This window comes from Oncorhynchus tshawytscha, linkage group LG06, assembly GCF_018296145.1.
Source record: "Oncorhynchus tshawytscha isolate Ot180627B linkage group LG06, Otsh_v2.0, whole genome shotgun sequence".
NCBI classification, from domain to species: domain Eukaryota; kingdom Metazoa; phylum Chordata; class Actinopteri; order Salmoniformes; family Salmonidae; genus Oncorhynchus; species Oncorhynchus tshawytscha.
Genome location: NC_056434.1, coordinates 48,751,119 through 48,895,297, shown reverse-complemented (window position 1 = coordinate 48,895,297; position 144,179 = coordinate 48,751,119). Strand labels below are relative to the sequence as shown.

Below are 144,179 nucleotides of genomic sequence, written 5' to 3'. Positions count from 1 at the left end.
ACATGTAGATATGGTTAAAGTGACTATGCATATATGATGAACAGAGAGTAGCAGTAGTGTAAAAGAGGGGTTGGCGAGTGGTGGGTGGCAGGACACAATGCAGATAGCCAGGTTAGCAAATGTGCGGGGGCACTGGTTGGTCGGCCCAATTGAGCTACGTCTTAAAATAATGATGGACTGTCGTTTCTCTTTGTTCATTAGAGCTGTTCTTGCCATAATATGGACTTGGTTTTTTACAAAATAGGGATATCTTCTGTATACCACCCCTACCTTCTCACAACACAATTGATTGACTCAAACGCATTAAGGAAATCAATTCTCAAATTAACTTTTAACAAGGCCCAACGGTTAATTGAAATGCATTCCAGGTGACTACCTCATTAAGCTGGTTGAGAAGACTCAACCATGCCAAGACTGTGCAAAGCTGTCAAGGCAATGGGTGGCTACTTTGAAGAATCTCAAATATAAAATATATTTAGATTTGTTTAACACTTTTTTGGTTACTACATGATTCCATGTTTTATTTTATCATTTTGATGTCTTCAGTATTATTATACAATGTAGAAAATAGTCAAATTAAGAAAAACCCTGGAATGAGTAGGTGTGTCAACCTTTGACTGGTACTGTATATAAACTCAGCAACCCTGTCTTTCAAAGATAATTCATCAAAATCCAAATTGTAAAGGGTTTAAACACTGTTTCCCATGCTTGTTCAATGAATTATAAACAATTAATGAACATGCACCTGTGGAATGGTCATTAAGATAACAGCTTAGGCAATTAAGGTCACAGTTATGAAAACCTTAGGACACTAAAGAGGCCTTTCTACTAACTCTGAAAAACACCAAAAGAAAGATGCCCAGGATCCCTGCTCATCTGCGTGAACATGCCTTAGGCATGCTGCAAGGAGGCATGAAGACTGCAGATGTGGCCAGGGCAATAAATTGCAACGTCCGTACTGTGAGACGCCTAAGACAGAGCTCAGGGAGACAGGACAGACAGCTGATCATCCTCGCAGTGGCAGACCACATGTAACAACACCTGCACAGGATCGGTACATCCGAACATCACGCCTGTGGGACAGGTACAGGATGGCAACAACTGCCCGAGTTACATGTCTGTGGAACTTGTTCAGTTTATGCCTCAGTTGTTGAATCTTGTTATGTTCATACAAATATTTACACATGTTAAGTTTGTTGAAAATTAACGCAGTTGACAGTGAAAGGACGTATCTTTTTTTGCTGAGTTTATATATACACACACACACACATACATACACTGAGCATGCAAACTATTATGAAGACCTGCTCTTTCCATGACAGACTGACCAGGTGAATCCATGTGAAAGCTACGGTATGATCCCTTATTGATGTCACTTTCTTGTTTTCTTTTTACAGAGCGCAAGGAGCACACTCCAACACTCAGACATCATTTCCAAATGAAGCATTTGTGTTTAGTGAGTCCACCAGATCAGATAAGGATGACCAGGGATGTCCTCTTGAGAAGTGTGTGAATTGGACCATTTTCCTGTCCTGATAGCCATTCAAAATCGAACGAGTACTTTTGGGTGCAGGGGAAATGTTCTTGTGTCAAGAACTGGTTTGTTTCCACCAACCGGCCAACTCTACACAAGCGTGGGAAGCATTGGAGTCAAATATGGGCCAGCATCCCCGTGGAACGCTTTCGACACCTTGCCCATGACCCGACGAATTGAGGTTGTTCTGATCACTGTGATCTGCAGAACACAGATCACAGTGAATAACATTGTATTGACAGGGAGGACCTGATCTTAGATAAGCACTCATACTTTGAAACCTTTCATAAATACAGGCCCTGGTTTCTGGGGTAAATCTTGAATCAACAGGACCCCGAACAGCTTCTACCCCCAAACCATAAGATTCTTAAATAGTTAACCAAAGAGCTACCCGGAATATCTGCATTGACCCTTTTTGCACTAACTATTTTGACTTATCACATACTGTACGCTGCTGCTGTTTATTATCTATCCTGTTGCCTTTATCCCTACCTACAATATACAGTGGGGCAAAAAAAGTATTTAGTCAGCCAACAATTGTGCAAGTTCTCCCACTTAAAAAGATGAGGCCTGTAATTTTCATCATAGGTACATTTCAACTATGACAGACAAAATTAGATTTTTTTTCCAGAAAATCACATTGTAGGATTTTTAATTAATTTATTTGCAGACTATGGTGGAAAATAAGTATTTGGTCACCTACAAACACGATTTCTGGCTCTCACAGACCTGTAACTTCTTTAAGAGGCTCCTCTGTCCTCCACTCGTTACCTGTATTAATGGCACCTGTTTGAACTTGTTATCAGTATAAAAGACCTGTCCACAACCTCAACAGTCACACTCCAAACTCCACTAAGGCCAAGACCAAAGAGCTGTCAAAGGACACCAGAAAAAAAATTGTAGACCTGCACCAGGCTGGGAAGACTAAATCTGCAATAGGTAAGCAGCTTGGTTTGAAGAAATCAACTGTGGAAGCAATTATTATGAAATGGAAGACATACAAGACCACTGATAATCTCCCTCGATCTGGGGCTCCACGCAAGATCTCACCCTGTGGGGTCAAAATGATCACAAGAACGGTGAGCAAAAATCCCAGAACCACACGGGGGGACCTAGTGAATGACCTGCAGAGAGCTGGGCCCAAAGTAACAAAGCCTACCATCAGTAACACACTACGCCGCCAGGGACTCAAATCCTGCAGTGCCAGACGTGTCACCCTGCTTAAGCCAGTACATGTCCAGGCCCGTCTGAAGTTTGCTAGAGAGCATTTGGATGATCCAGAAGAAGATTGGGAGAATGTCATATGGTCAGATGAAACCAAAATAGAACTCTTTAGTAAAAACTCAACTCGTCGTGTTTGGAGGACAAAGAATGCTGAGTTGCATCCAAAGAACACCATACCTACTGTGAAGCATGGGGGTGGAAACGTCATGCTTTGGGGCTGTTTTTCTGCAAAGGGACCAGGACGACTGATCCGTGTAAAGGAAAGAATGAATGGGGCCATGTATTGTGAGATTGAGCGAAAACCTCCTTCCATCAGCAAGGGCATTGAAGATGAAACGTGGCTGGGTCTTTCAATGATCCCAAACACACCGCCCGGGCAACGAAGGAGTGGCTTCGTAAGAGGCATTTCAAGGTCCTGGAGTGGCCTAGCCAGTCTCCAGATCTCAACCCCATAGAAAATCTTTGGAGGGACTTGAAAGTCCGTGTTGCCCAGCACCAGCCCCAAAACATCACTGCTCTAGAGGAGATCTGCATGGAGGAATGGGCCAAAATACCAGCAACAGTGTGTGAAAACCTTGTGAAGACTTACAGAAAACATTTGATCTCTGTTATATACCCTTTGTTGGCAATGACAAAGTATTGAGAAACTTTTGTTATTGACCAAATACTTTCCAAATAAATTCATTAAAAATCCTACAATTCTGGATTTTTTTTTCCTCATTTTGTCTGTCATAGTTGAAGTGTACCTATGATGAAAATTACAGGCCTCTCATCTTTTTAAGTGGGAGAACTTGCACAATTGGTGGCTGACTAAATACTTTTTTGCCCCACTGTATGTACTGTACATATCTACTTCAATTACCTCATAGCCCTGCACATAGACCCAGTACTGGTACCCCGTGTATATAGCCAAGTTATCGTTACTCTATGTATTTATTCCTCATTATTATTATTAATATAAAAAAATGTCTCTGCATTGTTGGGAAGGGCCCATAAGTAAGCATTTCACTGTTAGTCCACACCTCTTTAACGAAGCATGTCGCAAATAACATTAGATTTGTTTTGAAAGTCAAACACCCTGTAACCGTTTCAACATTGTCTTTCCTCTCCTCGTGTGAAGGAAGTTGTTTGCATGCTTGAAGGATGTGGTTAAAAGACTGTTCTGATTTCATAGATGGCTAATGGTCTCTACGATTTAATTCTATTTACTCAACTGTGCTCTGTGATTTCATGGGTAATGGTTCTTTGTTGAATTTTCTCTTACTTATGTTCTACTGTTATTTCAAGTCTGCCTCTAGGCCAGATTTGTATGAATGTCAGACATTCTGATCAGAATTTTAAAAGGAAATGAGCCCAGCATGCAATGGGATGATGTATCATTAGTGTTTGTGTGCATGCGTGCATGTGTGTGCTCCCTTGTGCATGTGTGTACTTTCCTGAGTGTGTGTATCTATGTGTACATCTGTGTGTGTTAACAAGAGTGTGTTTACAGCCGTACGTAGCCTAAGTGTGCGTGTGCATAGCTGACTGCCAAAGGTGCAACAGTCCGGATGGCCTAAAATAATGCGAAGGTTCCGGGGAGAGATTGTCATCGTTCTGACATTTGATCACAGCACTATAACGTGATTACATTCATGTGAGCGGACCATCTATATCATTATTGAGTTATCGGCTCAATGAGTCTCTTGTTGTCATCCTACCTTATTAGCTTTTAAATGCCGGTCTGCACATTCTTGAGCCTGTCCATGCCCCTACGACATCCAGATAAGATACAGACCTATGATAATACATATAATGGAAGACTGTGCTGTCTGCCGTGGCTCTTTCTTACATACTGTACGTCCTCCTTTGAGACGTAATATTTCAACCTGACTTTGTAGAGTTATTAGAGACCAAATCGATCCAATTTGTTTGGCTCACCATGAGACAGAATGACGCTGCCTTTGCCTCTGCCCTTGCTTTGAACTCTTCCTTTATAAGCCTGGATATTGTACAGAAATACATAAGTTAGTTGGTGAGTTTCCATATGGCACCCCATTCAACCCGGGCCCATAGGGCTCGGGGTCAAAAGTAGTGCACTGTGTCGGGCCTAGGGTGCCATTTGGGATACACAGGGTTTGTGCCAACCTTCAGTGAGCGGTTGCAAATCCCAAGCATAGTTCTGATTAATTTCACTTGCTCCCCAGTGATGCACACGTAAATTAATATATTTGAATGCAGCTAGTATAAGTATATACATGATTGCATCACGGCACAACTCAAGTGAAATGAGCGATGTAGGCTGCTCAATTATCTTGGTGACAGAGGTTGATGGGAGAGACAATCAATCTCTCTACATTGTACCGTTTCGTGTGTGCTTGTTGTAAGCCTCTTGGGAAAATTAAAAACACATTATAGTTCCCTGGGAGTAGAATCTTAACTTTTGAAAAGCACACAACTTTTTTGCAAAGCTGAACATAAGCAACGCTTATGGCTCTAGCCCTCACCCTCCGATTCAACAGGTCCCAGACGTGCTCAATGGGATTGAAATCCGGGCTTTTCACTGGCCATGGCAGAACACTGACATTCCTGTCTTGCAGGAAATCACGTACAGAACGAGCAGTATGACTGGTGGCATTGTCATGCTGGAGGGTCATGTCAGGATGAGCCTGCAGGAAGGGTACCACATGAGTGAGGAGGATGTCTTCCCTGTAGTGCATAGCGTGAGATTGCCTGCAATGACAAGCTCAGTCCGATGATGCTGTGACACACCGCCCCAGACCATGACGGACCCTCCACCTCCCAATCGATCCCGCTCCAGAGTACAGGCCTCGGTGTAGATAAACGCCTTTCGAAGATAAAGCAAATCCGATCATCACCCCTGGTGAGACAAAACTGCAACTCGTCAGGGAAGAGCTCTTTTTACCAGTCCCGTCTGGTCCAGCGACGGTGGGTTTGTGCCCATGGGCGACGTTGTTGCCGGTGATGTCTGGTGAGGACCTGCCTTGCAACAGGCCTACAAGCCCTCAGTCCAGCCTCTCTGTTCTGTCTCTCTGTAGTGCTGTCTTAGGCATCTCACAGTACAGACATTGCAATTTATTGCCCTGGCCACATCTGCAGTCCTCATGCCTCCTTGCAGCATGCCTAAGGCACGTTCACTCAAATGAGCAGGGACCCTGGGCATCTTTCTTTTGGTGTTTTTCATATTTAGTAGAAAGGCCTCTTTTAGTGTCCTAAGTTTTCATAACTGTGACCTTAATTGCCTACCGTCTGTAAGCTGTTAGTGTCTTAATGACCGTTCCACAGGTGCATGTTCATTAATTGTTTATGGTTCATTGAACAGCATGGGAAACAGTGTTTAAACCCTTTACAATGAAGATCTGAGAAGTTATTTTGATTTCTACGAATTATCTTTGAAAGACAGGGTCCTGAAAAAGGGACGTTTCTTTTTTTGCTGCGTTTATTTGTCAAAACATTACCTACTTTGCTGCATTGAGGTCATAAACACAGAGGAAGAAAAACATTTGGAAACATTTAATTTCAGACATCACAATAAAGGAGGATCTATTTAAATTTCAAGTTATGTTCATTGACTTGAATTTGAAATTGTCTGCTTTAGTTTTTGAAATCACAAGATACATGTTTTGACCCCTGGGTCACAGAAAATTAATGTAGTAGTTTAAGCATAATTTATCACATGTTTTCATCAATGTCTCAGGATATAATAGACAATGGTTTTGGCTTGAATGAGTGAAAGATATTTAACAATCTTTTCCTGCCATTTTAACAATTTATTTTGGATGTAGATGTTTTTGTATTGGAAACTGAATATGTTTGGAAACAACGTTGATGTTGAGCTTAATCATGACATATTTTCAGTAACAGAGTTAATTGTAATGAGTTTCCATAGGGTCCCATCATTCAAAACAGCCACCCATTTCATGTCTGTAAAGGTGCTTAGTCGGGTTCAACCGGTCTCTCAGTCTCACAGTTATGATTATTTAACACCTATTTAACCAACTTATTGCTAATAGGCAACTTTTTAAAACTTTTCTTTTTCTGGAGTTGGAATAGAAAAACTCAAGCCTATTGCATTTTTTATTAGCCTATTTGATTTGACTTCGTTTGGCTCACAAAACCCATGACTCGTAAACAGAGTCCTTTTGGAAATATCAAAACAATAACAAGAGGTGTGGCGGAAGCTTAATGTTGCTGTGTTCTTGAATTAAAGCACTGTGTGCTTTATGGGGACTAATTCCCCCGTGTTGCATGGGAAAGGGTATATTTAGCCAAGTGGTCTCTGGCCTTGTTCAGTAAACAGAAAAATAAAAGTCCTTGGCAGCAGAACAATTGTGGGAATTCGCGGTTCTTGAAGTCAGAGGTCTTTCCTTGGTTCAAGTGTTTAGGACACCGAATAAAGGTTGTCTCCCAAATGGCCCCCTATTGCCTATATAGTCCCCCTATGGGCCATGGTCAAAGGTAGTGCACTACATAGGGGTTAGGGTGCCAATTGGGGCAGGCCAGTTCTCAAAGGCTACTGGTTGAAATGCCCCATTTAGAACTGCTATAAGTCTTTGTATGTGTGACAACCACTGCTCTAGGCTAGGGCAATATTCAGCCCAAACGTTATGGTTAGAAACAAGATTTATGCTTGGCTTGGTCAAATGTGCAGTACTGAGACCCTCACTTGACACTGGAATGTTTCTCATAGGCTACTAACATCTGGAGGAGAAATTAGAGTGTACTGTAGTAATCCCCCAGGGTGTCTCTCTCTCCCCCTCTCGCTTTTGTGCTCTCACGCTCTCTCATTTTCCCTCTCTCCCTTCCTCTCTCTTGTGCTCAGTCCCTCTTCCCTCCCATTTTAACCTCTCCCTCTCAAACTCTGCCACTCCCTCTCTCATTCCACTCCCTTTCCCTCTTGCATGGGTCAAACACAGGGTTGGTTTGCTTCCTCGGTCAAGTGGAACCCCACAGTGATGCTGCATGTGAACATCAATGGCAAGCAACCCACCACTTGCTGTGATCAAGTCTATGATTTCGCTCAAATCTCAGTTGAGGACGACCCTTAACTGGGCTGCTGTTTGTCTGATCGGCCATGACCTAGAAAATTCCTCTTCCATTTTGATATCTCTTTCACGGACAATGGTTTCAAACATTGAAGCTCTTAGGAATGACGGGGGCCTGCTCTGAGCACTTAGTTATGTGAGGAGTTCCAGTGATCAGTGAGTTGAAAATGTGGGTGGCTGTTTCTTTAGGACATTGAGTTGAGGACAGGAAGTTCGTGAGGACACAAATATATTTTTTTAAATACATTTGTAAAGCGTGTTTTATTTTTAAAGAATAATCTCAAAATGCATAAAATAAAAGATGAACAAGAAAATGTGTTTAATATACAGCCAAATGTATTAGCACCCTTGCACGTTTCTTAAATAATTCCCTATTTCTCCTTAAATACATTGATCTGGACAAAAAAGGTTCTCCACATCTTATTGGATTTTCAACATTGCAGAACCAATTGTTATTAGCGAAACTTAAAAACAAAATTATTGGCAACACAGAGCTAGTACTTAGATTGTACTAAGGTCAAGATTGCTGCAGACCAATGCTTCTTCAAATCAAATTGTATTCGTCACATACACATGGTTAGCAGATGTTAATGCGAGCGTAGCAAAATGCTTGTGCTTCTAGTTCCAACTATGCAGTAATATCTAACAAGTAATCTAACAAATTCACAACAACGACATTATACACACAGACACACAAATGTATGGGATGGAAAGAATATGTACATTTAAATATGGATGAGCGATGGCATGCAGAATAGGCAAGATGCAGTAGATGGTATAGAATACAGTATATACAGTCGTGGCCAAAAGTTGAGAATGACACATTAATTTTCACAAAGTCTGCTGCCTCAGTGTCTCTAGATATTGTCAGATGTTACTATGGAATACTGAAGTATAATTACAAGCATTTCATAAGTGTCAAATGCTTTTATTGACGATTACATGAAGTTGATGAAGAGTCAATATTTGCAGTGTTGAACCTTTTTCAAGACCTCTGCAAATCCGCCCTGGCATGCTGTCAATTAACTTTTGGGCCACATCTGATGGCAGCCCATTCTTGCATAATCAATGCTTGGAGTTTGTCAGAATTTGTGGGGTTTTCTCAATGGGATTAAGGTCTGGAGAGTTTCCTGGCCATGAACCCAAAATATTGATGTTTTGTTCCCCGGGCCACTTAGTTATCACTTTTGTCTTATGGCAAGGTGCTCCATCATGCTGGAAAAGGCATTGTTCGTCATCAAACTGTTCCTGAATGTTTGGGAGAAGTTGCTCTCGGAGGATGTGTTGGTACCATTCTTTATTCATGGCTGTGTTCTTAGGCAAAATTGTGAGTGAGACCACTCCCTTGGCTCAGAAGCAACCCCACACATGAATGGTCTCAGGATGGTTTACTGTTGGCATGACACAGGACTGATGGTAGTGCTCACCTGGTCTTCTCCGGACAAGTTTTTTTCCAGATGCCCCAAACAATCGGAAAGAGGATTCATCAGAGAAAATGACTTTACCCCAGTCCTCAGCAGTTCCAATCCCTGTACATTTGCAGAATATCAGTCTGTCCCTGATGTTTTTCCTGGAGAGACGTGGCTTCTTTGCTGCCCTTCTTGACACCAGGCCATCCTCCAAAAGTCTTTGCCTCACTGTGCGTGCAGATGAACTCACACCTGCCTACTGCCATTTCTGAGCAAGCTCTGTACTGTACTGGTGGTGCCCCGATCCCTCAGCGAAATCAACTGTCCTGGAGCTTGCTGGACTTTCTTGGGCTCCCTGAAGCCTTCTTCACAACAATTGAACCACTCTCCTTGAAGTTCTTTATGATCCAATAAATGGTTGATTTAGGTGCAATCTTACTGGCAGCAATATCCTTTCCTGTGAAGCCCTTTTTGTGCAAAGCATTGATGACGGCATGTGTATCCTTGCAGGTAACAGTGGTTGACAGAGGAAGAACAATGATTCCAAGCACCACCCTCCTTTTGAAGCTTTCAGTCCGTTATTCGAACTCAATCAGCATGACAGAGTTATCACCAGCCTAGTCCTCGTCAACACTCACACCTGTGTTAACGAGAGAATCACTGACATGATGTCAGCTGGTCCTTTTGTGGCAGGGCTGAAATTCCATGGAAATGTTTTTGGGGGGATTCAGTTCATTTGACACTTTAAAATGAATTACAATTTGTTTGATCACTCTTCATAACATTCTGGAGTATATGCAAATTGCCATCATTCAAACTGAGGCAGCAGACTTTGAAAATTAAATTTGGGTCATTCAAAACTTTTGGCCACGACTGTACATATGAGATGAGAAATGTAGGATATGTAAACATTATTGAAGTGTAGTTATTTAAAGTGACTTGTGATACCTTTATTAAGTCCATGCTCTATGCGCGTGATGGCTGGTTAATTAACAGTCTCATGGCCTTGAGATTAGAAGCTAGAAGCTGTAGCCATCAATGAGCATACTACAACTTTCTACTGGCAAGCTGGCCCACTCTTCAGTTGCAAACTGCTCCAATTCTTCAATGTTTGAGGGGTGCCTTTGACAAACTGCTGTTTTCAAATCTTGCCCTAGGTTTTTGATGGGATTCAGATCTGTACATTGCTGGCCACTCCAGAACAGCCAGCATCTCTTCTTGAACCATTCCTGGGTGTTTTTTTATGTGTGTTTGGAGTCGTTGTCCTTCTGCTGAAGAGTGGGCCAAGTTGCTCGTAAAAAGATGCAGCAAGCCTAGTGATGGCTAGAGAAATCATTTGTCTGCAGTGGATTAAGGCTGTTCCACCAAGTAAAAGACTACCATAAAAAACAACAAGCAAAGTCTAGGAGGAAAAAGTAGCTCAGCTGATAGAGATAAGTCTTAATGCCTGCTTTAAAAGCCCCAACAGTTTGAGCTGCCCTGAGATTGTCAGGAAGGGAGTTCCAAAGGTTCAGTGTGTGGCTAAGTTGAAGATAAAATGCTAAGACAAGACGATTATAATATCCCATAACATAGTTGCATAAGTAAGGAGGAATTCTAAACAAAGGGACCAGCTATTCTACTAAGCAACGGAGCTGGTCCCATGAATCTGTTTATTTTCAAACGCTTGTGCATGGAGTTATATGGCTGTCCTGACCTTGGTATTTTCAACCTAGGTGTGTGGGAGCAAAAGACCTTACCACACTTCCAGCCTGGCTGTAGTTTTTGCATTGTTGCGTAGATTGCATTCTAGTTGACACCTGATGGACACAGTTAGCTAGAGAACTGTACAAGTTATTTAGGTCATAGATTGTAAATTGGTATATGGTAAGCAAGAAACAGACAATTCCAAGGTTGACCATTTCCACCTAGTCATATTTTCACCATGCTTCTATATAAAAATATGTTATGGGCAGATATGAGCTTGGATATTTCTTTGCAAAACGTGACAGTACACCAGTCTATGTTATTGACAGCTATCAGCTACAAGGTCCATTATATTTGACCTGATTTCCAAACAGACACCAGTTTTCGTGGAGATACAGATCTAATTTAACCCCCATGGGGTGTATCTGCTTTAAGAGAGATTGGCACGACACCACTGCATGATTAAAAGAGGGGTTTTGTCCATCTCTATCCTGTAACCCCTGCAACCCAAATTACTGTCTTCGCTCACATCAAGAACACCCTCTCCCAATCTGTTGCCCCTCTATCCACTAAGAAGATTTCAACATGTCAGAAAATGCAAACCCCTCAGATCAACCGCACCGAATCACACTGAATATTCTAGACTTATTAAGGCCAAACTAAAAAACTAAGTTCTGAGTAGTGGTAATTACGTGAAAGAAATATAATGAAGAATTCCCACAAGGGAATACAATTATAAGCAGATCCATTCTTGATAAAGATCTGTGGCTAAAAGGAAGAATTGTGTAAAGGAGGGGATTTGCAATGTAATGACAGATGATTATTCAAACTCTTAATCGAGCTGAAAATGTTGCACTCAACTTACTCTTGAAGCACTGCGACAAAGTAAATAACCACACCATGTGGTTCATCAAAATACACATCCCTGGTCCCAAGTGTCCCGCTATAGGGAATAGTGCTGATCCCACATAAGAGCTCTCTGTTGTGTATGTGGTCTTTATTCAGTCTTAACTTTACACACCACAAGCCTTTTGTGTACTTAACGTTACACACTCACTCTTCATGTGATCTACTTTTAGCCAGTGTGTAGACTCTGTGGGCTCTAACTTTTCTAGTAGTAGACTACACATTTGTGTAGGCTACTGTAACTTTAGAACACACCTCAACTCTAATGTGGGATATGGCAATTCTGATATCACGGGATGATAATCTGTATAATTACATGCAACAAGTTGTAAAATATGCGCAGTCCATAACAAGACAATGGTACTGGTAGAATATATAAAAAAATCAACACTACACATTTTATAACCTTACTGAATCAGTCGTAACGTTAATATGCTTTATGCTTGCTTGCTCGTGTAAATTGTGTTAAAAATGGGAAGACGTTATGGTTTAATCATGTTTAAGTCTCCTAATAGTTTTGAATGTGTTTGTTAATCTGTCCCACCCAGGGCACTTAGTTGCCATTTTTTGACATCTGTTATAATGTAATTATTACTGCACTAGCTGGCAAGCTGATGGTTTGGAGGCAAATGTACACTATGCTGCTTCTTTTCTTCTCATTACAAGTTTTACAGCTGTTTCCATATGTTAGATATAGGGTTACAGTGGGTTTATAAATCTGTTTAGCTGGATATCATTGCAAATTAAATTATTTATGGGATTAACAGAAAATTGCAGATTTTGTATTTCTGCATGGTGCATTTTGCAACCGTAATCAAAGTGAAAAACAAAATGGTGGTGTATTACTCAGACATCTCCAGCTCAGAGCAGATTGGATACTCAGCAGGATTTATTCCTAACACATCTGTGACATCAGTATGCCTAAATTCAGGGCGGCAGGTAGCCTAGTTGTTAGAGCGTTGGACTAGTAACCGAAAGGATGCTAGATTGAATTGGGTGATTTGGGTGGGCATTGTTGGCCGGGTATGATTCCCAATCAGAGGCAGCTGTCTATCATTGTCTCTGATTGGGGATCATACTTAGGCAGCCTTTTTTCCCCACCTTAGTTTGTGGGATCTTGATTTTGTATAGTTACTGTGTAGCCTGCAGAACATTAGATATATATAAATAAATGTATTTTTTTGGTGTTCATCAAATAAAGAAAGATGTACGCTTACCACGCTGCACCTTGGTCTACTCATACCAACAATGAAAGTGACAAGGCAGTTAACCTACTGTTCCTAGGCTGTCATTGAAAATAAGAATATGCTCTTAACTGACTTACCTAGTTAAATAAAGGTGAAATAAAAAAATACTAACACACACACACACACACACACACACACAGAGAGAGCATTTGTGACTGACTTTTTTTTGACTATGTTTACTGACATCGGTCATATTCAGTGGGTGTTGGGCATTCATAAATTCATCAGTAATTATGTGCTCTAGCACATTGACAGGACTGTGTTCTGAAATCGGAGTAGATAGCCAGAGTGAATGTGAACGCAAGAGATATGCTATTTAGATAACAATCGTTCATCATATTTAGCTAGCAAAGCTATTCACATTTGTTGCTAGCTAACCAAATGACATCTGCATCTCTAGCTGTGTAACTACCAAACAACAATACAAGAGGAAAAAGTCAGTCACATCCACTTCTCCAATGACATGACATCTTCCTAGCAGCTAGTTGTTAGCTTGCTACATCAATAGATATGCTAGCACATTAGCAAAGTTATGACTAACTTGTGATCATTGCCCTTGCTAGTTTGATTGACATTCCCAGCCTTTCCCAGACATTCCCAAGTTAAATTAGTCCGTTTTTGCCCAAAATATTGAGTCATTATAAGTGAAACAGTGTGTCTCGTATGGAGGCAGCAAACAATGTACCAGGCCAGCTGTGATTAACAACCTGATAGAAATATGTTTTGGACCGCCAAGAATGCCTTAGTGTTTGTCATGGAATTTTGAAGCAAATAAAACTTAAAGTTTTGTAGCATAAACTTTGAATTGTATATTTTGTACTGATATTATGAGTCTGTTTGTTTCATATTTGCAAAGTTGTTAAAACGCTGTCACCCTTAAGGGACAATCGACAAGGGGCTACAACGTGGAATATGTGAATTGACCTTCCACAGAGTTGCATTATTTTCCAGAGAATTCATAGAGCCCCTCATTGATTATCCCTTTTATACCATTGCTATAATTTAACACATTTGCTGCTAGAAATGTGTTCAACATCCACTGAAGTAGCTAGCAAGTTTACTATACTGAACAAAAAATATAAAACGCAACATGCAACAATGTCAACGATTTCATTTAAGGAAATCAGTTAATTGAAATAAATTCATTAGGCCCTAGTCTATGGAGTTCACATGATTGGGCAGGGGTGCAGTCATGGTGGCCTTGGAGGGCATAGGCCCACCCACTTGGCAGCCAGGCCCACCCACTGGAGAGCCAGGCCCAGCCAATCAGAGTTTTTCCAAACCAAATGACTTTATTACAGTCAGAAATACTCCTCAGCACCCCCTTTGTTCAGTGTAGATAGCTACAGTACTGACATTAGTTGCCTTGGTAACTAAACAAAAAGATTTGATTGTTTAGCTAACCAAACAATCAGTCCTAGCTTGCTGTTGTGAAAATCAAATTCAATAATGCCACAAATGTTTTCAATTCGACTTTTGCTTTCAAAAGCAGCTCAAACATAGAACATGTAAGAATTAAGTATAGCTATTGAAATCTCCCGTGCTGATATACCATGCGTTATAGGAAAATAATGTATGCTCTAGAATGCCCTTCAAGCTAATCAGAAACGAGGATTCAACAATTCCATGGTAGAATTAATCAATAAGGCCTGAGGGGGTGTGGTATATGGACAATATACCACGGCTAAGAGCTGTTCTTATGCACAACGCAACACAGAGTGCCTGGACACAGCCCTTAGCTGTGGTGTATTGTCCATATATCACAAACCCCCAAGGTGCCTTAATGCTATTATAAAGTGGTTACCAATGTAATTAGAGCATTAAAAATAAATGTTTTGACATACGTGGTATTTGTCTGATATATCACGGCTATCAGACAATCAGCATTCAGGGCTTGAACCACCCAGTTTATAATGAAATAATAACTTTAAATATTTGCATAAAGGTGATGTTTTCCTTGATCATTCATTATAAGTTTGTCCAGAGAATCTATTGTTGCAACAATATTTTAGATGTATATATATTTTATGTTTTATGTACAAGATGTATATTTGAATAGATTACTCTTAATATAGAATATCAGTAGTATTCTTCTGAATATGGCACCGGAGGGGATGGCTGCCGTTTTATTAACCAACAGTGATATTTTGTTTGTAACTTATTTCGTACATAATGTTGCTGCTACTGTCTCTTATGACCGAAAAGAGCTTCATCAGAACAGGGGGGTCTGTGCATATTTGTAAACAACAGCTGGTGCACGAAATCTAAGGAAGTCTTTAGATTTTGCTCGCCTGAAGTATATATTGTAATAAATTGCAGGCCACACTACTTGCCTAGAGAGTTTTCAGGTATACTTTTTGTGGCTGTTTATTTACCACCACAGACAGATGCTGGCACTAAGACCGCACTCAGTCAGCTGTATAAGGAAATAAGCAAACAGGAAACCACTCACCCAGAGGCAGCACTCCTAGTGGCCGGAGACTTTAATGCAGGGAAACTTAAATCAGTTCCACCAAATTTCCATCAACATGTTAAATGTGCAACCAGAGGGAAAAAAAATCTAGATCACCTGTACTCCACACACTGAGACGTTTACAAAGCCCTCCCTCGCCCTCCATTTGATAAATCCGACCACAACTCTATCCTCCTGATTACTGCTTACAAGCTAAAATGAAAGCAGGAAGCACCAGTGACTCAGTCTATAAAAAAAGTGGTCAGATGAAGCAGATGCTAAACTAGAGGACTGTTTTGCTAGCTCAGACTGGAATATGTTCCAGGATACTTCCGGTGGCATTGAGGAGTACACCACATCAGTCACTGGCTTTATCAATAAGTGCATCGATGACATCATCCCCACAGTGACTGTATGTACATACCCCAACCAGAAGCCATGGATTACAGGCAATATTCACACTGAGTTAAAGGGTAGAGCTGCCGCTTTCAAGGAGCGGGACTCTAACCTGGAAGCTTATAAGAAATCCTGCTATACCCTCCGACGAACCATCAAACAGTTAAATCGTCGATACAGGACTAAGATCGAATCGTACTACACCAGCTCCACGCTCGTCGGATGTGGCAGGGGTTGCAAACTATTACCCACTACAAAGGGAAGCACAGCAGAGAGCTGCTCAGTGACACACTAAGTAACTTCCATGCTCGCTTCGAGGCAAGTAACACTGAAACATGCATATGAGAGCTGTTCCGGACAACTGTGTGATCACACTTTCCGCAGCCGATGTGAGTAATACCTCTAAACCGGTCAACATTCACAAGGCCGCAGGGCCAGACGGAATACCAGAACAACTGGCAAGTGTCTTCACTGACATTTTCAAACTCTCCCTGTCTGAGTCTGTAATACCAACATGTTTCAAGCAGACCACCATAGCGCCTGTGCCCAAGGACACTAAGGTAACCTGCCTGACTACCGACCCGTAGCACTAACGTCTGTAACCGTGAAATGCTTTGTAAAGCTGGTCATTCATCTAGTCAAATACTATTCACATTGCCCCCCCCCCCCTCCACACCACTGCCACTCTGTTGTCATCTATGCATAGTCACTTTATTTACCTCTACCTACATGTACATGTACTACCTCAACTAACCGGTGCCACCTGTATATAGTCCCCCTATTGTTATTACAATAGACTGCATCATCTGTGGATCTGTTGGGGCGGTATGCAAACTGGAGTGGGTCTAGGGTTCCTGGGATGATGGTTTGGTGCAGCATTTCTCAAGTATAAAAATGTGTGTTGATTTGTCTTGTGTAAGCAAATGTGTTGTGTGAACAAAGTTGGAGCTGCTGGGCGGGTCTGTTTCATTGTCTATGCAATTGGATAGTGGGCAAATGGACATCAAAACCCAACCTTCAAATACCCATTGTGATGCACGGATGTTCCAAACTTTGTTTTAGATGAGACTGACCAAAATTATCCTATTTACACTTTACACGTGGTCAATTTTGTCACTATGCCATCTGTGGAAGCAAGTCAAAATATTCACACACACACCGGTGTGGAAGGCCCTCCGAAAATGTCATTTTCATTCTCTCTTATTCTGTCCTCTCCCTTGACATTCTCCATCCCATCCCATCCTTCAATACTCCACATCTTTTTAAGACTTAAGTCTCCCATCAACTCAAGGTAATTGCAGTTCCATCTATGTATTGTAATATATCATATAGCATCCATCAGAACATGTACCATTAACTTCTCCTGTCAGCTATGTAGTGAGAGTGCCCAGGATGAAGTTTGAGAAACCCTGGGTTACATATTGAAACTGGCATCTTACATTATACTTTTTTTTTAAAGGAAAACGTTGAAATTAGGTTTCATCTGAAGTAATTTGTTGGTCCCACATTGTCTGATCCTAACTGATCAAACTGCTCTATTTCTACACTGATACAAGGCTGTAAGAAATATGATTTGTTGGTCTTTTCTTATCTTTGAGGGCTTTTAGAGGGTAAGAGTCCTCCTCTCTAACTTTAGGATTTTTTTTAACCTTTATTTAACCAGGTAGGCCAGTTGAGAACAAGTTCTCATTTACAGCTGCGACCTGGCCAAGATAAAAACATAGCGGTGCGACAAAAACAACACATGGTTACACAAACGTACAGTCAATAACAAAAGAAAAGAAAAATAGAAAGATCTATGTACAGTGTGTGCAAATGTAGAAGAGTAGGGAGGTAGGCAATAAGTGGTGTAGTATATGGAGTGGTGGGTGGTATATGGGGCTTTGGTGATATAGTGACATGTAAACAACCTAACCAGCTTTGCTAGGGTAAGTAAAATGGTCAGTGAGGTGTTCTCTCATTTGTGTCTGGAAGTAGCTAGCTAGCAAGCTAGCCAACTTTAGCCAGTTAGCTTGGGTGCTTGGTTGGACATTGGCAGCAAGCTGCAGAAGGGCGAGCAGGCTATCCGTGCAATTTTGATGGCCAACTAACTGAAAAACTTAGAGGGTTTACCTAAAGTTAGATTTGAGCTCATCTTGCCCTGGATCGCATTAGTTGTTGATCTTTTTGTTGTTGATGTGTATATAGGGAAATATAGTCTACCTTTTTTTTTTTTTTTTGATCAATAGGACTATAAAGTTCCCAAACGTAAGAGGACTCCCATGGCATTTAGCTACACATTTGCAGAAATCAATTAGTGTATTTTGTGGCTTTTGCCAAATGTGTTCTATTGATCTAAAGTCACGTTGTTGCAACTGCCTGTAAACACACAGTCCAGTTCAAAGTGATCAATGGCAAATGGCTTGTTTGCATATATGCCTACCGTAGCTCTGATTGGCTATGGCTCACCGGTCTGCGTAGACTCCGGTCCATAACAAGACAGATGTTTTTATTAGGTTGTCTATTAATCGTCATAACGCACGGCTGTTTCCCACTTCATATTGCTGTAGAATTTTCACAAATGCCTTAGTGTACGTAATTCCCAAACATTCAAAAACTGTATGAAAATGTGAAAATGACCATATCTATGTGTTCGTTTGTCAGAAATGGTTACAAAAAGTGTCATATTCCTCCTGGGGGTGTATATAAACAGATTTGAATAAGATTTCATGTTGATTAAATGCTGTCAGTTCCACAATAAATTTGGTTCAATATGGGGAAATAGTACATTTTCCAGAATGCATTAGTTTAACTCTCAAGTTGACCCTAAAGCCTTCACAAAGAAGCCAAACAAATAAAATGGTTGGTGGAAATAAATTGCTATTCTAATGACTAAGCTTAACTCTTGGGAAAAAAAAAAATCCCGTTTTAAACGGGATATTTTGTCAGGAAAAGATGCTAGAATATGCATATAATTGACAGCTTTGTATAGAAAACACTAACGTTTCCAAAACTGTAAAGATAGTCTGAGTATAACAGAACTGATGTTGCAGGCGAAAGCCTGAGAAAAATCCAATCCGGAAGTGCCCCTGGTTTTGAAAGCACTTGCGTTCCAATGACTCCCTATTCAGCTGTGAATGTACCATCAACGAGCTTACGCTTTTTACGTATTCCCCAAGGTGTCTACAGCATTGTGACGTAGTTTTACGCATTTTCTGTTGAAGAATAGCCGTATGGGGGCACATTGCGTAAGTGGTCACATGGTGGCTCCGAGAGAGATTCTCGCATAAAATAGAGGTAGCCATTACGGTAGCCATTACTCCAATCGGTCCAAAGAGAAAAAGGAATTGTCCCGATGGATATATTAACGATTAGATATTAGAAAAACACCTTGAGGATGGATTCTAAACAACGTTTGCCATGTTTCTGTCGATATTATGGAGCTAATTTGGAATATTTTTCGGAGTTGTGGTGACCGCAATTTCCGGGCGATTGCTCAGCCAAATGTGAACAAACGGAGCTATTTCGCCTACAAAAATAATCTTTTGGGAAAAAAATTAACTTTGGCTGTCTACCTGGGAGTCTCGTGAGTGAAAACATCCGAAGTTCATCAAAGGTAAACAATTTCATTTGATTGCTTTTCTGATTTCCGTGACAAGGTTGCCTGCTGCTAGCAAGGCATGATGCTATGCTATGATAAATTACAAATGCTTGTCTAGCGTTGGCTGTAAATCGTATTTTGAAAATCGGAGATGTCAGGGTGATTAACAAAAGGCTAAACTGTGTTCCAATATATTTCACTTGTGATTTTCATGAATAGGAAGATTTTCTAGGAAGATTTGTCCGTTGCGTTATGCTAATTAGTGTCAGATTATGACAACGGTTCCGTTCATGGGATGGGGTGTCACTACAGGTTAAAAAGAGTATATTTAAAAAAATCCAGAGAAAAGCAATATTCTTTGGTATCTGGAAGAGTGACCTGTTAGATTCAATGAAACTTCATGTTCTGTGTGATGTGGCCAATTAAATTTGAATTTCAACAACAAAAAAATCTTTGAGCACAACCCTGCTGTACAGACACTGTTTCGGAATGCATAGGTGATTTATATATATTTTTTAAATCGGGCAGGTTAAAGGGATAGTTCAGCCAAAATTGATGTTTGGGTCAAATTCCTCTTACCTTGAGTTGTGTCTTTAGGCTTGCAGTGCAGCTATGCTAACACTGGTACCATGGATTACAGATTTTTGGGGGACAATGCTAATCATGCTAACTCTTGGCTGTGGCAAAAGTAAACAGATTATTGTGGATACTGTCACTACTGGCCTACAGACACAATTCAAGGTAAGAATAATATAACCCAAATTGTGGATTTAACTATCCCTTTAATCGTAGATTTATATTGAGCTGCTTGTTTTCTTGACTAGGGCATCAAGACCCAAGGGTCATTGAATAGGAAACAAAATGTAAAACATACTTAAAAAGGGGGTGTGGGCACAAAAGCATGGCTCAAAATCTAAACCTGACTAGTCAGAAACTTAGATCAAAATCAATCAACTCAGATCAAAATAGATCTGTGGTGACGAGAGGGGTGAATGATAGGGTAAATTGTTCCTTGTTCATAAGGAATGTATCTATTATTTTTTAAACTTATTATCAATATTATGAATTGACTGACCATTGAACAGCAGGAAATCTTAGACTGTGCTTAAAAAAAATAATTGTGAGTACACTGTAGTAAGTCTCATTTTCAGTAACTTGAACATATGATTTCAGTGGTCATACAATTTATTTTATTGTTCGTGTTCAATACACCTCAGAATTTACAAGATGTCCTGTTCCAGGGTTTGGTTTTTCCATTTATGTTTTGAGGGTGGACTTTAGCTCGTTAGCATGTGGGGGTGCACCGATTGGTGTCACCTCATTCATCAGTATGTGTTACACCTGTGCTGGTTGCCTTCTCTTTTCGTGGGAAGGCGTTTCACCTGTGCTGGCCCAGTAGCCTTTTAAGAGTGGCTGGCCCAGCGCTCCACTTTTTTTGAGAGATATGGCGGGTTAACGTCTTTAGTTGGCGCTCACTATTTTGAGGTCTAGACAAACAATCCTTTATTTGATTTTCCCTGTTTTTGCTTCACTCTGCCTTTTCAGTTTGCTTCCTTTTTAAAGTTGTTGGTTTTTCTTGTGTTTTCTTTTCTTTTTTTCTAAAAGTCAACTTTTAGTGGACACCCCCCATGAGTGTCTTTCAGAATCCATCCTTAAACCCCACCTGTTTTGGTTGTTAGTGACTCTTTGTTAGTTCCACCTTCTTGAAGCGACATTATTTGGTTTTCTTGCTGGAGAACATAACAAAACTGGGGCTCGTCTGGGATACTGTTTCCCATGAGTATGGTAGTCACTCTATTCATCTACTCTGAAGCTCTGTGGTCCCTAGATATAAATACACGTTTCAGTAGTTTGTCGCTGACCTCCACCTTGAGGGGTTATAAGATTGCTTATAGAACTTTCAAAATGATTTCACCAAACAGGCTAATAAAATAAAGCCATGTACTTGTTGGAAGCATTTGTGGAAAACCCTACATGTGAGATATTGTATAAAAATGTAGAAAGGCGAATCTGCTCGTCATTTCAAAGCATTATGACATCAAGGTGACATCTGGCGACGCAAAAGCAGTAGTCCGAGTTCATCTTCCCGGAGAGGGAGGTTGGTGAAAAGGGCGATACGGGTAGTAGAGTACATCTCGTAGACGTGCAACTAAGGGCAAAGCTGGAGCAACAGAAATTAGGGCTCGAGCACAAGGAAAGAGATCGTGAGGAGAGATGCGGGCAACATAAATTAAAGTTGGAGCACAGGGAAAGCTAACATGAGTGTGCAGCCAAACAAGAATGTGCGCGTGCCATTCTGTTAAAAAAATATGGAGCTGGAAGCGTTACAAAGGGAGATCTGTAAGCACTCTGAATCCAGTCAGGCCATCCTGCACACTGGAACTTGGTCGAAGCTGACTTGTACCGCCTTTCAAAGAAAAGGAGGTGGATGTATATTTTACTCTGAGCGGATTGCCGCATCCCTGAAATGGCCGAGAGATACTTCTGGTCATGTAGTGTATGTGGACACCTGCTCATCGAATGTCTCACTCCAAAATCATGAGCATTAATATAGAGTCCCCCCTTTGCTGCTGTAAAAGCCTCAACTCTTCTGAGACGGCTTTCCGCTAGATGTTGGAACGTCGCTGCAGGGACTTGCTTCTGCAGGGACTTGTAGTGTGTTGCAACCGAGGACAGACAATTTTAGCGAGCTACGTGCTTCAGCACTTGGAGGTCCCGTTCGGTGAGCTTGTGTGGCCTACCACTTCCTGGCTGAGCCGTTGCTGCTTCCTAGACATTCCCACTTCACATTAACAGCACTTACAGTTGACCGGGACAGCTCTAGCAGGGCAGAAATTTAATAAACTGACTTTTTGGAAAGGTGGCATCCTATGACGGTGCCACGTTGAAAGCTCTTCAGGTTATTTATTTGTATTTTTTTTAAATGTACCTTTATTTAACTAGGCAAGTGAGTTAAGAACAAATTCTTAACAAATTCAGGGTCAGAACGACAGGTTTATCCCAGCTCAGGGATTCGATCTTGCAACCTTTCGGTTTCTAGTCCAACGCTCTATCCACTCGGCCACCTGCCGCCCCAGTACAGGCCTTTCTACTGCCAATGTTAATCTATGGAGATTGCATGCCTGTGTACTCGATTTTATATACCTGTCAGCGACAAACGTGTATTTGGTCAGTGTTCCTCCAAAGTGTTATTGTGGAAAGTGTGCACAGCTTTCTCTTGACCAGAGTTCAGATTATAATACTGTTAAACTTCTGTCCTTTAGGCTTACGAGGTGGTCCTAGAGGCATACAGGCAACAGTTCCAGAAATGACGAAAGACAGAATCACAAAGCCATGTTGAGTTTGCAAGAGAACAAGCATGTCTTTTTAATCAGTGTGGTTCTCAAGACATCAGGGACCTTGAGCAACTCATACTTCTCAAGCAGTTCAAGAATTGCCTTCACGGAGGGGTCGTGACCTACATTTATGAGCACAAGGATCTCTTGAGAAAGCTGCAGTTCTTGCAAAAGAGTTTGTGTTCAAACAAAGCACACAGTAGTTATCCCTATGCAAAAAAAACAATCCAGAGAAATCACCTCCTACTGCAATATTTCAGTCAATTTCTATAGTGCCCAAAGAGATCTGCAGAAAACTATTTGTCATTACTGCTGTGAGAAAGGACAAGCTATCTCTGTGTCCCAAGTTGAAACAAAAAAATGAGAGATCGCTTTCTTCTTGTGGGAGCATTCCAGCCTGTCAAGTCTATGGTTGAGATTGCGGTCTCTCTGAAACAAGATTTTGGATCAGATATGTATGAACCCTTTGTGTCAGACGAATTAATGTCGCAGCAGAGTGGCAATGTTGTTGAGCAGCCGGTGAACATACTGCGAGACACTGGGGCAGCCCAGTCCTTCATTCTGGAGGATATATTTTGTCTGACACTTCAGCAACTGGTTACAGTGTGTCCGAACAAGGCATGGAGAAAGGTGCATGGAAGTTTCTTTGTATAACGTGGAACTCGAGCCTGATCCTATTTCTGGTTCCGTTGTCGTTGGAGTGAGGCCAAGTCTACAGGTGAAGGGAGTCTCGTTTATTTTGGAAAACAATTTGGCTAGGAACCCAGAGTAGAGGAACCTGATGGGTTATTGGAAAAGTACCCGAGAGTGTTCCCAGTGTGTGCCGTTACACGTGCCAGGTCTAAGAAAGTCGCTGGGATCAAGTCTTGTGTTGAGTAGGATGAGAGAGTGATTCCACGATGGTCGATCTGTCCGAGATGTTTGTGGGCGATCATGATTTCGCTAAACTTCGTGAGATGACCTCTCCTTTGAAAACCCCAAAGGTGAGCGATGTCTAGGAAGCAGCTGATTGCTGAAAAGAGTAAAGATGTTTCCCCATCCCCTCTTTTTGCTGAGATACATCCAGAGGAGTTTATGAAGTTTGTGTGGGTTTTATAAGATTCCTCATTATCTAATGAGGAAATGGCGTTCTCGCGCCCTTCTGGGCAAGAATACCGGTCCAGTGTATCTCAAATGGTCATTCCAGTTACACTTCAAAAAGAGATACTTAGGTTGGCTCCAAATGGTAATATGGCAGGCGTTCTTGGAGTCAACAAAACGTATGACCGTATTTTGCATAACTTCTTCTGACCTGGTCCGAAACAGGATGCTGTGGCTTACTGTAAATCCTGTCGTGTTTGCAATGAAAGTGAACCAAGCTGTATCAGTTGCACATTTGCAGCATATTCCTGCTTTTGACAAACCTTTCAGCTGGGTTCAGGTGGACTGTGTTTGCCCAAAGCCAAGAGTGGTAACCAGTTTCTCTTAACCATCACGTGTGTTGCCACTTGTTTCCCTGAGGCCATTCCACGGAGGAAAATCAAAGCTCCCACTATTGTTAAAAGCCCTGGTGAAATTATTTTTAACGTTTGGACTTCCGCACGTGCAGTCAGTATAACCCATGTTGAGAGCTTACTGCTTTGAGTTTGAGCAAAACTGTGATGAAGGGGTCCCTCTTGTGCTGAATGCAGCACGAGAGGTTGTTCAGAAATCTCTCGCTTTTAGTCCGAATAAACTCGTGTTTGGACATCATGTCAGAGGTCCTTTGAGTTTGCTGAGAGAGAGGTCGTTGCAGGGCGATATCTTAAAAGCAGGACCAAGTCTGTTGAAGCACGTTAGCCTTTTCCGATACACATTGCACCACGCCTAGGAGTTTTCCAGTGAGAATCTGGAGAGGGTGCAAACGAAAATTAAAGTTTGGTATGATAGGAAAGCCCGAAACCACACTTTCGATGTCAGTGACCAAGTCTTGGTTTCGTTGCTCGTTCTGGGGTCACCGTTGCAGGTTCGCAGTTCAGGTACTTACCTCAGTGGAAAAAAAATGTGTAATCTGGATTACATCATCGCCAGACCGGAGCGCAGGGGGAAAAAAAACCTGGCTATGTCATGTCAACATGTTGAAATCATACTTCACCTGCTAGGATCGGGTGACGAAGTCAGTGGAAACCGGTAGTGATGATGTGCTTGTGGCCACTGCAGTCTCTGCTGACTATAGTCTTCCTCAAGAGTACGAGGAAAGCCCAATACACCCTGTACTGGTTAGATGTTTGAGTAACTGAGATTCTCGAAAACCTTGATGTCTTTTTGGCACACTTGTCTCTGTAGGGAAAAAAAGCGAGATTATTGCATTGCTTTTAGAATATCAGAGCTTCTTCTCAGATTAGACAAATGTACTAGAGCATGACTTTGAGGACTCATGAGAGGAAAGTTACTATGTATATTGCAAGAGTTTCCTCTTGAAAAATCAGACATGTCTGTGGTAAGGACAACTTGGTCGCTGATTGTCTCTCGGGTGGGCAATCAATACCTTTTGTGTTTTGCATTTAGCCAGTGTGTTGCTCTGACTTAATGTTTTTCCGTATTGGTGATAAGTTTTCGAAACTTGTGAGTTTTAGGCAACTATAGAAAAAAAAGGGAAACAAGTTTGTATATTGTCTTATATTCAGTTGTTGACAGCTAATAGACACCATGTTTATATTGGAGTAGGCGACACATAAGTAGCGACACATTAAAGTTGTTTTCTGTTGGTGGTGAGCAAACTCGTCCAACAAAAATATAAGATAGTGTTGTCTAAGGGGGAAGGTGTGACAGGCTATTTATGTTTTGAGGTTGGACTTTAGCATGTATAGCTCATTAGCATGTTGTGAGCACTGATTGGTGTCACCTTGTTTATCAGTTTGTGTTACACCTGTGCTGGTTGCCATCTCATTAGTGGGAAGGTGTTTCACATGTGCTGGCCCAGGCGTTATATAAGAGTGGCTGGCCCATTATTCCAGTTGTCTTCAAATCAAATGTCAAATGCAACGAACACAACAGGTGTAGACCATACCGTGAAATGCTTACTTACACGCCTTTCATGAACATTGCAGTTTTAATAAAATATTTACTAAATCAACTAAAGTAGTCTGGGCTATATACACAGGGGGCACCGGAACCGAGTCAAGGTGCGGGGGTACAGGTTAGTCAAGATAATATGTATATGTAGGTAGGGGTAAAGTGACTATGCATTGATAAATCAGTGAGTAGCAGAAGCATAAAAAAAGTCTGGGTAGCCATTTGAGGAGCTGTTCAGCAGTCTTATGGCTTGGGGTAGAAGCTGTTAAGAAGCCTTTTGGACAGACTTGGCACTCCGCTTGCCATGCGGTAGCAGAGAGAACAGTCTATGACTAGGGTGGCGGGAGTCTTTGACAATTTTTAGGGCCTTCCTGTCTGGGATAGAGGCCCCAGTGATGTACTGGGCTGTACTCACTACCATCTGTAGCGGTCAGAGGCCGAGCAGTTACCATACCAGGCGGTGATGCAAACAGTCAGGATGCTCTCGATGGTGCAACTGTAGAACTTCTTGAGGATCTGAGGACCCATGCCAAATCTTTTCAGCCTCCTGAGGGGGAATAGGTGTTGTCATGCCTTCTTCACAACTGTCTTGGTGTGTTGAGACCATAATAGTTTGTTGGTGATGTGGACACCAAGGAATTTAAAGCTCTCAACCTGCTCCACTACAGCCTTGTCAATGAGAATGGGGGCTTGCTCGGCCATCCACGATCATCTCCTTAGTCTTGATCACGTTGTCCTGGCACCACACTTCCAGGTCTCTGACCTTCTCCCTATAGGCTGTCTTTGATCAGGCCTACCACCGCTGTGTCATCGGCAAACTTAAATGATGGTGTTGGAGTCGTGCTTGACCACTCAGCCATGGGTGAACAAGGAGTACAGGAGGGGACTAAGCATGCACCCCTGAGGGGCCCCCATGTTGAGCACCAGCATGGCAGAAGTGTTGTCTACCCTTACCGCTGAGGGCGGCCCGTGAGGAAGTCCAGAATCCAGTTGCAGAGGGAGGTGTTAAGTCCCAGGGTCCTTAGCTCAATCATCAAGTTTGCAGACGACACAACGGTAGTGGGCATGATTACCAACAACAACGAGGCAGCCTACAGGGAGGTGGTGAGGGCACTCGGAGTGTGGTCTCACGAAAACAACCTCTCACTCAATGTCAACAAAACAAAGGAGATGATTGTGGACTTCAGGAAACAGCAGAAGGAGCACCCCCCTATCCACATCGACGGGACAGTAGTGGAGAAGGTGGAAGGTTTTAAGTTCTTCGGCATACACTTCACAGACACACTGAAATTGTCCACACACACACACACACAGAGTGTACTGAAGAAGGTGCAACATCAACTTTTCAACAGGAGGCTGAAGAAATTTGGCTTGTCACATAAAACCCTCAAACTTTTACAGATGCTCCATTGAGAACATCCTGTCGACTTGGTACGGCAACTGCACCGCCCTCAAATGCAAGGCTCTCCAGAGGGTGGTGCGGTCCGCACAACGTATCACCGGGGGCAAACTACCTGCCCTCCAGGATACCTACAGCACCCGATGTCACAGGAAGTCCAAAAAGATCATCAAGGACAACAACCACCCAAGCCACTGCCTGTTCACCCCGCTACCATCCAAAAGGTGAGGTCAGTACAGGTGCATCAAAGCTGGGGCCGAGAGACTGAAAAATAGCCAAAAAACTACTTAAGCAGTACTTAAAAGTAACTGTACTTTACTTTTTATATTTGTGACAACTTATTTTTACTCCACTACATTCCTGAAGAAAATAATCTACTTTTTACTCTTTACATTTTCCCTGACGAACAAAAGTACTCGTTACATTTAGAATGCTCAAGCAGGACAGAATTATGACACCTATCAACATAACCCTTTGGTCATCCCTAATAGGTCCGGTGCCGACAGAGATGGCCGCCTTACTTCACGTTCCGAGGAAACTATGCAGTATTTTGTTTTTTTACGTGTTATTTCTTACATTGGTACCCCAGGTAATCTTAGGTTTCATTACATACAGTATATTCAGTAGTTCCTCCCGACTGTAAGAGTGTTAACGTGTTAACCCTCGCAAGGCTGCAGGACCAGACGGCAACCCCAGCCGCATCCTCAGAGCATGCGCAAACCAGCTGGCTCGTGTGTTTATGGACAATCAATCCTTATCCCAGTCTGCTGTCCCCACATGCTTCAAGAGGGCCACCATTGTTCCTGTTCCCAAGAAAGCTAAGGTAACTGAGCTAAACGACAACCACACTGCACACTGCCCTAACCCATCTGGACAAGAGGAATACCTATGTGAGAATGCTGTTCATCAACTACAGCTCGGCATTTAACACCATAGTACCCTCCAAACTCGTGATCAAGCTCGAGACCCTGGGTCTCGACCCCGCCCTGTGCAACTGGGTACTGGACTTCCTGACGGGCCGCCCCCAGGTGGTGAGGGTAGGTAACAAAAATCAAATCAAATCAAATTTTATTTTTCACATACACATGGTTAGCAGATGTTAATGCGAGTGTAGCGAAATGCTTGTGCTTCTAGTTCCGACAATGCAGTAATAACCAACAAGTAATCTAACTAACAATTTCAAAACTACTGTCTTATACACGGTGTAAGGGGATAAAGAATATGTACATAAGGATATATGAATGAGTGATGGTACAGAGCAGCATAGGCAAGATACAGTAGATGGTATCGAGTACAGTATATACATATGAGATGAGTATGTAAACAAAGTGGCATAGTTAAAGTGGCTAGTGATACATGTATTACATAAGGATGCAGTCGATGATATAGTGTACAGTATATACGTATGCATATGAGATGAATAATGTAGGGTATGTAAACATTATATAAGGTAGCATTGTTTAAAGTGGCTAGTGATATATTTACATAATTTCCCATCAATTCCCATTATTAAAGTGGCTGGAGTTGAGTCAGTGTCAGTGTCAGTGTGTTGGCAGCAGCCACTCAATGTTAGTGGTGGCTGTTTAACAGTCTGATGGCCTTGAGATAGAAGCTGTTTTTCAGTCTCTCGGTCCCAGCTTTGATGCACCTGTACTGACCTCGCCTTCTGGATGATAGCGGGGTGAACAGGCAGTGGCTCGGGTGGCTGATGTCCTTGATGATCTTTATGGCCTTCCTGTAACATCGGGTGGTGTAGGTGTCCTGGAGGGCAGGTAGTTTGCCCCCGGTGATGCGTTGTGCAGACCTCACTACCCTCTGGAGAGCCTTACGGTTGAGGGCGGAGCAGTTGCCGTACCAGGCGGTGATACAGCCCGCCAGGATGCTCTCGATTGTGCATCTGTAGAAGTTTGTGAGTGCTTTTGGTGACAAGCCGAATTTCTTCAGCCTGCTGAGGTTGAAGAGGCGCTGCTGCGCCTTCTTCACAATGCTGTCTGTGTGAGTGGACCAATTCAGTTTGTCTGTGATGTGTATGCCGAGGAACTTGAAACTTGCTACCCTCTCCACTACTGTTCCATCGATGTGGATAGGGGGGTGTTCCCTCTGCTGTTTCCTGAAGTCCACAATCATCTCCTTAGTTTTGTTGACGTTGAGTGTGAGGTTATTTTCCTGACACCACACTCCGAGGGCCCTCACCTCCTCCCTGTAGGCCGTCTCGTCGTTGTTGGTAATCAAGCCTACCACTGTTGTGTCGTCCGCAAACTTGATGATTGAGTTGGAGGCGTGCGTGGCCACGCAGTCGTGGGTGAACAGGGAGTACAGGAGAGGGCTCAGAACGCACCCTTGTGGGGCCCCAGTGTTGAGGATCAGCGGGGAGGAGATGTTGTTGCCTACCCTCACCACCTGGGGGCGGCCCGTCAGGAAGTCCAGTACCCAGTTGCACAGGGCGGGATCGAGACCCAGGGTCTCGAGCTTGATGACGAGCTTGGAGGGTACTATGGTGTTGAATGCCGAGCTGTAGTCGATGAACAGCATTCTCACATAGGTATTCCTCTTGTCCAGATGGGTTAGGGCAGTGTGCAGTGTGGTTGAGATTGCATCGTCTGTGGACCTATTTGGGCGGTAAGCAAATTGGAGTGGGTCTAGGGTGTCAGGTAGGGTGGAGGTGATATGGTCCTTGACTAGTCTCTCAAAGCACTTCATGATGACGGATGTGAGTGCTACGGGGCGGTAGTCGTTTAGCTCAGTTACCTTAGCTTTCTTGGGAACAGGAACAATGGTGGCCCTCTTGAAGCATGTGGGAACAGCAGACTGGTATAGGGATTGATTGAATATGTCCGTAAACACACCGGCCAGCTGGTCTGCGCATGATCTGAGGGCGCGGCTGGGGATGCCGTCTGGGCCTGCAGCCTTGCGAGGGTTAACACGTTTAAATGTCTTACTCACCTCGGCTGCAGTGAAGGAGAGACCGCATGTTTTCGTTGCAGGCCGTGTCAGTGGCACTGTATTGTCCTCAAAGCGGGTAAAAAAGTTATTTAGTCTGCCTGGGAGCAAGACATCCTGGTCCGTGACTGGGCTGGATTTCTTCCTGTAGTCCGTGATTGACTGTAGACCCTGCCACATGCCTCTTGTGTCTGAGCCGTTGAATTGAGATTCTACTTTGTCTCTGTACTGGCGCTTAGCTTGTTTGATAGCCTTGCAGAGGGAATAGCTGCACTGTTTGTATTCAGTCATGTCACCAGACACCTTGCCCTGATTAAAAGCAGTGGTTCGCGCTTTCAGTTTCACACGAATGCTGCCATCAATCCACGGTTTCTGGTTAGGGAATGTTTTAATCGTTGCTATGGGAACGACATCTTCAACGCACGTTCTAATGAACTCGCACACCGAATCAGCGTATTCGTCAATGTTGTTATCTGACGCAATACGAAACATCTCCCAGTCCACGTGATGGAAGCAGTCTTGGAGTGTGGAGTCAGCTTGGTCGGACCAGCGTTGGACAGACCTCAGCGTGGGAGCTTCTTGTTTTAGTTTCTGTCTGTAGGCAGGGATCAACAAAATGGAGTCGTGGTCAGCTTTTCCGAAAGGGGGACGGGGCAGGGCCTTACATGAAGTGAAGCGGAAGTTAGAGTAACAATGATCCAAGGTCTTTCCACCCCTGGTTGCGCAATCGATATGCTGATAAAATTTAGGGAGTCTTGTTTTCAGATTAGCCTTGTTAAAATCCCCAGCTACAATGAATGCAGCCTCCGGATAAATCGTTTCCAGTTTGCAGAGAGTTAAATAAAGTTCGTTCAGAGCCATCGATGTGTCTGCTTGGGGGGGGATATATACGGCTGTGATTATGATCGAAGAGAATTCTCTTGGTAGATAATGCGGTCTACATTTGATTGTGAGGAATTCTAAACTCAGGTGAACAGAAGGATTTGAGTTCCTGTATGTTTCTTTCATCACACCATGTCACGTTGGCCATAAGGCATACGCCCCCGCCCCTCTTCTTACCAGAAAGATGTTTGTTTCTGTCCGCGCGATGCGTGGAGAAACCCGCTGGCTGCACCGCTTCGGATAGCGTCGTTCCAGTGAGCCATGTTTCCGTGAATGCTACCCTTGCTCGGATTTCATCAACCTTGTTGTCAAGAGACTGGACATTGGCAAGAAGAATGCTAGGGAGTGGTGCACGGTGTGCCCGTCTCCGGAGTCTGACCAGAAGACCGCCTCGTTTCCCTCTTTTTCGGAGTCGTCTTTTTGGGTCGCTGCATGGAATCCACTCAGTTGTCCTGTTTGTAAGGCAGAACACAGGATCCGCGTCGCGAAAAACATCTCCACCCCCCTGATCCTCAACACTGGAGCCCCACAAGGGTGCGTTCTGAGCCCTCTCCTGTACTCCCTGTTCATCCACGACTGCGTGGCCATGCACGCCTCCAACTCAATCATCAAGTTTGTGGACAAAACTAGTGGTAGGCTTGATTACCAACAACGAAGAGAAGGCCTACAGGGGGGAGGTGAGGGCACTCTGAGTGTGGTGTCAGGAAAATAACCTCACACTCAACGTCAACAAATCAAAGGAGATGATCGTGGCCTTCAGGAATCAGCAGAGGGAGCACCCCCCTATCCACATCAACGGGACAGTAGTGGAGAGGGTAGTACGTTTTAAGTTCCTCGGCATACACATCACGGACAAACTGAATTGGGCCACCCACACAGACAGCGTTGTGAAGAAGGCGCAGCAACGCCTCTAACCTCAAGAGGCTGAAGAAATTCAGCTTGTCAGCTAAAAGCACTCAAACTTTCACGGCCTGGTATGGCAACTGCTCCGCCCACAACCGTAAGGCTCTTCAGAGGGTAGTGAGGTCTGCACAATGCATCACCAGGGGCAAACTACCTGCCCTCCAGGACACCTACACCACCTGATGTTACAGGAAGGCCATAAAGATCATCAAGGACAACAACCACCCGAGCCACTGCCTGTTCACCCTGCTGTCATCCAGAAGGAGAGGTCAGTTCAGGTGCATCAAAGCAGGGACCGAGAGACTGAAAAACAGCTTCTATCTCAAGGCCATCAGACTGTTAAACAGCCACCACTAACATTGAGTGGCTGCTGCCAACATACTGACTCAACTCCAGCCACTTTAATAATGGAAATTGATGGAAAAAATGTATCACTAGCCACTTTAAACAATGCCACTTAATATAATGTTTACATACCCTACATTACTCATCTCATATGTATATACTGTACTCGATACCATCTACTGCATTTTGCCTATGCCATTCTGTACCATCACTAATTCATATATCTTTATGTACATATTCTTTATCCCGTTACACTTGTGTGTATAAGGTAGTAGTTGTGGAATTGTTAGCTAGATTACTCGTTGGTTATTACTGCATCGTGGGAACTAGAAGCACAGGCATTTCGCTACACTCGCATTAACATCTGCTAACCATGTGTATGTGACAAATAAAATTTGATTTAATGCCTCTGATCTGGCGGACTCACAAAACACAACTACTGTGTTTGTAAATTATGTCTGAGTGTTGGAGTGTGCCCCCTTTCTGTCCGTAATTAATAAAAAATTATTTCCTCAAGTATGACAATTTAGTACTTTTTCTACCACTGTACTGAAGCAAATTGAACTCAAGTAGTATTTTTACTTGAGTCATTTTCTGTTAAGGCATCTTTACTTGACAATTGAGTACTTTTAACCTGTTATGTATATGAATTGTTGATGGATGCATGTATGCACCTTGCAGCAATAAGCCACCCAAGTGGGAGTCTACAGTCAAGGAAGGAAACTGGGAAATGTATGAGCGTTGTGCTCATGTTGGATAAATAAGCAGAAGAGCTGCATGCAGATTTGAGAGAGGGTGGGAGAAATGTAATCTAAATCTGTATAAAGAATATCCACCACTTCTAACAATTCATCCCTCTCATCTGTCTAAATAGAGATATGAAAGAAGGGAAATCAGAAGAGAAAGACATGGTGCTTTCGGAAAGTATTCAGACCCCATTACTTTTTCCACATTTTGTTGCCTTATTCTAAAATTGTTTCAATATTTTTTTCCAATATTTTTTTTCCCCACACCAATCTACACACAATACCCTACAATGACAAAGCAAAAACATGTTTTAGATTTCTTTTGCTAATTTATAAAAAATTAAATAACACATTTACATAAGTATCCAGACCCTTTACTCAGTACTTTGTTGAAGCACCATTCGCAGCAATTACAGCATCGAGTCTTCTTGGGTATGACACTTCAAGCTTGGTACACCTGTATTTGGAGAGTTTCTCCCATTCTCTGCAGATCCTCTCAAGTTCTGTCAGGTTAGATGGGCAGTGTTGCTGCACAGCTATTTTCAGGTCTGTTGTTCAATCGGTTTCAAGTCCGGGCTCTAGCTGGGCCAATCAAGGACATTTAGACTTGTCCCGGAGCCACTTCTGCGTTGTATTGGCTGTGTGCTTAGGGTTGTTGTCCTGTTGGAAGGTGAAGCTTCACACCAGTCTGAGGTCCTGAGTGCTCTGGAGCAGGTTTTCATCAAGGATCTCTGTACTTTGCTCTGTTCATCTTTGCCTCGATCCTGACTAGTCTCCCAGTCCCTGCCGCTGAAAAACATCCCCACAGCATGATGCTACCACCCATGCGTCAATTTAGGGATGATGACCAGGTTTCCTCCAGATATGACGTTTGGCATTCAGGCCAAAGAGTTCAATCTTGGTTTAGACCAGAGAATCTTGTCTCTTTAGGTGCCTTTCGGCAAACTCCACACAAGCTGTCATGTGCCCTTTACAGAGAAGTGGCTTCCGTCTGGCCACTCTACCATAAAGGCCTGATTGGTGGAGTGCTGCAGAGATGGTTGGCTTTCTGGAAGGTTCTCCCATCTCCACAGAGGAGCTCTGTCAGAGTTACCATTGGATACTTGGTCACCTCCCTAACCAAGGTCCTTCTTCCCCGATTACTCAATTTGGCCAGGCGGCCAGCTCTAGAAAGAGTCTTGGTGATTATTCCATTAAAGAATGATGGAGGTCACTGTGTCCTTGGCGATCTTCAAAGCTGCAGAAATGTTTTAGTACCCTTCTCCAGATCTGTGCCTTGACACAATCTTGTCCCGGAGCTCTATGGCAACTCCTTTGACCTCAATGCTTGGTTTTTGCTCTGACATGCACTTTCAACTATGGGACGTTATATAGACAAGTTTGTGTTTTTCCTGATCATGTCCAATCAATTGAATTTACCACAGGTGGACTCCAAGTTGTAGAAACATCTCAAGGATGATCAATGGAAACAGGATGCAACTGAGCTCAATTTTGAGTCTGAATTCTTATTTACATAAGGTATCAGTTTTTTTTTTTTTTGCAAAAATGTATAAAGACCGGTTTTCGCTTTGTCATTATTGTGTGTAGATTCCTGAGAAAAAAATAATAATATTTAATACATTTTAGAATAAGGCTGCAATGTAAAACAAAATATGGTTAAAGTCAAGGGGGGAATACTTTCTGATAGCACTGTATAAAGCATGCAAGATCTGTCTCATTGGACTATGTACCTCTAAGAATCAATAAAGATATGAACGAAGGTAATTCGGTTCTCCGTTAAGATAAAGTAGGAAGAGTGCACATGTTTACAAGGAGAAGCTGTTAAAATTGTAGCATTTGATGACATACTTATCACATGCTACAAGTTGATGTGGAATTTGCAACTATGATTCAAATTCAGAATTTAAGGTTGCGTTAGAGTAACTGTCCTTTGAATATCTCACTTTTAAAAGACTATATTCTGTTAACGCATAATGTTATTGGCTCATCCTATATACTGTAGTATTTGTTTCTAAAAGATACATTGGAGAAAAAAAAACACTTAAAATCCCACCTCAAACTTGTATCTGAAACAGACCATTTCAAAAATGCTTGCTCTTTCCTCAGAGGAAGATGATGGCCAATCAGCGGTCTACTGGTATTCATATTTTTTTTATGACCGGTATACGCCCACACCATTCTGTTTTTGGGGTACACCCACACCATTCCAACACAGAAAAGCTGCTTTTTAACATACTTATCCTTTTTGGGAAATAACTATTTCACTCGTATTTTAATTAATTATAGGTCATATTTCATAGAAATCTGGAAACACCGGACAGTTACTTTTTAAATAACATCACATGAAGATAAATGCATTTGCGGAATTTGAATCAATCTCCACATCCTTATTTCCGCCTTTTCCACAGATAAAAAAAAAACATCTCCATGCATGGCTCTTCCTCTCTGAAGTGGGTCTTGTGGGACTACGCTTCCCTTGTCTATTTTTACCCATAGTGTTGTGTTACAAAAATAAATACAAATCGAGAAACTCATCTCGTAATCATCTTTAATGAGCTCAACAGAATCTGCAATTAATTATGAATGCCTATAAAAATGGGCTGCAAACAGACCCCTCATTTGAGAGTGGTTCCTGCAGTTTATCTCGAGTGGCCTGGATGACAAGTGGATATGTTTGGATTCTCTGCACCAAGCAAAAAATAAACAAATCTGGTTAAGCTTAAAAAAGTATTTAAAGAACTACTGAACGATGTCGATTGGCACGTGTTTTTCTGTTGTTCAAGACTGAAATCTCTTTTTTAATGGAGGTGTGTTTCCTGACCAATTCCGCATTTGGTTAAGAATGTCTGCCCCCTGACACTGTAGCCTAGTTCACATCCTCAAAATCCCCAGAATAAATGTAAGATAACTCAAGAAATTTTAAAATAAATTTGACCTTTTTGCTGAGGATGTTTTAGTTGTGCAATTTTACATTTAACGAATAAATAAATGTAACGTGTTGTCTTATGTAAACAAATTCGGGCTGCTGGGCAGGTCTGTCTCACTGTCTATGCTATTGGATAGAGGGCAATCACCGCAGCTATGTACATCATTAAATCAAAACCCAACCTTAATTTACCTGTTTTGATGCACGGATATTCCAAAATCTCATTTTGAGGAGAAAGATTTAATTACTAAATTTTACTATTTACACTTTGTAGTCAATTTTGACACTAGAATAACTGTTCGACTCATTCGATGCCACATGATGTTTTCAAATGGAGTCGGTGCTTTTTAAAGGCAGTTGCTCTTTAAGGACCAACAAATTCAGAGCTGTGCCATATAGATTGCAAAATAGTTGGAATTGGTACAGCAAAAATCTCCCATGGTACATGGGAATAAATATCACTGAATGACATGGGGACTGGTCTTGATAAAATCAGATTTTTTATTTGGAAATGTTAGGATTATTTTGCTCTTCACTATCACAATATTTAAAACGTTCAACTGTTATTTAATTAAATCGCTTTAGCCGACATGCTGTGGTGAAGGTGCACATGGGCCTATTTATATAATGAATTCGGAGGGCAGAAATGATTCAATATTAAAACTGCTATGACAACTGCACCGCCCATAACCACAGGGCTCTCCAGAGGGTGGTGCGGTCGGCACAACGCATCACCGGGGGCAAGCTACCTTCCCTCCAGGACAACTACAGCACCCAATGTCACAGGGAGGCCAAAAAGATCAAGGACAACAACCACCCGAGCCACTGCCTGTTCACCCCGCTAACATCCAGAAGGCAAGGTCAGTACAGGTGTATCAAGGCTGTGACCGAGAGACTGAAAAATAGCTTATATCTCAAGGCCATCAGACTGTTGAACAGCCATCACTAACACATTGAGGCTACTGCCTACATAGACTTCAAATCTTCGGCCACTTTAATAATGTTTACATATCTTGCATTACTCATCTCATATGTATATACACTGTATTTTATACCATCTATTCCATTTAGCCTATCCAGCTAGGTCATTGCTCATCCATATATTTATATGTATATATTTTTATTCCATTCCTTTACTTAGATTGTGTGTATTAGGCAGTTGAGGAATTGTTAGAATACTTGTTAGATATTGCTGCACTGACAGAACTAGAAGCACAAGCATTTCGCTACACTCGCAATAACATCTGCTAGCCATGTGTATGTGACCAATAAAATGCGATTTGATTTTGATTAGACCTCTCACTAAAGACGTGAGTCATACAAAAGTTAAACTTCAAGCCGAACTGGTTTTGCAGCACGCAAAGGTCTTTGTTTGTCAGACAAATCATTGGGTCGAAACTATAGAACAGTACAAAACAAGAGAACACGCATGGTTAATGTCCTGATTTTTTTTTAATGACGAGTCCGCTCAAGTTTCTTCAACTGTCTTCTGACTGTGATTAGAGTGATGTTGAGCAGTGATGCCAGCCGATTCCAGATTGCCAATCGCTCTTCATCTTCAACCATCAGTGAGTCACTGGCGTGAATAGTCTCGCTGGAAATGGAATACCACTGTAGATGCATTTGTGAATTCAATTGCTCTGTTTAATTATTTAGGACTCCTTTCTCTTCTCTGTGCTAGAGTCCTTTTAAGAATAAAGTGAACATGTTGTTGCTTACTGGAACCCCCAAGGTCATCCAATTGTTATAATAGGATTTGAAGCAATAGCCTACCCGCTGCTCTGAGACAAGCATGGGGACTGGTCTTGATAAATCAATGAGATTGTTGTATCTGTTTGGGTATTGGTTAGCCTACAATTAGGGTGTGGAAATGTTAGGATTATTTTGGTCTTCACTCTGTCACTTAGTAACCTACTCCGGACCGGTCACATTGTAAAGCGCCAACTTTATACTATTTCTTATTCTCCTATTTTCTTCTCGCTAAATAAAAAAAAGGTACTGTAGTTGCCCAGATACTTCCCACCTTTCCCTCAGCTATACTCTCATGGCTTTTCCTATAACATCTGCCTCCATCTAATCCTCGGTCAGTGTTACTGAATCAGGCATTGACTGTCAATGTATCATTTTTGTTTTTTCTTGGAATAGAAACACTCAAATTAATTTAGCTACATTTCTTAAAATCAATTCGAAATACTATGTTCTTACAAAAAAGGTTTAACACTTTCTAGTACAGCCAAACGCTTCTCAAATATGTGACTCACCACCTAGATGATTCGGTCTTATGTAGCAAAATTAGAAATGGTGTTTTTTTTACATTAGATAAAAGTAGAGATTCAGATCTACAAAATTGTATATCATACACTGCATTTGAGGAACAATGAGAAAGTAATTCTGCTTTGAAAGTTCATCAACTTGTAAACTCACTTTCGTGCACACTTGAAGCTCTGGCCGATGATTTGTTTACCTCTGGATAACATTAAAACAGCCTAACCAGTTCTGCTGGCAACAATTTCATTACGCTTTTTTGCAGACGTTTACTGACACATCCAATGGGTGTGGTACACACATCACGTAACGTTAGCTAATGAGCCAGACAGCCAACGTTAGCTAGTTAAACAATGCCACAGTGCTGGGAGCTAACCGACCACGTTCAATGTTAGCTAGCTTACATTAGGCTCTAACTAGAACAGCACCTGGCTCTGGGAAACAAATAATAAAGTCAGCATGGGAGCCAGCCAGCTAACTTTAGCTAGCTAGCTAGCTAACAGTACACTTTAGCTTAAGACATACAGTGAGGGAAAAGTATTTGATCCCCTGCTGATTTTGTACGTTTGCCCACTGACAAAGAAATGATCAGTCTATAAATGTTAAATGGTAGGTTTATTTGAACAGTGAGAGACAGAATAACAAAAAAATCCAGAAAAACATGTCAAAAATGTTATAAATTGATTTGCATTTTAATGATGGAAATAAGTATTTGACCCCCCTGCAAAACATGACTTAGTACTTGGTGGCAAAACCCTTGTTGGCAATCACAGAGGTCAGACGTTTCTTGTAGTTGGCCACCAGGTTGGCACACATCTCAGGAGGGATTTTGTCCCACTCCTCGTTGCAGATCTTCTCCAAGTCATTAAGGTTTCGAGGCTGACGTTTGGCAACTCGAACCTTCAGCTCCCTCCACAGATTTTCTATGGGATTAAGGTCTGGAGACTGGCTAGGCCACTCCAGGACCTTAACCTCTCTAGGGTAGGGGGCAGCATTTGGAATTTTGGATGAAAAGCATGCCCAATTTAAAACGGCCTGCTACTCAGGCCCAGAAGATTTGGGTGGAATTTGGGTTTTGTAGTTTTCTATTCAATGCCATTACAGTATCCATGGACTTAAGACTCCATTTGCAGTTCCTATGCCTTCCACTAGATGTCAAGTCTTTAGAAATCATTTCAGGCTTGTATTCTTATAAATGAGGGAGTAAGACCAGTCTGAACGAGTGGACCCTAATGTGACGCAGAGTTCTCAGGCGCATGTGCATTTCTTGTTTACCTTTTATATTGATGACGTTATTGTCCGGTTGTAATATTATAGATCATTTAGGCAAAAAAAAAAACTGAGGATTGAATATAAACATCGTTTGACATGTTTCTATGAACTTTACGGATACAATTTGGATTGTTTTGACTGAGTTTGAGCCTGTGGATTACTGAAGAAAACCTCTGTTTTGTTGGCGTGTTTTCGGATATAAAGAGACTTCATCGAACAAAAGGAACATTTATTGAGTAAATGAATGTCTTCTGATTGCCATCAAATGAAGATCAAAGGTAAGGGATTCATTTTCTCTATTTCTGAGTTTTGTAAAGCTTCTGCTTGGCTGGTTACTGTTTGTAATAATTTGTCAACTGGGCTATGTATGTTCTGGGCTAGGTGTGCTTTCGCCGAAAAGCATTTTATAAATATGACACTATGGTTGGGGTAACAAGAAGTTAATCTTTAAACCTATGTAAAATATGTTTTGTTTTCTGAATTTTTATAATGAGCATTTCTGTAATTGAATTTGGCGCTCTGCAACCTCACTGGATGTTGGCCAGATGGGACGCTTGCGTCCCACATACCCTAGAGAGGTTAATGTGCTTCTTCTTGAGCCACTCCTTTCTTGCCTTGGCCATGTGTTTTGGGTCATTGTCATGCTGGAATACCCATCCACGACCCATTTTCAATGCCCTGGCTGAGGGAAGGAGGTTCTCACCCAAGATTTGACGGTGCATGGCCCGTCCATCGTCCATTTGATGTGGTGAAGTTGTCCTGTCCCCTTAGCAGAAAAACACCCCCATGTTTGATGGTGGGGATGGTGTTCTTGGGGGCCATAGGCAGCATTCCTCCTTCTCCAAACACTGCGAGTTGAGTTGATGCCAAAGAGCTCCATTTTGGTCTCATCTGACAACACTTTCACCTAGTTGTCCTTAGAATCAATCATATGTCCATTGGCAAACTTCAGACGGGCATGTGTGTTACCAATTGTTTTCTTGGTGACTATGGTCCCAGCTGCCTTGTGATCATTGACAAGATCCTCCCGTGTAGTTCTGGGCTGATTCCTCACCGTTCTCATGATCATTGCAACTCCACGAGGTGAGATCTTGCATGGAGCCCCAGGCCGAAGGGAGATTGACAGTTCTTTTGCGTTTCTTCCACTTGCGAATAATCGTACCAACTGTTGTCACCTTCTCACCAAGCTGCTTGGCGATGGTTTTGTAGCCCATTCCAGCCTTGTGTAGGTATACAATCTTGTCCCTGACATCCTTGGAGAGCTCTTTGGTCTTGGCCGTGGTGGAGAGATTGGAATCTGATTGATTGCTTCTGTGGACAGGTGTCTTTTATACAGGTAACAAACTGAGATTAGGAGCACTCCCTTTAAGAGTGTGCTGCTAATCTCAGCTCTTTACCTGTAGAAAAGACACCTGTGAGCCAGAAATCTTTCTGATTGAGAGGGGGTCAAATACTTATTTCCCTTATTAAAATGCAAATCAATTTATAACATTTTTGACATGCGTTTTTCTGGATTTTTGTTGTTATTATTCTGTCTATCTGTTCAAATAAACCTACCATTAAAATGATAGACTGATAATTTCTTTGTCAGTGGGCAAACGTACAAAATCAGCAGGGGATCAAATACTTTTTCCCCCTCACTCTATAGCTAGCTAGGTAAACAATATTTTGAAGATAACTACACAATGCAGAGTATGAGAGGACAAGAGTAATAAAAACTAAATAGAAAACTACTGGTCAATAGGAAATTGTCAATGTAAGTAGGAGTTGGTTTTCAGTTCAACAGCTGTTTAGCATCTGTGGAATGTCAGTCCTGAACTACATGTGCTACTTTCTGTACATTGAGTCTGGAGCAGGATACTTGTTATTTGGCCATTGGCCCAGTTGTACTGCAAGGACCTCAGATTGGTCAACCCCAGACTAGGGGAGGGGGGGGGGGTTATAAATTACATCCTGTTCCTTTATTTTCTGGAGAAAAGCTGAGGACAGGGGAGACTGAACATCTACCTCCCAGCATAACACATACAATTTGGCCTTTTCAAATAAATGGTGGACGAGTGGGGTAGCATCTCACAGCAAGAACTGACAAATCTGGTGTAGTCCATGAGGAGGAGATGCACTGCAGTACTTAATGCAGCTGGTGGCCACACCAGATACTGACTGTCACTTTTGACCCCCCTTTTGTTCAGGGAAACATAATTCAATTTCTGTTAGTCACATGTCTGTGGAAATTGTTCAGTTTCTGTCTCAGTTGTTGACTCTTGTTATGTTCATACAAATATTTACACATGTTAAGTTTGCTGAAAATAAACTCAGTTGACATTTGAGAGGATGTTAGTTTTTGGCAGAGTTAAATAAATATACAACTTTTGACATTAATGTAATGCCATTGTTAAGTGAGAAAACCACTCTGGAAAAGGGCGGAACAACTCTTTTTGAGCATGAAAGAGATTTTAAATTCACTGTTTATTGATATAAAGAACCATTTCAAAGTAGAGGAGGAGGCATGGGTGAAAAAGTCAGACGTGACCCCCACCTGTGGCTTCTCTGTTCCCTCTATCTATCCTCACACTGAATTGTGCAAGGCAGATCAGGTTTCAAGCATCTGGTCAGTACTGCCTGGCTTTGCATCGACAGATTCTGACAGCAGTCACAAATGATGTCTTAGGCCAAACAGAACACAGGCTGCAAAAGGAAGTAAAGACAAACATCTAGTGACAGTAATCACACAAAACAGCATCTCCAAAACAGTTGGATGAATGACCAAAAACTTTTAAGCATCCATCAGACGTGGGTATCAGAGTTGTGCAGGTTCCGAGTGAAACCAACAACATTATTCATTCAGCAAAAAAGAAACCAGGTGTTTGTCATCATTGCGGGATTTCTGGTCACTGGCAACGAGAATATCTGAAAAGAAAACGTATTTCATGAGAAGTGGCCAGGAAAAGCAGGGTCATCTAAGGGAAAATGGAATCAAGACCACAGCCCCAACGACACAATGCTGATGCAAAAAATGTAAGAAGCGCTCTCCGGCTCAGCAGCAGAGTTTTAGTGGATGCTGTGGAGGAGGTAAACTAAAAGACGCACCAAAGTACGTTCATCTCTCGGAGACAGAACGCGTCTCCATCTTGAGAAGTATGACGGCTGCATGGTCCCATTGTGTTTATACTTGCGTACTATTGTTTGTACAGCTGAACGTGGTACCTTCAGGCGTTTGGAAATTGCTTCCAAGGATGAACCAGTCTATAATCTTGTCTAATTTCTTTCCCATGATGTCAAGCAAAAAGGCACTGAGTTTGAAGGTAGGCCTTGAAATACATCCACAGGTACACCTCCAATTGACTTATGTCAATTAGCCTATCAGAAGCTTCTAAAGCCATGAAATCATTTTCTGTAATTTTCCAAGCCGTTTAACCTGTTATGGTTGCAATCCCGATACCGGGATCGATATGACAACTACCAGTGAAAATAGAGGGCACCAAAATTCAAACCACAGAAATCTCATAATTACAATTCCTAAAATACACGTGTCGTTGTTAATCCCACCAAAGTGTCCGATTTCAAATAGGCTTTTCAGCAAAAGCACTACAAACTATTGTTAGGTCTCCACCAAACCACAATAAGCACAGCCATTTTCCAGCAAAATATAGCCTTCACAAAAACCAGAAATAAAGATAAAATTAAATCACTAACCTTGAATTATCTTCATCAGATGACACTCATAGGACTTCATGTTACACAATACATGCATGTTTTGTTTGATAAAGTTCATATTTATATAAAAAGAATCTGAGTTTACATTGGCGCGTTAGATTCACTAGTTCCAAAAACATCAAGTGATTTTGCATAGCCACATCATTCAACAGAAATACTCATCATAAATGTAGATGATAATAGTTATACATGTGGAATTATAGATATACCTCTCCTTAATGCAACCGCTGTGTCAGATTTTTTTTAAACTTTAGGGAAAAAGAAATGCATGCAATAACACCACAGCCGCAAAGATGGCATCAACATGAACAAGAAATTACATGATAAATATTCCCTTACCTTTGATGATCTACATCAGAAAGCACTTCAGGAATCTCAGGTCCACAATAAATGTTTGTTTTGTTCGAAAATGTCCATTAATTATGTCCATATACATATCCAAACGCTAATTCTGGTCAGCATTATATTGGACAAAAACTTCAAAAAGTGATATTACCGGTCGAAGAAACATTTCAGACTAAGTACAGAATCAATCATTAGGATGTTTTTAACATATAGCTTCAATAAAGTTCCAACCGGAGTATTCTTTCGTGTCTTCGTGAGCAATGGACCGCAAGTGACTACCATGAGGAAAAAGTGTGATCACAAAATGGCTGCTTGATGGACACCTGATATATTCTGCTCTCATTCACTCCCACAACAACATAGAAGCCTCATTATAATTTCTATTGATGGTTGACATCTAGTGGAACCCCTAGGCAGTGCAACAACATTCATATCTCAAGGGGATTTCATTGGGGACTCACATACAAACTCAGATTTCTGACTTCCTGTTTTGATTTCAACTCAGGATTTTGCCTGACAATATGAGTTCTGTTATACTCACAGACATCATTCAGAGTGTTTTCTATCCAATACTAATAATAATATGCAAATAATAGCAACTATGACTGAGGAGCAGGCCGTTTGATATGGGCACCTTTCATCCAAGCTACTCAATACTGCCCCTGCAGCCATAAAATGTTAAAGGCACAGTCAAGTTAGTGTATGTAAACTTCTGACCCACTGGAATTGTGATACAGCCCGTAAACAATTGTTGGAAAAATTACTTGTGTCATGCACAAAGTAGATGTCCTATCCGATTGTCAAACCTATAGTTTTTTAACAAGATATTTGTGGAGTGGATGAAAAACAAGTTTTAATGACTCCAACCTAAGTGTATGTAAAACTTCGACTTCAACTGTAGGTGAAATGTACAACTTTTTCCTGAAAATTGGGACATGCTTACTTAGGGAAATCTATGTGAAATATATCTTGAAACCAGGACATGTTACTTTCAGTTGTTTGTTTCCTTCGTTACAGGTTATGAAACTCTATCGTCTGAGGCTGCAGCAATATCCCTTGACTGTACCTGAAACGAGACAAGATCACCGGTGAAGTGCAACCGGCGGAACGGAAGAAGAATTCCTCAATACCGTCAGACTGTCAGAATAGTTACCTATGTGGGACTGATACCAGTGTGGAAGAGCTGGTCACCTTTAAAGGACTTGGTGAATGATTACATTGACAATAGGAAGATTGAATATTATTGTCTTGCAGACAAGTGAAACATGTTTGAAATTATTCTCCTTGTGAATTTCCTCCTAATACAGGATGTGGATTGTGTTTCCATTTCTAACACAGAGAAGGATGAGGGACACTCGGGCGTCAATACATTTCTGGTGCTTTCTTTACACTATGCCACGGTAGTCAAAGTAGTTGTGGGGTTTGTACGCATGCGGAATATCCCATGTCTGTTGAATTGACTCTCAGTAATAACACTATGACTACTTTTTATGCCAATAACCTTCAGTAATATCATCAATAATGCTACGATAGGTCCTAATGGGACTTACTTTATCTGTGGATCCTATGCCTATTCCTGGTTACCAAAGTTGTGACGAGGGTCGTGTTATTTGGGATATGTTGTACCCCAAGTAAGATATTCTGTGAATTCACCTTTTTCACACCGTGATAAACATGTGATTACAGAAACAGAGATTCTTTGCGATTGCTTTTCCTTCTTATGGTATTTCTAAAATAACACGGGAAGTTATTAATATGGCTAACTCTTTGGATATCCTAGCTAATAGTACAACTGAGAGTCTTGAGTTAATTACAGCTGAGATGGTTGCCATTCGGACTGTGGCAATGGAAAATTGTTTGGCCCTTGACTATCTTCTCTCCGCAAGAGGGGTTACATGTGCTGTCATTGGTGCTGAATGCTGTACTTACATTCCTGATGAAATAACTAACCTAATCCAAAAGATCAGGATTATGATATTCAGATGATCCAGATGATTTAGGCTTAGTTACGTGGTTGTCTTCCACATTCTGTACATGGGGAAGATTTTTGGTGGGCATGATACTTCCAATAGTGGGAGCTGTGGTTATTTTTCTTATCCTCATCCAGGTTATCAAGTGTGCTATTGCCCGATGTTTGTCTGCTAAAATCAGACTGTTACGTGATAGGGGATATCAAAAGATTCATCAACCGTGTCCTTTTTGAGATGGGTGTCAGTGGTGTTCACAAGAACGTGGTTGGGATCATAAGGGTCTTCATCACACCAAGCCTCATGATTGTGTGCCTGTGGTAACTGTCTTTGGGGCTGTAACCAAATCAAATCAAATCAAACGTATTTATATAGCCCTTCGTACATCAGCTGATATCTCAAAGTGCTGTACAGAAACCCAGCCTAAACCCCCAAACAGCAAGCAATGCAGGTGTAGAAGCACGGTGGCTAGGAAAAACTCCCTAGAAAGGACAAAACCTATGAAGAAACATAGAGAGGAACCAGGCTATGTGGGGTGGCCAGTCCTCTTCTGGCTGTGCCGGGTGGAGATTATAACAGAACATGGCCAAGATGTTCAAATGTTCATAAATGACCAGCATGGTTGAATAATAATAAGGCAGAACAGTTGAAACTGGAGCAGCAGCACGGTCAGGTGGACTGGGGACAGCAAGGAGTCATCATGTCAGGTAGTCCTGGGGCATGGTCCTAGGGCTCAGGTCCTCTGAGAGAGAGAAAGAAAGAGAGAATTAGAGAGAGCATATGTGGGGTGGACAGTCCTCTTCTGGCTGTGCCGGGTGGAGATTATAACAGAACATGGCCAAGATGTTCAAATGTTCATAAATGACCAGCATGGTCGAATAATAATAAGGCAGAACAGTTGAAACTGGAGCAGCAGCACGGTCAGGTGGACTGGGGACAGCAAGGAGTCATCATGTCAGGTAGTCCTGGGGCATGGTCCTAGGGCTCAGGTCCTCCGAGAGAGAGAAAGAAAGAGAGAATTAAAGAACGCACACTTAGATTCACACAGGACACCGAATAGGACAGGAGAAGTACTCCAGATATAACAAACTGACCCTAGCCCCCCGACACATAAACTCCTGCAGCATAAATACTGGAGGCTGAGACAGGAGGGGTCAGGAGACACTGTGGCCCCATCCGAGGACACCCCCGGACAGGGCCAAACAGGAAGGATATAACCCCACCCACTTTGCCAAAGCACAGCCCCCACACCACTAGAGGGATATCTTCAACCACCAACTTACCATCCTGAGATGGTAACGAACCATGCTCTTTCAGGTGTGTTGTATCACACCTGTTAAGACCCCTTTTCTATAACTTTTTGTGAAATCTATTTCTTATTGCAATGAGTAAAATATGCCCTTTGTGTTTTATAGAAATGCAAAGTGTTTATTGTGAATAAATTAATGCTTACTGATAATGTTTTTATTATGTCTATTTTTTCATGTTTTCTAAAAATACATTTTAAGTATATTTATTTTTTAAATGGGGGAGTATAAGGATATTTTGAAGATAAATACTCAAATAAATTGAGTATTAATGGTCAATAGGGAATTGTCAATGTAAATAGGAGTTAGTTTTCAGTTCAACAGCTATTTAGAATCTGTGGAATGTCAGTCCTGAACTTCGTGTGCTATGTTGTGTATATTGAGTCTGGAGCAGGATACTTGTTTTTTGGTCATTGGCCCAGTTGTACTGCAAGGACTTCTGATTGGTCAACCCCAGGCTAGGGTGGGGGATTATAAATTACATCCTGTTTCTTTGTTATGTGGAGAAAAGTTGAGGACAGGGGAGACTGAACATCTACCCCCGAGCATAACATCTATGATTTGTCGTGTTCAGATAAATATACACTGCTCAAAAGAATAAAGGGAACACTAAAATAACACATCCTTGATCTGAATGAATGAAATATTCTTATTAAAAACTTTTTTCTTTACATAGTCACAATGGAAATGTAACGGTTTTCTAGGTGTGAAGGAGAGTCGGACCAAAATGCAGCGTGTAGATTGCGATCCATGTTTAATAAAACAAACGTAACACGAATACACACAAAACACTACAAAACAATAAACGAAAACCGTAACGAAAACCGAAACAGCCTATACTTGTGTCAACTAACACAGCGACAGGAACAAAGACACTAAGGACAATCACCCACGACAAACTCAAAGAATATGGCTGCCTAAATATGGTTCCCAATCAGAGACAATGATTAACACCTGCCTCTGATTGAGAACCACTCCAGACAGCCATAGACTTTTCTAGATAACCCCCTAGCTACAATCCCAATACATACACACCAAAATCCCAAGACAAAACACACCACAATACAAAAACCCCATGCCACACCCTGGCCTGACCCAATACATGAAGAAAAACACAAAATACTTAGACCAGGGCGTGACAGGAAATCAAATGTATCAACCCATGGAGGTCTGGATTTTGAGTCACACTCAAAATTAAAGTGGAAAACCACACTACAGGCTGATCCAACTTTGATGTAATGGTCTTAAAACAAGTCAAAATGAGGCTCAGTAGTGTGTGTGGCCTCCACGTGCCTGTATGACCTCCCTACAACGCCTGGGTATGCTCCTGATGAGTTGGCAGATGGTCTCCTGAGGGATCTCCTCCCAGACCTGGACTAAAGCATCCGCCAACTCCTGGACAGTCTGTGGTGCATGGAGCGAGACATGATGTCCCAGATGTGCTCAATTGGATTCAGGTCTGGGGAACGGGCGGGCCAGTCCATAGCATCAATGCCTTCCTCTTGCAGGAACTGCTGACACACTCCAGCCACATGAGGTCTAGCATTGTCTTGCATTAGGAGGAACCCAGGGCCAACCGCACCAGCATATGGTCTCACAAGGGGTCTGAGGATCTCATCTCGCTAACTAATGGCAGTCAGGCTACCTCTGGCGAGCACATGGAGGGCTGTGCGGCCCCCCAAAGAAATGCCACCCCACACCATGACTGACCCACTGCCAAACCGGTCATGCTGGAGGATGTTGCAGACAGCAGAACGTTCTCCACGGCGTCTCCAGACTCTGTCACGTCTGTCACGTGTTCAGGGGGAACCTGCTTTCATCTGTGAAGAGCACAGGGCGCCAGTGGCGAATTTGCCAATCTTGGTGTTCTCTGGCAAATGCCAAACGTCCTACACGGTGTTGGGCTGTAAGCACAACCCCCACCTGTGGACGTTGGGCCCTCATACCACCCTCATGGAGTCTGTTTCTGACCGTTTGAGCAGACACATGCACATTTGTGGCCTGCTGGAGGTCATTTTGCAGGGCTCTGGCAGTGCTCCTCCTGCTCCTCCTTGCATAAAGGTGGAGGTAGCTGTCCTGCTGCTGGGTTGTTGCCCTCCTACGGCCTCCATGCTCTGGACATTATGCTGACAGACACAGCAAACCTTCTTGCCACAGCTCGCATTGATGTGCCATCCTGGATGAGCTGCACTACCTGAGCCACTTGTGTGGGTTGTAGACTCCGTCTCATGCTACCACTAGAGTGAATGCTCCGCCAGCATTCAAAAGTGACCAAAACATCAGCCAGGAAGCATAGGAACTGAGAAGTGGTCCGTTACCACCTGCAGAACCACTCCTTTATTGGGGGTGTCTTGCTAATTGCCTATAATTTCCACCTGTTTTCTATTCCATTTGCACAACAGCATGTGGAATGTATTGTCAATCAATGTTGCTTCCTAAGTGGACAGTTTGATTTCACAGAAGTGTGATTGACTTGGGTTACATTGTGTTGTTTATTGTTCCCTTTATTTTTTTGAGCAGTGTATTTTTCTCCCCCTGATTTGCTTTGGGGTTTGTGTTATTGAAGACAAACATCAACTGCTAACACTAGGTAAACAAAGTGTAAGTTCACACACGTCACGTTAGCTAATGAGCCAACCAGCTAACGTTAGCTAATTAAACAACAATGATCAGTGCCAACAATGCCACAGTGCTGGGAAGCTAACCAACCATGTTCAATGTTAGCTAGCTAACATTAGGCTCCAACTAGAACAGCAAATGGCTCTGGGAAACAAATAATAATATCAGCTCGGGGAGCCAGACAGCTAACATTAGCTAGCTAGGTAACAGTACACTTTAGCTTGAAATGAAACCACTTTCTGTCAAAATTAGACGTGTAATATCTGAAAATGTAACTAGCTAATGCTAGACTATCTCACCTGTATACATCATCGTGCACGGACGTGTCTCCCTGTCAGGAATGTTCATGTCTCCCTGTCAGGAATGTCATGCCATGGTTGCCCTTAGTTTGAAGATGTAATCCGGAGACAGTTGTTTCCTCCAACTCTTTAATTCCACTGATTTCAAAACTTGATCCTCCAGAAAATGGAGAGTCACACTTATGCAGCTCCACTACACAATACATTTGTTTTTTGAAAATTCTGCGTTCGACAGGATTACCAACACAGACTAACGAGCTTCTATGGCAGACCAATCTGAACTCCTCTCTCGGCATGTCCAGCCCACTCATTATCTCAGAAAAAGGTTTGCCACCTTTTTCTGTGGATTAACCAACAAGGCTCGTAATTTAACAATTTTATTCGCATTTACAGATGGCATACAAGTCTGTTATTAAGGAACATGAAAGTTCACATGTTTTTGTGGAGGATCGGTGATGATCTGGGGGTGCTTCAGCAAGGCAGGATTCAGGCAGCATTGTCTTTGTGAAGGACGCATGAATCAAGCCACTTACAAGGTTGTCCTGGAAGAAAACTTGCTTACTTCTGCTCTGACAATGTTCCCCAAGTCGGAGGATTGTTTTTTCCAGCAGGACAATGCCCCATGCCACACAGCCAGGTCAAACAAGATGTGGATGGAGGACCACCAGATCAAGACCATGTCATGACCAGCCCAATGCTGACCTCTTGCTCAGGAAAGAGCGGGGGCTGATAACCTATCGAACACGCAAAAGGAGAGAGACCATTGGCTGAGCAGGGGAGGGTGTTTCAGGCACATTCCACCCACACAGGTTGCTGGCTCCAGGTGGTGGGGTTGGCAGAGACGAGGCAATGAAGAGTTGTCTCAGGTCCTGATTGGCTCGCTCTGACTGGCTGTTAGACTCGGGGTGAAACCCGGAGGACAGGCTTGCCGACAACCCAATGAGCGTACAGAACGCCTTCCATAATGGGGATGAGAACTGAGGACCATGGTCGGAGACCATGTTCACCGGAAGTCCATGGATCTGGAATATGTGGTGCACCATGAGCTGGGCCATCTGCTTGGCTGAGAGTAGCTTGGGGAGGGGAATGAAATGGGCTGCTTTAGAAAACCTGTCCATCACCGTGAGGATAGTGGTGTTGGGAGACCAGTGACGAAGTCCAGGGATAGATGTGACCAGGGACGGTGAGGGACAGGAAGTGGTTGAAGGAGGCCAGCCAGAGCTTTGTGAGGAGTTTTATTCTGGGCAAACACGGTGCAGGTGGCGACGAACGTGGAGATGTCAGGAACCAAGGTGGGCCACCAAAAATGTTGTCGTACAAAGGCCAGGGTCCGACAGAAGCCAGGGTGGCAGGCCAGTCGAGAGGAATGCGCCCCTTCCAGAACCAGGGAACTGGCAGAGCCCGGGACAAACATCTGTTTAGCCGAGCCCCCCCCCCCCGTCTAGGGAGGAGGGACTCGGGGTCCGATGGTGTAGCAGAGGTGCTATAGAGGCATGACAGCGCATAGCAGGGCCATCGAGCTTGCCTGGAGTTGAGGAGCTTGGCGGTGCGGAGATATTCCAGGTTCTTGTGATCTGTCCATACTATGAATGGGTGTTCTGCCCCGTCTAACCAGTGCCTCCACTTCTCCAACATTATCTTCACCACGAGTAGTTCTCAGTTATCCATGCATGTCGTAATTCCTTTCCATGGTTTTTTGACACGATGGGAGAGGAAAATGCAGGGATGCAGCTTTTGATCTTGGGCCGGACGCCGGGACAGGACAGATCCCACTCCGACGTCCGAAGCGCCAACCTCCACCACGAACTGGTGGGACAGATCCGGATGGATTAGGATGGGGGCGGTAGTGAATTGGTGCTTGAGGTCCAAGAATGCCCGGTCTGCAGCTGGAGACCACGTGAACAGGACCTTGGAGAGGTGAGTGCTGAAAAGGGGGAAGCCAGTGTGCTGAAACCCCGGATGAACCATCAGTAAAAATTGGCGAACCCCAGGAAGCATTGCAGCTCCACTCTGGAGTTAGTTTGCGGCCAGTCCACCACCGATCTCACCTTTCCAGGATCCACTTACATGCAGCTATGATTATCCAAGGAAGGAGATGGTGGTACGATGGAATCTGCATTTTTTTGCTTTGATTAACAGCTGTTTCTCCAGATGACACTGGAGGACCTGCTGGACATGTTGTTGAGCTGAGCGGGAAAAACTAGGATGTCATCAATGTAAATGAACACGAACCGGTTCAACATGTCATGGAGAATGTCGTTAACCAGGGCCTGGAACACAACAGGAGCGTTGGTCAGTCCAAATGGCATCTCCAGGTATTTGTAGTGCCCGCTAGCCATGTTAAAGGCAATCTTCCACTCGTCCCCTTCCTGTATCCGTACCAGATGATAGGCGTTCCGGAGGTCCAACTTGGAAAAGACGGTAGCCCCCTGGTGACGCTCGAAAGCCGAGGGAATGAGTGGAAGGGAGTAACATTTTTTAACCGTGATGTCATTCAGGCCCTGGTAGTCAATACACGGCCGCAGGGTTTGGCCCTTCTTCTCCACAAAGAAGAACCCTGCACCGGCAGGGGAGGCAGAAGGACGGATACCCCCTCCTAAATGTACCAGGGTAGCGTCCAAAAAACTATTGTCGGCCCCAGAGTCAATGGGTACCCGGAGAGATTTGAACCGGTTATCACAGCAGGATGGCATGGACAGGAGTGTGAGTAAGCCGGAGACTGGACATTCTCCGTAATGCCCACCAACATACTTATACCTCCTTATGAGCCGTGTCTTTTTTACATGGCAGGTAGAAATGTAATGTCCTGTAGTCCCACAATACAGACCGCTCTTGGTGTTCAGTCTGTGTAACCGTTCGGCAGGAGACAATCTAGCTCTGCCAAGTTGCATAGACTTCCTGTAGTCGCCCATCGTACCAGATAGTTAAGGCGATGAGAGGGAGGAGATCGATGGGCAGCTACTGGGCTGTGAGTTCGTCTTTCACCTCCTCCATGAAGGAATGTGTCGAACAGGGCTTCTGGGTTCCTGGCACTCTCGGTCGGCCAACGTGTGGAAATCGACTGCATAGTCTGCCACACTACGGGAGTCTTGCCATAGCCAGAGTAGCTTCTGAGCAGCTTCTCTTTGAAAACAGAATCAAACCCTTTCTTCACCTATGCCATGAACTCATCTAGACTGTAGCCCTGGCAAGAGCCCTCCTGGACATTAGTGTTCTAAAACACGCTACCTTTGAGCAGTCCGTGGGAAAAGAAGAGGGCTATAGCTCAAAGATGAGGGAGCACTGGGAGAGAAATCCCCGGCAGGTCCCTGAATCTCCAGCGAAGCGTTCTGGATGAGGTATCCTGGGTTCTCGGCAAGCCGGGATGCCAGGGGGGGACATGCTGCTGACAGTGGGGTTACTGAGAGGCTGGGAGGTTACGGTAGTGGCTGGCTGTCTAATACACAATCCACAGACTTGCTCCAGCAATGTATGGAAAGCGCGGTCGTGGCGTTCTGTCAAGGTCTGGAATTCTTCCAAAAGACCTCAAAGTAACTTCTCGCATCTCCGAATGGTGGCTCCTTTGGAGGAGACGGCGTTGAGGAGCTGGTCCAAGTCTGCTGGGTCAGTCATGGCCAGTTTGTACTATCACGACTTAGGGTAAGACCGACCCAGATGCAGACAGTTCTTATCACAGATGCTTATTGACAAAACAGGGGGCAAGCAAACGACAGGTCAGTGGCAGGCAGAGGTCAGTAATCCAGGGCAGAGTCAGAAAGTTACAGAATGGCAGGCAGGCTCAGGGCATGCAGAATGGTCAAAACCAGAAGAACTAAAAACAGGCACTGGACAGAACAGGTGTATGGGGAAAAACACGCTGGTAGGCTTGATGAGACAAGACAAACTGTCAACAGACAAACAGAAAACACAAGTATAAATACACAGGGGAAAATGGGTGACACCTGGAGGGGGGTGGAGACAAGCACAAGACAGGTGAAACAGATCCGGTTGTGGCAATGTTAGCTGAATCCAAGTTAAAACCAACTGACTGCAGCATTACTGTGAAAATGGAGTAGGCAAGTGGAAGGGGGTGAATGTAGGAAACTTGTTTGTCTGCTATATACTAAGGACCAAAATTGCCTGAAAAAGATGGGCATTACTAGACAAATTTACCAGTTTCATTTGAGGACAAAACTGTTTCCAGCTGTGACATACAGGTTGCACAATAGCTTGGAAGAAATGTTTGATGTACAAATTCCATGGCACATGGTGTATGAACTGATACATAAAAAAACAGCGTGTCACGTTCGTTGTACGGAGGAGACCAAGGCGCAGCGTAAGATGAATAATACTTTAATGAAGACGAAGAACACTTAATAAACTATACAAAATAACAAAAACGAACGTGAAGCTATGATACAAAAGTGCAAACACAGGCAACTAGACAATAACCCACAAAATACCCAAAGCAGATGGCTGCCTAAATATGGTTCCCAATCAGAGACAACGATAAAACACCTGCCTCTAATTGAGAACCAATCTAGGCAACCATAGACATATATAAACACCTAGATGATAACCAACCCCATAAACCTACAAAACCCCTAGACAGTACAAAACACATACATCACCCATGTCACACCCTGACCTAACCAAAACAATAAAGAAAACAAAGAATACTCAGGTCAGGGCGTGACAGTACCCCTCCCCCCACAAAGGTGCGAAAACCAAAACCGGGTGGGCTTTTTCACGGCGGCAGTTCGGGTGAAGGACGTGGACCCCGCTCTACCTCAGTCTTGGCCCACTTAAGTGGCGCCTCTGGAGCGGGGACCCTCAAAGCAGACCCCGGACTGAAGATCATCATAGATGGCGTCACTGGACTGAGGAGCGGCTCTGGCAGGAGGGAGATTCCAGCATCGCCGGCGTGACAGGCCGCATCGGCACTGGCGGCTCCTGGCTGGCTGACGGCTCCTGGCTGGCTGACGTATGAGGTTCCGGTCTGCTGCCCATCGTAGGAGGTTCCGGTCTACGGCCCGTCGTATAAGGTTCTGGTCTGCGGCCCATCGTAGGAGGTTCCGGTCTGCGGCCCGTTGTAGGAGGTTCCGGTCTGTAGACTGTTGCCGGACACTCTGGACTGGGTACTGTTGCCGGACGCTCTGGACTGGGTACTGTTGCCGGCCGCTCTGGACTGGGTACTGTAGCCGGACGCTCTGGGCTGGGTACTATTGCCGGACGCTCTGGACTGGGTACTGTTGCCGGACGCTCTAGACTGGCGAGGCGCACTGTAGGCCTGGTGCGTGGTGCCGGCACTGGTGGTACTGGGCTGGGGACACGCACCTCAGGGCGAGTGCGAGGAGCAGGAACAGGGAGTACTGGACCCTGGAGGCGCACTGGTGGCCTGGTGCGTGGTGCCGTTACTGGTGGTACTGGGCTGGGGACACGCACCTCAGGGCGAGTGCAGGAGGAGGAACAGGGCGTACTGGACTGCCGAGGCGCACTATAGGCCTGGTGCGTGGTGCCGGCACTGGTGGTACCGGGCTGGGGACATGCACCTCGGGGCGAGTGCGAGGAGCAGGAACGGGGAGTACTGGATCCTGGAGGCTCACTGGTGGCCTGGTACGTGGTGCCGGCACTGGTGGTACCGGGCGTACGGGGGGGAGGAACTGGGCGTACAGGGCTCTGGAGACGCACAGGAAACCTGGTGCGGGGAGCAGGCACAGGACGTACTGGGCTGTGGAGGCGTACTGGAGGTCTGGAGTGTAAAGCTGACACAACCCATCCTGGCTGGATGCTCACTTGAGACACTGTGCGCACTTGAGACACCGTGCGCATCTCTGCATAACATGGTGCCTGACCAGTTACACGCTCCCCACGGTAAGCACAAGGAGTTGGCTCAGGTCTCCTACCTGACTTAGCCAATCTCCTCATGTGCTCCCCCCCAAAGAATTATTGGGGCTGCCTCTCGGGATTCCGTGCTAGCCGTGTACCCTTATATCTTCGCCGTTCCTCCATTCTCCTGTATCCCTCCTCGCACTGTTCCAAAGAATCCCATGCAGGCTCTGGCACTCTCCCTGGATCGATCGACCAACTCTCAATCTCCTCCCAGGTCGTTTCCATTCGTCCTTCTCCCGGGTCCATTTCTCCATTAAGCACTGTTCCTCCCAATCACGCTGCTTGGTCCTTTTATGGTGGGTTATTCTGTCACTTTCGTTGTACGGAGGAGACCAAGATGAATACATGAATACATGAATACACACTTTATTGAAGACGAAGAACACTTAACAAACTACACAAAATAACAAACACGAACACAAAAACGAACGCAACTAGACATAGACATAGAAATAACCCACGAAATACCTAAAGAAGATGGCTGCCTAAATATGGTTCCCAATCAGAGACAACGATAAACAACTGCCTCTAATTGAGAACCAATCTAGGCAACCATAGACATATATAAACACCTAGATGATAAACAACCTCATAAACCTACAAAACCCCTAGACAGTACAAAACACATACATCACCCATGTCACACCGTGACCTAACCAAAACAATAAAGAAAACAAAGAATACTCAGGTCAGGGCGTGACACAGCGTTTGATTCAACACTGAGTTTTTCAATTTAAATTATTATACAAAATTCTTACCACCAACAGAATATTATATAAGGGTTAATTTTAAATGAATGTTGTGATTTGTCTGCCATTCTTGAACCTGTGACCAAAAACAAGCTACATGGAGACAATATCAGAATAAATGATCTAATGCTCTAAGGCTGAGATTGTTGTATGCCCCATGGGATGTTTGGCAATTTGGTAAAGCCATCAATCAACAATATAATAATTATCTTGTATCTTTAATGTACAATCTGTGGCTAGTCTGCGATTAGAGAAGTTCAAAGTTCATGTGAGACATCACAGCACAGTTAAAAAACACATGAAAATCAAAGGGTGTCTATGGATATAGGTGGGATGGGCCGAGAGTAGCAAACGGTTGGGTTTAAAAAGCTCATGATCGGTACTAGTTATTACTGAAAACACTATATAGATGTCCAAATACTAACTATCCACAATGTTGTGTGTGTGTATAAATACATAAATACATATGCCTATGCTCAAAAAGAAAAAAGAAATAGCTACAAAAGCATTTGGTATGTTATGAAATTAATTTTGGATTATATTTTGAACACCTGCCCCCTGAAAGGTCTGTGCACGGCCCTGTTTCCCACACATGCCTGAGTCATATATGCTTCATAGCAGTAGCTAAAGCTACAAGGATTTACAGTACTGTACATATCCTGCTCATATCTACAAGGTACACAAAAGGCCTAACACAATGTTGGTTGTGGTCGTAGCCGTTTCATAGCATGGACTGACATTGGCTAATAAATAACTACAGTGCCTTCAGAAAGTATTCACAACCCTTGATGTTTTCCACTTTGTGTTAAAGTGAGATTCAAATGGATTTCATTTTCATTTTTTGTCAACGATCTACACAAAATACTCATCTGATATGGATGAAAATATACTCAAATGACTTTGAGTATAGAGCCAAAATAAGGAAAATGCTTCACTGTCCCAATAATTACAGAGGGCACTCTATGACATATTGTGAATTCACAGCCATATCAAATATTGTGGTGCGACAAAAAACATGCAGGACATATGGATCTCAGAGGATGAAGAAATTAGCCATTAGTCAGCCACCTGACCCATGACCATACCCTTGGGTTTACCTTAGTTGAGGTCGATAAGTTGCTGCAGTTTAGGTCAGTCCTTTCTTCGATAGTCATTGTCAGAAATGTTACAGTTCTGTACTGTATGTGTATTCACACTGACATATTCAACATGTTTGTTGGCTCTTTATTTACTCATGACGATAACAATGATATGAGATCAGATGCTGTTATTTAGATGATGGCGCCACCCATAAAATGAGTAGTTGTTTATTTGAATACATCTTTAGAAGGAGTGAAGTCAGGGGAGATGTGTTATTTCATAGTTTTGATGTCTTCATTATTATTCTACAATGTAGAAAATAATAAAAAATAAAGAAAAACCCTTGAATGAGTAGGTGTGTCCAAACTTTTGACTGGTACTATATATATTTCCTTTGCTCTACAAGGTATACTGGATTTCTTTATATCAACATTTATATAATGATCAGCAAATACAACTCAGCAACACTGCATATTTGGATAAGTGTACTTTATTCATATCATATATATATATATATATATATGTCTGTTTTCATTTATACAATAATACAGTAAACAGTAGAGTGTTGCCCAGCTTTCGCCTGGGTCACAATTACATTTTCTTTTGGCACCCAGACTTACTTCCTGGAACACATAGACACAGAATTCCTCAATTAAAATTCTAACATTAGAAATATGGAATTATATTTTGATGGTGGGAGGCTAAGCTAAACACCACTGTTCAGGGCACAGCTATATTGTCAGCCAAAATAAGCTTAAGAACATATCAGAACTGATACCATAACATATTTATGGCTCTTTAATTTTACTGTTATTTTACCAAGTAAGTTGACTGAGAACACATTCTCATTTAGAGCAACGACCTGGGGAATGGTTACAAGGGAGAGGAATGAGCCAATTGGAAGCTGGGGATGATGGTATGAGGACCAGATTGGGACTTTAGCCAGGACACCAGGATTAACACCTCTACTCTTACAATAAGTCCCATGGGATCTTCAGTAACCACAGAGTCAGGACACTCATTTAACATCCCATCCGAAAGACGGCAACCTACACAGGAAAATGTCGCCAATCACTGCCCCCCTGGGGCATTGAGATATTTTTTAGACCAGAGGAAAGAGTACCTTTACTTACCTACTGTTCACCTAACACCTTTTTTGCACTATTGGTTAGAGACTGTAAGTAAGCATTTCACTGTAAGGTCTACACCTGTTGTATTCGGCGCACGTGACAAATAAACTTTGATTTGATTTGACCACCTACTAGCCTCTCCACCACCACTTCCAGCAGCATCTGGTCTCACATCCAAGACCAACTCTGCTTAGTTTAACAGGCAAGCCAGCAGTGGGATGCATGGTGGTATGCTGCTCACTATTGCTCTCTTCACTATGGACTGCAGGGCTGTTGAGGCTCTGTGGAAAGACATCCAAAATAGCACCCTATTCCCTATATAGTGAACTACAGTGTATTCAGACCCCTTGATTTTGACATTTTGTTACATTACAGTCTTACTCTAAATTGGCAGATTTTTTTTCTCCCACCAACAACCTACACACAATACCCCATAATGACAAAGTGAAAACAGCATTTTAGAAATGTTAGCAAATGTATAAACATTTTTTAAATATTTGCTATGAGACTGGAAATTGAGCTCAGGTGCATCCTGTTTCCATTGACCATCTTTTCTACAACTTGATTGGAGTCCACCTGTGGTAAATTCAATTGATTGGACATGATTTAGAAAGGCCTCACAGTTGACAGTGCATGTCAGAGCAAGAACAAAGCAATTGGGTCGAAGGAATTTTCCGTAGAGCGCAGAGATAGGATTGTGTCGAGGCACAGATCTGGGGAAGGGTACCAAAACATTTCTGCAGCATTGAAGGTCCCCAAGAACACAGTGGCCTCCATCATTCTTAAATGGAAGAAGCTTGGAGCCACCAAGACTCTTCCTAGAGTCAAACTGAGCAATCAGGGGAGAAGGGCCTTGGTAAGGGAGGTGACCAAGAACCCGATGGTCACTCTGACAGAGCTCCAGAGTTCATCTGTGTAGATGGGTGAACCTTCCAGAAGGACAACCATCTCTGCAGCACTCCACCAAATCAGGCCTTTATGGTCGAGTGGCCAGACGGAAGCCACTTCTCAGTAAAAGGCACACGACAGGCCGCTTGGAGCTGGCTGAAAGGCACCTAAAGGAATCTGACCATGAGAAACAAGATTATCTGATGAAAGCAAGATTGAACTCTTTGGCCTGAATGCCAAGGGTCACGTCTGGAAGAAGCCTGGCACCATCTCTACAGTAAGGCATGGTGGTGGCAGCAGCATGCTGTGGGGATGTTTTTCAGCGGCAGGGACTGGGAGCCTAGTCAGGATCGAGGGAAAGGCAATGTACAGAGAGATCCTTGATGAAAACCTGCTCCAGATTGCGCAGGACTTCAGACTGGGGCGAAAGTTCACCTTCCAACAGGACAACGACCCTAAGCACACAGCCAAGACAACAGAGGAGTGGCTTTGGGACAAGTCTCTGAATGACCTTGAGTGGCCCAGCCGGAACCCGGACTTGAACCCGATCTAACATCTCTGGAGAGACCTGAAAAAACCTGTGCAGCGACGCTCCCCATCCAACCTGACAGAGCTTGATAGGATCTGCAGAGAAGAATGAGAAACTCGAAAATACAGGTGTGCCAAGCTTGAAGAGTAATACCCAAGAAGACTCAAGGCTGTAATCGCTGCCAAAGGTGCTTCAACAAAGTATTGAGTAAAGGGTCAATACTTATATAAATGTTATGTATGGTTTTTTTTGTATGCATTTTGTATAAAAATCTGTTTTTGCTTTGTCATTATGGGGTATTGTGTGTCGATTGATAAGGGGAAAAATCTATTTAATTAATTTTAAAATAAGGCTGTAATGTAACAAAATGTGGAAAAGTCAAGGGGTCTGAATACTTTCCGAATGCACTGTACATAGGGAATAGGGTGCTATTTGGGACGCAGACCTATAGCTCTGTGTTCATAGGTTCTAAGATGGACAAGAACATAGGTGATTCCACCACATTTCTGTTCACAGCTTAAACCACATTTCAACTCATCGCAATATTCATACAATATGTAAAACACATGCAAACCTTCTGAAGTTAACTCTTTAAAAGCTGACATGAATGTTTTGTTGAGGCAATTTTTTACATTTTTTTTATTGTATCAAGGGGGATATGAAAAAGAATACTCTTGTATCTTTTAACAAAACAACACTTACTCACACCAAGCATTTTAGGCTGCTCATGCTGAAACTGTCACTTTATGAACACCAATGTGTTTTTTATTTTATTTTTACCTACACTCCATTTTGCATGATAAAAAACACTCTTCTAACAGAAAAGTGCCAGAGGAAAATGTCCCAAATACACTTGGTGAAATAAACAGGTTTTACCATTTGAACAGTTTCCTATAAAAAGAGTACAACAGCTAAAACATTACATGCAGGCAGGATTTTCTAAATTAAAGTGGAGTTTAATGCATTTTTCTGTCACATGTTATTTAGTGTAGAATTGCGTTATAAGAGCTCGGTGTTGTGAAGTATAAGTGTTCAAGTGAAGGAGGGTTATTGCCCTGACTGTGTCCTGATATTTAATATGGTTTACACTTAGGCTTAGGGTCCATTTGTTTGGATAGTATCAAAATTGTGTATTGAAATGAGGGTAATGGGTTAACATATAAGGGCCACAATGACAAGTAACAAGTTGTTTCCATTGGTGTGAGATCATTACAACCAGTTGGGCAATGATTCAACACTCTCTAGGTATGGTCCACAACACTTTCTAGCACTTTCTATACCATCGGTTCATGGTCACAGAGGCAACCAACACCTATCAATGAGACGGGTTCTTGGTCTCAGGTCCTCCATGTTGCTGTTTTTTTCAACGGTTTGCCTCAATTCTTAGTAGTCTCCTGATGAGTTGGTGAAATGTCATACAAAACATTTTGGGTATAATAGAATGATGGCCATGACTGCGGACCTAACTTTTATCAGACTAATCTTCATAATTAGGCTGCAATATCGTAGCCTGTGTTGCTGAGTACAACAAGAGTACCACACGATTTGATAGACAGTGGATAAACTGCTAGACACTGTCCTCACAGATCATATCACTTTTCTAAATAATGGTGAATTTTAGAGTCTGGTCCTCTACAAACTTTGATATATTCTGGCTTTTGACGTGCGTGTTAAGAACATTTTCTAATATCGTTAACTCAGAAATAAACATTTTAGCTCACTTTCTGTATAGGTTACTGAAGGTTATTTGGAACATAATTCATTAGGGTACTTGGTTACTGGAGTGACAAGTATATTGTTCAAGTAAAAATGTTTCTTGGCTCAATTTCAATTCATAGCTTTGAACCACTTTAACACATTGTTAAACTGTACAGCTGTGTACATGCAACATACATAATATACCTTATGGGTGGTGAGGCTGCAACATACCAGAGCAGAGTTATAATGTAATTGCAGAATCTGATGCAAAACTGGTTTACTTGAGGCTAGACCACTTCTTTCTTGTGCATTGAGGGCATAGAAAAACCTTGCGTTATCAGATCCTCAATGTCTGATCTAAATCAATATGGATATGTAAGATTTACCCTTGATTGCTATAGGGACAATCATTTTTTACTGTATATAATGGGATAAATGAAAGTTAGTCAAAGTAGCACATTCTTTTTTACATTTACAACTCCAACAAAAGCCTTTCATACAATCCATTCATAAGCAATTAACAACACCATCATACATACATCATTCTATGGCTGTCTTAATATAGATAACGCATGTGTTTATAGATTCCAGTGTGCTGTTTAAGGAGGCTTTATGCATTGCAGAATAATGAGTTATATAGTCTTTATAAACCACCCTAGTAGACCTTTTCCTGCTCATTTAGTATTTCTATAGATGAGCTGAATCACTGACAGTTTCTTTCTCCAACTGCAGCAATATTATGCTGTCAGCATTCCGAGTAAGCAAATAAATAAATACATCACACAACCTCATCCCTTCCGTACGTACATAGCCAAAAACATCAAATAAAACAGATGGTTAAATCTGAGAATATTTCTAGATAACTCATTTCAAAATAGATTCTCAGGGATCGTCCAATGGAAACCAAGATGGAGAAGGAAGTAGAGTGTAATGCTGCTGAGAAGAAGTTGAGGAAAGTGAGGGCAGGGCGACTAGAGGTAGTCATTTATGCTTCAGTCCTAATGAAAGAAAGCCATTTATAGGTGTTTGTTCTATGCTGAGTTCTTGGGTAGAACCAGTGTCCATGCTCCAGCCAAACCTACAAAAAGTGCAAACGGAGGAGTGCTTGTGAAACCAACATTGTCCCGTGAAGTTCACTGTGTTTTGAACAGTTATTGGAATCTCCAGATGTTTCCATACGAATCACACTCCTTTTCAGCTTCATTTGATGAAATTCGATAGTAGATGACAGGTTAATATACTCTCGCAAGAACAACTCCCAGCTTATTGCAGGAGTGATAAGACAGCACATTTTTGTGTGCGCCATTATCTGGTTCTGGTATGAGAAGACTGTCAGTTTCTGGACAGGAAAGAAGCAAGTCTTTCACCGTAAGAAATGTAGTTTTATGTTTGCTCGCTCTTTCTTAGATGACTCCTCTGTACACCTAAGAGAGAGAGAAAGAAGTGGATGAATAGTAAATTAGTGTTAATCTTTACATACAGCGAGCTAAGAATAATTATCCTAGTTCCATACTCTTTGTTGTCAAATATGGTTTTCCATCTCTGAGGTCACATTGATATGAAAAATCTCACCAATTTCCAAGGATTGAACAATTACACTGCCTCAATGATGTTCAATCTGTTCCTGTAATGGACAAAACATGTAGCATAAATCTATTGACATAACTAGATACAAATTCACCTCACCACAAAACGACTAAATTATTTTGGCACACGCAAACCTGTCAGATATTAAGATCAGTGAATTGATAGATTCAATTAAACAGATGAGTGAATGTCTTTACTTTTCAGAAATGTCATCTAGTGGAGGTGCCAAACTCTCTTCTGTTCCTGTGAAGTGGCCTCCTTCCACTGATTTCAGTTCATCTGATTGATGTTGGTTGCTCCTGGATTTCACCTGTTAGATAAGAGTACTACTTTGTTAAATGCCCAGTGCATTCAAAAACTTAATTTCCTGTGTTGTACTGTATATGTATTTCCACACTGAGATTGGAATAATACTGTGCAATTGTGAAAATTATGATAGTTGTTTGAAAAGACCACCTGAAATGTCTACTTGTTATGGTGGGATGTAGTTTTGGCCTGCCTGGTGAGATCGCCATGCTTTAAATTAGTTGATAAACTGATAAGAAAGAGTTCCAAACCTCTCTGCCAACAACATATAGTTTTCCCCTCCCCACCCAGACCACTCCCAGACAGTCCTAGCTAAATTCTTGCTTGAGAAATTACTCTTTGCTAAAAAGCCATTTTTGTTTATTTGTTACTATTTTCATTTAAAACAATCACAGTAACGTATTTAATTGTTACCCAGAAATGATTTCATATTTAAAAAAGGCTGTGTTGGACCTTAAAACACCAAGGAAACCCATGTTAACCCACAAACAAAGTAAAATTCCCTAACAAAAATACAAAAGAGAAGTCAAGGTAGCAGTTACTGGGAAAGTTACTGGGAAAGAAACACCCAGTGTCACAGACAAAACAACCATCAAAGACCAAAAAATGTACTTGCAATCAAAGAGATTGACAATTGCCAACAGTCAGGTTTTAAGTTGCAGGTCCTTAGTGTCAAAGAACAGCTCACCTTCCACACAAACAGAAATATGATGGCCGCAATAGGAATTACAAGTAGTGACAGGAGGCTTCTCTCCACTACTTCTGGCAGGAACCTCAGAGGCTCTTTCCCTGTAGGGACAGAAATGTTATCGAAAAGGTGCAAGCAAAGGAATCATACGAAATCGGACCATTCAAACCATTTGTATTTGAAAGCTGGCAAATAATTGTAATATATATATATATTTTTTATTTCACCTTTATTTAACTTCTTTGGGACTGGGGGGCAGTATTGAGTAGCTTGGATGAATAAGGTGCTCAGAGTAAACTGCCTGCTACTCAGGCCCAGTTGCTAATATATGCATATTATTAGTAGATTTGGATAGAAAACACTGAAGTTTCTAAAACCGTTTGAATTATGTCTGTGAGATAATAGATATATTATCACCTAATGTTGTGTTAGATCTTTTTATCAACTTAAGTTCTTATGAACACTACAAGTTTTGAACTTCTATTTGCAATTTATGACCTGTAGGACTCAATGATCTGAGCTCATACAACTCGTTTATGAGTTTAAAAAAGCATAATGTATCGATTAGTTTGACAATAACAAATACTTAGATGAAACATATTGTGCTATTTATCACAGACTTTGTGTCAAAGTTTAACAAGGACTCTCTCCTCCTCACCAGTGTCATGATCAAAGATATTATCAAGAGCCTCACATACAGTATATTGTTTGGTCATTGTGCTGCCACAGAATGAATTGTGAGCAAGGCCACAAAAAAAATTGTATATTATTTTTCAGAGAGAACTTGTAAATCGGTCAAAATCGACAGGAACACAGCAGGAGGGTTAATGGAGAGGTACTGGTGCCCATCCACCAAAGAAGACAAATAGTCGTTTTTAATTCTGGCATATGATAACCACCACATTATATTTTAGACGACTTAACAAGATCGAAACAGAGCTGACTCCTATGACCATATCATCATTGACCACTATCTGAATGGCGGCAGCGTAGCCTAGTGGTTAGAGCGTTGGACTAGTAACCAGACGGTTGCGAGTTCAAACCCCGAGCTGACAAGGTACAAATCTGTCGTTCTGCCCCTGAACAGGCAGTTAACCCACTGTTCCCAGGCCGTCATTGAAAATAAGAATGTGTTCTTAACTGACTTGCCTGGTTAAATAAAGGTAAAAAAATAAATAAAATATGAGCGAATGCAACAATGATGTAAGATAACATTTACACTTAAAAAAAAACACTTCAACATTTACCTGATGCGGGGTATTGTGTTGTTATTGTAGTTGCTGATGCCTTTGTTGTTGTTGGACAGGGAGGTGGATCGCATTCTTCTGGCAAATCTCTATTCGAACGGGCCGTGTTTAGAAAATCTTCAACAAACTGAAAATAGTGTCCTGTCTGCCATTTCTCATCTCTATAGTGGCACTCAAAATCAGATGTGATCACCTCCTATGGATAAAAAAAAGAAAAAATAATCTCAATGATGTGAAATTCAAAACATAAGCATGTTAGCTTTAACTTTCCCCCTCCCAATGGTGCTCTCATTTAGTGATGCAGCAAATATTTCAAAGAACACAGCTGGGCAGAGATGTTTGAGCCCAAAATTAAGACATATAGGACAAGGGGTACTTAACTATCCCTATTGGATTATGAGCGAAGTTAATATGAGTAATATGCTTTAACAATTTATTACATCTGCATTACGAATATATTTCTTCACTCTCATGAGACTACAAGAGATCCCCAGGTCCCTTTGTGAATACCTGATCTACCTGACAGATGACCCAGTCCTCACAAGACATTATTGCTGAGAACTCAGATGTGAGCTGATGTGGTCACTGGGATATTTTTGCTAAGAACTTTTGTAAACTTGTTTATTAATTTATTCTAGTCTCTTGTATTTCTCTATTTCATGTCAATGGGCCAGAAAGAATTGCATTAATGTATGTGTTATTGGCCAGCTCCACTAGAAGCAGCTAGGTAGTCATCCCAGTCAAAGCCTCTATCCAACAAGTCCTTAGCCAATTCCGTCTTCAATGTTTTGAAGCAGTTGACGCGTTCAACTAACCCATTGCACTATGGGTGGTATGCTTATTGCAATAATTGTAATTGGTAATGACATATTGGTATCATAAATATTATATGTACAGTAATGCACTTCAAAGGTGCATTTTTGAATAGCCTTAAACATGTGTCCTCATCAAGATAAACCTGTCATAGTAGCTATCGCAGTTACATTATTAGTATTAGAACCAAAGCACCAAACGTACCAAGTTCTTCATGTGATATCGCGTCTCTTTCAGCATTTCGATCAATATGCTGATATTATATTTGTTGGATGAAATGTTTCCAAACTTGTCTGCTAATCCTCGTAAACTGAGTTCCAAGTGGAAAACATTTAGCGTGACCCAACACATTCCACCCTGAAAAATAAAACAATAATCAGGACATAAGAATCATGGCTACTGGACAGTTTTGACATTTAGGCATCACAGACAATCAATTATATTTTCTAGGAAATACAAACATTTGAAGTTATAATCATAGTGTAATCATGCTATTGAGAAGAAAACAAAATCTTACCACTTCTTTTGGAATATATGTCACTGGAATCTTGTAATCTTTAGGTATATTTTGTTTCTGTTCAAAAACAGACAATATCAAAACATTTTACCAGAAATGTTTGTTACCAAACTACTGATTTACATTAATGCAAATTAGTGTTGCACAGTATATCAAAACATCTGTACTTTTTTGATGCTAGAGCATGAAAAACTGTTACTGTCGTCACTTTTCTCAAATGTGTCTCATGTCGTATACTGATTGAGAGGATCAAGTCTGCCTGTCAGTGCAGCCAATGTCCCCTTAGCACGAGCGCACCATTCATGCAACATGTTGGCTCCCCACTCATGCTGCACAAAAGTTAACACTTTAATAATGCAACAAGGCATGTTGAAATGTTGATACTGTTAATTACTTATTGTAAAACAATGTTCATACAGGCTAGAAAACCTTACCATACAAGATGATACCGGTAGCTTCCAGCTTTGTAGGCTAACTTTCCTTGCTAGCTTACAGATGAAGCTGAAATCTATTCACTATCCTAGTACTTTGTTTGTGATGCAAAATATGATGATTTCAAAGCTAATTGTCACCAAAAACGTTATTAATTCACTTAATCATCTCCATGCCAAAGATACTTTCCCCCTTCGTCTGTCACGTCTCTTCCCCCCGAACTAAACTAACTGTGTGGGCGTGTGACTCATGAATGACGTCATTACTGGGTTTAAAGAGACAGCGGGCACTTTTATAAAAGAAGAGATTGCTACTTCTATGAACATTTTGTTGATTGGTACAATAAAATAAGTCCCAAATGGAAGGGAAACAGATTGTCTGTAATCTGTAGCTATATGAAAGCAACGAAAACAAGCTCAAAACTCAATGAATGTACAATATGCATATATCCTATTGAATATATATATTGTATATATATGTATTGTGGATAGACCGCCTAGACTACATCTTGATTTCCCAGTTTATCAATAAAGATTTACTATTCAAATAAATGATTCCCATTATGTTATTTAGTTAGATTGGTAAAAACAAAGCAACATTAATTGTATAATTTATTCATTAATGCAAACATAGCTGGCCCTGAAACATGTTGACATCAAATTTAAAATGTAATGATATTGAACTCAAAAGATTCCCAACTATTGAAGAGAGCAGTAGCGGAATGTATCTGTCTGGATCAAGTGCCATTCTGTGACTTTGGCTAATACACCTGTTTTGCCGTGGTATCATGATGGTATCGAGTATTGCGATATTAAACCTGGTATCGGTATCGAAGTAAAAATTCCGGTTTCGTGACAACACTAATGCTAATGCAGGAAGTCCAACTGCATTACAATACCCATTAGGATAATAAGTGGTATTAGGAAACAATGACTGAATCTAAATGGATCAATGTATCAAAGTATAAAGTTCAAATTAATTGTGTGCAACTGGCATTGCAACAATGTTACGCATAAGCCTAATGGTTGATTTCGAAAGTATCCCTGGTTGAGAATAAAACTACATACTGGCAGTAACTGGATCGAGACAGCTAAATGCAATAAGAGCATTAGCCAAAGAGCTTTAATTTGCAGTTTTGGTGGCTTGAAGTAGTAAGTACTTCCGAGGACCTTACCAATAGTGAAATGCTTGTGATGTCATCTGTTACAGCATCTCCAAATTCACTTGAGTGAACTCCAAATGTGGTGCACACCAATAAATGGACACAGATGCGTATCCAAATCTGAAAACCAAGAAAGACAAACACACAACATCATGAGAAATGTCTACAGATAAATATTATATTAGCGTAACTAGCTGTTGCCTACAATTGAAGAGTTTCATTTCAAAATGCTATATATCCATTTTCAGAAATGTTGGTATATTAGCTTTTATTGTTTTAAAGACATTCTTAAATAGATTGGTGTGTTTTTTCACTATCTAATTATGGCATGGGGTTGTTAAATGACAGACCTACTGTATTTGTTAAAATCTGTCACTTGATGGTTACATTTCAGAGAATGTAAGGGGTGGGGAATGGCAGGGAAGTCAAACGCAGGAGAGCAGAACTAGGTAATAGCCGGAGCAGTTTAATTCCAAAACCAATGGCATCAAGAAAATAACAACTTGGGTACAAAACCAGACGCGAGCCAGTCAACATGTGCACAAGCACTTACAAACAAACAATACCACACAAAGACATTGGAGGAACAGAGGGTTAAATACACAACACGTAATGAGGGAATGAAAACCAGGTGTGTGGGAAAACAAGACAAAACAAATGGAAAGTGAATCGGCGATGGCTAGAAGACCGGTGACGTCGACCTCCAAACACCGCCCGAACAAGGAGAGGAACCGACTTCGGTAGAAGTCGTGACAGAGACAATCATGTATTTTTGGGGGGCAAAATGCTACTTTTCCACCTGACTCACTGATAATTGTTTTATAGAGAACAGTACAAATGATACATTTGTGACAAATATTATACTTTTTATAATTCAATACAGTAATATGAGATTTGTATGTAAAACATTTTACATTTGAGTAATTTAGTAGATGCTCTTATCCAGAGCAACTTACTGTAAGTGCATTCATCTTTAGATAATTGGGTAAGACATATCACAGTAAAATATACAGGATACCAACACTTAATTCCAGCTAAACAATGAATATATAGCGTTTTGCAAAAAAACACATTGTTATACACATCTAAAATCTATGAATAAAATATATGATAAACAATCATTTCTATAGAAAAAAAACATAAAAATGTGGATATAGCATTTTAAAATTAATGATTTAATTAGACATAATCCACTAAAGTGAATCCTTAGGCTGATCTTAGTTGATCTTAGTTGTCTGTCTACACCTCGCCCCTGGGGCATTTCCTCGCCCTTGGGGCATTCCCTCGCCCCTGTCACCCTTTCCCCCATGACAGTCTGAGCATGTTATGGGCAATTCCACAGTAACGAAATTACGCTTTGACCCAGTATTTTCACTTTTAAATGTATGCCAAAAAAACCTAATTGATTTTAAAGTTTAACAAACCATAAAACTCTTTGAACAAGGACTACTTTTAACAATCGCCACTGAAAAATGTACAAAAACTAATTTTGTGATATAAAGTTGCAGATGCAAACTTTGGTAAAGGAATTATGGTAAAATTTCCCTCAGGCGATTAACTGTTAAATATCTGCGCCGAATTAAGATTCAACGATGTCTGAAGAAAGAATGGTGTGTCAGCTGTGGCATGACACCTTGAGTTTGAAATAATCTCGCTAACACTTTATTTTAAGGGGTCCTTATTACAGTGCAATTACATGTGTAAATACACTCTAACAAGTATTGTAATTAATTTTAATACTTCAGTTACACTGTAATAACAACATGTAACTGGTGATAATTGCAGTCTGTAATTACAGGGGTGTAATAACAAATGCTTGTTACCATGCTTGTTAAATGTAAAACTGTTTCCGATACCATCCCAACGCACCATATTTCAGCGTTAGCCAATTGAAAACCGACCACCTCATTGAGACAACTCTGCAACAAAGGTCTGGCAAAAACGTGTTCAAACGGTTGACATATAAAAATACTTTAAATTATTAAATCATTTAATGTTAATTTGAAAATGGGTCAGCTATTTTAACCATCAATTACATTTTTGTAGACACATTAATAAACAGTTATGGTCAAATTGTGAGAGAGTCATTCGTGCTTGCCAAATCGTAACCCTATGAAGCTTGTTTGAATAATGGTTTATAAATGCACTTAAAAATGTCATCAGACACACTGTCGATCATGTAACCTTGCAAGGGTTTTTACTGTTGGAACATTCTCACTTTTGGATGGGATGCATTGGTGCAATTATTTATTTATCCAAGGAATTAAGGCATCATTTCAAGATCTGCCCATCTGCGCAACACGTTCGGAATAATGGCGACCTCGAACATGCCCAAGTGTTGAAACTGACTCCATGTAACAGTGTGTAAAGAACGGGATCGAGAAGGTCAGTGTGCAAATTCCAGACATGAAAGATTGCTTTAAAAAAACAAGGTGTTGTGTCAAATGTCAACACACGAGACAGAAAGTACATTTTCATGCAATTTGTTTAGCTTTTTTGGATACATTAATTCTTCCTTGACGTAGTAAGCTAGCGTTTGGTAGCTAACTGCAGCTAAATATCTATCAAACGTTAGCTAGTTTTTGTTGGGCCTACCAACTAGGCTAGCTATTTAGTTAAAGAATAGACTTTCCATGCAATCTGTTTTTTTGTTTGTTGTTCAGCTAGTATGCTAGGTAGCTAGTTTTACAACCTTCACTTGCTAGCTAGCTACTTAAAGTTTGGTTGCTAGTCACTAGCTAGCTAACGTTAGCTGGGCTCTTCCCTGAACCTTTTTCTAAGGGTATCTGGGTAGCTAGTTACTTGTGTCAACACAATTGTTGCTAGCTGGATAACGTGAGAACTAGCTAGCTATCTGCATAAACTACAGAAATCATGAGGATGATAACTAGGGGTAATGAATAGTGTCTATGCTAAATACCACAGATTCCCACAAGGTCTCAGACTCCAGGATGGGAAAATGCTTACAAGAAAGAAACAGATGAGGTCAGAGACAGAGTTTTCCATTCTTACTTGTAATGTTAAAAAGGGAAGAAAAAGACAATCCCATATTTCTAAATTAGCTAGCTATCTAGACTACTCACCATAATTTAGGCTAAAGATTTGAGTCACCACTAGAATAGTTGTTTTTTTGTGTTATATGCCTATATCTTTGTTTAATCTAATTAATACAAATGTTAATCTAACAATACAAATCTATATTATCTCATAAGATATGTAAGGTATTTTACGATGTTGCAATAAGGTTGACTAAAGTAGAAGCTCATCTTTTGTTTGTAGGTATTTTCACTTGGTAATGAGTTATAAATAAGTAATTATATAGATAATGATCATAGCTCACTATAAAGTTATACTTACTTTAAAATAGCTAAATCCTGTGTAACCAGCAACAATCTTGTACTTATTCCGATATTACAGATATGTTCTCCGTGGTATATTACTGTGTATATTTTCTTACTTGGACGGTGCATTCAGAAGCTGACGATTGTCAGAAAAGGTAACGTACTTTGTAGGTACATAATAATTCAAAGTAAGTACCCCTCAAGATATCCTCAATTTTAACAAGCTAAATCCTGTGTAACACCTATTAATTGCATTGTACTTATACAGATATTACATGTACTCTGGTGTACTAGAGTGTTTATCCTCCCACTTGGATGGCGCTTCCGGAAGTCTTAAAATAAGGGCCAGGTTTTCAGGCTATATAAGTACACATGAATTACAAGTAAGTACCATTCAAGATGCACTTCATTTTAAATAGCTAAATCATGTGTAACTGCATGCACTTATGCAGATATTACTGTACTCTGTGGTATCCCTCCAGGACACCTACACCACCCGATGCTACAGGAAGGCCATAAAGATCATCAAGGACATCAACCACCCGAGCCACTGCCTGTTCACCCCGCTGCCATCCAGAAGGCGAGGTCAGTACAGGTGCATCAAAGCTGGGACCGAGAGACTGAAAAACAGCTTCTATCTCAAGGCCATCAGACTGTTAAACAGCCACCACTAACATTGAGTGGCTACTGCCAACACACTGTCAATGACACTGACTCTACTCCAGCCACTTTAATCATGGGAATTGATGGGAAATGATGTAAATATATCACTAGCCACTTTAAACAATGCTACCTTATATAATGTTACTTACCCTACATTGTTCATCTCATATGCATACGTTGATACTGTACTCTATATCATCGACTGCATCCTTATGTAATACATGTATCACTAGCCACTTTAACTATGCCACTTGGTTTACATACTTATCTCATATGTATATACTGTACTCGATATCATCTACTGTATCTTGCCTATGCTGCTCTGTACCATCACTCATTCATATATCCTTATGTACATATTCTTTATCCCCTTACACTGTGTATGACAGTAGTTTTTTTTGGAATTGTTAGTTAGATTACTTGCTCATTATTACTGCATTGTCGGAACTAGAAGCACAAGCATTTCGCTACACTCGCATTAACATCTGCTAACCATGTGTATGTGACAAATAAAATTTGATTTGATTTGATTTGATTTATACTTGTGGGTTTATCCTCTCACTTGGATGGCAAGGAGGTTCAGGTTGTCATAACGGGTAACGTACACGTTAATTATAAGTTATCATTTTATTCTAAACTGGGATGACAACCGTATGGTAGACCCCAGTCAGTGAGGTTGACCTCTATCTGTAAACTCAACCAAGTTAAACACAGATGTTACACTCTTTTGGGGCAAGTGCTAATAACAACGAGTGGAGATTTTGAATAGTGCGCATTCACGGGTAGGTAATTAGAGTTTATCGAGCCTCTAACCTTTGCAATCTCTGACACCCAGCACATCTGTCCACAAGAGATTTACAACCTTGTGACAGGCATTACTGAATCAGATGCAGCTGAGAAGAAACTAAAGACTAAATTGGTGAATTTAGTGGAAACTTGCCCATTTGTAACAAGCATTAGTTACACCTCTGTAATAACAGACTGCAATTACCACCACTTACATGTTGATATTACAGTGTAACGATAAGTTATAATTAACTTCATGTTAGTGAAATTACATGTGTAATTACACTGTAATAAGGACCCATTCAAATGAAGTGCTCCCAAAATCTATTTTGGTTAATGAACTACCGTAAGTGAAGTGGATTTACACCCTGGGTCCCTGATCTGTTCTACACAGTAATGTATAATTATGGATATTAAATGTCATTTTCCTCATTTTTGATACCGATTTTTGGGTAATTCCGTTACCAAATTGGTAACATAATTCCGAGATTGAATCACTGAATAATTCATAAACAAAATTGTTATCAGGAAAAACACTAACTAACTGGTAGGTCTGCCTTTACGTGTTACTTCAGTGAACTTTCATTATCCTCCCTCCTGAGGGAGAGAAATTAGACAATATCTTAAAGATATGTGAGTTTTTGGTCATGGACTTACAAGACAATTTCTCAAAAATGAAAGATAAATGTTTACATTAGTTGGTAGGGGTCTTTACGTCAACATTATTGTAATTTTATGTATTTCTGATACCTTAAGACTTTCTGGTAGATGTTTTCTAAAATGTATGCACACATGACTGTAATTGCTTTGGATTAAGGCGCCTACTAAATGGCATTTATTATTATTATATATTCAGACCCCTTTTCCATCTGTTTATCCAGAAATCAAAGTCTTAACCTATGGCACTTTTTTTACATGGAAAATGTTTGAAACATGTATCTATGCCATTTCCCAAAACTATAGACTCTTAGCTTTCATTTGACATGCTCCTATGAACTTCCGATGTTGGTGCTCATGGGTCCTTTTCGATGGAAATTCCCTTATGCAACAGACCGACCTGACCCACACCTTACCCCCTCATAGCCCAGATAAAAACCCAATATTAGGAAGGTGTTCTGAATGTTTTGAACATTGTGTATATTATCAAGGGGCGGTTGCACCAGTTGGTTGTAAGTGGGTCATAACTCTACATCCAACGTAAAATGCACTCAATGCCAGACCTACAAATTTGACTTGTGGCAACACCTGGGTCTAGAGGTATGACTGGGCGTAGATTATATGCCTAGTAGAGAGCAGGACTAGGTTTTCAAATTGGGACTATCGTCGTCATGATACGCACAGAAAATAATAGGAATCTATATTTTCAAAAGGATGTGAGTCTCGTGTTCATATTTCACAACCTCCATAGTTTTTGAGTTGCCTATGAGTCGATAGCAAAAAAATACACCTGATTTATTCTACATTATAGCATTCTGCCCTTTTCTGATCAGTGATAGATTAGCAAACAAATAGATTAGCTACCACCACTATTTATTAGACCAGCCAGAGATAAAATAACCGCATATATGCTACAGACGGAGATTCAGTAAAACCAAATCAAATTGATTGATTATCCGACAAGTCAAGGGCTTTTGGTTGGGATAAAGGCTACTACGCGTGTGAAGAGCAAAATAATCAACTTGTAGCAAAGTCTTCTGACCAGTGCTAAACAAGGTAGACTAAAGATTATGATCATGAGCACTCACCTCAATATAGCTAATTGTAACCAAATATCCAAGCAGAGATTCAGTGAAAAACATTTGACATATCAAGATGAGTCCCCACACTTGTCTCAATCAATCAAAAAACGGTGGTGAAATGATACACTACATGACCAAAAGTATGTGGAAACCTGCTCGTCAAACATCTCATTCCAAAATCATGGCATTGATATGGAGTTGGTCCCCCCTTTTATGCTACAACAGCCTCCACATGTCTGGGAAGGCTTTCCACTAGATGTTGGAACATTGCTGTGGGGACTTGCTTCCATTCAGCCACAAGAGCATTGGTGAAGTCGGGCACTGATGTTGGGCGATTAGGCCTGGCTCGCAGTCGGCATTCCAATTCATCCCAAAGGTGTTCGATGGGGTTGAGGTCAGGGATCTGTGCAGACGAGTCAAGTTCTTCCACACTGATCTCAACAAACCATTTCTGTATGGACCTCGCTTTGTGCACAGGGGCATTGTTATACTGAACCAGAAAAGAGCCTTCCCCAAATTGTTGCCATAAAGTTGGATGCACAGAACCGTCTAGAATGTCATTGTATGCTGTAGCATTAAGATCTCCCTCCACTGGAACTAAGGGGCCTAGCCCGAACCATGAAAAACCTCCCCAGACCATTATTCCTCCTCCACAAACGTTACAGTTGGCACTATACATTGGAGCAGGTAGCGTTCTCCTGGCATCTGCCAAACCCAGATTTGTCCGTTGGACCGCCAGATGGTGAAGCGTGATTCATCATTCCAGAGAATGTGTTTCCACTGCTCCAGAGTCCAGTGTACACCACTCCAGCCGACTCTTGGCATTGCGCAAGCTGATCTTCGGCATGTGTGTGGCTGCCTGGCCATGGAAACCCATTTCATGAAGCTTCTGATGAAGAGTTCTTGTGCTGACATTGCTTCCAGAAGCAGTTTGGAACTTGGTAGTGAGTGTTGCAACCGAAAACAGCAGATTTTAATGCGCTACGTGCTTCAGCACTCAGTAGTCCCGTTTTATGAGCTTGTGTGGCCTACCACTTCGCAGCTGAGCTGTTGTTGCTCATAGATGTTTCCACTTCACAATAACAGCACTTACAGTTGACCGGGGGAGCTCTAGTAGGGAAGAAAATGTATGAACTGAATTCTTGGAAAGGTAGCATCCTATGACGGTGCCGCGTTGAATGTCACTGAGCTCTTCAGTAAGGCCATTCTGCTGCCAATGTTTGAGAATGCATGGTTGTGTGCTCGATTTAATACACCTGTCAGCAACGGGTGTGGCTGAAATAGCCGAATCCACTAATTTGAAGGGTTGTCCACATACTTTTGTATATAGTGTAGTTGGACACACACGGCTATTGCTTTAAATGATTTAAGACAGTTGGATGACTTTGGGAGTTTCGGTAAGCAACAATTTGATACATGCTTTCAATTGCATTAACCTACTTTATTCCAATATGTTCGCCATTCAGTGATATTCGTACTCCCAGTAATTATTTATTGATCCATCCAGTTGTAGTTAAGAAAACGTGCATGCATAGTGGTGGGCTTTGCAAAGTGATGGGCGAAGTGACAGCATCGCAAAGTTTAGAAATTCCACAAGGATGGTATGAATGTGCATTGCTTATGCCAGACTTAGCAACCATTAGTCTCAGTTTGATTGTTGCAACAGGTGTAAATTCTGATCCCGAAGTCGGACATAGCTACGCCCGACCTAGCATTTAAGACCAACTTATTTACACTGATGTGCTATTAGCAAAAAGCATTATCACCTGTAACCCAACTGATGAAGCATAGTGCCTATAAAATGTACACAGGCAAAAGCATGGGGTTTATACAACTGCATTTACCCCATTGGACACAAAATCCTGATTGTTATTATTAATAATTTTATCATACAGATGAATATATAAATAATAATCAAATGTTTATGTTGTTTATATTACAAAGTATGTTATTGCCCTTTTAAGGACATTGCCCCTTTAAGAGCTCTGTTAGTAGCTACACCTAAGCCATGCTTGAAACTCCATGCTACACAAGCAGATGAAGGAGTAGAGAAATAAATGTGGTAGCAATAAACTGTTATCCCTCTTTTTTTTAAACAAAGGACAAAACTATTTTCAAAAGGTAAAGTCCCAGGTTTAACCTGCTAGGTAAAGTCCCCCCTTATCTCAGCTCGCTGGTCACCATAGCAGCACCCACCTGTAGCACGCACCCACCTGTAGCACGTACCAATTCTTCCTTTGGCCGCCTGTCCTTTCAGTTCTCTGCTGCCAATGACTGGAACAAACTACAAAAATCTCTGAAACTGGAAACACTTCTCCCTCACTAGCTTTAAGCAGCTCACAGATTACTGCACCTGTACATAGCCCATCTATAATTTAGCCCAAACAACAACCTCTTTCCCTACTGTATTTATTTATTTATTTAGCTCATTTGCACCCCATTATTTTGATCTCTACTTTGCACATTCTTCCACTGCAAATCAACCATTCCAGTGTTTTACTTGCTATATTGTATTTACTTCGCCACCATGGCCTTTTTTGCCTTTACCTCCCTTATCTCAGCTCACTTGCTCACATTGTATATAGACTTATTTTTCTACTGTATTATTGACTGTATGTTTGTTTTACTCCATGTGTAACTCTGTGTTGTTGTATGTGTCGAACTGCTTTGCTTTATCTTGGCCAGGTAGCAATTGTAAATGAGAACTTGTCTCAACTTGCCTACCTGGTTAAATAAAGGTTAGATAAATAAATAAATAAAATAATAAAAAATCCACAATCAGGCATGTCAGTTCAGTGCACACAGGGTAACAGAGAAAATACAATATTTGAGAATACATATTTCGTAGAAAAGACATGCTTCTGTCTGGAGATTTTATTGTGGATCTACAATGATCTCAAAAACAATCTCTCCACAATCCATATGAGGAAAATCTGTTGCAGTGACGGAGAACTTTATGCTTCAAACAAAGGAAATACAACCCAGGTGTTGTGGTCCTTATTTTACAATTAGCTATACCACAATTGAGCAAAAGTTCAAACTACTTTGGTGTAGCACTTGGTCTTAAAAAAGTGTCACGTGAGGCAGGAAAATGCCAGGCCCTGGTGGAACAGATGCCTGGGGACTATACACAGTGGCAAACTGTCACTGGTAAGATTAGGAAATGGATATAATAGCATCATACAGTGGCTTTGACATCTGGCTTTGGATAAACTGAGAGAACACAATGGTGTCAGAGTCTTGTGAGCAATGTTATGAGGGCTACTTAAGAGACTCAGCATGAATTGAGATTCTGTTTGTATCACAAAAAAATCAGATTGGAATGAAAAATTATCAAGACATTATAATAGTTCAGGGAACAATATTAATGATGTAAGTCTTGCAAAAAAGGCCCCTTAGGGCAAATCATGTTAAATTGTTAATTATAGACTTTAGAAGCATTTTTATAAACCTTGAATACACTACAAGTTCGCATTTCCAGCTGTGCATTTACTGCAACAGGGTTATCAAATTAAGATCCACCATCTGAAAATGATTGGAATTTGTTTCCGGTAACTGCTGGGGTGAAGTGATCTTATCTGTAATTTGCATATTCTGGAGAACATTCCTGAAATATGATAAATCAGTAGTTTAGAGATGGTAAAGTTATGTTATCACTCAAAAGTTATACCGATTCAAGTTTACTGTAAAAACAAGGTAGTTACATATGATATAGTTGTTATTAACCAAGAAACTTAATGTAAATTAAAATCCAGTAGTGTATAACCTTTATAATTACTATGTAGTTACAATGTAACAACTTTTTCAGACACTACCCTAACTAGGTCAAATTAGGAGACAGGAGAGCACTAGGTATAACAATCTTTACCAACCCACTCTGTAATTACAATATTGTTACAAGTGAATATATAAATATAAATATATTGACAATGTACTTACCCAGGAGCAAGCAACATAATGTAAAGTGAAGTGCCATTTTGTATTACTTGTAGTTACAATGTAACAACCTTTGCAGGCAACAGGCTAACCAGGAGAAAAATAACATTTTCCCGTTTGACTTTTCTAATATGGATTTGAAAAATATTCATATTCAAACTATTAAAATTCAAAGCAATAACTATTATTAAAACGTAATAACTAGTTAGTAAAACATATGCACACAGGTTTGTAAAGCAAGCTATCATTTCCCCTCTTTTCACTAATAGTAGGTAACAGCTAGCTAAGCACTGGCACAATGTCAACACGTTTTCCAACACTGTCACTGGTTTAATCAGGAAGTGCATAGAGGATGTTGTCCCTACAGTGACAATTAGAACATATCCAATCCAAAGAATGTGGATGAATGGCAGCATACACGCAAAACTGAAAGCGTGAACCACCACATTTAACTCCGGTACGTTGACTGGGAACATGGACAGGTACAAACAGACCATCCATGACCTCTAAGTCAATCAGAGACAAAAATACATCATAGGGAAAAATTCAATGGCTCAGACACAAGACGCATGTGGCAGGGATTCCAGACAATCACGGATTATCAAGGGAAAACTAGCCACGTCCCAGACAGACATCGACGCCTCACTCTCAGGAAAACACACCGCTGTCTTGGCTGTAACCGACATGAGTTGGACTTTCAAGTGTGTTAACCCTCGCAAGGCTGCCAGGATGGACGGCATTCCAAGCCGCATCCTCAGTGCATGCGCAGACTAGCTGGCTGGAGTGTTTAAAGACATTTTAAACCTCACCCTATCCCAGTCTGTTGTCCCCACTTGCTTCAAGATGTCCACCTTTGATTGTTCATGTAACCAAGCAAGCTAAGGTAACTGAACTAAATGACTATCGACCTGTAGCACTCACCTCTGTCAAGATAAAGTGCTTTGAGAGGCTGGTCAATGACCATATCCCCTCCACCTTGCCCGACACACTAGACCAGGGGTATTCAACTCTTATACTATGAGGTCCAGAGCCTGCTGGTTTTCTGTTCTACCTGATAATTAATTGCACCCACCAGTCCCTGATTAGAGGGGAACAATTAAAAACGCAGCGGAACTGTCTTTGTGGTCCAGAGTTGAGTTTGAGGACCCTAGACCCACTACAGTTTGCATACCGCCCCAACAGCTCCACGAACAACACAATTCCTGTTGCACTGCACACCACCCTATCCCGCCTGGACAAGAGGAATGCCTATGTGAGAATGTTGTTCATCGACACCAGCTCTGCTTTGAACACCATAGTGCCCCCAAGATTGTCACTAAGCTCAGGGCCCTGGGTCTGAAACCCTCCCTCTGCAACTGGGTGTTAGACTACCTGATGGGCCGACTTCAAGTGGTGAGGGTAGCCAACAACACCTCCGCCACTCTTAATCTAAATGCGGAGGATCTGAAATGGTCCCACCACACTGACACCATGGTGAAGGTGCAACAGCGCCTCTACAACCTCAGATGCCTAAACAAAAAAGCCCCTAAAACCCCCAAACTTCTATGGATGCACCATTGAGAGCATTCTGTTGGGCTGCATCCCTGCCCGATGCGGAATCTACACCGCCGTCAACCAAATGGCTCTCCACAGGGTGGTGCGTTCAGCCCAACGCATCACCGGGGGCAGGCTTCCTGCCCTCCAGGACACTTACCGAACTTGGTGTCAAAGGAACCTCAGGCACCAAAGTCACAGTCTGTTCACTCTCCTACCATCTAGCGGAAAGAGACAGTACAGCTGCATCAAAGTCAAAAGACTGAAAAACAACTTCTATCTCCAGGCCATCAGACTGTTGCACAGCCACCATGTCATCTCCTGTAATAAGTGAGAGTATTAAGTAGAGGCAAAGATGAAGAAGGGGAAGAGACCGGTTAAATAAGGCTGTTTAAGCCTCGAGACAATTGAGACATGGATTGTGTATGTGTGTCATTCAGAGGGTGAATGGGCAAGACAAAATATTTAATTGCCTTTGAATGGGATATGGTAGTAGGTACCTGGCGAACCGGTTGAGTGTGTCAAGAACCGCAACGCTGTTGGGTTTTTCAATCTCAACAGTTTCCCGTGTGTATCAAGCATTGGAGTCAACATGGGCCAGCATCCCTGTGGAGCGCTTTCAACAACTTGTAGAGTCCATGCCTGGAAGAATTGGGTCTGTTCCGAGGGCAAAAGGGTCTGCAAATCAATATCAGGAATGTAATTCAGACCTCTTGACCTTTTCCCAAATAATTTTTACATTGCAGCCTTTTTATAAAATGGATTATATCGTTTTCTCCCTCATCAATCTACACACAATAGCACATAATGACAAAGCAAAAACGGGTATCATTCTTTTGCAAATGTATCAACAACCCCCACCCCCAGAAATATCACATTTACTTAGGTATTCAGACCCTTTACTAAGTACTTTGTTGAAACACATTTGGCAGTGATTAAAGCCTCAAGTCTTCTTGGGTATGACGCTACAAGCTTGGCACACCTGTATTTGGGGAGTTTCCCTCATTCTTCTCTGCAGATCTTTCAAGCTTTGTCAGGTTGGATGGGGAATGTCGCTGCACAGCTATTTTCAGGTCTCTTAAGAGATGTTCCATCGGGTTCAAGTCTGGGATCTGGCTGGGCCACTCAAGGACCTTCAGAGACTTGTCCCGAAGCCACTTCTGCGTTGTCTTGGCTGTGTGCTTAGGGTCGTTGTCCTGATGGAAGGTGAACTTTTGCCCCAGTCTGAGGCCCTGAGTGCTCTCAAGCAGATTTTCATCAAGGATCTCTGTACTTTGCTCCCTTTTTCTCGATCCTGACTAATCTCCCTGTCCCTGCCGCTGAAAAACATTCCCATAAGTATGGTGCCAGGTTTCCTCCAGACTTGACGCTTGGTATTCAGGCCAAATAGTTAGATCTTGGTTTCATAGATGAGAGAATCTTCTTTCTCATGGTCTGAGAGTCTTTAAGCGCCTTTTGGAAAACTCCAAGCGGGCTGTCATGTGCCTTTTACTGAGGAGTGGCTTCTGTCTGGCTACTCTACCATAAAGGCTTGATTGGTGGATTGCTGCAGAGATGGTTGTCCTTCTGGAAGGTTCTCCCATCTCCACAGAGGGACTCTGGAGCTCTGTCAGAGTGACAATCAGGTTCTTTGTCACCTCCCCGATCAAGGCTTGTCTCCCCCGATTGGTCAAGAATGATGGATGCAAATGTGTTCTTGTGGACCTCACCTCGAAACTTCTTCCATTAAAGAACGATGGAGGCCACTGTATTCTTCAATGCTGCAGAAATGTTTTGGTACCCTTCCCCAGATCTGTGCCTCAACAATCCTATCTCGGAGCTCTACAGACAATTCCTTCGACCTCATGGCTTGGTTTTTGCTCTGACATGCACTGTCAACTGTGGGACCTTACATAGACAGATGTGTGCCTTTCCAAATCATGTCCAATCAATAAAATGTTCCCCAGGTGGACTCCAGTCAAGTCGTAGAAACATCTCAAGGAAGATCAATGGAAACAGGATGCACCTGATCTCAATTTCAAATCTCATAGCAAAGGGTCTGAATACGTATGTAAATAAGGTATCTGTTTATTTTAAATACATTTGCAAAAATGTATAATAACATGTTTCAGCTTTGTCATTATGGGGTATAGTGTGTAGATTGATGAGGTAATAAGGTATTCAATCCATTTTAGAATAAGGCTGTAACGTAACAAAATGTGGAAAAAGGCAATACTTTCCGAATGCAGTTTGGGGTCACTTAGAAATGTCCTTGTTTGTCCTTGTTTCATATATACAATGGAGACATTAATGTTGTAAATGACTATTGTAGCTGGAAACGGCTGATTTTTTAAATGGAATATCTACATAGGCGTACAGAGACCCATTATCAGCAAACATCACTCCTGTGTTCCAATGGCACGTTGTGTTAGCTAATCAAAGTTTATCATTTTAAAAAGGTGAATTGATCACTCGAAAACCCTTTTGCAATAATGTTAGCACAGCTGAAATCTGTTGTTCTGATTAAAGAAGCAATAAAACTGGCCTTCTTCAGACTAGTTGAGTATCTGGAGCATCAGCATTTGTGGGTTCGATTACAGGCTCAAAATATCCAGAAACAAATAACTTTCTTCTGAAACGTCAGTCTATTGTTGTTCTGAGAAATGAAGGCCATTCCACATGAGAAATTGCTAAGAAACTGAAGATCTTGTACAACACTGTGTACTACTCCCCTCACAGAACAGCGCAAACTGGTTCTGACCAGAATAGAAAGAGGAGTGGGAGGCCCTGGTGCACAACAGATCAAGAGGACAAGTACATTAGAGAAACAGATGCCTCACAAGTCCTCAACTGGCAGTTTCATTAAATAGTACCCGCAAAACACCAGTCTCAACATCAACATTGAAGAGGTGACTCCGGGATGCTGGCCTTCTAGACAGAGTTGCAAAGAAAGAGCCATTTCTCAGACTGGCCAATAAAAAGAAAAGATTAAGATGGGCAAAAGAACACAGACACTGGACAGAGGAACTGTGAAGTGGCATCCCGGAGTTGCCACTTCACTGTTGACGTTGAGACTGGTGTTTTGTGGGTAGTATATACAGTGGGGAGAACAAGTATTTTATACACTGCCGATTTTGCAGGTTGCAATAAAATGCAAATTAATTACTTACAAATCATACAATGTGGTTTTCTGGATTTTTGTTTTAGATTCCGTCTCTCACAGTTGAAGTGTACCTATGATAAAAATTACAGACCTCTACGTGCTTTGTAAGTGGGAAAACCTGCAAAATCGGCAGCGTATCAAATACTTGTTCTCCCCACTGTGTGTGTGTGTATATATATATATATATATATATATATTTTTTTTTACACATATTTAACCTTTTTTTGTGTATGCATAAAACTACCTTAATTCTTCCATATAAAAAATAACAGTACCGTTCACCTTTATATGAGTCCCGTGACACTTATGGGGCTTGTAGAGTAAAAAGGAGAACACTATCGTGTTCATGAGTCTCATAATTCCATAGAGGGGTCAAAACAGTCGGACGCTAAAGACATTCGTGAGAAGACAGATTTTCCAGATGTCTCATGGTCTAACAAACACCGCCCTAGCTCTGTCATCTTTAACCTCCAATGCAAAAAAGACACATCTCTAGCTTAAACTGACAGATTTTGAAGGGGATTTTTGCATTGTGTTACTTAAATTGACACACCAGTGCTTGATCAAAATGAAAACAAGGTAAATTGGGAAGTAATAGTAATTGGAGATTAAATTAAATTTTTTAACAAATCGAACACACATTTTCATAAAGAACTTAAATGAATGCTTCCTTGTTTGCTTCAGTAAGTCAAAGCACATTTTAGTAGAAAAAGAACATAGCCAGGTTTCTGCAGTGCAGGTTTGATTGAACTCCAGACTAACATTAAAATAGAGGCACACTTTTCTAGTTCTTAAAAGGCCTGTGTTCATGCTTTGTTTGGTGCATTACTGCTCGAGGTATGTTGTGTTGGCTGCACTGCACTGCCTGATGACAGGGCCAGCTACAGGCATAGGTGACATAAGCGGGCATTTTTTTTTAGCTCAGTTAAGGGACTCGAAATTTGGTTGTGCATCAGCAGTTTCTCTCATTATGTCATTCACTGACATTTATTAAATTGAAATGTGTTATAAAATGTCTAAACCTCTCTCCGTCCCATGGCAAAATGTGTAGAATTGCAGAAAGCTTGCTTTAAAACTGCAACATCTGCTCTACTCCCAATGGCAAAATAGGGCCGGCCCTGCTTGATGATGATTACCCATGTCCTCATTGTCTACAACCTACTTTGATTCTACAGCCACTTTGATCCTGCGGTATCATTAACCAAATAGACTCAACAGGCCCTCCAGATACCCAGGCCTGTGCCTTCCTCTCCAGCCCTCTCCAACAACATACAGTAATCTCATTGTACAAAAACACAGGGCCATGCATATCATTAGTACCACATGGCATATTTTAATTTAGGCCAGCAGTTATTCACAGGGAAGACCCTGTTCCTAATCTCATCGAAATAATTTTGGTCTAACGACAATACAACATCTCTGCCAGTGCACTAAATATTTTATAAAAGGAGGAAAACATTTGCAGATAAAATCTGTTTTCAAAGCCTAGATGTTGTCTCATATGAGATGGAAGAAATTACTAAGGAACAAACTATTGTTTTTCAGTGGACTTGAGGTCTATGACCAAGGCTTTATGGTCCAGTGCATTGTTTACTGACTGGAATGGAACAACAATGACACGGTCTTGGTAGGCTTCTGGCTTCTATTGTGTCTTGTCCATCTTGACAACAAACAAAAACATTTCTGCAGTTTTCTCAGGTATTGCGAAAATCATATGTAATGGAAATCTGAAACATTTCTGATTTTGGTCTAAGAATGACAGTGTAAGCAGATTTAGAACATTGGCATTTGTGTAAAATAATGGTTTCATCATATCTGATGGTAACCCAAAATAGAAGGCCAACAAGTGTGGGTAAAAGTGAAAACCATCAGGAAACGTAAAGTCTGGGATAAAAAACAGGAAATGCGATTGACCTATTCCCACAGTGATTCAGAAAGCGGACCAGCGCCCACACAAAACGTGTATAAATCAAATCTGCATCTACAAATTGCATTCTGCCTGCCTCTGTCCACTCAGGTGCACTTAAAGGCCCATGTTAACTAAATAAACTAATGGATACGATGCCATGGGGATTATACTGTCTAAAATGTAGAGGCTCACTCAATGCCATGTGGTCAACTGAAGAGATTGAGTACTGGAAGTACATTGCATTGGCAACTAAAGAGCACATTGAGTAGTATATCTTCAGATCAATAAAATACTTCTACTACTACTACTGGGTCATTCAAAGAAATGAGTGCCTTTTGGCATCCCTTTGATATTTTAAGTAGTAATTGTGCACAAATATTGCATTTTAAAGCCTGTTATATTAAATGAAGTAGCCTTTAACATAGACCACATAGAAAACTCAATAAACCTGAGTTTCTTATACAAATAAAAATACAGCATTTTGACTTCCTAGATGTCACATCCTCTGACTTCTGGGAATATGTTAACCCATTTAACTTGAACATTTATACAAGTTTTCACCATCATTGTAAAGCCATAGTTATTTTGTTGCTTTCACAAAGTCATTTTTTTATAATTTCAGAGAGAAAAAACCCTGTCCCTCATTTTTAGGTCAACCCTGTTACATCAACAGAACACTTGTTTTAAAGGGTAACTAAATCCCAATTTCAGCATTTGCACAACCCCTTAAAAAACATTGTGGGTGGGGATATTGCTCATAAATATTCATTTTGTGGGGGTGGGTAAACGTAGTTGTACCTGATCCCAACACTTTCTCTCTAGAGCATGCTTACCAGAAGTCTACTGGCAGCCTCTGATAATAAAAGCATGTGCATCGGCGAGTAAAAATGGCTCTGGACAGCTACCTCACAGTGGTGAGGCGCTGAGTTCCTGACACCTATTGCCACTTCTCTTTGAAATGTAGACTCACATTTATTGCACCTTTTGTGTTGGGAAGAAAAGTGCAATCATCACCTTGAAAAATGAAGATTAGGGGCTCTATTTAATCCAACCCGCATTGCAATATTTATGCAGTAGATCTTTTTCCATTGGTCAAATTAACTCACAGATTGGTCTTGGGTACTGTATAAAAACATACAACTACTACCAGGGTGATCCCTCTCACAGGAACGCTTTCACTTTTCAGAATTAGGCATGGGATGAATATTGTAAATAAAGGTAAAAAAAAAAAAAAATGATTTCTGCCCATTGTGGGATAAGAATTTACAATCAGCTAACTAATTTTGGCTGACTGCGCCAACAATCAGTTGTAGAGTTTGCGAAAAAAAATACATTGAATTGACATGTTGTCATCTATTTCTTGTTACGATGGATGTAGCTACAAATATAAACACAATCATCATAACCTACCGTACATGTTTTTTTTCTTCGGAAAAGCACAGATGTGTATGAAATGGTAAGCAAAAATGTTGAATTTGGTCATATGCAGAAATGTGCCTAACTGCCTTTTGAATTTTGTGTAACGTCAGTCGTCTAGAGAAGGAAGCATCATGAAAAAAATATTGGCACGCTCCACTTACCAAGACCATTGATGTCACCTGCTTTTATAGTAAGCCTTGAGGTGGTACCACCTAGCATATCTAGAAGGGAGAGTATTTCATACCTAACCCCTCCCACCTTCTAGAAAGTGCCTCTAATCACAATTTCAAAAGTAGAGTTTAACTGTTAGGGGCAAAATAACTAGATTTACTACTAAAAGACCAAAATATATAACTTTTCCAACTGTCAAAATGAAGACCAGAATATATGTGTTTCACTTGAAGCCTAAAAGATTTGGTCTTCGATGAAAAAACAGTTTAGGGTGAAACTATTCCTTTTTAAATATAGACTACCGTTCAAAAGTTTAGGGTCACATAGAAATGTCCTTGTTTAAAAAAACAAAAACATTTTATGTCCATTAAAATAACATCAAATTGATCAGAAATACAATGGAGACATTGTTAATGTTGTAAATGACTATTGTAGCTGGAAACGGCTGATTTATTTATGGTATATCGACATAGGCGTATAGATGCCCATTATCAGCAAACATCACTCCTGTGTTCTAATGGCACGTTGTGTTAGCTAATCCAAGTTGAGGCTAATTGATCATTAGAAAACCCTTTTGCAATGTTAGCACAGCTGAAAACTGTTTTTCTGATTAAATAAGCAATAAAACTGGCCTTCTTTAGACTAGTTGAGTATCTGGAGCATCAGCATTTGTGGGTTCTATTACAGGCTCAAAATGTCCAGAAACAAAAAACTTTCTGAAACTCGTCAGTCTATTGTTGTTCTGAGAAATGAAGGCTATTCCATGAGAGTAATTGCCAAGAAACTAAAGATCTCATACAATGCTGTGTATTACTTCACAGAACAGGGCAAACTGGCTCTAACCAGAAGAGAAAGAGGAGTGGGAGGCCCCGGTGCACAACTGAGCAAGACGAGAAGTACATCAGGGTGTCTAGTTTGAGAAATAGACGCCTCACAAGTCCTCAACTAGCTTCAGTAAATCTTCAGTAAATAGCAGAGGCGGGACCAAGTCATTGTTTTACAAGTCCCAAGTCAAGACAGGCAAGTCCGAGTCAAGTCTCAAGTCAAGACTGTCAAGTCTCAAGTCAAGTATCAAGTCCTAAACAAGTCATAATGTGCTCTTCACCAAATGTAATACCATTTCATATTTTTAACAAGGGTAATAGTTAGTATTTTACATTCACGCAAATTATGAATGGTTTTAAAAATATCTATATTTATTACTTTCCAAATAAAAGTTATATTTCCATGGAAATACATGGGTAGCCATGATCTCTCTCTAGATGAATTAATTAAGCAGCAGAGTATCTGCAGGCAATCCAACATGGCATTTCACATAGAAATATATCACCTACAACAGCCTTTGCCGTATGGAATAGAGAATCGAGTACAGATCTATATATTGCATTTCTATGTGGAAAACTGTATCTGAATGCGGTGCCTCAGATGAAATAAGCCTCCGTTCTTCATTATCAATAGAGAAAGCTCAAAACAGCCGACGACAGCAGAGAGAGGGATGGTGGGATTTGTGTGAAGCATAAACACAAATCAGTGGGTTCAAGCACTCGCCATAATCAGCAGGTTAGGAAGAGTACACAACCATTCTAGGAGGCACTCTGCCACAAATGTGCTCATTTTGATATTTTCCAGCTCCAAACAGCGTGGTGGTGAGTCAATCTGCAAGTCTAATCTAGGCAAGCAGTGAGGAGTGCACATAATACAGGCTCCAGACATCAAAAGCCAGCAAAAATAAACCCATGAAACAAACAAGTTACACACACTCAAACACACAACCTTGTGTGGTGGATAGCGGTCGACAATACTAGCCACGACTTACCGTTCTTTGTGCAGCTTCAAATGTCGAACAAAGTTGGAAATTGTTGCGCCTCCGTCTGTAATTTTCTTCCCGCATGTTTTGCAAGTTACAATCCGTTTTTTGTTGATACAGCATTGTCTTTATATACAAAAATAATATTTTTGGGTATCATCTTTCCAAGGGCTCCATCTGAATTCACCTGCTGACGTTCCTCTGCACTGCCACACACAATTTGATTGGCTGCTGTCCGATTCAAACTGTAATGAAGAGTTGATGCGCTGCACACTTTTTAATAGCATCGTTTTTAATATTTGGGCTTGGGGATGGTATCAAGTCAGGTCGAGTCATAAGGCTCAAGTCCAAGTCAAGTCATGAATCATTGGTGTTAAAGTCAAAGTCGAGTTGCAAGTCCTCAAAGTCGAGTCGCCACAGTTTTCAACTGTGCTAACATAATTGCAAAAGGGTTTTCTAATGATCAATTAGCCTTTTAAAATTATGAACTTGGATTGGCTAACACAACGTGCCACTGGAACACAGAAATTATGGTTGCTGACAATGGGCCTCTGTAGGTATTCAATTAAAAATCTGCCGTTTCCAGCAACAATAGTTGTTTACAACATTAACAATGTCAACACTGTATTTCTGATCAATTTTATTTTAATAGACCATTTTTTTTTGCTTTTCTTTAAAAAACAAGGACATTATTAAGTGATTTAGAAATCCAACACGCGGCACCCCCTCCAAAATTTCCTTGAAAATCAAATATCATGAATTACAGTAGCAGCGTCATAGACAGTGGGGGATTTATCCACAGCCACAGGGAAAAAGTAAACATAATTAACTATACATCCAACGGCTTGTTCTCTGCCTCGTACGCATGTATAATCACACCCTAACTTTAGATTTGCCTACTTCTATTTCAAATCTACTGTTGACATCAATGCATGTCTAATGTCAAAACGCAGTGTAAATACAATCATCTGAGTTTGGATTCGGCTCATAATTTACATTGATGGTCACACGCCTACAAATGGAAATGAGGCGGAAGACAGACATTACTACTTCCCTGGAAATCACGAAGCTGTTTAGTCATGGAGAAAGTACAGAATCTTTCCTAGCCATGATTGGTTGAGATAATGAGGGGGCTGGTACATTCACGAGAGTATTTCATTACAAATATACTGCACATCCCCCTCCCCCATATTACAATTTGTGCCACCCATAAGTGAGAAGTATAGACCATATATTGTGTTCCCTACAGGCTATAGAAAATAACTATCCATCAGACCCCAGTCCTACCTACAGGTTATGAAAAATATGCTATTTTTGTATTTCTGTTTCAGGTTTCCTACAGGATAAAGCCTCCACTTCTATGTCAAAGAAAATAAAACAAAACCACTCTAGCAAATACTACAGTGATGTCTGCCAACACACAACAGTAAATAATACAGTATACAACAGTCTGCAAAAACACAACAGTAAATACTACAATCTGCAAAAACACAACATGTTTTGTTTGATGAAATTATTTATATTGGATCAAATCCAACACATCACTGAGTAACTGCCTCCTTATTTTCAAGTATGGTGGTGGCTGCATCATGGTATGGGCATACTTGACATTGGCAAAGACTGGGGAGTTTTTCAGGATGAAAAAATGTGGGATGGTGCTAAGCACAGGCAAAATTCTAGAGGAAAACCTACTTCTGTTTGCTTTACACCATTTTCTGGGAGAGAAATTCACCTTTCAGCAGGACAATAACCTACAACACAAAGCCAAATCTACACTGAAGTTGCTTACCAAGAAGACAGTGAAAGTTCCTGAGTGGCCAAGTTACAGTTTTGACTTATATCTGATTGAAAATATATATTAAGAAAATTGTACTTAAGCCATGATCACCAACACCTTGACAGAGCTTGAATAATTTCGAAAATAATTAAGAGACTTACAGCTGTAATCACTGTCAAATGTGTTTCTAACATGTATTATAAACTGGGTGGTTCGAGCCCTGAATGCTAATTGGAAGATTGTCGTAGTATCTCAGACAGTATACCATAGGTATGACAAAACATTTATTTTTACTGCTCAAATTACATTGGTAACCTGTTTATAATAGCAACAAAGCACCTCGGGGGTATGTGGTATATGGCCAATATACCACGGCTAAGGGCTGTATCCAGGCACTCTGCTTTGCGTCGTGCATAAGAACAGCCCTTAGCTGTACCCACCCCCGGGCCTTATTGCTTTATTGACTCAGGGGGGTGAATACTTATCTAATCATGTCCATAAATTCTACCAAATACTAATTGAGTGTATGTAAACTTCTGACCCACTGGGAATGTGATGAAAGAAATAAAAGCTGAAATAAATCATTCTCTCTACTATTATTCTGACATTTCACATTCTTAAAATAAAGTGGTGATCCTAACTGACCTTAGACAGGGATTTTTACTAGGATTAAATGTCAGGAATTGTGAAAAACTTAGGTTTAAATGTATTTGGCTAAGGTGTGTGAAAACTTCCGACTTCAAAAGGTACAGCCCTACAGGTGATTGTAAGAGCCTATCCCCTGTATTACAGCCTGCATTACAGGCTCCTACAAACATGCTGCTGGTCAGTCAGGCTTTCGTTTTGCTTTAGGCAAAAGGGAAACAAATATTTCACTCATTGCCGGTGCTTCACAAGTATTTCAAGTCTGGTCAAAGAATTCCTCGATCGTGATTTGCCTCTCTAATACCAGTCTGTGGGTAGAATGTATGGTAAAAAGTCATGACTGACAATAATGCTGTTAGTCTCAGCAGGGACACAGGTTGATTTAGCATACCTGAGCTGCTTACAGACCATCCAGTCTGACCCATTTTACTAGCATTCTCAGGCATGTGGAGTCTAGAGTACAGGAGACATAGCACCCTATTCCCTTTATAGTGCACTACTTTCCCCCTATGGGGAATAGGGTGTAATTTGGGATGCAGACAGCCTCAGCAGCTTTCCATTTCACTGGCAATCATGCAAAAATCCCCTGAACTGTTTAGTTGAACCACTTTCTTTCACTCAGGCCATGTTTTGTGGCTTTCCCTTAACACTTTCCAGAAGCTTAGCCCTCTGAATTGTTGCCTGGTAAATTATGACATAGACCAACAACAACAAAAAAGCATCCCCTTGAAGGTTGACCTAATTGCGGAATGGGTGTCATCTTCCGCAGTCTCTACCCCCACCGAAAGGTTGTATACCTGAGGGGAAAATCTCACTCAATTCATAGTCTCATTGACCCCTTCCGCTGGATCACTATCTCTTCCTAAATATGCTCGGCTCTCCACAGGGGGCACATCGTAAAGCAGAGATACAAACAGGGCTGTCGGTGTGTGACCCCACTCTGCACCCCCCGGTGTCTCCACAGGTGCCTTGGGACCCTAACTTCTAAGGAGACCTTGGAGCCCACCATAAGGCTGATATACCCAGCCTTATTGTGGTCTTGGAAAGATTGACTACTGAGGCATTTGGGACCTTCGAGGAAGGTGGTCATGGATATGTTTAATAGCAGACAAAAAAAACACGAGAGGTACAGTATGTGTAGCTTATCTGTCGATGAGCATTTCTAAAAAGCAATGCACAAAGTTACGCACCTCACCTCACACATTATTTTCTTGATAGCCAAACATTTCACACATCCTGTATCGTATTATACTTTTATAGCTATATTTATTTTTCAGCAGCAGCTGCAGACTATTGCACAATGGGATAAAAAAGAAGATGTTATTACTGTAGTTGACTTGATAAAAAATAAGCAAGAGGGAAATGAAAGAGGGGAATGTTTCCTCTTTTCTGTGAGCTACCATACATGTCAAAACTATGAGTGGCTCATTGGAGTCAATAAAGTTTTGTTCCTAGCGAGTACTCTAGATTGATATAACCCGTTTTAGCAGGACATTGCCAATAAGGGCTTCCACACAACATGGAACAGGCAGAACATTTGCGTTACTATGAATTATCAGGATTTATATAATACTTTAATTTAACCAGACAAGTTATTGAGAACACTGGATAGACTGTACATCATAGGCCTACCAAAGGGTGCAAAGTTTCACAGCGTGCATAATGTATTTGTCAGTTGCTGTGCTGAAGTTGCTGTGTAAATAAGAAACAGGAATGCAAGTCTTGATGTGAGAAGTTCAATTATACTAACTGAATCAGAGAAAAAGGTTGTACTGACTAAAAGATTAGGCTACAGTAAAGTTCACACTGGAGGCTATGGCGAAAGTGAGAAACACCTGATTTCAGTTAGGCTCATATACCAAGTCTGGATACAAGGAAAGTTAGGATAAGGACTCTGGGTCTGCAACTGGATCCTGGACTTTGACAGGCCAACCCCAGGTGGTGAGGGAAGGCAACATCACCTCCATCACGCTGACCCTTAACACAAGTACCCAACAGGGGTGTTGGTGCAGTCCCCTCCTGTACTCCCTGTTCCCTCACGACTGTGAGGCCACGCACGGCTCCAACACCATTATCAAGTTTGCTGGTGACACCATGAATCCAGGACCTCTAACGGGCAGTGTGAAAAGAAGGCCCGGAAATAAATAGACTATTTTAGACTATTTTCTCTGCTGCCGCATGGCAAGAGGTACCGGTGCATCAAGTCTGACACCAACAGGCTCTTGAACAGCTTGTATTCGCAAGCAATACAACTGATAAATAGCTAACAGCTACAATAGCTACATGGACCAAATTTACCTGGTATCTTTGACCTTTTATTTAAGTATTTACACACATCACACACACACACACACTCCATAATTTGCTCACTCACACATATATACTGACTCTACACACCCACTCACATGCAAGCTGCTGCTACTCTGTTTATCTTATATTCTCTTGCACATGAAAATATGATATTGGAACTGACTTTAATATTTCCTGTATTTAGTATGCTTACTTAAATTGTGCATTTTATATTTCTCGTGTTTTTTGTTGTTGTTGTTGTAATACATTGAATATTGCATTGTTGGGTTTTGAGTTTTTTTTACAAAGGCATTTCACTGTACTTGTGCATGTGACATTAACTTGATATGGTAGGATCAACTTTAATGTCCCAGAGCAGAAAACTGTCTTAGAAACACACTGTAAAAACATTCCCTGTAAAGCTACTGCATTATCCTGGCACCAGAGTTGCCTGCTTAATACTGTTTCACAGCAGAGATGCTATAATATATTTCACAGTACTATTTTCCTTCCTGCAAAAACATACAGCATCCCTGCTGTAAATTTACATGGCTGCTGTAATGTTTTACAGTAAGGAAAATAGTACTGTGAAATATATTATAGCATCTCTGCTGTGAAGCAAAATTACAGTATTAATCTGGCAACTCTCATGCTAGGATAATGCTGTAAATTTACAGTGACATTTTCCCTAAAATCTAAAAGTAAGAAAAACAATACATTTGAACATAAAATAAATGTATTCATATTGGTAACATAAACAAATGAACATAATTGACCATAGAAGTTACAGTTAACGCATGTAACCAGATAAGAGCATCACTAATCTAAAAGCGATATTGTGTGCCTGTGGGGGAGAGAGAGACAAAGAGAGATGGAGTTAAAAATTGGGATTGGGTACAATCCTAGATCTATGATCAGGGGCAACTACTATGGGTAAGGGCGTTCCCAAGGAGGTGAAACACACAACGGGACAGTTTGGGCAGGAGAGCATCCAGAGAGAACTCAGCGCAGCATCAGGTGTTCCTCATGGGGCTCTAACAAGCATCCTCAGTTCTGATTTGTTAGTTCTTCTCACCCTTAATTAGGACATGTATAGAAAAATAAAATATATGAGAGGCAGAGCACCAGGGCAGTTCATCTGTGGGCAAAAACACAGGTGACAAGGGGCATATCAAACTGGTGTTGTGTGCGTACTTGCCTCGCTAAAGTTCTTAATTCAAACTCAGTAAACTCTTGGAACAATGGGGCAATGTCGGGGTTGAGAAAAAGCCTGCTGTTCTGGGCCACCTTTTCATGCACTTTGTCCCATCTTCAGGGTTCATCATCTTGGGTTGATTCGAACTTACAGCATATATCCAATATAGTTTATGAAATCAATGGAGTCATTGAACAAAATTCGACAGCTAGATACATATACTTCCAACCCTTGCTAACTAATAAAACATTTCTGTAGCCTACACAATCCCACAGATTATTTACCAGACTCACATTTTCCTTTCCACCAAATGTTTACGTACTACTGATAAAGTGAATAGGTTTACTAATACTGTAACATTACATGGCATTTTGGAGTCCATGTTACTAGCTACCGCCAGTGACACTATGACAGGCTACAGCTGCCCAGTGCACCTTAGGTCGGCAGGCACCTCGATACACACTGGTGCACTGGTCATTCACAGCGGCTTTAGAGTACAGCCCACGGTTTATGTGCAAAATGTGGCCCGTCAAGCCTCCCAAAAAACATTGTGCCAGTAATATGGGTCACATCCTTTGAACTGCTAGTAACATGCCATTTCTCTGTAGTAATGGTGAAAACATACCGCTTCATTATCATTTAGGAGGTGATGCTTTTCTAGGTCACAAAGCAAGATATTTATGAGCAATCTAGAGCAGACCAAAATTTCATGTGTCAACTTTAGCTAGCTAAGCTAAGAAAACATGCAGTGATTCAATTCAATAAAGATACTTATAAACAAGTCAATGTACCTACCCAGTAGCTGCTGAAAATATTCTTCCACCACAGACGTTTCAAGAAGATATTTACTAAAATAGTCTGAGCTTCATGTGTCTCGCTCCTGAAACAGATAATTTTAATCTAGAGTAGGCATAAACTATTACTGTTAAGAAAGTGTTTTAGATTCATTGTTACAGCTGGCTTCCAATTAAAGTTAATAACAGTAATTTTCTGAATTTTACCTAGAATGCAGTGCAATCTACAGCATTGTTTTAAAACATTAATAACAGTATTTTACTCTATTGTTTCACTGTTGAAATGACAAAAAGAGAGACTGTACATTACACACATAATACATACTCTGACGAGGAGTATGAATGATCGGACCAATATGCAGCGTGGTAAATGTCCATGTTGATGTTTATTAACACGGAACACAAAATAACAAGGAGAATGAACAAAAACGAAACAGTTCTGTCTGGTGACGACACAGAGACAGAAAACAATCACCCACAACTAAAATGGGGAAAAAAGGCTACCTAAGTATGATTCTCAATCAGAGACAACGAAAGACACCTGCCTCTGATTGAGAACCATACCAGGCCAAACACACAAATACTACATAGAAAAAAGAACATAGACTACCCACCCCAACTCACACCCTGACCAAACTAACAAAGACCTAATAAAGGAACTAAGGTCAGAACGTGACACATACATAAGCATATACCCAGTGGGGTCCGAAATTATTGACACCATTGATAAAGATGAGCAATAATGACTGTATAAAATAAATAATTCAAATACTGAGCTGTGTTGTATGCAAATAAATGGGTGAATTCTATTATTTTATACAATTGCTCAGAGAAAGAAATGTTGTTTCACTAATGTAGAAGTGTTTAGAAACAGATTATATTCTTAATTATAAGAAAAAGGGACTCAAATTACAATACATTTACCATTCATTTCTATTGGGCACAAAATAATCTGAAACGCAACCAAAATTAATTGGAAATGCATCCAACAAGTCTATATAGTCACAAGTTTGATTTAGTCATTGTGTGCTAGGAATATGGGACCAAATACTAAACTTCACTATTTCATTGATAACTTATCTTTAGGGGTGTCAATTTTGACCTCTACCTTTGAGAATTCTTTATTATTTGTTAAACAAAATCCCTCTGAAGCAATTGTATTAGTATAAAATCATTTCCCAATTCGAGCAAACAATACACCTCAGGATTTGAATTATTTATGTTATATGGTCATTATTTTATTTTCTCTATCAAGGGTGTCAATAATTTCAGACCCCACTGTAGGCCTACATAAATAAACAACCTGAATATTGTTAGGCTATTCAAAAACAGGATGTTGAGAGGCTGTGTAGAATACTGAAGTACAACAATTTTCCCCACCATTGATGTAAAAATGACAAACATTTCTAAAGATGAGCATTTGGAAAGTATTCATACCCCTTGACTTTTTCCCCAACATAATTACATTACAGCCTTATTTTAAGATTAATTAAATAGTTTATATTTTTCTTTCCATCAATCTTCACATAATACCCCATAATGACAAAGCAAAACCAGGTTTAGAAACTTTAGCAAATGTATATAAAAAAACTGGAAATATCACATTTACATAAGTATTCAGACCCTTTGGCAGGGATTACAGCCTCGATTCTTCTTTGGTATGACTCTACAAACCTGAAACACCTGTATTTGGGGAGTTTCTCCCATTCTTCTGTGCAGATCCTCTCAAACTCTGCCAGGTTGGATGGGGTGCATCAGGTTCAAGCCTGGCCAAAGAGTTCAATATTGGTTTCATCAGGGAAGAGAATCTTGTTTCTCATGGTCTGAGAGTCCTTTAGGTGCCTTTTCGGTAAACTCCAAGTGGGCTATCATGTGCCCTTTACTGAGGAGTGTGTCCCGTCTGGCCACTCTACCATAAAGGCCTGATTGGTGGAGTGCTGCAGAGATTGTTGTCCTTCTGGGAGGTTCTCCCATCTCCACAGAGGAACTCTGGAGCTCTGTCAGAGTAACCATTGGGTTCTTGGTCACCTCCCTGACCAAGGCCCTTCTCACCCAATTGCTCAGTTTGGCCGGGCAGCCCACTCTAGGAAGAGTCTTGGTAGTTTATTAAAACTTAATCCATTGAAGAATGATGGAGGCCACTGTGTTCTTGGGGGACCGTCAATGCGGCAGAAATGTTACGGTACCCTACAGACCATTCCTTTGACCTCATGGCTTGGTTTTTGCTCTGACATGCATTGTCAACTGCGGGACCTTATATAGACAGGTGTGCCTTTGCAAATCATGTCCAGTCAATTGAATTTACCACAGGTGGACTCCAATCAAGATTCAGAAACATCAAGGATGATCAATGGAAACAGAATTGACCTGAGCTCAATTTCGAGTCTCATTGCAAAGGGTCTGAATACTTATGTAAATAAGGTACTTTCTTTTATTATTTTTGTTGTTTTATAAATTTGCTAAAAATTCTAAAAACCTGTTTTCTCTTTGTCATTATTGGGTATTGTGTGTAGATTGAGTAAAACAAGTCATTTAATCAATTTTAGAATAAAGGCTGTAACGTAACAAAATGTGGAAAAAGTCAAGGGGCCTGAATAGTTTCCCAATGCAGTGTATGCAGTGTGCCAAAACCAATAGCCTGTATTACACCTTCATTTCAGTACCCCCAAACCAAAAACCAATAGGCATAGCGCATGGCACATCAAAATACTGTACATACTGTCATGAACTTACAGTATGTTTATCATTGCTTATTACCTAAGGTTATAACCTTAAACCACAAACTACCGTGATTTCATGAAAGGAAAACGATTAGGCCCTACGCGCGAAAAGATTGTACATTATTGCACACAATTCAAACATGGGCGCACTCATTGCACACATCATGGGATATGTGCAGGCATATAGGCCACTAAATGTCATTCCTGTGTTACTGTGATACGATATATGAGAAAATCTAGGATGATTAGGTGCCTGGTCAGTTCGGACACCCAAACATAATTACCGTTGGCATTGTGTGGCCGTATTGGAAAAATGGGGAGTGAGGGGCTTAACTTAACAAACGTTTCGTCTGATATTGATGCATACTTCTCAAAATCTATGGACAGAAATAGGCCAATTCACACCTTTCGTTTTCTCACCTGCCACTCGAATACGCGCACCGCACCAGGCGTAAAAGGACATGAAAATAAGACAGCCTATAACAAGAAAGTGAGTAAGAAAATGTTCAGTTCCGATGTTAACTTACTTTTGACTTCTTCATATGGAACGAGAGGAGTAAATCCAATGTATTCGAAACCCTATTTTATCTTACTTCTGCGGGGAGGAAAGGGGTTTTCATCATCCCGCGTGCACATATCCAATGCCCCAGTCAGTAGTATCCGAACAGGGAAAAAAATACTAAACCGCATAAAACTGCTGCAATAAGCTCTGTTGTATGGTATCCACACATCATAGCGTGCGCATGAAAGTGGACTGCGAGACCATTGTGAGTTGAAGGCTTTTTTTTTACAAGGCAACACCTTTTATGCGCGATTCAAGTGCCGCCCACAGGAACCGATCCCGCCCGTCTGCTGCTCTACTATATGGAAAGCCAAAAGGTTCAAATCGTCTTACCAGGAACATGCATTAACACTTGTAATTTTCATTTTTCACTTCCTTTCTTCAAATGCTTGTTATGGTCATTTTTGACCCCCACCCGCATCCACCAGGAGGCGCCACTTCAGCCAGTCAGCTCCCTGCCCCAAGGAGATGAGGGGAGAGGGCCCAGTGAGGGGGAGGCAACCCCTGGAGGGGTCCTAACCCTCGCCCATGGCCAACAGGCGGCACCACGCATTCAGCCAGCTCCCTGCATGGGCTGGGGCAACCCAAGGAAGGGTGGGGGGAGCACCAGTTAAGGCCACCAGGGGGCGCCACTACATCCAGACAGTTCCCTGTCTCAGCTATAGAGAGAAAGAGTAATGCCGTATTTTTGCAAGCTTAACTCCACCATAGTTCGTTCAGCAGCCTAAGACATAATAAATTGCATTTTTGTAGTTTATTTTAAATAATTCCCAGAAACAACTTATTTGGTAAATGTTATACGTTTTGTTCAATGAGATCATCTTCATCAGCTAACTTCACATTTTGTAAATTTTTATGCATTTATGTACTTTTTTTAAAGCACATAAAGGCTTCATAATTCATGAAGGTCATGTTAAATGACTGATATTATCTCATAGAACAAAACGTATAAGATCTCCTAAGCCCGTCTTAACCTCATACCTCACTACCATCATTACATTTTAGTAATTTAGCAGACACTGGTAAAATTTAGCTAAATACGTATAACTCATATCTCTGAGCCATCTTTTAGTATTTTCCTCACACTAACACACATTTTCAGCCTATGTTGGCCTTTTACATCAATATTTATTCCTTTATTGCATTGAAAAATCAATTCAGTTCCTCCACAATGAAATTAATGGAGGCCAACTGAAAAGTAGGCTGCTGTGACTGATTTTACACTAAATCTATGACGACTCTATGAACATTTTCCAATGGGTCGACTTGTTCTGTGGTGTAGTTATTTGGTGTAGTTATCATCTAGGGTACCATGTGATAATAAAGCAAAGGTCCTAAGTGGCTCAGTTGGTAAAGCATGGTGCTTGCAAAGCCAAGGTTATGGGTTCAATAGGCTGTCACTGTAAACTAGAATTTGTTTGTATATATAGTTGAAATTGGAAGTTTACATACACTTAGGTTGGAGTTATTAAAACTTGTTTTTCAACCACTCCACAAATTTCTTGTTAGCAAACTATAGTTTTGGCAAGTCGGTTAGGACATCTACTTTGTGCATGACACAAGTAATTTTTCCAACAACTGTTTACAGACAGATTATTTCACTTATAATTCACTGTATCACAATTATAGTGAGTCAGAGGTTTACATACACTAAGTTGACTGTGCTTTTAAACAGCTTGAAAATTCTAGAAAATTATGTTAGCTTCTGATAGGCTAATTGACATCATCATTTGAGTCAATTGGAGTGTACCTGTGGATGTATTTCAAGGCCTACCTTCAAACTCAGTGCCTTTTTGCTTGACATCATGGGAAAATCAAAATAAATCAGCCAAGACCTCAGAAACAAATTGCAGACCTCCACAAGTCTGGTTCATCATTGGGAGCAATTTCCAAACACCTGAAGGTACCACGTTCATCTGTACAAACACCATGGGACCACGCAGCAGTAAAACTGCTCAGAAAGGAGACGTGTTCTGTCTCCTAGAGATGAACGTACTTGGTGTGAAAAGTACAAATCAATCCCAGAACAACAGCAAAGGACCTTGTGAAGAAGCTGGAGGAAGCAGGTACAAAAGTATCTATATCCACAGTAAAACAAGTCCTATATAGACATAACCTGAAAGGCTGATCAGCAAGGAAGAAGCCACTGCTACAAAACAGCCATAAAAAAGCCAGCCTACAGTTTGCAACTGCACATGGGGCCAAAAATGGTACTTTTTGGAGAAAAATCCTCTGGTCCGATTAAACAAAAATAGAACTGTTTGGCCATAATGACCATTGTTATGTTTGGAGGAAAAAGGGGGATGCTTGCAAGCTGAAGAACACCATCCCAACCGTGAAGCACAGGGGTTACAGCATCATGTTGTGGTGGTGCTTTGCTGCAGGAGGGACTAGTGCACTTCACAAAATAGATCCCAGATAGTTCACAAATGGTCCTTTAGTTTGATAATGTCCTTTTTTATATCCATAAAAATTCAGTTTAGCTGGTGCACTTCAGTCAAGAATCCAACCAGTTTCCCTCCATCAAAATGCATACAAAATGAATCCCAAACGTTACAAATAAACTTTTCCAAACAAGTCAAACAACATTTATAATCAAACCTTAGGTACCCTAATATGTAAACAAACAATACAATTTAAGACGGAGAATCGTTATTGTCTTTAACGGAGAAAAATACCAAAGAACGCGTTCTCTTCCACGCGCTTGGAAACACTTCAGCGAAAATCGGAGCCACCTAGAAAAAACACAATTTCCGGCAAATTTTTCCAAAAACCAGCATGAAACTCTTTCTAAAGACTGTTGATATCTAGTGGAAGCCCTAGGAACTGCAATCTGGGAGGATTTCGCCTTATAATAAAAGTGACAGCCATTGAAAACAGTGATAGGCTGAGTTCTTTTTTGGGGGGGATGGTTTGTTCTCGGGGTTTCGCCTGCCATATCAGTTCTGATATACTCACAGACGTACTTTTTAACAGTTTTAAAACTTTAGAGTGTTTTCCATCCAAACCTACCAGTTATATGCATATCCTAGCTTCTGGGCCAGAGTACCAGGCAGTTTACTTTGGGCATGCTTTTCATCCGGATGTGAAAATACTGTCCCCTACCCAAGAGAGGTTAAGGACCTACAAAGTCAAGGTATTGGAGTGGCCATCACAAAGCCCTGACCTCAAACCCATAGAGAATTTGTGGCCAGAACTGAAAAAGCATGTGCGAGCAAGGAGGCCTACAAACCTGACTCAGTTACACCAGCTCTGTCAAGAGGAATGGAATGGGCAATTAACCATTCATTCAATTAACCAACTTATTGTGAGAAGTTTGTGCAAAGCTACCTGAAATGTTTGACCCAAATTAAACAATTTAAAGGCAATGCTACCAAATACTAATTGAGTGTAGGTAAACTTCTGACCCACCGGGAATGTGATGAAAGAAACAAAAGCTGAAATAAATAATTCTCTACTATTATTCTGTCATTTCACATTCTTAAAATAAAGTGGTGATCCTAACTGACCTAAGACAGGGAATTTTTACGAGGATTAAATGTCAGGAATTGTGAAAAACTGAGTTTAAATGTAGTTGGCTACGGTGTATGTACACTTCCGACTTCAACTGTACATTTTAAATATTGTATAAAATACATTGCCTTCAGAAAGTATTTTTACCCTTTGACTTATTCAACATGTTGTTGTGTTACAGCCTGAATTCAAAATCCCATAATGACAAGGTGAAACATGTTTTTATTAATTTTAGCAAATTATTGTTATAATTATTATTTTTTAAATGTACTACCTTTTCCACCCCAATTTAGTGATATCCAATTACGATATTGTCTCATCGCTGCAATGGGCTCGAGAGAGGTGAATGTCGAGGCATGCATCCTCCGAAAACATTATTTGCCAAACCACGCTCTTTTACACCCGCCCACTTAACCCGGAAGCCAGCCGCATCAATGTGTCTTTGGAAACACTTTTCAACTGACGACCAGAGTCAGCCTGCAGGCGCCAAGGAGTCTTGACTTCATTCAGGACAAAAAGTGAATTGCTTTGCCACATTGTATTGCAGTATTTACTGCAGGGCCTTGTTGCAAACAGGATGCATGTTTTGGAATATGTTTGTTTTGTACAGGCTTCCTCCCTTTCACTCTGTCAATTAGGTTGGTGTTGTGGAGTAACTACAATGTTGTTGATCCATCCTCAGTTTTCTACTATAACAGCCATTCATGTCTGTAACTGTTTTAAAGTCACCATTGGCCTTGTGGTGATATCCCTGAGTGGTTTCTTTCCTGAGTTAGGAGGTACGCCTGTATCTTTGTAGTGACTGGATGTATTGATACAGTACACCATCCAAAGTGTAATTCATAACTGCACCATGCTCAAAAGGATATTCAATGTCTGCTTTTTGTATTTATACCCATCTACCAATAGGTGCCCTTCTTTGCGAGCCATTGGAAAAACCTCCCTGGTCTTTGTGGTTGAATCTGATGTTTGAAGTTCACTGCTCGACTGAGGGACCTTAGATAGTCATTTAAAAATCTTGTCAAACACTATTATTGCCCACCGAGTGAATCAATACAATTTATTTTACTCGCCATAGCAAAGGGGTTGAATACTTACTGACTCAAGACATTTGAGCTTTGAATTTTTTATTAATTTGTAAAAAATTCCGAAAATAATGATTCCACTTTGACATTATGGGTTATTGTGTGTAGGCCAGTGACAAAAGAATCTCAACCTAGTACATTTTAAATTCAGGCTGTAACATAAGAAAATGTGGAAAAAGTCAAGGGGTGTGAATACTCTCTGAAGGTATTGTATGTCATGGTCTAGCCTACTGCTTGGGCTTTGTCATCGCAGACCAATAATTTAAAAAATCCTATTCCCTATTTTTATTTTGTGAAATGGCTTGAATATTTTGTTCAGGAAATATTCAGGACAAAAAACATTGTTATGCTACTGTCACGCCCTGATCTGTTTCACTTGTCCCTGTGCTTGTCTCCACCCCCCTCCAGGTGTTGCCCATCTTCCCAATTATCCCCTGTGTATTTATACCTGTGTTCTCTGTCTGTTTGTTGCCAGTTCGCCTTGTTTGTTCAAGCTTACCAGCGGTTTTCCTGTCAGCGCCTATCTTTTCCCAGCCTCTCTTTTCTCATCCTCCTGGTTTTTGACCTTTGCCTGTCTTGACTCTGTACCCGCCCGCCGGACCTCTCTGCCTGACCCTGAGCCTGCCTGCCATCCTGTACCTTTGCTCCACCTCAGGATTACTGTACTCTGCCTACCTTGACCTGTTTTTGCCTGCCCCTGTTGCTACAATAAACATTGTTACTTTGACAGTCTGCATCTGGGTCTTACCTTGATTCCTGATAGTTACTTTGTTCATAAAGCAACACACACAGTATTTTAATACTTGGATTGCTCACAACTTCCTCCAGCTATATCAAGTCAAGACCAAGGTACTTATCATTGGAGCCAAAGCACAGAGAGAGAATCTGGCCAGACATGGTCACCTCCCTGACCAAAGCCCTTCTCCCCCGATTTGACTGGCCGGCCAGCTCTAGGAAGAGTCTTGGTGTTTCCAAAGTTTTTCCATAAATAAATTGGCTAGGGGTTCTTACGGCTAGGGGTTCCGAATTTTCAGAGAGCCACATCAATTTACAGAAATACTAAATAAAAAAGATACAACTATTATGCACAGAATTATGGATATACTTCTCCTTAATGCAACCGCTGTGTCAGATTTCAAAAAAGCTAATGGAAAAAGCAAACCATGCAATAATCTGAGTACGGCGCTCTGACACAAAAACAAGCCATGCAGATACCCGCCATGTTGTGGAGTCAGTAAAAGTCAGAAATAGCGTTATAAATATTCAATTGCATTTGATGATCTTCATCAGAATGCACTCCCAGGAATCCCAGTAACACAATAAATGTTTGTTTTGTTCAATAAAGTCCATCATTTATGTCCAAATACCTCCTTTTGTTAGCGCATTCGGTAAACAAATCCAAACTCACGAGGCGTGGCAAGTCCAGGCGAAAGTTCAGACGAAAAGTTCAAAAAGTCATATTACAGTTCGTAAAAACATGTCAAATGAAGTATAGAATCAATCTTCAGGATGTTTTTAACAATAATCAATTATGTTCCAACCGGAGAATTCCTTTGTCTTTAGAATTGCAATGGAATGCAGGTCGCTCTCACGTGTGCACGCGTGATCAGCTCATGGCACCCTGGCAGGCAGCTGGTTGAATCTGCTCTCATTCACCCCCACTTCACAGTAGAAGCCTCAAACAACGTTCTAAAGACTGTTGACATCTAGTGGAAGCCTTAGGAAGTGCAATATGACCCGATAGGCAATGAGTTGAAAAACTACAAACCTCAGATTTCCCACTTCCTGGTTGGATTTTTCTCAGGTTTTCACCTGCCATATGCGTTCTGTTATACTCACAGACATCATTCAAACAGTTTTAGAAACTTCAGAGTGCTTTCTATCCAATACACCTAATAATATGCATATATTAGCATCTGGGCCTGAGTAGCAGGAGGTTTACTCTGTGCACGCTTTTCATCCAAACGTGAAAATGCTGCCCCCTATCCCAAACAGGTTCTAAAGAATGATGGAGGCCCCTGTGTTCTTGAATTCTTCAATGCTGCAGAAATGTTTTGGTACCATTCCCCAGATCTGTGCCTCGACACAATCCTGTCTTGGACTTCTGCGGATAATTTCTTCAAACTCATGGCTTGGTTTTTGCTCTGACATGCACTGTCAGGTGTGTGCCTTTCCAAATGATGTCTAAACACTTGAATTGACCACAGGTGGACTCAAATCAAGTTGTAGAAACAGCTGATGGATGATCAATGGAAACAGGATGTACCTGAGCTCAAATTCAAGTATCATAGCAAAGGGTCTGAATACTTATGTAAATAAGGTATTTCTGTTTTTAATTTTCTAATGAATTTGCCAAAATGTTTTTAAAAACTTTTTTGTTTGTTGTCATTATAGAGTATTGTGTGTAGATTAATGAGGGAGGAAAAATGCTAATTTAATACATTTTAAAAATAAGGCTGAAATATAACAAAATGTGAAAAAAAGTCAATGGTTCTGACTACTTTCTGAATGCACTGTATAGTGTCATTAGAATTAGAATTAGAAGGAAATCACTTTTCAAGACAAAGGCTGGAGGAACATTTTGCTTCTATAAAATAATGAATAAACGATGGAGGGTATTTGTTTTCGAATGGACTAATAGCTTGTTACTTCAAAAGGAACATTTTTGATATCCAGACAATAGAAATGAAAAAGCATTGAGGCATTGAGCTCTAGAATTGCATTTGTCATCACAGGGAGTTTGTGTAGTGCAATCAGTCATAACCTCAGCTACTATCCGTAGAACAATTTTCTGATATCAATTACAACAGAATTTGGTTTTATTGTCCACAGTTTAAAAAAAATTAAATACATTCTGAATTATCATAATAAAAGTTGCATATGAAAACACACAAAGAGATAAACATGGATTACACAATTATTGAAGATGCTGTCTGCATCCCAAATTAGTCCATGGGCCTTGAGGTTCCATTTTTTTTTATCCACTTAGGTGTGGCAAAGTCTAATGACGATTTTCATTAAGGTCCATGTTAATATCACGTTTCAGGTAAGACCCAAATGCAGACTGTGTTGAAGTAACATTGTTGATTACAGCAACAGGGGCATAATCCAGAGTAGTGGCAAAGGCACAGTGCGCCAGGCAAGCTCAGGGTCAGGTCAGGCAGAGGTCGGTAATCCAGAGTAGGGACAAAGGCACAGGACGGCACTGGTTGACTTGACAAACAAGACGAACTGGCAACAGACAAACAGAGAACACCGGTGTAAATACAGGGGATAATGGGGGAGATGGGGAGATGGGTGACACCTGGAGGGGGGACGGGGACAAGCACAAATACAGGTGAAACAGATCCGTGCGTGACAGTCTATTTTGGTATGATAACCACATTTAGCTATCTCCTATAAGTGGTTATCACTGTCATTGGTTTTTGGGTCAATAGCATTGAAGATATGAAATGTAATTTTGTATTATCAGGGGGAAATTTTTTTATCAACTTTGTCGTAGAAATATTGGTCCAATAATATTTCTCAGGAACTTGTGAATTCAAAATAGACTTTATTACAAAGTAACAAGCCAAGCTGGTCCATGGATCAACTGTCTTCCCAGCCTTGGCACACTCCTTTAATAAAGTTTTCATCCTTACATCACATACATAGTTACTCCTCTTTATGTTAATGATCAACTCTTTTTTGCTTCGTGCCACAATTTCCCTCCCTAAGTTATTTTTGAGGCGGGCTTTTTCTCACCTCTACAAATCATTTAACACTACAATCTTTGAGGAGGACTTTTTCCCGCCTCCACAAATCACTGAACTGATTATATTGGTGTCGCAAATGATAGTTTGGCTAAAAAATAATAGGGGTCTTTACAAGGCTGCAGTCGCAAGTACATTCATCATATAGATTATATCAGCACCCACCAGGCTATAGTCATAAATACATTCATCATATAGATTATATCAGCACCCACCAGGCTATAGTCATAAGTACTTTCATTATATTGATTATAACATTTCTTATCCAGGCATACATCTGGATTACATTGTGTGTCTGTTTCCTTTGTATATTGGCTTTTCTTATGCTGTACAGGTGTGGTACAGGTTCCTTCAAAGCTTTTAATGATTCTGTTACATTACATTATTATTTCACAATATGCTACTGAAAAATCACCATAACTTGAGGTATGAAATAATTGGAATGTTAATGAAATCTTCATGGGCCCACCTTGGGGGGTCAAAGTCATACCTGTGTATATTTTGGAGTACCCTAGATGATGGCGACCCATTGGAAAAGTTACATAGAGTCATCATATATTTTGTGTAAAATCAGTCAAAGCAGCCTATTTTCAAGTTGGCCGCAGTTCATTTCAGTGTGGAGGAACTGAATTGATTTTTAAATGCCATAAAGGAATAGATATTGATTTAATAAGATCAACAAAGGCTAAAACTATGTGTTACTGTGAGGAAAATGCTAAAAGATGGCCCAGAGATGTGTTTAGCAAAATATTACCAGTGTCTGCTTAATTACAAAATGTAAATGTAAGAATGGTATAAATAGACAATACATCCAAAAATTAGGTCAAGGTTGAAGACGGACTTACAAGATCTTATATGTTTTCTTCTATGAGATAAAACCAGTCATTTAACATGACGGTTATGAATTATGAAGCCTTTGTGTTTAATGTGCTTTATTTTAATAAATACACTACTGGTGAAAAGATTTAGAACACCTACTCATTCAAGGGTTTTTCTTACATTTTTACTATTTTCTACATTGTTGAATAAAAGTGAAGACATCAAAACTATGAAATAACACAATATGGAATCATGTAGAAACCAAAAAAGTGTTTAATAAATCAAAATATGTTTTAGATTTGAATAGCCACCCTTTGCCTTGATGACAGCTTTGCACACGCTTGGCATTCTCTCAAGCAGCTTCATGAGGTAGTCACCTGGAATGCAATATTTCAAATAGCAGCTGTGCCTTCTTAAAAGTTAATTTGTGGAATGTCTTTCCTTCCTAATGCGTTTGAACCAATCAGTTATGTTGTGACAAGGAAGGGGGGTGCCCTATTTGGTAAAATACCAAGTCCATATTATGGCAACAACAGCTCAAATAAGCAAAGAGAAACGACAGTCTATCATTACTTTAAAACATGAAGGTCAGTAAATACAGAAAATGTCAAGAACTTTGAATGTTTCTTCAAGTGCAGTCGCAAAAACCATCAAGCGCTATGATGAAACTGGCTCTCATGAGGACCGCCACAGGAATGGAAGACCCAAAGTTACCTCTGCTGTAGAGGATAAGTTCATTAGAGTTACCAGCCTCAGAAATTGCAGTCCAAATAAATGCGTCACAGAGTTCAAGTAACAGACACATCTCAACATCAACTGTTCAGAGGAGACTGCGTGAATCAGGCCTTCATGGCCGAAGCACTGCAAAGAAACCAATACTAAAAGGACACCAATAAGAAGAAGACTTGCTTCGGCCAAGAAACACGAGCAATTAGACCGGTGGAAATGTGTCCTATGCTGTGGAGTCCAAATTTTAAATTTTCGGTTCCAACCGCTGTGTCTTTGTGAGACGCAGTGTGGGTGAACAGATGATCTCTGCATGTGTATTTCTGACCGTAAAGCATGGAGGAGGATGTGTTATGGTGTGCGGTGGGTGCTTTGCTGGTGACACTGTCAATGAGTTATTTAGAATTCAAGGTGCACTTAACCAGCACGGCAACCACAGCATTCTGCAGCAATATGCCATCACATCTGGTTTTGGCTTATTGAGACTATCATTTGTTTTTCAACAGTACAATGACCCAACACACCTCCAGGCTGTGTAAGGGCCATTTTTTTACCAAGAAGGGGAGTGCTGCATCAGATGACCTGGCCTCCACAATCCCCTGACCTCAACCCAATTGAGATGTTCTGGGATGAGTCAGGCTGCAGAGAGAAGGAAAAGCAGACAAGTGCTCAGCATATGTGGGAACTCCTTCAAGACTGTTGGAAAAGCATTCCAGGTGAAGCTTGTTGAGAGAATTCTAAGAGTGTGCAAAGCGTGGCTATTTGAAGAATCGCAAATGCAAAGTATATTTTGTTTCGTTTAACACTTTTTTGGTTACGACATGATTCCATATGTGTTATTTTGTAGTTTTGATGTCTTCACTATTATCCTACAATGTAGAAAATAGTAAAATAAAGAAGAAACCTTGAATGAGTAGGTGTTCTAAAACTTTTGACCGATAGTGTAAATGCTTAGCTGATGAAGATTACCTCATTGAACAAAACATTTCCTAAGCCTGTATTTACCAAATAAGTTATTTTTGGTAATCATTGCAAAAATACACCATTACTATCTCTCTCTATAGCTAAGACAGGGAGTTGGCTGGATGTAGTGGGGTCCCCCAGGAGGCCTTGGGCGGGAGTTAGGACCCCTCCGGGGTTTCGCCCCCCACCCTCACAGGGCCCTCTCCCACCATCTTCTTGGGACAGGGAGCTGGCTGGATGAAGTAGCACCTCCTGGTAGTAGTGGGCTCGGGTTCTGCCCCCCCCCTGTCTGGGGATCGGCTCCTGCACCCTGGGTCATCCCCAGCCCTCTTTTGGTGTATTTAGTGGCGCTCTACACAGAGTCTGGGTTAGAGCATTAACATCACGTAAATGCACACTGGACAGGTGTGAAGAGTACGTTTAAATATGACCATAACAAGCGTTCTAATCACCTGTAAATGCTCACTGGAAGGTGTAAAGAACACTTGAAAAAAGCAAGTGATCAATGATCATTATAAGCATTTCAATCACCTGTAAATGTGCACTAGACAGGTGTAAAGAACACATGTAAAATTACTTTTGAAGTGAAAAATCATAACTAGAAGTGTTAAACTCTCTGGGATATGTCAAAAGTGGCCAAAAGTCAGGGTAAATGCAGAGCACCAAATTCATATAAAAATCAAACTTTCATGAAATCACACATGTAAGATATCAAATTAAAAGCTACACTTGTTGTGAATCCAGCCAATATGTCAGATTTCAAAAGGGCTTTTCGGCGAAAGCAAACAATGCTATTATCTGAGAGTAGCACCTCCGTAAACAAAGAGAGAAAACAAATTTCAACCCTGCAGGTGCGACATAGAACGCAGAAATAAAAATATAAATCATGCCTTACCTTTGACGAGCTTCTACTGTTGGCACTCCAATATGTCCCATAAACATCACAAATGGTCCTTTTTTTCAATTAATTCCGTCAATATATATCAAAAATGTCCATTTATTTGGCGCATTTGATCCAGAAAAACACTGGATCCAACTTGCGCAACGTGACTACAAAATATCTCAAAAGTTACCTGTAAACATTTCAAACTACTTCTGTAATACAACTTTAGGTATTTTGTAAAGTAAATAATCAATAAAATTGAAGACGGGATGATCTGTGTTCAATACAGGAAGAAAACAAACTGACGCTACCTTTCTGGTCTCGTGCCTCTAACAAACAGTACACTTGAAGTGACCCTCGTTTTGAACAGGGCTACTTCTTCATTACACAAAGGAAAAACCTCAACCAATTTCTAAAGACTGGTTACATCAAGTGGAAGCGGTAGGAACTGCAAGAAGGTCCCTTGGAAATCTGGATTCCCAATGCAAACCCATTGAAAAGGAGTGACCTCAAAACAACAAAAATCTGAATGGTTTTTCCTCTGGGTTTCGCCTGCTACATAAGTTCTGTTATACTCACAGACATGATTCAAACGGTTTTAGAAACTTTAGAGTGTTTTCTATCCAAATCTACTAATAGCATGCATATCTTATCTTCTGGGGATGAGTAGCAGGCAGTTGAATTTGGGCATGCATTTAATCCGGACATGAAAATACTGCCCCCTGTCACCAAGAAGTTGAGATGTGTTCCCGGTAAGACAATTTGAACCTTTTGGCTTTCCATACTCCAACGTCCATCATAGCCTACAGTCCTCATCAGTAGCGATGAACATATTGAGGTAAACTCCACTTTATGGTGTGAGACAAACCAATATTCCTATCTGTAGCCTATAACTCCAGGTAGCCCCACAGTAGCCTTATTTTGATAACTAACATTTTGCAGAAAATACCTGCCCATGCACTGGCATGCTTTAATAGCATAGATAATCAGGGGAAAGACAGAATATCAAAAGTGTCACACAATAGTGGTAGGTGGATCATTTGTACAGATCTGCAATGTGTTAACTAGCAATCATACCACACATAAAATTATTCAAAGCTGCACCAATTTGCACATGTGAAAACATCCCTAAAGCTCCCCTATTGATATTGTTTAGAGACAATACAATTATCCTACCTTAACTAACCTACTGTACAACACCACATTGCAATGAATAGTTGCTTTATTGTTTTCAAGTCAATACAAATTTTAAGTCTAGGCTGTAAACAAACCCTGTGATTTGAATATTTCATTCAATTTATTCCATTTGTATCGGTTGTGGGTCTACTCTCAACCAGAAAGGCACATTAGCAGGCCAGTCTGGCTGTATTTTAAGTTCTGATACTGAGATGCACTGTCTGTTGCAGATCATGATTCTCTCAAGTCCTCCTATAATAATGTGGCCACTTATGCTCCCAGCAGGCCCAGTTATTCAGGAAAGCTTAACATGCACCCCTCTCTGATTCAAGCAGCTATTCCTCATGCGGAGTCATGCACCTAGAACCTAAAGCTTCAATATAGCCTAAATATTTGTCATTTAACTTTGAAAATGTATGCCCTTTTATGTGTGGCATAAACACGACCAGTCACAATGTTTTAATCTGATTAGGCTACTTGAAATGTCTCCTCTTGGCTACCTGCACACGTGTGCAACTGACAGATATTATGTTGGAGGGAAACGTTTGAGTAAGCTATCTTCAAGAGATAAGGCCTAGTTAGTGAGGATTTAGCCTGTGATGAATACATTATACAAATGTATTGGTGATAAATGCAGTGTCAGATTACACCAAAGTCTTCCACACTGCCCACTACAAGAGACATGGGTTGTCAATGGGAACCGAGACCAAAGGCAATGCGAGATATGGTCTCACAAACCAACCACAAGACTCAGAGGGGAAGAACATTTGGCACTCAGCTTTCCATGGTAACTCTACAGCAGAATAGCATAACTCGATGTGGGTTACCGCTAAAAAACTCTCTGCATTTTCACAATGTATAATAGTGTAATTATAATAATGTATAATAGTATAATTATGTTCAAAATATTGTAGTAATTTCAAAATCTCCTCTGTACCACTTCCCAGGCAACCATGTCCACAAAAAAATGTGGCAGTTGGCACCACCATGCCAGTAGATCCCTAGTTAGCTTGACTCCTGTGAAAGACAGATCATCCAAACCTCCACTGGCCAAGCGGTCAAGGAGTGTTGATGACTGTAACAACATTGCCCAATCCAGATGATCCCTCATACCATCCCAGTGAAAAAGCTATGGGTGACCATACAATTCAACAGTAAGTCACTAGATTACTTGCTCTACCATACTCTACCATTGTCCTGACGAGAGACTTTTTAACAACCACGTTCTGTGTCAGTACTAGGAAATATTACTACTCCCTAATCTATCAATGTACATCTTTGTATCAAAATATGTTGAATAGGTAGCCTTTAAGTATCGTAGTGGTGGAGCGTACACTAAATTGCTCAACTTACATATAAGCACTGACTGAAGAGTTAAGGCTAGGGGGACGGGTGGCTTGAGAGTGAATTGGGACTGGGAAGGGTTGTGACACTGCTATGAGAGCTTTCCATCCCAGAACCCCTGTGTGCCCAGTGCGAGACCTGACAAGGAGGAAGCCATCGATGGATATGTGTCCCACTTCAGCGATGCAGGGGGAAAGTGAAGACTGATCTCTATAGACTCTTCTAATGTACATTCAATGTTTAAGCGTCTGTTTATGATGAAGATGATTAAGAAGTGGTACACATGCACCGCTCACACAAACACACACAAACAACAAACGTCACACTAAACTAACCTCTCTCTTGTCTCTTTGTCTCTGTAAGTACAGTTGAAGTATGAAGTTTACATACATCTTAGCCAAATATATTTAAACTCAGTTTTTCACAATTCCTGACATTTAATCCTAGTAAAAATTCCCTGTTTTGGGTCAGTTAGGATCAGCACTTTATTTTAAGAATGTGAAATGTCAGAATAATAGTAGACATTCCCAATGTGTCAGAAGATTACATACACTCAATTAGTATTTGGTAGCATTGCCTTTAAAACCTTTTGTGACTAGGGGGCAGTATTTTCATTTTTGGAAAAAGAACGTTCCCGTAGTAAACGGGATATGTTGTCAGGACAAGATGCTAGAATATGCATATAATTGACAGCTTAGGATAGAAAACACTCTAAAGTTTCCAAAACTGTAAAAATATTGTCTGTGAGTATAACAGAACTGATGTTGCAGGCGAAAGCCTGAGAAAAATCCAATCCGGAAGTGCCTCATGTTTTGAAAGCGCTGCGTTCCAATGCGTCCCTATTGAGCAGTGAATGGGCTATCAACCAGATTACTCTTTCTCCGTATTCCGAAGGTGTCTACAGCATTGTGACGTAGTTTTACGCATTTATGTTGAAGAATACCCGTAAGCGGCTACATTGCGCAAGTGGTCACCTGATGGCTCCCAGAGTGACTCTCGTGTAAAATACAGAGGTAGCCATTACTCCAATCGGTCCTACTGAAAAACGAATTGTCCCGGTGGATATATTATCGAATAGATATTTGAAAAACACCTTGAGGATTGATTATAAACAACGTTTGCCATGTTTCTGTCGATATTATGGAGCTAATTCTGAATATTTTTGGGGGTTTTCGTGACTGCAATTTCCGGGCGATTTCTCAGCCAAACGTGAAGAACAAACGGAGCTATTTCACCTACAAAAATAATATTTTTGGAAAAAAGGAACATTTGCTATCTAACTGGGAGTCTCGTGAGTGAAAACATCCGAAGTTCATCAAAGGTAGACGATTGAATTTGATTGCTTTTCTGATTTCCGTGACCAAGTTACCTGCTGCTAGCTGGACAAAATGCTATGCTAGGCTATCGATAAACTTACACAAATGCTTATCTAGCTTTGGCTGTAAAGCATATTTTGAAAATCTGAGATGACAGGGTGATTAACAAAAGGCTAAGCTGTGTCTCAATATATTTCATTTGTGATTTTCATGAATAGGAATATTTTCTAGGAATATTTATGTCCGTTGCGTTATGCTAATTAGTGTCAGCCGATGATTACACTCCCGCATGCAGGATGGGGAGTCACTAGAGGATAAATTTGGGTCAAACATTTCGGGTAGCCTTCCACAAGCTTCCCACAGTAAATTGGGTGAATTTTGTCCCATTCCTCCTGACAGAGCTGGTGTAACTAAATCAGGTTTGTAAGGTCTTCTTGCGCGCACATGCTTTTTCAGTTCTGCCCACACATTTTCTATGGGATTGAGGTCAGGGCTTTGTGATGGCCACTCCAATACCTTGACACTGTTGTCCTTAAGCCATTTTGACACAACTTTGGAAGTATGCTTGGGGTCATTGTCCATTTCGAAAACCCATTTGCGACCAAGTTTTAACTTCCTGACTGATGTCTTGAGATGTTGTTTCAATATATCCAAATAATTTGCATGGTCCCATGGTGTTAATACTTGCGTACTTTTGTTTACACAGATGAACGTGGTACTTTCAGGCATTGTGGAGGTCTACAATTGTTTTTCTGAGGTCTTGGTTGAATTCTTTTGATTTTCCCATGATGTCCAGCAAAGATGCATTGAGTTTGAAGGTAGACCTTGAAATACATCCACAGGTATACCTCCAATTGACTCAAATGATGTCACTTAGCCTATCAGAAGCTTCTAAAGGCATGACATCATTTTCTGGAATTTTCCAATCTGTTTAAAGGCACAGTCAACTTAGTGTATGTAAACGTCTGACCCACTGGAATTGTGATACAGTGAATGATAAGTGAAATAATCTGTCTCTAAACAATTGTTGGAAAAATTACTTGTGTCATCCACAAAGTAGATGTCCTAACCGACTTGCCAAAACTATAGTTTGTTACCAAGAAATTTGTGGAGTGGTTGAAAACGAGTTTTAATGACTCCAACCTAAGTGTATGTAAACTTCAACTGTATTTCCAAGCCCATTCCCATCCTAAGCCAAGGTGTTCAAAGATGGCAGCTGTCTGCTGACAAATGACAGATTTGTACTGCTGTGCTCCTTCATGGCCTTCTTCATCTTCCTCACCATCATGGTGGTCACCTACTTCCTCACTATTAGTGCCCTGCAGACTGAAGCTACCCTCTGCCTGAACCAGTTAGTTCCCCGGCCTCTTCAGGCGTTCTCAGCCACGACACGGGATGGGAAGGAGAGGTCGTCGTGACCTGGGTGGACTCGCGGAAAAGAGGTTGCACCATGCAGTCGATCAGCAATGAGCATAAGGCCTCCAAGGACCTGGGAGTGATTTTCTTCCTGTTTGTGGTCATGTGGTGTTAATTTTCTTCGCCAACGTGGTGTGCGACCCAGTGAACTGTGACACGGGGCTGATGGGGGGGCTGCTGACTGTGTTTGTGTGGTTGGGATACCTGTCTTCAGCCGTCAACCATATGGTATACACTTAACAAGATGCATCGAGCAGCCTTCTCCCGCTACAAACGCTGCCAGTACAGCCCAGAGAGGAAGTCTATGCAGCTCATACTGGTCAACACCCTCCCTCCACTGGCATACAACTTCACTCACCTGGCCCTAGAGGAAGTGTAGTCCCTCAGGTATGGAGTCCACAGCGGTGGAGGACCCAGGGATTCCTAGCTTTACGAAGAGACTCATGGGCCAATTCTCAACTGCATAATCGTCATCTCCTTCTCAAAATCCATTGGGTAAGAAAGCCAGAGGTTCCTCCCATCTGACCTTCTCCTCCAATGGGTTTGAGGAGGTGAGGAGACGACTCAAGGATTATGCAATTGAGAAAAGGCCATGCTGCCAGGAGCAGTCAGGAACAAGAAATATAAAACAGGAAGTACAGAGAGAGGAAAGACAATATCTGCCTCACAAACTCTTAAACTAGGAGACCCGGCCTACAGACTGTACTTTCCAAAGGTCAAGAAGGGGTGTATTCAGCATAACCCTTCAAGGCAAAGCCAACACACCACAAGTAAATAAATTATAAAGTAGTAAACATTTACTTTGAGTGTCTTTCACTGCTACTTCCTAGATTAACTGACCTTGTCCCATCCCCTCTTGACCTCAGGTGTGATCTCTCCCCTCTCAACACTGAGCATGTCTTGCACTACTAGATTCCACTGAGACGTGTTCCTCTTCATCATCATGAAGGAGTGTACATTTGAATTTGTCTCTCTATCTGTACAGGACTGAGTGCCTATCACTCTCCCAGCACTCGGACTGGTCAGACACCAAAGGATATCCTGTACCTGCAGCAGCTTCCATGATCAACTTGGACAGCCTGATCCCCCCCCAACATCTGTCAATATGGTAACACCTGCTAAATTGCGAAAAAATAAAGATTCATTATATTTTGTTTTCTGTATTTCTATGATTATGATACACTCATCATGAGAAAAACCTGTCCATTACTGTTTGGTTACATGAGGAGGCAAACAAACTGTCACGCCCTGACCTTAGTTATCTATGTTTTCTGTATTATTTTGGTCAGGTCAGCGTGTGACGAGGGTGGGATATGTGTGTTTTTATCTTGTCTAGGGGTTTTTCTATATCTATGGAGTTTTTGTATGTCTAGGTATTTGTAGGTCTTTGGTGGCCTGAATTGGTTCCCAATCAGAGACAGTTGTTTATCGTTGTCTCTGATTGGGGATCCTATTTAGGTTGCCAATTAACCATTTTGGTTTTGTGGGTTATTGTCTATGGTTAGTTGCATGTCAGCACTCGTTATATATAGTGTCACGGTTGTTTTATATACTTTGTTCAGTGTTCTCTTTCATTAAAAAGGAATGTATTCATATTATCACGCTACGCCTTGGTCTCCTCGTTATGACGAACGTGACACAAACAAACTAAACAAACTAACACTAATTTCCACTGGGATCAAGCTAAACTAATTCCAAGCTACCTATAGCCAGATTAACATTAAGGGTTGCAACGTTTTCCAAATAGACTTACAACTGTGTTATGTCCTTCATATCCCTTGGGTTTTGCACTGGCTCATTATCTTCCTCATTCATTTCAGGGTTAGACTCTGGCTCATGCATGTAAGGCTGCATGCTACCTTGCGCCATTGCTGTGCTGACATTACAGTTGAATTTCCGATTAAGTAGTCACGTGACTTTGTTTTGGTTTGCATCAGCCAATCAGAACTAAGAAACATTCATATTTATAATGTGATTCCCACGCCATACCTTTCTTCAAGCTGTTTCCAGGAGAGATTCTCACTTCAGTAAAAGCTCTTTTTAAAATACTTATTGACGAGTAGGACACGTAACAGCGTTTATTGAAATCAAGAAAAAATTTAAAGGGTGGCATGAACCTTTAACAATAATTTGACTTCCCCACAGATGTATTATGTAATAACTATGGAGTGCTAGAGGGAGCATGGTATTGCATCCAGGTAGGGATACTACACCATGTCTCTCAAACAAAGAGAGTCTAAATACCGGTATGAAAAGTGATGGAAAGACACACAAGAGAAAGTTATCACTGGCAGCCTTGTCAAGTGACTCCACAGTAGAATGCCTATATGTGTGTGTGTGTGTGTGTGTGTGTGTAAGAGAAAGAAACAAGGTTTCTTTACTGTTTTTAAACAGAACATTGTACAAGTGGCAGCAACATGCTGAATTTTGACTAAGAATTCAATTTGAATATTAAAACCAAATACACAAAAAAATGGAAATCGAAAAATAACGATCATCCTCATCTGTTAAACAGGCGAACCATGGCTGGGATGGTGCTGCAACGAAAATGCTCAGTCCTGCAGTGGATCAATCAATAGCATTTACTTGATTAATTCCATTATACAACAGCAGTTGACACAAAGTGATATAATCAGTTCCAGTTTAGTTGGGGGTCTGGTGTAGATTGTTGGGGTGGGAGCATATGGCGGTAGGGATCGGATTATAGAAGATGAACTTTCCTTGTGTGTGTGGAATGATGGGGCCTGCTGCTTTACGAGTTTTCACTTTCTGTAGAATTCCCAAGATTGGACTGTTGGAGCAGGGCATGCTGGTGAAAAGGAAAGCGATGATGTTGGGTTCATGGGTGGTAGGGACTGTGTTACATTTAAACGTGATTTATTAATTTCATTGGCTATACCATGTCTATTGTCAGGTCTAAGATCCTCTATGTCGAAGGTTTTCTCCGTTTGGGAAAGGTTGATGCTCTTATGCCACTGGACAGGATCTTGCTTTTTGAGGGCTTGGATCATATTTTTTATTTATTTTTATTTCACCTTTATTTAACCAGGTAGGCGAGTTTACTACTGTGACCTGGGCAAGATCAAGCAAAGCAGTGCGACAAAAACAACAACACAGAGTTACACAAACAAACGTACAGTCAATAACACAATAGAAACATCTATGTACATTGTTTGTAAATGTAGAAGAGTAGGGAGGTAAGGCAATAAATAGGCCATACAGGTGAAATAATTACAATTTAGCATTAACACTGGAGTGATAGATATGCAAGTAGAAATACTGGGGTGCAAAAGAGCAAGAGGATAAATAGCAATATGGGGATGATGTAGTTGGATGTGCTATTTACAGATTGGCAAGCTGCTCTGACAGCTGATGCTTAAAGTTAGAGAGGGAGATATAAGACTCCAGCTTCAGTGATTTTTGCAATTCGTTCCAGTCATTGGCAGCAGAGAACTGGAAGGAAAGGCGGCCAAAAGCTTTGGGGATGATCAGTGAAATATACCTGCTGGAGCGCATGCTACGGGTGGGTGTTGCTATGGTGACCAGTGAGATAAGGCAGGGCTTTACTTAGCAAAGAATTGTAGATGACCTGGAGCCAGTGGGTTTGGCGACGAATATGTAGTGAGGGCCAGCCAACAAGAGCATACAGGTCGCAGTAGTGGGTAGTAAATGGGGCTTTGGATTGGAAGGATAAGAGTCGGCCCGAGAATTGAACCCTTTGGCACCCCCATAGAGATTGCCAGAGGTCCGGACTACAGGCCTTCCGATTTGAAACACTGAACTCTATCTGAGAAGTAGTTGGCGAGACAGTCATTTGAGAAACCAAGGCTATTGAGTCTGCCGATAAGAATGCGGTGATTGACAGAGTCGAAAGCCTTGGCTAGGTTGTTGATGATGGCTGCACAGTACTGTCTTTCATCGACGGCGGTTATGATATCGTTTAGGACCTTGAGCGTGGCTGAGGTGCACCCATGACCAGCTCGGAAATTCAGCAGGGGGTGCTGAGCTGTTGGCAGAGGTAGGGGTAGCCAGGTGGAAAGCATGGCTAGCTGTAGAAAAATGCTTATTGAAATGATCAATTATCGTAAATTTATTGGTGGTGACAGTGTTTCCTAGCCTCAGTGCAGTGGGCAGCTGGGAGGAGGTGCTCTTATTCTCCATGGACTTTACAGTGTCCCAAAACATTTTGGAATTAGTGGATGCAGGATGCAAATTTATGTTTCAAAAAGCTAGCCTTAGCTTTCCTAACTGACTGATTATATTGGTACCTGACTTCCCTGAAAAGTTGCATAGGGGACTATTCGATGCTAATGCAGAATGGCATGAATGGGGTGAAGCAAGGGCTATATCTGTTCTTAGTTCTACATTTTTTGAATGGGGCATGATTATTTAAGATGGTGAGGAAAACACTTTAAAGAGCAACCAGGCATTCTCTACTGATGGGATGAGGTCAACATCCTTCCAGGATACCCGGGCCAGGTCGATTAGAAAGGCCTGCTCGCTGAAGTGTTTTAGGGAGCGTTTGACAGTGATGAGGGGTGGTCGTTTGACCGTGGACTCATTACGCAAGCAGTGATCGCTGAGATCCTGGTTGAAGACAGCAGAGGTGTATTTAGAGGGCAAGTTGGTCAGGATGATATCTAAGAGGGTGCCCATGATTACGGATGTAGGGTTGTACCTGGTTGGTTCTTTAATAATTTGTGTGAGTTTGAGGGCATCTAGCTTGGATTGTAGGACGGCCGGGGCGTTAAGCATATCGCAGTTTAGGTCACCTAACAATACGAACTCTGAAGATAGATGGGGGGCAATCAATTCACAAATGGTGTCCAGGGCACAGCTGGGGGCTGAAATGGGTGTATAACAAGAAGCAACGGTGAGAGACTTTTTTCTGGAAAGGATTTTTAAAAGTAGCTCGAATTGTTTGGGCACAGACCTGGATAGTATGAAAGAACTCTGCAGTCTATCTCTGCAGTATATTGCAACTCCGCCCCCATTGGCAGTTCTATCTTGTCGGAAGATGTTATAGTTAGGTGTCACGAATACCAACGAAGGTGGCTCCCCTTCCTGCTCGGCGGTCGTCGTCACCGGTCTGTTAGCTGCCACCGATCCCTTTTTCCTTTTCGTTTGTTTTTGTCTAATTGTTTTCACCTGTTCCTTGTTGGGGTTTTGGGATGGTGTTATTTAAGTTCGCTTTGCCCACTGGTGTTTGTGCGGGCTTGTTGGTTTGTTACGTTTGGTGATGTATTTCATGTTTGTTTTGGGTTTTCGCTGTCCAGTGTTTGTAACTAGGTTTTGGGTTTGTTTAGCGCCAGTGTTTTAGGGCATTCACCCATGTTTGGACCTGTTACGTTTTGAGGGACATTAAAGCGTTTTTCCCGTTCACTTCGCTCTCTGCATTTGACTCCTCACTCTATCACTCACCCGACATTACAGAAGCCCGCACCACCAGATGGAGTCAGCAGGAGCAGCAACCACCCCTCTCGCCACGATGGAGGAGAGAGTCCTTCATCATATGTCTATCCTCCATCGGCAATGGATCAAATGATGGAGAGGATGGACCGTTGGGAGAGGAGTGGTCTCCCTACTACCCCACCTACCCTCCCACCAGCAACTCTGCCATTTCCTCCAGCGGGATCTGGTGCAAATTCTCTGCGCATCACGCCTCCGAGGGAGTACGATGGAGCGGCGGCGGGGTGCTAGGGATTTCTGCTACAACTAGAGCTCTACCGTTTGGCCTTCTCCCTTGGACGAGGAGAGTGTGAGTGTCCTCGTCTCCTGCCTGACGGGTAGGGCCCTGGAGTGTGCCAACGCCGTATGGAACGGGCCCGACTCAGCGAGGGGCCACTACCTGGAGTTGAGAGGTTGTTCCATCTCCAGCAGGGGACGAGAAGCGCGCAGGACTTTGCGTTGGATTTCCGAACTTTGGCCGCTGGAGCTGGGTGGAACGACAGGGCCCTGATAGATCATTACAGGTGTAGCCTAAGAGAGGACGTCCGCAGGGAGCTGGCTTGTCGGGACACTATGCTCAGCTTGGATGAGCTGATTGACATGTCTATCCGGCTAGACCATCTGCTGGCTGCTCGCGGACGTTCTGAAAGGGTCCTGTCAGTTCCACCACCTGCTCCCCCCGCTCCCATCCCGATGGAGCTAGGAGGGGCTGCGTCTAGGGAGACCGGAGGAGGAGGCTCCTCCTGTACCCATTGTGGCCGGAGAGGGCACACTTCCGGTCGGCGCTGGAGGAGTCCATCTGGGAGTCGAGAGGGCAGGCGGAACACTCCTCGGTCACCCCAGGTGAGTCAGCATCACACTCTCCCAGAGCTTCCTGTTGGACACATGTTTTTGTTAATATGTTTCCTTAAGTTTTTCCCCTCTCTCCAGCATAAGGCGCTAGTCGATTCAGGTGCAGCGGGGAATTTTATAGATTGCGGACTCGCCCAGAGGTTGAAGATTCCATTAGTTAAGGTAGACCCCCCCTTCCCCGTACACTCCTTAGATAGTCGACCGCTGGGGTCAGAGCTGGTCAGGGAGGCCACGATTCCTCTGGAGATGATTACACAGGGGAATCATAAGGAGCGGATTAGTCTGTTCCTTATCGATTCACCTGCGTTTCCGGTGGTACTGGTGATTCCCTGGCTGGCTAAAATTTTGTGGAGCTCTCCAGGGGTGGTCTGATGAGTGTTCAGGCAGGTGTTTAGGAGTTTCCATCGGTGCGACAACGGTGGAGAGTTCAGACCAGGTTTCCACCGTGCACATTTCTGCTGAGTATGCCGATTTGGCTATAGCCTTCAGTAAGAAGAAGGCGACCCTATTACCACCCCATCGTCAGGGGGATTGCGTGATAAACCTCCAGGTAAACACTGCACTCCCCAGGAGTCACGTTTATCCGTTGTCTCAGGAGGAGATGTTGGCTATGGAGACATATGTCACGGAGGCTCTGGGACAGGGGTACATTCGGCCCTCCATGTCACCCGTCTCCTCGAGTTTCTTTTTCGTGAAGAAAAAGGAGGGTGGTTTGCGTCCGTGTATTGATTATCGAGGTCTAAATTCCATCACTGTGGGTTTTAGTTACCCACTACCTCTCATCGCTATGGCGGTGGAATCATTTCACAGGGAGCGATTTTTCACGAAACTTATTTGAAAATGAAATCATTATTTTTTATCAATGTACACACAATAACCCATAATGACAAGGTGAGAACAGGTTTAAAAAATATTTCCTAATTTATTACAAATAAACAGAAATAGTTTATTTACATAACTATTCAGACCCTTTGCTATGAGACTTGAAATTGAGCTCAGGTGCATCTTGTTTCCATTGATCATCCTTGACATGTTTCTACAACTTGATTGGAGTCCACCTGTGGTAAATTCAATTGTTTGGACATGATTTGGAAATGTACACACCTGTCTATATACTATACAAGGTCCCACAGTGACACTCCCCATCCAACCTGACAGAGCTTGAGAGGGTAGTAAAAATAAAGAAAAACCTTGAATTAGTAGGTGTTCTAAAACTATAAAAGTCTGGAACCATTTTGTGTAAGTGGTTTAAAAGATCAGTTAGGCCTACGTGTTGTTATGCTGTGGCCTCTACTTCTTTGTGAAAGACTGGTCAAACTGGTGAACAGAAGTGAAAAAATGACTGATTAACAAAAACACTTAACCTAACTAGTTGATCATGTCTAGCGGCAGGTCAGGCAGCATCATCCCATTGGACTGTTGCTGGGGTAGGGGGGAGACAGACATACTGTATGATGTTGAAACTATGGCAAAACTGCCATAGAAATAACAGGTTTATTCTCCTTCATATACAAGCGGTCTGTTAACTCCTGACACTAAAGCCACGTATTTCTACGTACACAAAAGGATACGAGCTCCAACTGTTTCACCAAGCAAGCACATTAAACACATTGGTTAATTTTGTCTCATTGTCAATCTCTCTCTGAAGCCTAACCTTGTAGCCATTCTGAACCTGAGTTAACAATTGAGTATAGAAGCTATCAAAAGCAGTTAACCTCTGTGTTGTGTCAAGGTTTTGCCTGCATGGCTGTGGCTGCAGCAGATCACAACACAATACAACAATGAGAGGATCTGATGACTGAACACTGTCTGTCACCATGCTAGCTGTATTATTAGGGATGAGGAGCTGTGGTTACCCAAAAATAATTTTAGGTTCATACTCATCCTTTTAGAAGAGGCTTTCATCAGTGAGAGTGAACAGTGAGGGCCTTGTACCATAAATAACACTTGAGAGGGGGATGGTGACAATAATGATACAGCATATCAGCACTAAACTGAATGGCATGCAGACACACAGGCACAAGCACATACACTCCACTCTACCTTGGCAGTGACGAAATTACCATGTAAATCTTGGTGGGGCAAACTCAACATTTTTTTTTAGACCCATGCCATCAAAGCCACTACTCAACACAGCACTAAACAATACATTCATTGCACTATAACTGTGAAAATGGTGCCCAAAAACTTTTAGGGCCTACATAAAGTTGCCCCGACAGTGGAGCTTTGCTTAAAGCACCATGGAGACAATCCTTACCACTGCTACACCTGGCTATCAGCGGAGCCTTGTATGGCAGCAAAACAGTTAATTCAGCCTCATTTACTGAATTTAAAAAAATCATAGCTGATATGGCTTTCTTTCACCTCTTAAGGATCCAACCCTTTTTTTCAATTTTCGCCTAAAATGACATACCCAAATCTAACTGCCTGTAGCCCAGGACCTGAAGCAAGGATATGCATATTATTGATACCATTTGAAAGGAAACACTTTGACGTTTGTGGAAATGTGAAATTAGTGTAGGAGAATACAACACATGGGCCTCCCAGGTGGTGCAGTGGTCTAGGGCACTGCATCGTAGCGAGCCTAGACTCTGTCGCAGCCGGCCGCGACCGGGAGGTCCGTGGGGCGACGCACAATTGTCCTTGCGTCTTACGGATTAGGAAGGGTTTGGCCGGTAGGGATATCCGTGTCTCATCGCGCACCAGCGACTCTTGTGGCGGGCAGGCGCAGTGCACGCTAACCAAGGTAGCCAGGTGCACAGTGTTTCCTCCGACGAGCCATTGGGGTGTGGCTGGCTGGCATTAGATCTTTTTCATTTTTTCTTTTTGTACCATCATCTTTGAAATGCAAGAGAAAAGCCATAATGGACTATTTCAGCCCAGGCACAATTTAGATTTTGGCCACTAGATGTCAGCAGTGTTTGTGCATCGTTTTAGACTGATCCAATGAATCATTGCATATCTGTTCCAAATGTTGTATCAAGACTGCCCAAATGTACCTAATTGGTTTATTATACATTTTCAAGTTCATAATTGTGCACTCTCCTCAAACAATTGCATGGACAGTGCTGTTAGATTATCCTCACTAGGGTAGGGGGCAGCATTCAGAATTTTGAATGAAAAGTGTGCCCAAAGTAAACTGCCTGCTACTCACGCCCAGAAGCTAGGATATGCATATAATTGGTAGATTTGGATAGAACACACTCCAAAGTATCCAAAACTGTTAAAATAATGTCTGAGTACAACAAAACTGATATGGCAGGCAAAATCCAGGAAATGCTTTTATTTTTAAATGCCTGTTTTCCCATTGAAAGCCTATCCACCATGCAAAGACTTAGGACCCAGTTCACGATCTTCTTCCTCTACATGTGGCCAGTCTTTAGGCATTGTTTCAGGCTTTTACTCTGAAAAATGAGGGGACAGTGGAAATTTCCAGACATGAGGACTGCGTGAGCCTTTCTTGTTTTTCTATTGACGAAGCTTTTATCCGGTTGAAATATGATTGATTATTTATGACAAAAACAACCTGAGGATTGAATATAAACATCGTTTGACATGTTTCCACAAACATTTATGGTACGTTTTTTATTTTTCATCTGACTGCTGTGACCGCGCTTTGTTCCAATGGATTACTGAACAAAACTGAGGTTTTTGGACATAAAGAATGACTTTATCGAACAAAACAAACATTTATTGTGTTACATAGTCTCTTGGGAGTGCCACCATATGAAGATCATCAAAGGTAAGTGATACATTGTATCGCTATTTCTGACTCTTCTTGGCTGGTTACTGTTTGTAATGATTTGTCTGCTGGGCGCTGTTCTCAGATAATCGCATGGTATGCTTTTGCCGTAAAGCCTTTTTGAAATCTGACACCGTGGTTGGATTAACAAGAAGTTAATCTTTATACCGATGTATAATACTTGTATGTTTTATGACATTTTAAATTAGTATTTCTGTTTTTTAATTTGGCGCTATGCAATTTCACTGGATGTTGGCCAGGTGGGACGCTACCGTCCCACACCCCCTAGAGAGGTTTTAACAAGAATTGAGTCTTTCTGCCCATATCAGATACGTCTATGTTCTGGGAATTGTTTTTGTTACTTACATCCTCATGCTAATCACATTAGCCTACATTAGCTCAACTGTCCAGCTGGAGGGACACCGATCCCGTAGAGGTTTTAACTTAGGGCTAGGGTCCTTTTTTCAGAATTTCCGCCTGACTGACGTGCCCAAGGCCTGTTACTCAGGCCCAGAAGCCAGCCATATGCATATAATTGGTACCATTAGATAGAAAACTCTTTGGAGTTTATAGAAATGTTAAAATAATTCATGAGACAATAACACAATTTGCATGGTAGCTGAAAAACCAACCAGAATGTTTTGTTGTTGTTGAGAATCCATGCTCTTTCAATGGAAAGCTATGAGTCCTTTGCAATTCCTATGGCTTCCACTAGATGTCAACAAGCTTGTTTCTTCCAAAACAAGGAAAGATTCTGATGACGCGCACTCGCTAATTTTACTTTTCTATTGAACATACTTCTTTCCGTATGAAATATTATAGTTTAATTACATTTTAGGGTACCTAAGGATTAAATGGAAACATAGTTGCCAGTTGAACGAGTGGATTACTGAAATCGATGGCGCCAACTAAACTGACTTTTTGGGATGTAAAAAATAATTGTATCTTACAAAACAACCATGCATGTTGTAGCTGGGACCCTTGGTATTGCAAACAGAGGAAGATTTTCAGAAAGTAAGTGATTATTTAAAATGCTATTTGTGATTTTATGAAGCCTGTGCTGGTTGAAAAATATGTGTTGTTCTCAGAGAAAATGTGATGTGGCATTTCACTTGTTCACTTGTCCAACCAGGGAGCAGTGCCAACACTATGTATGGCTCAGTGGTAAAACCAGGGGTTGTGCCATTAGGAAAAATGCTATGGTTACTATGTGATATTCTGACAGACCACTGAGTACACAGACCAGACTGTTACAGCATGATGAGGACATATCACTCTCTTTCTCTCACCCTTCTGTACGATCTTCTGCATCATGTTGAAGTAGTTCTTCTGAGCTACCACTCAGAGGCGGCAGCTGAGACTGAGCTGGAGGGAGACTAGCCTCAACACACAAAACATGTAAAAAAAAATATAACCACAAGGGGATGACATATACTTTGCAAAGGCAGAGCTGTCTTGGGCTGGCTCTGAGGTTTCCAACCTTTCTGCTGACACTCATATGTATTGCAAGCTACCCAGCCAGATAGCTACATCTGAAGAGATTGTAATGGCCACTTTGTCAGATGGAAACATGTTTTCTATAATAATGTGCTCTCATCTTATTCATGACAAGTGACACTAATAAGCTAGTTAACACTTCTTTGCTGCTGGCTTACGTTAGATGCTTCAACCAATAGCTGGCTAGCTAACGTTACTCCCGTTGCAGAATTTGTTTTTTTGTCAGCTGTTTAACCCCCATTAAATAAATGTCATAAACTTCTTATGGCTGGGGACAGTATTGAGTAGCTTGGATGAATAAGGTGCCCAGAGTAAACTGCCTGCTACTCAGTCCCAGTTTATAATATATGCATATTGTTGTCTGTGAGTATAACGGAACTCATATGGCAGGCATAAAGCCAAGAGGAAGTGGGAAATCTGAGGTTGGTCATTTTTCAACTCATTCTCTATTGAAGATACAGTGGGATATTGGTCATGTTGCACTTCCTAAGGCTTCCACTAGATGTCAACAGTCTTTAGAACCTTGTTAGATGCTTTTACTGTGAAGTGGGGGCGAATGAGAGGGGAATGACTCAGAGGTCTGGCAGAATGCCTTGAGCTCGTGACGCTTGTTCATGTGAGAGCGAGCTATGTTCCATTGCTTTTCTACAGACAAAGGAAGTCTCCGGTTGGAACATTATTGAAGATTTATGTTAAAAACATCCTAAAGATTGATTCTATACTTCGTTTGCCATTTTTCTACAGACTGTAACGGAACGTTTTGACATTTCGTCTGCTCCTAGTGAACGCACTTCGTGAGTTTGGATTTGTTTACCAAATGCGCTAACAAAAGGAGCTATTTGGACATAAACGGACATTATCGAACAAAACAAACATTTATTGTGGAACTGGGATTCCTGGGAGTGCATTCTGGTGAATATTTATAATGCTATTTCTGACTTCTGTTGACTGCACAATATGAGGGATATATTTTTGACTTGTTTGGGCTCTGAGCACCGTACTCGGATTATTGCATTGTTTGCTTTTTCGAAATCTGACACAGCGGTTGCATTAAGGAGAAGTGTATCTAAAGTTCTGTGTGTAACACTTGTACTTTCATCAATATTTATGATGAGTATATCTGTAAATTAATGTGGCGCTCTGTAAAATCACCGGATGTTTTTGGAACTATTGAACATAACGCGCCAATGGATACTGAGATTTTTTTATATAAATATGAACTTTATTGAACAAAACATACATGTATTGTGTAACATGAAGTCCTATGAGTGTCATCTGGTGAAGATCATCAAAGGTTAGTGATTCATTCTCTCTATTTCTGATTTTTGTGACTACTCTCTTTGGCTGGAAAAAGGGCTGTTTTTCTCGGACTTGGCTCTGACCTAACATAATCGTTTGTGGTGCTTTCGCCATGAAGCCTATTTGAAATTGGACACTGTGGTGTGATTAATAACAAGAAGTGTATCTTTAAAATGGTGTGAAATACTTGTATGTTTGAGGAATTTATGTATGGGATTTGTTGTTTTGAATTTGGCGCCCTGCACTTTCACTGGCTGTTGTCATATCGATCCTGTTTGCTGGATCTCAACCCTAAGAAGTTTTTAACTTAGATAACATAATACAAGCAAAAAATATAGCTAAGTTGTTGATACTTGTTAGGCGACGTGATATTTACTTTAGCAATACGGAGATATTTGTCAAGCTGCAGCAGCTTCAAACATTTCAACAGCAAGTAATTAGATTGGGTGGTTACTGTGGCACATCATAGGCATGCGACACCTGTTCCTGGGTTGTGACTAGAGGGAGTACAACTACGACCGGAAGTGACTTGTCATAGCCATTTCGAAGAGTATTTTAGCCAACACCAACACTTTTCCTAACCTAAATCTCCTAACCTGACACATTCATTTTCCTAACCTGCTGCGTAAATTCTCCTAACCTGCTACAAAAAAGTAACTTCCGGTCGTCGCTGTACTCCCTCTAGTTAGAACCCTGTTCCTGTTGACTACAGCCTAAGTTCAAAACCTAGACTATGGCCACTACAGGCTACCACTACATATGCATTTTCTAAAATATATACTATAGCATGATCTAATAAAAAATATTATGATGGTGAGAAAACAAGAACCTGCTTTGTATATCGAGTCCAATGTTTATTTGTCATGATCACAAACTCAATATTACATGAAAACATTAGGAGAAACATTAGATAAAGTAAATATTTTAGATAACCTTTTAAGAAAATCCAATTGCTGCAAGTTAAGATTTTTTACAGTGTCTTCAGTCACCTATGTTGCACATACATCCTACTGCCCTCCAGGTCAAGTTGCTTGGCATGAGTACCAAGGAGAGAATTATTCAATCTCTGTAGGTGCCAAAAGTAAGTGAGACCATAACCAATGTGATTTAATGATTTAATTTGGGAAAACCATTTGCACATTTTTAAAACAGTAAAGGGACTCCTAATACACAAGGTGAAAATATTCTATCAGTAAGTACCAAGGATAGACTTTTCAGGGTTCAGTGACAGGGAATATTCACCTTTAGCCAAAGCATTGTCTTACATTGATGACTGTTCCTAAGTCTTGAAAAACACAAGCATATTGTTAAAATGTCATGTCAACCCTCAACTCAGCCATTAAATATAGATCAGTGTTAACAGTTTACCATACAGACTCCAAACATGACTGTTACCTACCTGTATTTTTATATATATAAATTGTGTAGAATGAAATATCTTGACATCACCAGTGCCATCAGATAGCCAGTTGACTTCCTATACCACCATCAAGTTTGAGATTCTCTCATTAACCATAATTTGAAAATCACTAACGTTAAATGTTTTGATAATTAAAGCACTTGAGATGCACACATCAGTTAACCGGTAATGATTAAAACAGATTATTTATAGGGACTCAGGATGTTTGGACCGTTCAGTGCACTGAACTGATAGTCCCGACCAATCCATTAAATATATTCGACTATAATTAATTTTCTGATTTTCTTTTACTTGTTGGAAAGAGGAGACTACCACTACTGTGCTGGTGGTCGAAGGATTGTGTGTAAACAATGTTGGAGTTGTGAAACTGTCAGTGGAGGGTGGTGAACACAAAGTAAAGTTATATATATATTTTTTATGTTAGACAATCATACCCGCAATTGAAAGAGGGACCACTGTGAAGTCTGAAACATTGTCGACTAAGTTGGGAGTTCACCTGTTCCTCAACCTGTCTAGCTTCGACGTCTTCAGATGCAAAGAGGAAAGTGTGTAACATGCACCAGACACAGAGACTATTACTAGTGATAGAAGGTGGGCTTGAAGAAAAGGGAAAACCAGCCACGTCGTGGACACCGCTCCCTGACAAGCTAAACACTTTCTTCTCCCGCTTTGAGGATAACACAGTGCCACCGACTCTGCATGCTCCCAAGGACTGTGGGCTCTCGTTCTCCGTGGCCGACGTGAGTAAGAAATGTAAACGTGTTTACCCTCGCAAGGCTGCCAGCCCAGATGGCATCACTAGCCGTGTCCTCAGAGCATGCGCAGACCAGCTGGCTAGAGTGTTTACGGACATATTCAATCTCTCCCGATCACAGTCTGCTGTCCCCACTTGCTTCAAAATGTTCCTGTACCCAAGAAAGCAAAGGTAAAGGAACTGAACCAAATGACTATCGCCACGTAGGACTCAATTCAGTCTTCATGAAGTGCTTTGAGAAGCTAGTTAAGTATCATATCACCTCTACCTTACCCGACACCCTGGACCCACTTCAATTTGCTTACCACCCCAATAGATCCACAGAAAATGCAGTCACAATTGCATCTGGAAAAGAGGAATACCTAAGTAAGAATGCTGATCATTGACTATAGCTCAGCCTTAAACATCATAGTACCCTCCAAGATCCTTATTAATCTCGGGGCCCTGGGTCTAACCCCCGCCGTGTGCAACAGGGTCCTGGACTTCCTGAAGGGCCGCTCCCAGGTGGTGAAGGTATGAAACAACACCTCCGCTACACTGATCCTCAACACATGGGCGACACAAGTGTGCATGCTCAGCCCCTCCTGTACTCCCTGTTCACCCATGACTGTGTGGCCAAGCACGTCTCTAACTCAATCATCAAGTTTGCAGATGACAACAGTAATAGACCTGATTACCAATAATGACGAGACAGCCTACAGGGAGATGAGGGCCCTGGTGGAGTGGTGCCAGAAAAATAACCGCTCCCTCAACGTCAACAAAACTAAGGAGCTGATCGGGGACTTCAGGAAACAGCAGAGGGACCCCCCTATCCACATCGACGCGACCGCAGCGGAGAAGGTGGAAAGCTTCAAGTTCCTCGGCCTACAGATCACTGAAATTGTCCACCCACACAGACAGGGTGGTGAAGAAGGCGCAATAGCGCCTCTTCAACCTCAGGAGGGAGAAGAAAATCGTCTTGGTCCCTAAGATCCTCACAAACCTTTACAGATGCACAAGTGAGAGCATCAAGTTGGCTGTATCATCGCATGTAAGGCAACTATACCGCCCGCAACTGCAGGGCTCTCCAGAGGGTGGTGCGGTCTGCCTAACACATCCCCGGTGTTACACTGCCTCCTTTCCAGGACACCTACAGCACACGATGTCACAAGAAGGCGAAAAATATTGTCAAGGACAACCACCAGAACAACGGCCTGTTCAACTGGCCATCATCCAGAAGGCAAGGTCAGTACAGGTGCATCAAAGCTGGGACTGAAAAACAGCTTCTAACTCAAGGCCATCAGACTGTTAAATAGCCCTCACTAGCTGGCTACCACCCGGTTACTCAACCCTGCAACCTTAGAGGCTGCTGCCCTCTATCCATAGACACGGAATCACTGTCCACTTTAATAATGTTTACATACTGGTTTACTCATCTCATGTAAATACTGTACTCTATTCTACTGTATCTTAGTCAATGTCACTCAGACATTGCTCGTCCTGATATGTATATATTTCTTAATTCCATTATTTTACTTAGATTTGTTAGATACTACTGCACTGTTGGAGCTAGGAACACAAGCATTTCGCTACACCCACAATAACATCTGCTAATTCTTTACTTACCTGTTCCTAAACCTGTCTGTCTTCAACGTCTACAGATGCGAGGAGGACAGTGTGTAAGTTAAAGCCTTGTTCACACTGTAGGCCAAATAAATCAGATTTGATCGTTCAGACACAAGTCCTATGGCCAGGAATCAGATTTGTATCTGTTTGAAATGTGGTTTGGAACATCCCATTCTATTTGGCTTTTGGCTTTTCAGACTGTTCAAAACAGAAATACAAAACAGAAATACAAAAAACAGGATTAGAGTCACTTCAAACTGTCAACGTGAACAAGGCTTAACATACACCAAAGCCTATAGCAGGCTGCGTCTCTCTGTGAACACAAGCAGGCATCTTCTATTCCATGTCACCCACCAACCTTCATCAACAAGCCAACATGTGATGAGGACAGGTCATACATATCCACTCTAAACATTTCTGATGTGTTGAAGGTTCTTGTCGTAGCTGGCAGTGATGTGACAACCATCTGGGCTAAGGAGTATGCAGAGGCCGAAGATCCAACCCACTACTACAACCGCCGCTTCAGACTGGCGTGTCTTTGAGGACGCCAACATCCTGGACAGTCTCCGGAGAATCACCACCTTCAACATCAATGTGCCCCACAACCACATTCATGAGGAACCTTTTTGGGGAATGGGAGGTCGAAGTAAGACAACTACCCAATGGCTTGGGTGAAAGCGTAATGTTTATGCAACCCCCTTGTCGTCAGCTGAGAACAGCAGCTTCCCTATGCTGGATTTTTACCTCTAACATCTTCCCTCGTGCACTCACTCCATTGGATTCTGGACAGGGCAAAAGATCTGAGGAAAAGTATTTGGACATCTAAGAGAATGCTTGTATTTAAGCTTGTGTTGTGTTTATGCAAAAAATATATCCATAACTACAGGCAAATACTTCAAGACAAAATAAACCAGATCAATATATAACTACTAAGGAAACGAGTAGTGGTGTTGAACTTTGAGTGTGCTTTGGTGGGTGACATACATATGGTGCATATTTTTTCAATCAGGCTTTCGTAAAAAAAACTGCACTAACACCACATTGAACTGATTGTGATCCAAACTGAAGGCCAGGGGATAGGTCATAACCTACCTAGGTCATAATACATGATGCTGTGATATGATGAAGGTCAGATGTAACGATTGCGTGTAGAGGGAACATCTGATGCAGCTCCTTTTGAGGGGGAAACACAGAGAAAGAACATCCACATCAAGGAATAACTTCAACACATGGCTTTTCACACCACACACTCACACTTCATATCTGAAACTTTTAAATAGAATGTTTTAACTTTTGACTGTCGTGGAATATTGCTGATTCAAAGGAGAGAGACTTTTATATTTCTTCAAACAATCCATCTTTATTATCGATTTAGGAATTGAATTATTGAAGCTGGACAATGACCATCCGACGGTAATCGTTGAGAACCCAACGAGCATAACTGAGCCACAGCATTTTATAGCAAAGTACATCCTCCTGATTGTTCATGACAAACAACAGGAGTAGAATTATACAAAGGTACATAGTGCTATCAAGCAAGAGACAGCAATATTTACACTGCACCAGGTTTCTGTCTCTGTCATTTACTGCTTGTATATACAGAAATTCCCTCAAATAATGAAGTCCAGTGTTCATCTGCAATGTGGGAGAAATAAACTGGAGGGTGGGTTTGCCTGGCACTGGCAGACTGGCCAACATTTCACAGACACTAATCATGGAATGGAATGCAGTCTTTGGGTTTTATCACCAAGGCATCATAAATCAACTGTCAGCATGAAGCCTCGGAGGCTCCTCTTAGAAGAACAGACAGTGTGAAAGTACTAATATAAAAATACATTCTAATTTAAAGTAATGTGAATAACATAATGTTGTAATTTCCACACACACCCTTCATAACTGAAACTTTTAAATAGAATGTTGTAACTTTGGACCCAGCATTCACTCATTTTTCAAATTATTCACAAACTTTGCATTAGTTGACATGCAGTATGGAGACAGACCTATGAGTCCAGTCAAGTTTAAAACTTCTAATCAATATACTGCTAGTCTGAGTATGATGTACTTCATGTGGTCCATAGCCTTTAGTATTACCATGACAACATGGCATGGGCCGTTGTTCTCTTAACTTCTATTTTGTGACCACTGCATATTTAAATGTTTTACTTTGTAATTACACTAGCACTAAAATAATTACATAAATACAATACATTCAGAATGTTCCCCACAGCCAATCACCTGTACAGCAGAACCTACCAGTACCACACTGATCAGAGTTCAAGTCTGTACGGGCTGAAAATAATTACCAACAATGCTCGCTAGTCAGTATACTACTATTCATATTAGACATTCAATGACTTCAAATCTGTTTAATTCACAAACTTGGTGAACCAATCTATGTAGCTATTTTGGGGTTAGCTTACATTAAATGTAACAATGTTTCAAATTCATCGTGTCAGGCAATGTGCCCAAAAGTCACCCTGACAGACAAGGTAATGCTAGCTTAATAGCTAATGTTAAAGGGAAATAATGGCAAATGTTTAAATTGTGTCTATGTTCCTACAGTGGTTGCTCCACTAAAAGTTTTGCTATTATGCTGCAGGACAGAGGTCATTTGTGGATTAGTATGGTACCCTGTATATTTTGATATGCCCAGACCTGTCAGGTGGGTGTATTAAAATTGAGACAACATTTTTGAAGCAGTTATTAAAACAGCTGTATTGTTAGATCTGTACAAGATATTTATGTTCCGATTCCAAGATGTCATACCCTCTGTTTGTCTAACTTGTTGGGAAAGTGGTTAAAGTATCATTGTTTACAGTGAATGTTGGAAGTGATGATGTCACAATGGCGAGCTTTAGAATGAGAAGAAAAAGAAAGACAAAAAAATAGTTTAAAAACTATGAAATGGTTAAATGTTCCAGAACGTTCTTTAAAGTTGTGAATTTTGCTTCATAATACCACCTAAAGTCATAAGTATTACGAAGATTGCAACTGGGATGTTTGCTGTTGCATGTCCCATTAATAACTAGATGGTAACTTTACATTAAGTAAAGTTGTGTGGCTTGCTTTAGCTATTTAAAATATTTTGTGTGGTAGTGGAAGACGTTTAAATCATTTTACTGTACTATTTAAAGTAAAGCAGTTACATATAGTCAAAGTTAAATTTAGTAAGATAATTGGTCTGATTTCTTTGATACACTACTATAGCAACCTTTTTACTTTTTTTACTTTACACATGCAACAAATTAAACTGAAATAAGTTTCTCTTTAGCCTACGTATTAGATATGTCTACTGTGTTGTTATTGGGGGTGTGACAACCCGACTAAAAAAGGTGTCGATGTTGGCAAAACACCTATCGCCCTGCAGGTTTATATTCCAAAGAAGCTGCAGGTTAGGAGCAGGAAGGGGAGGTGTTTGTGACTGTCTGTGTGTCCTGTCCTCAAAATTTGCAGCGGGCAGACAAGTTAGCCGTCACTCAGTCAGAATACGCATCAGCGGTTCATTTTTTTTCCCTACTTTCGCTTCACTTGTTAGATATTATACACATTGATAGCTTGCTAGCAAATGTCCTTGCCTATTGATTTATCATAATAAAAATGTATAAATCAATTGGAATCTTAGCTGTGTGGACGCGTGAAGTTCTGTTCCTTTCAGTGCAACCCATTTGTCACTGGGGTGTATTTACTATGTATTGTATATTCACCAGCAACCAAATGCGACAAAACGGAGAGGGACCCTACCAATAGAAAAGTGCATTTTGTTATATAGGAGTATCCTTGCCTTGTTGGCGTTATGCAGTATAATGTAAGTCAGGTGCAAAAGTAGCCGTGACATTTTCCTTCATTCATTCAAGCTTTGTTAACACCCTGTTTCTGGTTGTTGTTGTCTGTAAAAAATTACACTGTGTTGAAAAGAGAGAAAATAAATTACGGTTCTGCAAATGAGTATCCATAGCAACGGACATTAGAGAACTGTTAGCTGGCCTTGACTAGCTACTTTTCAGCGCATTAAATAACAGCTGTAACTTTTGATCAAATATATTTCTGTTCTGATTTCAGATTTAAAGCCCAGTTTATACCTGGTTCTAACTTGCATCCTTTGTCCTGAACTTCTCCATATTTTGATAGTGCCCACATTTTTAAACAGTTGTAGACAATCAAAAGACATTGATCTGATTGTGATCATCCTGCTCAACTCCAGACGTAGTCAGGCGTGCATTGTGCCTGGATATCGTCTTACAAGTGTAAACAGATCTGGACAGAGAGATAATTTGCATGAATGAAAATACAGACACATTGCATGGATAACAGACACACTTTAATACCATGTATAGACATGTTTTTTGGAAATGTGGGCACAATCAGAATGTAGAAAAGATCAGGAAAAAGGACCCATGTTAGCACCAGGTACAGTATAAACAGGGCTTAAATAGCAGAAGACAAATATTTCATATGTGACCCACCACCTGGATTTGGTGCTATGTAGCAACATTTGAAATTGTGTTTTTTTAGATTGGATAAAAGTAGAGACTCAGAGCTACAAAATGGTACTGTCTATCATACAGTGTAGTTGAGGAACAATGGGAAAATAATTCTGCTTTGAAAGTTGATAAACTTGTAACCCCACTTTTGATTAAATGGCCTGTGAATATTTTGGTACACCTACTGGAGAGCTTTTATTTGTCTACACTCATTCAGCATTGATCACACACTCAAGGTTTAGCCCCACCCATCTCTTTAAGGATTCACATGTGGGTCCATGTGTTAAACAGTGTAAGGTAGTGTAGTAAACAACCAAAGAATAAGACTAAAAGTGGTGAAAGTAGTAAAAATACACTTTATCTAGTCCTTGGCCTGTATCCTAATCTAACTTTGGTGCAGGTCATGTTGTTCTTCACATTACCATTTCTGGTGAACACACACTATATGAAATATAATCTAAGTTTATTTGTCCGATGCACAGGATACAGAAGGTGGAAACGGAACACTGAAACTGTTAATTGCATAGTGGAGTCTTTTGTTTAGATGTAGCTAGGTAAACAATTATCCCAGCTCATAATGTTACTACCCTGCATGAATCTATAGGTAGCTAAAGCGGCAGGGTAGCCTAGTGGTTAGAGCGTTGGACTAGTAACCGGAAGGTTGCAACTTCAAACCCCCAGGCAGTTACCCCACTGTTCCTAGGCCATCATTGAAAATAAGAATTTGTTCTTAACTGACTTGCCTAGTTAAATAAAGCTAAAATTAAAATAAAATAAAATAAAAACCAACTTGGTTCAATGTTAGCTAGGTAGCTAGCAATAGGCTATAACTAGCAATGCAAATGGATCTGAGATATTAATAATATTACTACACAGCTCATACATGTAACGTTAGCTAGCTAGCTAACAGTACGGTCATGGCCAAAAGTTTTGAGAATGACACAAACATTCATTTCCACAAGGTTTGCTGCTTCAGTGTCTTTAGATAGTTTTGTCAGATACTATGGAATACTATGGAATACTGAAGTATAATTACAAGCATTTCATAAGTGTCAAAGGCTTTTATTGACAATTATATGAAATTGATGCAAAGAGAAAAAAATTCAGTGTTGACCCTTCAAATTTCAAGAGCTCTGCAATCCGCCCTGGCATTCTGTCAATTAACTTCTGGGCCACATCCTGACTGATGGCAGCCCATTATTGCAAAATCAATGTTTGGAGTTTGTCAGAATTTGTGCAGTTTTTGTTTGTCGACCCACCTCTTGAGGATTGACAACAAGTTCTCAATGGGATTAAGGTCTGGGGAGTTTCCTGGCCATGGACCCCAAACATCAATGTTTTATTCCCTGAGCCACTTAGTTATCACTTTTGCCTTATGGCAAGGTGCTCCATCATGCTGGAAAAGGCATTTTTCCTCACCAAACTGTTCCTGGATGGTTGGGAGAAGTTGCTTCCGGAGGATGTGTTGGTACCATTCTTTATTCCTGGCTGTGTTCTTAGGCAAAATTGTGAGTGAGCCCACTCCCTTGGCTGAGAAGCAACCCCACACATGAATGGTCTCAGGATGCTTTACTGTTGGTAGCGCACCTTGCCTTCTCCGGACAAGCTTTTTTCCGGATGCCCCAAACAATCGGAAAGTGGATTCATCAGAGAAAATGACTTTACCCCAGTCCTCAGCAGTCCAATCCCTGTACCTTTTGCAGAATATCAGTCTGTCCCTGATGTTTTTCCTGGAGAGAAGTGGCTTCTTTGCTGCCCTCCTTGACACCAGGCAAATCCTCCAAAAGTCTTTGCCTCACTGTGCGTGCAGATGCACTCACACCTGCCTGCTGCCATTCCTGAGCAAGCTCTGTACTGGTGGTGCCCTGATCCCGCAGCTGAAGCAACTTTAGCAGATGATCCTGACGTTTGTTGGACTTTCTTGGGTGCCTTGAAGCCTTCTTCAGAATAATTGAACCGCTCTCCTTGAAGTTCTTAATGATCCGATAAATGGTTGATTTATGTGCAATCTTACTGGCAGCAATATCCTTGCCTGTGATGCCCTTTTTGTGCAAAGCAATGATGACGATACGTGTTTCCTTGCAGGTAACCATGGTTGACAGATGAAGAACAATTATTCCTTTTGAAGCTTCCAGTCTGTTATTCGAACTCAATCAGCATGACAGTGTGACACCTGTGTTAACAAGAGAATCACTGACATGTCAGCTGGACCTTTTGTGGCAGGGTTGAAATGCAGTGGAAATGGTTTTAGGGGATTCAGTTAATTTGCATGGCAAAGAGGGACTTTGCAATTAATTGCAATTCATCTGATCACTCTTCATAACATTCTGGAGCATATGCAAATTGCCAGCAGACTTTGTGAAAATTTATATTTGTGTCATTCTCAAAACTTTTGGCCACGACTGTATGATTTTCTGATAAAATTAGAAACATATAATATAGCCAGCTAGACTCTCTTACCCGTATAGATGGATGAACGCTTCTCCCTCTCTGTCACGGATGCCATGATTGCCCTTAGTTTGAAAATCTAATTCAGAGTCAGATTCTTTATACAACAGCCTTTGTGTGTTCTCTATCCAATTGTTGGTAGTTACTGTCTTGTCTCATCGCTACAACTCCCGTACGGGCTCAGGAGAGACGAAGGTTGAGAGCCATGAGTCCTCCGAAACACAACCCAACCAAGCCACAGCGCGCATCCAACCCGGAAGCCAGCCGCACCAATGTGTCGGAGGAAACACCGTACACATGAGACAAGGATATCCCTACCGGCCAAACACTCCCTAACCCGGACGATGCTAGGCCAATTGTGTGTCGCCCCATGGACCTTCCGGTTGCGGCCGGCTGCGACAGAGTCTGGGCTTGAACCCAGGGCCTCTGGTGGCACAGCCTTAGACCACAGCGCCACCCGGGAGGCCATGTGTTCTCTTTTTTGAACTATCTTGCAATCAAATGCTTTAATCTCCTTAGCTATCATACTCTGCTTCCACCGGGCATTCCACTGATTTCAAAACTCGGGTCCTCCAGAAAGTAGAGTGGAGAACATTAGCAACATTATCACAGTTCTTCATGATTCTGTTTTTTTTAAGCTGCGTTAGAACAGAATACCTAAACATACTAAACAGAAGTGGGCTACATGGCAGACCAATCCAAACTCATCTCTCGGCAAGTCCAGCCCATCCATTATCTCAGCCAACCATAGCTAGCCGGAATGTTCCGGTCTTTTTCTGTCTAAACTAGACAGAAAAACTGTCAACTAGAATCAGTATTTAACTATCATATTTGTATTTACAGATAGCATACAAGTTTGTTATTAAGGCACATGAAAGTTCACATGTTCCAGAAGGCATTTACACCCCAAAATGTTTTTTTTTTTTTTAAAGGTTGACGTGCCGATGCCTGTCCTGTGAAGTAGTAATGCACAAAATACGCCTAGTTTTCTGAAACTAGTCGCATTTTGGGAATGTTTTGCCTGACTACCCAAACGCTTTGCTCTAGCCAAACGCTACACCACACCCACAGAGATTAGTTCTGAGTACTTCCCTGACAATTTCTATGGAAATCCATTCTAGACTGCTTGATTGATCCTAGAAACCGATGGGTTGGGGCAGAGTGTGGGAAAAAGCAGAATTTTGAAAATGAGATCTAATGTGCTATATTCTCCTACATTAATTTCACATTTCCACAAACTTTAAAGTGTTTCCTTTCAAATGGTATCAGGAATATGGATATCCTTGCTTCAGGTCCTGAGCTACAGGCAGTTAGATTTGGATATGTCATTTTCGGCGAAAATTGGAAAAAAGGGCGGGTCCTAAAATAATTATAGATAATAGCAAAAGGCTGTATGCAGGCATACTATTCCAGACCAGTCTGCACATTTTAAGTTTGATTGCATAATAATAATAATAATAATAAGTATGAGGAAGATTTAATGTCAGGACTTTTGCTTTGCAAGTCCCACATAATAATAATAATAATAATAAGTCAGAAATAATTCTTACAATATCTAGTGTGGCTGCTGTTGTAAGCCACACTAATAACTATAAGTCAGAAACTAGTTGGTCATTTTTTATTAAGAAAAAGTGAGTGCCTTACTTCAGCAGTTTAAAACTATTTTTGTGGAAAAAGCTTAAAAAAAAAATCTTAAAGCTGCAATATGTCACTTTTTGTATTTCAGAATGTTCAGAAGCTCCAAGAAGTTGCTAGTGGTAGTGTCCAGTGGGATGCAACAGTAACAATAGTGCGCCCCTAGCCTGCCTGATAACCGCTGTGTTCACTGGTATTCATTTTCCTGAGACCAGGTTGGAGAAGACTGGGCTCTCAATTGGAGCTACCAAAAGAGAATAATGACACAAGACTCCCTGAAGTGCCACCACCAATATGGGCTGAGCTGCTACAACTTCGAGGACACGTCACCACACAACACAGGGTACAGCAAGAACACATTTGAGCTGAAGGACCAGAGCTTTCCCTGTTGTCAGACTTGGTGGTTCCTGGGAAGTGTGAAAACCTACAGAGTACTCAGAATTGTTGTTGAAAGAGGTGGGCCTCCAACCAAACATATAAATCATATCAATAAAGGACGTTTGTCTGGGCAATTCATCGTTATTGCACTTTTGGAATTCTAAAATGGATTAAATAGTTTATTTCCCCTCATTATTCTACACACAATACCCCATATTGACAAAACAGGTATTTCTAAATAAATCAAATAAAAATTGGCCAGGTGATGAGTGGTGCCTGGTTTCCTCCAGACGTGACTCTTGCCAATCAGGCCAAAGAGATAAATCTTGGTTTCATCAGACCAGAGAATCTTGTTTTTCATGGTGTGAGGGTACTTTTGGCTAAATCCAAGCGGGCATGTGCCTTTTACTGAGGAGTGGCTTCTGTCTGGTGACTGTACCATAAAGGCCTGATTGGTGGAGTGCTGCAGAGATGGTTGTCCTTCTGGAAGGTTCTCCCATCTCCACAGAGGAACTCTGGAGCTCTGACAGAGTGACCATCAGGTTCTTGGTCACCTACCTGACCAAATAACTTCTCCCCAGATTGCTCAGTTTGGCCAGTTCTATGAACAGTCTTGGTGTTTCAATCTTCTTACATTTAAGAATGATGGAGGCCACTGTGTTCTTGGGGACCTTCAATGCTGCAGAAATGTTTTGCTCTGACATGCACTGTTATCGGTGTGTGCTTTTCTAAATCATGTCCAGTCAATTGAATTTACGACATGTGGACTCCAATCAAGTTGTAGAAACATCAAGTGCATAAGAAATCAAAGCCAGATAAAGTGAGTGGCACAATGTTGTATAGTAAGGTGGAAATGTTCTATTCCACAGTGTGCATGCCAATACCGCTAGGTCTATAACACTGAAGGTATATCCCAAATGGCATTCTAAAAGTATTTCACTTAATATGGAATAATCAGAGCCCTATCACAAGAAGTGCACTACAAAGGGAATATGGTGCCATTTGGAACACACACCTCCGATTTGTGCCAGATGGGTTAGCAGTGATGTGTTTTCCACAGAATTTTATGTCTAAGGAAATGGAAACACGGATGGTAAACTACGTTAATGTCTCACTGCAGGGAGAGATAGCGTTTATGCTGAGATTAAGTGATACACACTACACCTGGTGGGCATTAACCTTAATGGGGCACTATAACACACTCATTCAACTTTTGGGTATAATCAATGGGGTAAGCAGGGCAAAGTCCAATCAAGTTCTGTGTACTCAAGACACTGGTTCAATTCCATTTGTATGTTGGTGTTCATCATTCCCTCTGTTAAATCAAAAACTGCAGACTTGTGAACAATAAAAGGGGAGGGAGAGATGTCTGAGAATTGTGGGTAAAATTAGAAAGAGCAAATCGTTGAGATCTATTGCATTCCAAACAATGAAGTTTAAAGAAAATAACATCACCTAACTCCGCTTGTCATATTGGAATTCCCCTTGAAACTAAGGCATTGATGACACATCCCGAGTGCAATGAGGATTTCCTGAAGTGTAGTTGGCATCTGATCTGACTGTTTCACCTGTCCTTGTGATCGTTTCCTCCCCCTCCAGGTGTCCCCGATCTTCGCCATTATCCCCTGTGTATTTATACCTGTGTTCTCTCTTGGTCCGTTGCGTCAACCAGCGTTTTGGTTCACAACTACTTGCCCTCCTGGTTTTGACCCTTGTATGTCCTGACTCTGAGCCAACCTGCCTGACAACTCTACCTGCACCTGACCCTGAGCCTGCCTGCCGACCTGTACCTTTGCCCCACCTCTGGATTGTTGACCTCTGCCTACACTGACCCTGCCTGCCATCCGGTACTGTTGCCCCACCTCTGGTTTACTGACCCCTGCCTGCCTTGACCTGTCTGAATATTAAACCATTGTCAATTCGACATGTTTGCATCTGGGTCTTATCTTGATTTATGATTGTACGAACTGGCCATGACTGACTCAGCAGACCCGGGCCAGCTGCACAATGCCATCTCCACCCAGGAGCCACCATCGGTAGGCACAAGGAATTGCTTCGTGGCGTTGTGGAGGGGGTCAAAACGTTGGTCGAACGCCATGACCGGGCTTTGGACAGTTTTGTGGAGCAATTCCACAGGTTGTCTAGGAGGCTACCTACCACGGAGGCTACATACCAACCCCACAGCTCCTCAGTTGCTAGCAGCACCGTCTCATCAGTCACTCCACCTTCTCGGGAGCCTCGCTTACCTCCTCCGGAACGCTTCAATGGAGAGCCGAGCACCTGTCGGGCGTTCCTAGTTCAGTGTGCCCTTGTCTTCGAGCTTCAGCCCTCCTCCTTCTCCTCGGATCGCTCCAAGATAGCCTACCTCATCACGCTGATGTCCAGGAGGGCTCTCACCTGAGCTACTGCCATGTGGGAACGACAGCCGGTCTGGAGGGGTTTGTGGGAGAAGTGAGGAAGGTTTTTGATGCCCCGTTCTCTGGGCGAGAGGCCACCCGGAAGCTAATCCAGCTTCGGCAGGACTCCCGCAGTGTAGCTGATTATGTGTTGGATTTCCACACGCAGGTAGCGGAGCAAGCTGGAATCAAGAGGCACCGTTCGATATGTTCCTGCACGGCGTCTCTGAGGAGGTCAAGGATGAGCTTGCATCCCAGGGAGTTGCCTACGGAGCTCGATTCCCTCATTGCTTTGACCATCTGTATCGATGGGCGATTACGGGAACGAAG

At 41.4% G+C, this 144,179-nt stretch overlaps 1 protein-coding gene and 1 pseudogene across 2 annotated transcripts; one reads left to right on the top strand and one right to left on the bottom strand.

The window, feature by feature from the left end:
- Positions 1–60,757: 60,757 nt before the first annotated feature.
- LOC112252657 (kit ligand) lies at positions 60,758–99,130 on the bottom strand. 2 transcript variants are annotated; one of them, XM_024424095.2, is made up of 9 exons: positions 98,867–99,130; positions 68,486–68,593; positions 66,880–66,936; positions 66,567–66,719; positions 65,550–65,745; positions 64,303–64,403; positions 63,506–63,618; positions 63,294–63,345; positions 60,758–63,145 (listed from the first exon to the last, which is right to left on the bottom strand). In XM_024424095.2, exons 1-8 carry the CDS (start codon positions 98,879–98,881, stop codon positions 63,315–63,317), a joined length of 774 nt encoding a protein of 257 aa, XP_024279863.1. In that variant the 5' UTR covers positions 98,882–99,130; the 3' UTR covers positions 60,758–63,145; positions 63,294–63,314. The 2 variants fall into 2 exon arrangements, with proteins under 2 accessions (XP_024279863.1, XP_024279864.1); XM_024424096.2 differs by lacking the exons at positions 68,486–68,593; positions 98,867–99,130 and adding an exon at positions 67,314–67,551.
- Positions 99,083–116,273, top strand: LOC121846625 (annotated as a pseudogene).
- Positions 116,274–144,179: the final 27,906 nt, after the last annotated feature.

Excerpts from the sequence above, each read along its gene's own strand:
- LOC112252657 (XM_024424095.2), bottom strand. Across the intron at positions 65,746-66,566 it reads GATATCACATGAAGAACTTG|GAGGTGATCACATCTGATTT; the intron begins GTACGTTTGGTG and ends TTTTATCCATAG. Across the intron at positions 63,619-64,302 it reads TATTTCTGTTTGTGTGGAAG|GTGAAATCCAGGAGCAACCA; the intron begins GTGAGCTGTTCT and ends CTTATCTAACAG.